This window comes from Cyprinus carpio, chromosome A22 (assembly GCF_018340385.1).
Source record: "Cyprinus carpio isolate SPL01 chromosome A22, ASM1834038v1, whole genome shotgun sequence".
Classification (NCBI taxonomy): domain Eukaryota; kingdom Metazoa; phylum Chordata; class Actinopteri; order Cypriniformes; family Cyprinidae; genus Cyprinus; species Cyprinus carpio.
In genome coordinates, this window is record NC_056593.1 from 5794028 (window position 1) to 5915923 (window position 121896).

Consider the following 121896-nt stretch of genomic DNA (forward strand, 5'->3'; position numbering starts at 1 on the left):
CAGACCAGACTCAAATGAGCACCAAGGCATATCTTACATTTACGTTGACCGAAAATTTCTGGAGAGAACAGGTGGGAATGGGATCCAAACTCATCATGCATTAAACTTGAATCTGCAACACCCAAAGGAGCCAAATCCCAATGGATTTTAAACACATAGGCTGCATTTACAAATTGTCCAAGGTAATAGCTGTTATATATTACCTGTATTGGTGTTTGAACTTTAGTTTGAAGTGTTTTCCCTGTCCCTATTGTGTCTGTTAGTTCCCCTTTTGTGTTAGCCCTGCTTGTCCCTTGTTAATTTCCATGGTTACCCTCGTGCGTTCCCTAGACAACTAACCATGCCCTCTTGTTACCTTGTTAAGCATGTTAGCCCCTGTGTATACATAGTCCTAGTGTTTCACTTGTGCGGTGTCAGTTGATGTTTGTGCTCAAAGTAACTTGTTCTCTGTGTTTTTGTGGATGTTTATCTGTTTCTCTATTAAACCACTTGCATTTAGATCCTCACTTTTTCCTGCTTTCTCTGCACGTTACACTAGTGTTGCATTCAAGGTATACATTTGATCATTTTCCCAGGGAATTGAACCCATAACCTTGTGTTGTTATCGCCATGTTTTACTGTTTGAGCTATAAGAATGTGCTTAAAAAAGTGAGTTTGAATGAATTCCTCTTTTAAAGTCAGACGTTGACGGGGTTAAAGGGATGGCACTAGCGTTTGGGGAAAAAAAACAGTTGACTGGAAACGATTTTTGCAATTTGTGATGCTTCTACTGGTGCAGAAATTACGCACTTCACCTTTAACCTCAGTGCGTGTGAGATGCGTCATTTCCAAAAATAACAGTCATTTTCTAATTCATTTCACCCTGGACAGGTCCGTCTGAGCTACTCTGAAGTTGAGTGAACACATCCAAATGATGACCTGAGTCTGATCTCTCTCTCTTCCATTAAATAGACGAGCGGCACAGATGCACAGGAGTCCGTCACGTTGGAGGGGAGGTGATGTTTCTCCATGAGTGTCTGGTCAGACACACTGGCGGCTGCTCAACCACTAAATGGCCCAATCACAAAACCCTATGACTCGTGGAAAACAACAGATCAATAGCGCTTCCTCTGGTTCTCGCCTGTGTGCTTGTATATATGCGTGTATGAGAGAGAGAGCGCAGATGAAGGCAGAGCATTTTGCATCCATAAGCCCACTCAAATGGCATTTGAAAACAGGGATATCTTGGGGTTTTTTGTTGTTGTTGTTGTTCCTTGCACCAGTTTTAAACACAAACAGTCCTGATTACAGCCTCCCTCTGGAGACGGCAGAAATAAAGAATGATCGCTGAGCAGGGAGAGACGAATTTACGCTCTGCGAGCCGCATTCATTACAAACAGACTGCCGTGTGTGTGCTGTGTGGCCGAAATCGACCTCAAGAGTTAGCAGAGTGAAAGCCCAACCCTCCACCGCTGCCAAACAGATCAGATTAGAAATGCAGTCAAGCGCTCTGCAACAAGACAGAAGGCAGACAGATATGCAAAAGAAAGAAAGAAAGCAGCAATAATATCGGAAGAACTGTTGTTGTTTTTTGGTAGGTGCAAATGCACTCTGTGACAGGTGTTTACAAGGCGACGGATGTATGGCTGAGAATTCTGTTAAAATGCAAACAGAGCTCTTTTCCACCTGAACGTAGACTACTCAAGTCCAAACGATGAAGATAAGCTCATTCTGCTGATCTAGTACTCAGCTTCGAGATGCATTAATGCAGAAAAGTCTAGAGCATGAAAAGTGTTGATCCAGAAGTGGATATCGTACATTGAAGCAGAAAGGACAAGAAATCTAGAACTTGAAGAATGGCAGAAAAAGTTTCAGAAATTGATGCATTTAAAACTCTAGAACATAAGATAGAATAAAATCTAGAACTGATGTGCAGAAAGCAGAAAAGACAATTTATTTTAGAACATATCGTTAGAACACAAGAGTAGAAAACTCTAGAGCTTTAGATGATGTTGTTACAGGAGAGCAGAAAAAAATCTTTCAGTTGAGATTTACTGAAGCACAAAAGCCAAACAATCTAATACTGAAGATCTGTTGATGCAAAAAGATCAGAAAAATCTTTAGATGTGCTGGATGAAAAAAAAACCTACTAAAAAGATTCAGACTCTGAGATATGTTGCAAGACAGCAGAAAAAGCTTTCAGAAGCTGATGTTTGTTGAAGGACAAAAGATCCAGGACTGAAGATGTGTTGATGCACAGAAACGAGGAAAGAACAGAACTTGAGATGCACTGCTGCAGAAAAACAAAAAATCTAAAATATGAGATTGTATTGAAGCATAAAAGATCTATAACTTGAGATTAAGTTGATTCAGGAGAGCAGAAATAATCGATCTGAGATTTACTGCAACAGAAATGCCAAATGATCCAGGACTGGAGATGTGCTGATGTACTAAGACTGAAAAATCTAGAACTTGATATGTGTCGAAGCAGAAAGATCAAGAACTTCAGATACAGTATGTTGATTCAGGAGAGCAGAGAGAAAAGCAGAAATGCCAAACAATCCTGTTACTGTAGAAAGACTAAAACTTCAGAAAAGCCAAAGAACCAGAACTCAAAATGTGTTGAAGCCGAAAGATCTAGAAATGGACATATATTAATGTAGAAAAGCCGAAAAATCTGGTTTCAACCTCAGAAGCACCTGCGGTGTATACTGGATGTCAAGCCTCTAGAAAATCATGCAGCCTGATCACGTCACATGGGTAACCAGGCAATGCAGTTTTTTCCTGTGGTATTAAAGCCTGTGGTGGCCAGGGGTAATATTTTAACACCACAGCTCTTTCCCTCGACATATACACGCACACTCGCAATCATAGCACAGAAAAAACAGCCTGTGTATGTATGTGTGTGCGAGAGAAAAACAGCCCTGCCGCTGAACAATCAGCAGTCCTCCGCGTGTCTCTCTCTCTGGGCGGCGTCATGGCAACGGAACAGCTTCAATTAGAGGAGAAGAAAGCGTTTCCCCTCGGCATGGCATTGGAGAGAGAGCCGAGTGTCAACGAGCGTGGAAAAGGGAGGGAACGTGTTTGTGTGAAAAAGATTGTGAGCAGGAGAGAGGCAGAGAAAACGAGCGCCGGGGAGATGTGTGTGAGGCTGAGATTGCCAGAGAGGGAAAGGGAGCATGTCTGAGTGTGTGTGTGTGTGTGTGTGTGTGTGCACGCTCACTACAGATTGCAAGGAAGCAAGCCAGAGAGACAAAGCAAGTGAGATTGAGAGGGAGGGGAAAGTGTGTGTGTCAGAGCAGCCAGAGACAGACAGTGTTTTGCCTGCGTTAGCGCAGCTAATGAAAAATGAATGAACCCACGGGAGAGAGAGAGAGAGAGATGCGGAAAGATGGAGCGGTAGTTTAGCGCTTGCAATGTTTCAGCAGGGGCTGGAGGGAGATGTTGGCCTTGCTCGGGGTCAAGAGGTTAAGGCCACATACTCTACACAAGTATGCAAGTTTGTTGCTTTGGCGGTAACAAACCTCAAATAAAATAAACGAAATTAATTAAATCTCAAATAAAACTCATAAAAATAAGTGTTTCTGAACAAATCAATTGAGTGAATAATTCATAAAGACAGTCTCTTGTTTGGTCCCAGATGAATCAGTGTGTTTGAATGAATCTGTTCTCAGCGAATGAATCGTTGAATCACTCATAAAGAAAGTCTTTTGTTGCCAACTACTGGCTTAATGATGCAACTTGCAGAAAGAGTCACTTGAAATCCCCCTGGACTAAATATCAGTCAGGTAAATTCAAAATCTGTTGTATAATATGTGACCCTGGAGCACAAAACAAAGACTGGAGTCTCAAGTCGCTGGGGTATATCTGTAGCAATAGCCAAAAATTCATTGTAGGGGTCAAAATTATCGATTTTTCTTTTTATGCGAAAAGTCATTAGGATATTAAGTAAAGATCATGTTCCATGAAGATATTTTGTAAATTTCCTACCATAAATATATTAATATGCATTGACAAGAACTTAATTTGGACAAATTTAAAGGCGATTTTCTCGATATTTTGATTGTTTTGCACCCTCAGATTCCAGATTTTCAAATAGTTGTATCTCGGCCAAATATTGTCCGATCCCAACAAACCATACATCAATGGCATCAATGGTGGAAGATTATTTTTTTTTGATTTTATATGTGTAAATTTTTGAAATATATTTTTTGAAATTTTGACTTTTGACTAGTTTTGTGGTCCAGGGTCACATATTGGCTAAAACATACCCATTTTATAATACACATGACTGTGTTTGAGTCATAGGTGAAGAATATTTGTTTCAGTCAGCATGCCACTACTACTGAACTGATGTTCATGCAGCAACTAATATTGCGTACCACTTTTGAAGTAGTGCCTTCTTTTTGGTGTATAGAATTGGCTTAGGCTACAGGCTCTTTATAATGACAATGTTCATTACCTCCTACGGTTAAAAATGAGATCACTTGAGTCACAGGTGAAACATAGGCATATTTACAACCATGTTGAAATCAAACCTACACTACTATACACTTGTGCTTTTATATCTGTCACGAATTTCCTCCTTTAAGTTCACTGATCTCTTGAACACACATACGCTTGCATGCATTCTTTGCCATTTGATCTCTCTTGCATGCACACGTTCGCACTCTTCCATTTGCTTTTGTCACCTTTCTCCGACCTTTGCCACCAACCGGGCAGAAATCCACCCGCTGGCTCGCAAACTACCACCTGCTACAGGCAGACCTCTGTCGGAGATACGAGAGATGGAGAGAGATGACTGACAGGGACTTCAAGAGTTAGAGGGCCCCTGTCTCAACGCAGCTGTGGAGAGATTGAGACTGATAAAGATAGATAGGAGCAATTCTCTCTCTCCGTCTCAAAGACATTCCTCTGGAGCACTGGCAGTGGTTCTTATATTCCCCACTGCCGCTCTGGTATTCGAGGGTCTGCGTGCAGAGATTGATAGCTGAGCGTTGCTATATTTGACGTGCTGGTGTCGACACGTTGACGCCACCCCACCAACAACAGCAGCATCGCAGCTGGGTACAATTTTCACTTGCACACTGACAATGTGTCCTACACTGCAAGCAAGCGATACGACAAACAAAAGGCTCTAATTAAGGTGTGTTCACACTGACAGCAATTAAATCACTGGAGGTCGATGTCCTGTTGGTCGTTAGTAGGTGTTCTTACTTCGCTGGTATCTGACAGGATTGTCTTTTATCCCATTGGTAGTCACTGGATTGCATTGCTGCTCTTTTGTTTAGTTAAATTCAATTTGGTACATTAATAATGGTTGCATATTCCACCTCAAATCATTAATTATCATTAAAAATGCGTCACCGCAAAAGTTGTCTATACTACTAGCATATGACTTCATGTAACACACTAAAGACTTATAATCAAGAAAGCTCTCTACATTGCAAGCATGCAACTCGTAAGGTGTCTACAATGTGTGCACGCAGTATAGACAGTGTCACTAATAACTGGAACATGCTAGTTTCAGCACATAATGCCACTTGCTTGCAGCATAGATAGTATATAATAAACCTCCTGCTGGAGATAATGGGAATGTAGCCTTGTCAATTTATATGCGTACATAAACATGCATCCTTTTTTCCTGATGGCTGGATAGTATGTCTTCTGGTCTTGATCACAACAGTCTACAGAAAAGCCGAATCTCTGTCTCTCTCGCTTTCTCTCTTCTGTAGTAAATGCCAGGGGCTCCAATCACAGACCCCCTGTTGAGCTCTTTGGCTTTGACTGACACAACATTCAGAAACACACTGGGATTTGAGTGTTCATGTGTGTGTGTGTGTTTGCGTGTGTTTCCCTAAGTAGCATTGCACCCTCCTCCCACATTTGATCTCCCCCGCTTCTCTCTCTATCCAGTTCTAATCTGCGTCTCGTTTCTCTCACCCACGATCTCTCGCTCCCTAAAGAGCGCATCCATTCAGCATGAGAGAATTTCTCTCTCTCACAGTTTATACCGTAAGCTACAGCTGTATTTAATGTTCTTTTGTTCGCTAACTAGACCAGACAGGTGTGTAACTGTGGCATGTATGTGGTTTTAAGGTGTAGCGTGATGGGAAATGACTAACTAGATCTATCTGTCTGTCAGGAATGAATTGAAATGAAGGTATTCTCAATTCAATCGAGAATTATGCACAAACTTGCTAAATGATTAATTTTTGTTTTGTCATGCCTTACTGCAATAAAATTTGTCATGTTACTGAAAAAAGTAGGGATGGTAGTAACGTCACTACTTTTTGTTAGTTAGCTACTACTAACACTTCCATTGAACTACCTTCCCCAGTATTACACCTCAAAAGCGCGCACACACACACGCAAACACTGCTCAGCAGAGTGACTGATTTTTCACAGAGGCAGTGAGTTGTGAAAACAGAGATAGAGAGAGACGGTGACGAACAGAAAAGAGGAAAAGCGAGCAGGACACAGAGCTCCGCTCAGCCAGCGAGGCTCCGCTGCTCTGCGTGAGTGTGTTACTGTCTCATGTGGGCCCTTCAGTCCTCGAGGCGTTTTGTTCCCCCTCCCTGCGCCGGCCCCCAGCCCTGCTAATCCTTTTGAGACACACACAAGCACACACATTTCCCAAGGCTCCGAGACGCTCTATGCTGCTGCCTATCTCCGCACCCCACCGAGCTACTCTGCGCTACACACACACACACACACACACACACTCACGGCAGATCTCAGCTCTGGCTCTTACACCTAACACGTTTACACTGCAACTGCATGACGTGACAAGACTAGAACACTCCCGTTATGAAAAATTGAGGATATCTATACAGAGGATATCTAATTTGAGTTTTTTTATGTACTATAACATGCATATTCTAGTTTTAGTGCATTTGCAGTGTAGACCATATCATTGATTTTAACAATCTTCTGGTGTCACATTGCTTGGCTCGTTTGCAGTGTAGACAGCTTTGTTGATTATAACGGGGAACTTCTCGTTGTGTCACGTTGCTTGCAGTTTTGTTGACTAAAAAAATTATCCTTTTTTTTTTGCATCACACATTTAAAGTGTACTGATTATCACAACAGCTTTCTAGTTTATTTGCGCCCTTTTAGTTGTTTAATGTGTAGATGGATTTGTTGATAATGTTAAGCGTTCTAGTTTTGCTGCAACATGCATTTGCTGTGTAGATGTAATGCAAGCATAGTTTCGTTGCATTGCATGCTTGTGGTGTAGACAGCTATATCTTGACAGAAGAACCATTGTAATTTTGTCATGTGGCTTTACTTGCTTACATTTTAGTTTTGTTCCATATTTTTTCAAGGCAACTTCATTAATTTTAAGAGAAATGTTCTAGTTTTGTCACCTTGCTTCAGTTGCAGTGTCGAAATATACTTAACATAAGTTGTGTTGCATTTCACACATGCAATGTAGGTTTCACTGATTACAATGCATGCATTCTAGATTTGTTGCGTCACTTATTTCCACCGTACACAGCTTTGCTCATTATAATGCATGACCTCTAGTTTTGTCGCATTGCATGAATGCAGATTAGACTGCTTTGTTATTTATGTAAAAAATTTGCTGATTATAACGGAAACATTCTAGTTTTGTCACCTTGCTTCACTTGCTTGCAGTGTCGACATTGCATTTTGTTGCATTTCGCACTGAAAGTAAGTGGATTAGTGCAGGGTATATGCAGGTATATGGCATATACCCACTTCTTTATCAGCTGGCATTGGTATACCCACTTCTAAATCCCCTTTACTGTGCATCATTCAGTAGTGTCCTGCATTAGCCAAATCATGAGAGTCCAACACGTGAGTAACTAATCCAATCGCATGTGAATAAATGGAAAATTCCCTAAAAACACCCAGTGAAGATAGTTATGTGGTCAGGACTGAGGCATAAACACTCATGCATTGTGTGTTTCATTTCATTCATACTCAAAACCGGAGGGTGCTCTTTCGCAGAATGTCCAAAACTGACTCATAGAAGTAATAACTTACAAGGTGCCAGGAAATCCTCAATTTTTTTTTTTTAATTGCAAAATCTGCACCTCTTCTGTGGCTAATGTTAATGATCCTTACTCCATGGACTCAATCAGCAGAAGTTAAGTGACAGTGTGCAAGTACTACTGGCCCATTTTGGGGTGAACTAAATATGCAAGACTAGTTTTACACATCACGGTTTATAACAGAGGGTGTTCATCCTTTGTTGAGCCATTTTTTTTTTTTAATTATGGCATAAATTAAAAGTATACTCACTTCTCCGGGCACCACTACACTACTGCTGACAGTGTAGGTTTTATTGATTATAATGCAAGGATTCTGGATTTGTTGCACTTGTAACAAACTCCATAGATCAGGAAGGAGGAGGCTGGAACCGGTGAACATTTAAACAAACCTTTAATAATAAAACAAACACAAAACTGAAAATAGCCCCTCACAGGCCACGCACAAACAGAAACAAAACAACATTAAAAATCCAGGCCAGGTCCTCTCTCATCCAACACTGTTGTCACTCCTTCTTTTATCCTTTATCCAATGTAGACAGATTTGCTGATTATAATGGAAATATTCTAGTTTTGTCACATGGCTTCACAAACTTGCAGTGTAGACAGCTTCATTGATTATATTGGCAGTGTTCTGGTGTCGTCGCATCACGGTTGACTCTCTGCTCTGTTCCACCCTGTAATTTACCACAGCTTTTACAATTTGCACAGGATCGTTTCATTCCTCTATAATCAATATTTTATAATTCCGTAACATAAGATGCCTTTAAGAGCCTCACATTTCTTCAGGAGTGTTCATAGAAGGGTCAGCCAGGATACAGATGTCTTGCAAATGTCTGACTGTCATTTATGGTTTTTGGAGACAGAACGCCATCCTTTGAACACATATGTGAAATATGGAAGAAGTTGATTTTTTTGTAATCCCTTAACTGAGGTAAAATGATTAATAAATACATTTAATAATAATAATCATAATCATACAGCCAGCACTAAATGCTTTAACATATTCCCGTGTTTCAAATGCTCTTTCTTCTCATGCAGACAATCCCTGATGCTGTTTGGAAGAATTTGACAGATAATATTGATTTTGTTCATACACATGTCTTCCAGTCAGTCTGTTTTTTATCCAACTTTTCTATTTTTTAACTTCAGTCAGACTCTTGGCAGACTGTTAGCTGTCCCGTAATCCTCTTTGATGCAAGAAGTAGAGGTCAGGGCAGGGTCATGGTTGCACATACACCAGGAATTTCATTCTATGCTGACTTCCTCTGATCGCCGCAGATTTTCCCAACAGTGCAGTCTCTCTCTCTCTCTCTCTCTCTCTGGACATCTGTGTGTGATCTGTGTCGTGCATAAATTATTCTCCGGCAGCAGCGCCATGTCTGCATCTCTCTCCTCGTGTGTTTTCTCTTGCATCCTCTGACTCTTTCAGATTGCAAACAATGCAGGGTTTCTGTTAGATTGCAATGTCTAAGCAGTGGTAGATGCACGTTTGTGCTCTCTCACGTAGACACGTATACACACATGTGATGGTGCTGCATTTCAAGGAGAGCGGCCTGTGACGTCATAGAGTTTCACATCATTTTAACACTGCAGCACACAAAAGGACATCCTGTTTCCTGGAATACACACACTTTAGCCTATTGTGAGCTTTAAGCACTTTCACTCTCGTTAACCCTTTACAGCATCTCTCTGTATACAGACCTATAGAGCAATTTTACTTTTTGTGTCTGCCGTGTCCTGTCTGTCTTTTTCTGTTGCTCTTTCTGTCCTGTTTGTCTTGATTTAGATAAAAAAATGTATACAATATATATAATTACAATACATACAAAGACTAAGGGGAAAAAGAGATGATACAGATGAGACCGAGAGGAGAGCAGAGATCAAAGATAAGACAGGAATGACAAAAAGACAAGGCAATGAAGATAAATAGACTGGGAAAAGCAGCAGAAGGACATGAAACAAAGTTGATCAAGATGTGACAGAAAGAGGAGAAATAGAAAATACAGAGACTGATGAGAAAGATATGAGGTAACAATGAGAGAGATGTAAGAAAGATTTGAGACGGTGATGGAAAACAGAGGAGAAGAGAGTGTTAAAGGGATCATATGTTGCTGCTAAAAAGAACATTATTTGGTGTAATGCAATGTGTTTATGCAGTTTAAGGATCAAATTACACATTATTTTCCATATAATGTACATTATAGTTTCTCCTCTATGCCCCGCCTTTCTGAAACACTATTTTTTTACAAAGCTCATCAGTCTGAAAAGCAAGGTGTGCTCTGATTGGCCAGCTATCCAGTGCGTTGTGATTGGCTGAATGCCTCAAGCATGTGACGGAAATGTTATGCCTCTTAACATATACTATGACGTCTCCCAGGCCAGCAGCACGAGACTCAGTCCAGCTGCTCTGCTCGTGCACATCCCATCATCGGTTCTCTTTTAGCAGTTCAGTCAATGTACTGTTAGGAGTAACTGAATAACTCGGGATATTGGTTTTTTTTTCACGTCAGAGGGAGTGTAAGGCACATTTAAAAACCTAATTACTGATATTTAAAAAATATAAAGATCTGGTTAAATAGAAAGATTTGTTTGCGATCCGGACATCACTAGACGAGTCAAAACAAATAAAACCAATTACAAACGAGGCATTTGTTGCATCCAATGGGGACATAATTACTAATTATAATGACTTATACTGTATTTTTACGCGTTGCATATCGCTCTGTGTAAACTTAAAACCATGTCTGTATTTATGTTTTGAGAAACAACAAGCCTACTCTACTGCTCAAAACTTGCATTTGAATCATCATTGGCAAATTATTTAAATATTAAAAAACGTACCTACAGGCTGTGAGTCAGAAGCCCCAGACTGTCTTTCCAAGTTTGAACTGCCCAACTTTATAGAAACAGCCACAGACGCATTGCAGACTACTGGGTCAGGAAACAGTCCTCATCCTCCATAAAATGCGCAGCACACATTTGAATATTTGGGTTGAACTGTTGAAATACAACTTAACCACTGATTTCTAGTCCTGTCCTCTTTGGAAGGCCAAACAAAAAAGTTTCACTTCAACGAAACACACAGCAACTTAACGAAATGGTAGCTGAGGATGGAGGGTGAGTAAAAGGTGTGAATTTATTTTATTGCTTTTTTATTTGTGTGGCATTATGCAAATCTTCCCACACAGTGACGTAGAGATGTGGGGGCATGTTAGACCGAGCCATTTTAGGGGGGTGTGGTTGACCCTTAAGTTTTATAAAGAATATCTCTTTGGATTTGAGACTTTAGTCTTTGCAACTTTAGAGATCTTCTTCATGCAACAAGAGCCTGTAACACTCCAAAAGGAAAAATTGAAATCGCATCATATGACCTCTTTAAGGCAAATGAAACATTTTTACTTGGAAGAGAAAAAGGAGAAAGAGAGGAGGCAGAAATCAGGAGGAGGAGACGGGAATGAGAGAGAGACAATGCAAAAAAGTGAAAGAGACAAATGGGAAAGACACCAGAAAGAAATTAGGTAATGATTGAAGAGGTGTGAGATGAAGGGGAGAAAGTGATGAGACAGAAGACAATTTTAAAAGAGATGGAGTTAAGGCAAATGAGAAAGTTAAGACTGAGAAAAAGATGAGAAAGTGATGAGGCAGAAATCAAAAGGAGACAAGAATAAGAGACAGATGGGAAAGACGATGTGACAAAGGATCAGGTAAGAAATAGATAATACAGAGATTAATGAGAAATATATGAGGTGATGAATGAGATTGATGTGAGACAGAGAGGCGAAAGCGATGAGACCAAAGACAAAGTTAAGAAATATGTGAGACACAGTAATCAAAGATGAGACGGGAATGAGAAAGAGACAGTTGGGAAAAAAAATGAAAGGAAGAAGATCAAGATGTGACAACAAGAGTTATGGATGAAAGTTTGAGCAAAGAAAAGAAATATATGAGGTAATGATGAGCGAGATGTGAGACAAAACTGAGAAAGAGATGAAACAGGAAAAAAGATGCAACAGAGAGAGGAGAAATGCAGAAAATCTGAGGAAGAATGAGACTGTAATGACAGAGACAGGAGAAAGATGGGGTACAAAAAATGAAAAAGAGATGAGACGAATGGGAAAAAACATGAAACCAAAGAAGATCGAGATGTGTCAGAGGAAGAGATGAGAAATATGAGGTAAAGATGAGAGAGATGTGAATCAAGTCAAGTCAAGTCAAGTCACCTTTATTTATACAGCGCTTTTAACAATACAGATTGTGTCAAAGCAAATGTACAGCATTAATTAGGAAAATAGTGTCAATAATGCAAAATGACAATAGTAAACACTCATTTTTTAGTTAAAGGCAGTTCTTCATTTAATTCAGTGATGTCGTCATCCAGCTCAGTTCAGTTTAAATAGTATCTGTGCAATCAAGTCAACGATATCACTGGAAATGAAGTGTCCCCCAACTTAAGCACGCCAGAGGCGACAGCGGCAAGGAGAGATGGTACTAGAAAGATGAAATTTAAAAAAAAAGATGAGACAGAGAAAAGAAAGGCAGCAATGTGAAAGAAAGAACAAGACAGTAACGAGAGCGACAGGACAAAGATGAGGAAAATGAAGTGAGACATTGAGGAGAAAGAGCCAGAAACTGGCATAAAGACGAGTGAATGAAAGACAGCAGCCGTCAGGTGTAGAAAAAGCGACGGGCGAGTAGACACCTCTGCAGTATTTAGCAGAGACTGTGTGTGTGCGCATGTGACAGCTTTTTGCATGACTAATGTGCCAGCGAGAGCCTGAGTCTGCGTTTATTGCCGCCCAGAGCTGCCCAAGACCAACAGCGCCGCCCGACCAATGAATATTTAAAGCCTGTGTGTGTGTGTGTGTGTGTGTGGGGCTAGGATCATTTATTAATGCCGGCGGAGGGAGAGAGATGAATAGATTGGCTGTGTACACAGAGCCAGGGCCAGGACGAGGTGAATGGCAGAGCAGTGTGTGTGTGTGTGTGTGTGTGTGTGTGTGTGTGTGTGTGTGTGTGTGTGTGTCACCCTGTGCTGTCTTCTGTTTGGTCTGAGGGACTGCATCTATTTATAGATCCATTATACATCCATTATTAATCTCTCCATCCAGCCCTGATGAAAAGAGAACCATCACCCGAGCAACCGGACCACAAACGCACATGCAAACACACACACAAAGCAAATGCTAATCGCAGTGTGTGTGAGTTGCATACGTCAAATGGGTGTCAATGTTACTTTGAGACGCAAATTTCATTGAGTCAACAAAAATGCAGTCATTTTGATCGCTACCGAATTTTGCGAGGCAAGCATGAGGGAGGAGTTCAGTTTTTGTATTTCTTTTCACTGGTTTGGTTTAAAGTTCTTTATTTATAATAGTTACATGTTTGCATTAAAATTCTGCTGGATGATTTACGTTACGTTTGCAACCTCTTTTACTTCCGTAATGTGATGTAATTTAAATAAAAAAAAAATTAGTATGTTAAAATTACACTGAGTACTAGTATGAATGAGGGGGGAGAGTATGATTTGACTTTAAGTAGTGTGTGGTCAGAAGTATTTTTTTATATTAATAAATCTGCTGCATAACTGCATAGACAGCAACGCAACTGAAATGATCCCAAGTCCAGAAACGTAGCAAGGAGCAAGGAGATCTGTAAAATAATCCATGTGACATCAGTGGTTCATCCGCAATTATACGAAGCTACGAGAATACTTTTTATGCGCAAAGAAAAAAGAAAAAAAAAACGACTTTATTCATCAATTTGTCTCCTTCACATCACCCGGACCTATTGCTGTTCTGTGTCAGCTGCGTCATGCGTATCTGTTTCCTGTTGTTGTGATTTGATCTGACACAGAACAGCAATAGGTCCGGCAGATATTCTCCAAAATGGCACCAGAGTGATGCGGAGGAGACATTGTTGAACAAAGTCGTTTTGTTTTTTTTTTCACACAAAAAGTAGTCTCTTAGCTTTGTATAATTGCGGATGAACCATGATGTCACTTCTTGCTACGTTTCTGGACTTGGGATCATTTCAGTTGATTGCTGTCTATGGGTCAGACAGCTCCAGATTCCATCAAAAATATCTTAATTTGTGTTCTGAAGATGAACGAAGGTCTTACAGGTTTGAAACGACATTAGTTCATCCAAAAATGAACATTCTGTCATAAATTAGCTACTCACCCTCAGGGGCAGTTTTCTTCATTAGGGCGATTGGACGATGCACCACCAAAGTGTGAATGGGAGGGATTTTTTTCTATCACAGCTGTCACTATTCTAGACTGCTTGTTCTGCCTCTGGATATACAGTCCAATCAGCATCAAGACACGTTCTGTGAAGTACTGCCCCTTTTTGGGCGATTTCACTCGATTTCTGACAGTTCTCATAAGCTGTATTCGACTTCACGCAGAGCTGCGCAGAACGATCGGCACAGTAGCCGCTTGCAGTCAGGGGCAGAACTGAAAGCAGAGACGTCAAGTCGGACACTTTCTGCTCCCGGTAGTGATGATGGTGTGTATATACACTACTGTGCAAAAGTCTTAGGCACGTTAGTATTTTCACCCCAAAGAATGGTGTTCGGCCTGTTATTTCTATCTTTTGCTGTAGTGTGTCAGTAGAAAATATCAGTTTACATTTCCAAACATTCATTTAATAATAATCTAGTGAGATTTTTGAATGCACAAGCAGTCTGACGACAGCCGGTGCTCCACACAGAGATCTGATCTCACCATCATCGAATCTGTCTGTGATTACATGAAGAAACAGATGAAACTGAAGGTCTTACAGGTTTGGAATGACATGAGGGTGAGTAATTAATGACAGAAGTTTAATTTTTGGGTGAACTATCCCTTTAACATCCTACATATTTAATTTCATTGAAATTCCTACCATATTAGAGAGAACTCTGCTAATATAAATATATATATTTTTTTTTTGCATAAAAAGTTATACAAGTTATAAAAAGTTATATCTAAGTTATAAAAGTTCAAATTGTTGTTGCAAATTAAATACAACACAGATAACATTAAATAAATAAAATAAATAAATATAAATATATAAATATATATATATATATATATAAAACTAGGTTAAATATTTATTATTATAACTCAAATCCCTTTATCTAAACCTCTCTACTTAACCGTCAGTCGCGCACATCTGCCATATTTGTACTTTTTTAAAAATATTTTTAATTTGTGTTTGTGGTTCTGATCTGAATCCTTCGCCAAAGCGCAGTGGATTGTGGGCAGTATTAACTATTAGAGTGTGCACAGATCCACACTTCAAAAATCTACCTGAAATAGTAAACCATCCGGGGACTTCTGGCATACTCTTTTCAACATTTCCAATTACTATGCTTTGGGACACAGTTATTTTAATCTCACATAGGCCTACTGTTTAGGAGGATAGTATGAACATTGGGACAGAGATTTTGAAAGCTGATTGGAATGCCCTAGACACTGTTTAGGTGCTGCTGACAGGGGCGGATCAACGGGGGGGCACGGGTAGCAACTGCCACCCTCAGAAAAAGCACCCTAGATTTATCCCAGGATAAAATTTAAATGTAAGCAGTGTTTTTACCGAATTTCAGAAGCTTTGCTTTAATGTGATGACATTAAAAAGATGAACCACGAAAAAATGGCAAGAAAACACAGCTGCTGCACAGCTGCTCGCGCTGTGGTTAACGTCATTGTAAATCTTTACAAACGTGTACCCTCGCCGCATGAATATTTGTGGCACACGGATTCTCAGAGTTCCTGCTCCACTTCATCATGGACATATTTGACAACATTTGAAAAAATAATATGATCCCGATCACGGAAAATAAAAGCAGAGTTTGGTACGAAATCTAATCTTAACTAGACTGGCATTTTTAAAACAAAAACTGTATGTCGTCTAATTGACAATTTCTTTTTTTGACATGTAAAATAGCTTGTAGGTTAGGTGGTTAATAGCTATATGGTGGCTTGTGTGTTCTGGCCTTCTGTTACAGACATTCCTACTTCTGATGAGAACTTGATGCACTAAACCTGTGATTTATATATCATTCAAGTAGCCTACATAAATAAACTCTTTAGACCTACTTTTTATGTTAGACCTACTCTTACGAGTTTAGAGACATTACAATGTATGAGTGTTTAATAGACAGTGTCTTGGTGCCCTGGATATTGATATTTGGTCATAAGGGTCCAAGCACCAAAGGTAAATTTACTCTGTAAAGATTACTGTTGTCCACTGGAGGAAGCCAGAATCTTACGAGAAGGACACAGGATAAGCAATCTTTTAATCCTAATCTTTTTCTATTTGTCGCCCTCTCTTTGAATGCAAATAAATGCATAGATTTAGTAAGTATGGTGTACTGACAGTACAGATTTATATAATTTGAATACAGTGAAATCTGTGAAATATAGATCATTAAATTTTTATTTAATTTTTATAGACCCTTAATAGGCTACAACATTTTCAAGTTGAAAATGAAATAAAATCTGAAGCACTTATGAATCATGAAATGTTTTTACTTTTATTAGTCTTTTTGAAGTTTTTACGATTTTTATAAGACACTTATTTACTTTTGTGTTATGAATAATAAAACAAACACTTTTATAGCCTACATAATTATAGAAATAAAAAAAATTAAAATGAAAAGAGATAAATGCTTCAGATTAAGTATTTTCACATTCCTATGAAACTGACATCTTATAACATGTTTAGATGGCTATTTCTGACTTCTCCTTTAAACAGTAAGGGAGTGATTTATTTTGAAAGTCAGTTGCCCTTTTGACAGCTGTGTTGATGTAACGTTTCATCAAACCCTAACTTTCAGTCAAGATTCAAGTTGGACTTTCCTGTAAAAACCACATAATGAAATTCATTTCAGTTAGATCGCCATCATGCACATGCTGCATGCTTGTGGCCAGGCTGTATTTTGTTTTTAATTGATGCTGAATAGATAGGCCTACAATAGATGATTGAATGCTTGTTTTCCACCCCTCACACACAGTCTGAGATTGAAAGAGGAGTATGTGTGTGTAACGGTTTAGTCGTTCGACCACAAGCCTTTACAACAGGGTTTTCCCCTCAAAACAGGTGTTTGCGCGTACATACAGGGACGGATTGACTCATATCGAGATTGAGAGGAGCTGGTGAGCAAGAACGAGAAAACGTGAATGAGAGTGAAAACACTTGCACACACACAGAAAAAGAGGAGACTGATTTCTCTCCGTTAATGTGTGTGCGAAGGAGGAGAGATGTTTGTCGTTTACTTTGCCTAATGAATAATCACTATCGCTCCGAGTCGTCCCTCATTTTTCAAAACCATGCGCTTTTCTGAGCGCAGCACGACGGGTTTGTGTGTGTGTGTGTGCGCGCGCGCGTCTTGCCAGTCGTGTGTGTGTGTAGCCTACTTCCTGAGAGCCGAGCAGCATTAACTCTGCCTCCGGTTTCAAGCGGCGAGAGGAAGGGAAAATTAATTCTGCGCAGAGGAGAAAGCGTGCGCCCGGGAGAGAGGACGCTAAAAATCCCAACAGAAGGGGTCTGGAGAGGGTCAAGAGTGTACAGCACACTGTCGTAAAGCAACTAATCAATAGTGCGCGCACACACACACACACACACACACACACACACGCCCGCAACATATTGGATTATGACGGTGAGAGACGGAGCCGAGGATTTCTCATTTTGAACCCCTGACGTCTCTGTAATACATTTCTGATAAATGATTGTGTTTCAAAGTAATGAATTAGCCTCATTAAGCGGATGACTGGATCTCAAGAAAGGCGAGCGGAAAACTCCGAGGGGGGAGGAGCGGGGGAGGGGGGGGGGAGATTTCATCAGCGAGCGAGCGGAGATAAGAGAGCGAGTGTGTGCGCACGAAAGCGGGAGCTGGAGGGCGGGAGAGAGAGAGGACGGGCGTGTGTCTGCGCCGTGGGAGAGCAGAGGAGTGACAAGCTTTGTGCGGAGAGATGGAGCGGGTGAGCGAGCGCGGAAGGGAAGCCGTGGAGGAGGGAGGGAGAGAAGGGGAGGAGGGAACCAGCCTGGTGGGAGATTAAGAAGGGCTGTTTTAGCACAGTGCAGGGCGCAGCGTTCCCGCTGGCTTCTTATCTGGATGGCTCTGTACTGCGCTGCACAGAGATTTTCGGCGCGCCTGTGCTGCCTGACACAGGTTTTTTTTCCCCTCTGTGTCTAACTTTCTCCCTCTTCTTCTGACTCTTTTTTTTCTCTCCTGTGCTGGCAGAGTCTCTGTCCTGATGCTTTGTTCAGTTGTGCGTAGTGCACCTGTGCTGTCTGTTTCTCTGTGCTTGTCCCTGTGCTGCATAAAGAATAAACTGCATCTCAGATGTCTAAGGGCCATCCTTAGGGTGGTGCAACTGCTGCGGTTAAAACTGGTGCCCTCCCTCCCAACGGACCGATGGGGGCCCCGCTCCTCACCTTGCACTGGGCCCCATGTGAGCTTGGGATGGCCCTGGTTTCAGTTCTCTGTACTATGTCTGTATTCTAGGTTTTTTCATGTCTTTGTTTCAGTTCTCTGTGTTGTGTCTGTTTATGGCGTGTTTATTCAATTATTTTGTATCTCTATACCTGTTCTCTCTTTCGTTTATCTGTGTCAGTTCTGTCTGTTGTTTCTGTATTTTAGCTTTTTGTTGGTTTATGTGTTTCAGTTCTGTCTGTTGTGTATACTTTTTTGTTTTATCTGTTTAAGTTCTGCCTGTTTTGTCTGTATTCTAAATTTTGTTATGTCTGTGTTTCAGTTTTGTATGTTGTCTGTATTCTAGCTTTTTGTTGTCTCCGTGTTCTAATTTTTGTTGTGTCCATGTTTAAGTTCTGTGTGTTGTGTCTGTATGTCTGTCATGTGTGTATTGTTGTAGTTTTTTTTATTGTGTCTTTGTTTTGGTTCCATCATAGTTTTATTTTTAGGTTATTATTATTATTATTATTATTTTATATATTATCTGTTTCAGTTCTGCTTGTCAAATCTGCGTTTTGTGTGTGTGTGTATTATAGTTCCCTCTAGTTCTATCTCAAGTCAAGTTAAGTCTGCTTTATTGTCAATTCTTCCACATGTACAGTACATACATACAGAGAATTGAAATTGCGTTACTCTCAGACCCATGTTGCATACAGATAACACTAACAGTAGAGCCTAAAACTCCAGATAGATACAGATTAAATATAAAATACAACTATACAAATAAGGGCATGTAAAAAAATAAAAATAAAGTTAAATAAAGCAGTGCAATGCACATGGCAGATAGAGTGCAAACCAGTGAAGTGAACAAACAGTGCAGATAAAAATTGTAGTGCAAAAAACCTTATTCAGTCTGATTAAAGTTACAAAGGGCTCAGAGAGCGGTTCTTTTATTTAAACTGACTGAAGAGGTAGTAGAATGACATCAGTTCTATGCTGAATGAGGTAGTAAGCAGACCAATGCTGCACAAAGTGACTGGTGCATGTCATCGTACTGTATGTTAGTGGGAGGGGGGCAGTGGAAGGACCTGGGGATGTGGGATCTCGGAGTGGGGGGGGGGTTCACAGTTCAGTGGTGCCTGGGGCAGAAGAGGGAAGGGGGGTCAAGTTCGGGAGCGAGTTCAGCTTCCTGACAGCCTGATGAATGAAGCTGTCCTTCAGTCTGCTGGTCCTGGCCTGGAGACTCCGCAGTCTCCTCCCTGATGGCAGCAGACTGAAGAAGCTGTGTGACAGGTGAGTGGGATCACCTGCAATGCAGAGGGCTTTGTGAGTGAGACGGGTTCCGTAAATGTCCTGGAGGGAGGGGAGAGAGACACCACTGATCTTCTCAGCTGCTCTCACTATGCATTGAAGGGTATTCAGGCAGGACGCGTTGCAGGCGCCATACCACACAGTGATGCAGCTAGTCAGGATGCTCTCGATGGTGCCTCTGTAGAAGATGCACATGATGGGGGCCAGGGCTCTAGCTCTTCTCAGTTTGCGGAGGAAGTAGAGTCGCTGCTGTGCTTTCTTGGCCAGTGCTGCTGTGTTTTCAGTCCAGGAGAGGTCCTCTGTGATGTGCACACCCAGGAACTTGGTGCTGCTCACTCTCTCCACAGTTGCACCGTTGATGGTCAGAGGAGCATGCTGAGTGTGCACTCTCCTGAAGTCAACAACAATCTCCTTCTTCTTTTTTATGTTCGTTGAGAGATTGTTTTTTGTGAATGCAACACGTGTAGGTGTGTCTCATCTCTCCTGTATCTGTGTTTAAGCTCTGTCTGTTGTGTCTGTGTTCTGGTTTTTTTTTTTTTTTTGCTGTCTGTTTTTCTGTTCTGTCTGTATTGTAGTTTTAATGTTGTCTTTGTTTTGTTTCTGACTGTATTATATTGTTTTTCCATGTCTGTTTCAGTTTCCCTGTTGTTTATGTGATTCAGTTCTGTCATGTATTAAAGTTTTTTTTAATTGTGTCAGTGTTTCAGTTCTGTCTGTCTTGTCCGTCTTGTAGTTTCAGCTTTTTTCTTGTAGTTTTTTGTCTGTAGTATCTGTATTGTAGTTTTTGTGCCTTTTTCAGTTCTGTCTGTAATGTCTGTATTCTATTGGTTGTGTTTGTGCTTCAGTTCTTGCTGCTGTGTCTGTATTTCAGTTCTGTCATGTCTTTGCTGTTTTGTGTTACATCAGTTGTTACATAGACATGACAGACAACTAGAATTCAGACACAACAGATAACTGAAAAACAGGAAAACATAGAAAACTAGAATATATATGTCAGAAGACTGAAACAATGAAAAAGACATGATCGTTTTCAGTTCTCTGTATTCTAGTTGCATGTTGTGTGCTTTTTGTTTTTTTTGTCATATCTCTCTTTCTGTTGTATGTGTCATGTATATTCCCGTTCTCTATCACATTTATATTGCAGTTCTCCACGTTGTGTCTGTCTTTCCCATGTGGCGGTAAAAAGCTGTAAGCGTTCACCTCAACACAGCACATATGGAAACAATAGAGCCAACAGCTGTCACGGGGTGTGTTTGAACGGCCTGGGAGATGGAGGGGCTTAGGGGATGGGTGTGTGTGCGCGCACAAACAAGTGGTCAAAATGAAACCCCACGATCTGTTGAGCATTAACATTGTGTGAGTGCAAGTGAGTCTTTGGGGAGAGAGCTCCCTGTTTAGTGAGAACAATGAGTTGAATTGGTGGATAAGACAAAGCGGGCCAGGAGGCAAAATGTAGGCAATAAATTTCAATTGCATGCTTTTCTTCTGCTCCCGGCAGTTACAGAGAGAGAGAGGTAGGGAGACGGATGAGAGAATAGGGAAACCATCTGCTCCCGGCAGTTACAGAGAGAGAGAGGTAGGGAGACGGATGAGAGAAAGAAAAACAACATTTTTCAATGAGCGCAAAGCAGAGATAAGGAATGCTAAGTCATGGTTGCCAATTGCATTTTTTTTAAAAATCTTTGTTTTCAAAGACTTGCTTCTCATTGACACTTGATGTCCGAAGTAAAACCTCCTTCCTGAAGCAATTCGCTAACCATCCCGCAAATCTCTGCTCTGCTTGAGAGGCACAATACGTCTTCTATATGAGTTCACTCACACACACACGCAGCCTTCCAGTGCTGATTAGAAAATGCATTATTCATTATAAATCTGCACACGAGTCACACGGACATGAAAGAATAGAAAGAGATTGGAAGAGAGGGAGAGATAGGTAGAGGGTAGATGTAGCATTTTCTCAATGTTTCCCTCTCAAGAGGACGGGAAAAGTGTGTAAATGTGTCAGTGTGCGTGTGTACGTTTGGGTGTGGCTGCCCTTTGGGACGCATTGACCCTCTAATTGACCCTGTCCTCATAGTCACCGGCCGACACGCACGGATTCCGCTGGGGTAAACGCTCTCAACACTCCTGCCTGCCAGTCAAATCCACGGGGGGCTGACACTCTCCAGAGCGCGCACACACACACGCACGCATATTAATATTCAGCATGTGTGAGTGCGTGTGTACAGACCCCATCCCTGGTGGCCGCCTGCTACGCCGTTCTACAGTGTAGCGGTCCGTCGAGATTTAGAGACCCGAGACTGCTATTACTCACCAGCTGACAGGACACACTCACACAAACACACACATACACAGACGGCAGAGCAGCTTGGAACGCCCTCAACAGCCGCGGCATGACACGAATACTGGCGGAGATACCAACACAGAGAATAACAATCCAAACTCTCACGGAAACCTCGGAGTCTTTGATTTCAACCAACGCCTGAGTGGTTAAACATGTTTGACCTTGTGCAAACAGAGTTTGTTTTGATTTGCAAAGAGGACAAACAACTGCTCATTATTCTTGAAATACTTGAGTTAGCCTCAAAAATGAACAAAAATCTCAAGTGTTTCCTAACGAAGAACACAAAAGCACTGGTAACTGGAACACACCAGCAAGCCGACAAGATAAATACTGATGTAGATTCAAACATAAAGAATAATAATTAAAAATGTGCTAAATACACTCAATATTAAAAGTTTTAGTTTGTATGAAAATCACATTTTCTGCATTTCTCACATTTTTTGTACAAATGACATTAACAAAGAAACTGTGGAAACTTAAAAAAAAGTGAAAGTGACGTGACATACAGCCAAGTATGGTGACCCATACCATACCCATACTCGTGCTCTGCATTTAACCCATCCAAAGTGCACACACACAGCAGTAAACACACACACACCGTGAACACACACCCGGAGCAGTGGGCAGCCACCTCAGTCGTGGTATTGCTGGCCCGAGACTCGAACCCACAACCTTAGGGTTAGGAGTCAAACTGTCTAACCATTAGGCCATGACTTCCACGACTTAAACACACCAGTAAGCCAACACGATAAATACTAATAGAGATTCAAACATGATGAATAATAATCCAAAATTTGCAATAACCCAAATGTGATTTTTTTTTCTATGCAAATGACAGTAACTTGAACACACCAGGAAGCTGACACAAGAAAAAATGGCATAAATTCAAACATGAAGAATAATAATGCAAAATAAACTCAATATAAAAAAGTTGTAGTTCTTGGAAAAATGTAGACAATTTTGATTTGCAAAGACAATTTTGATTTAAAATTCATGTGTTTGTCTTAAAAATGTAAGAAAATCACATTTTTGGCATTTCTCACATTTCCTATGTGAATGACAAAGAAACAGTGGTAACTTGAACACAACAGTAAACCGACACAATATTGGCGGAGGTTCAGACATGAAGAACAAAAGGCCTAATCTGAAATTTGCAGTAACGTCAATGTTAAAAATGTTCATTTCTATGCAAATGTAGTTTATTTTGATTTGCAAAGAAGATAAACAGCAGCTTTTTACTCATAAAATTATAGCGATTTTTTATGCAAACAGCATAAAGACTGTCATTACTTGAACACACCAGTAAGCCGATAAATAGTAGCAGAGACAAACATAATGAGAAATAATCCATAATTCGTCAAAATATTTTGATTTGTTAATAGGATAAACAACATATTATTATTATTTGTAAAATTCTTGTTTACCTCAAAAAGGTGTTTCACACATTTTCCATTTTAATTACAAACACATATATATGTGCATCAAGAAAGTGAAATTGAAAACAGTAGTACCTCGAGGAGGTAAATACTTAAAATTAAAAAGTGACAGAAACTTTTATGAGTGGTTCTTAATCTGTTCTTTGAATGGAAACATACTGCTGCGATTTTTTTTTTTTTTTCACAAATAAAATTCTGTTTATTCTCTTTGTGAACCAACCTGTATTGCTTATCTTTTTTTTTTTTTTTTTTGCAAATTACAAAAAGACATTTGTGGCAAGTGTGGCAAGACAATGAATACTGGGCTCCAACCATTACATATATTCACCTCAAAAATGTAAGGGAATCGTTGTTTGTTTGGCCACAAACAACAGAATAAGAAAATTATACACACATTCACACACGTCGAGACCGTGGTAAGCTCAGACGTTCTGTGAAAGTCCCCAGACAGGAATTTTCCGATAAACATCCACATGCTCACAAGCATACGGCCGCACTATGGGGGAAATAATGACATCATGGTCACGGCAGGTCTGCTGGCAGAGCGTAGGCGGCTGTGGGCCGGGGAGAGGAAACACCACTGTGTGTGCGTGTGTGTGTCTTTATGTGTGTGTGTGTGCATGTGTGTTTCCTGAAAAGGCTGGAAAACGCTAGCGTCGGCTGGGGGAAAAACCTTTGAGGCTGTTCATCAAGCTGTTCATGGAATCCGCGTGTTTCACCAGCGGAGAGAAAGGAAAGGAAGGATTGATTAGGTCCTAAAGATGATAGTAGGTGAGAGGAATGAAAAAAATGACAGAGCAATAGCAAACAGATTTAAATTGCAAGGGGGGAAAAAATGTGTGAAAAGTGTGACTTTTCCAGATGAATTTTCTGCATGGTTTCAGTGGGATTTCAGGAATATTTGAGCTAAAAATTGGTGTCCTGTGGTGTAAGTAAAGACTGAGATGATGTGTTTTACATGACTTAGAGGAGTTTAGAAACACGACGTGGCACACGTGACCTTGACTCTCGTCTCTTTCAGGTGTCTCTGAACTAGCATGCTAGTGCTAATGCTTGCAACAGAGCTGGTGCTTGGTGGGGAAACCGAACTACATTTCCACTGACTTGAAAGCCGAACAATGACGTAACAGACTGTAACCTGCACTCAAATGGTGCGTTTTGACTTTGTCTTGGTTTCCCCTTGCAGTCCCCCCTTTTAATATAAAGATGAAAAAATCTCCTTTCCAATGCCCCCCCTCCCCCCAGAATCCACCTGAAAGAGGACAGCACTTAATAGTTCATTCTGTATTAAAAGCCATCTGCTTAATAGCCAATTTTACTCTGCAGTGATAGAAATCAAGGGTGAGATGTAACCATTTGAGTCATCTTTGACCGGAAGACAATGACATTTTAGACAATCGATTAATACTAAAGAATTTAAGGAGTGTTTGATCAGGTCTTACAGGTCTCTGAACCAGAAACAACCTTCCAGTTGTCGCACAGCTGAATGGAAAGATCCGTCCTGCGGAGATGATAGACTTGAATACAGTCTATATTTATAAAACGGATAGTTACGGCTCTAAAAGTTGATTGGCTAAGGCTTGAATGAGTATTCATCTGAACACTGCCACTATTTATTATTACATTATTTACTAATAAGATTAATACTTATTATTATAAATTATTATTACATTATTTACTAATAAGATTAATACTTATTATTATCAAATGCAGTTGCTAATTGCTATTATTTATATATCATTATAAATAATAAAACACTTAAAGCTGTGAATTTGATTTGTAATAACCTTAAAACATGGTAAAGTCACTTAAGTGGCTTATTTAATGGAAAATAATGATTGCTTTATACACAAAAGTAAACATTTTGATCATTGTCGTTGAAGCAGACACATGGTTTCAACTCAAAGTTTTCTTTCAGGATATAGCAGGTCTGGGCTTTCACTCTTTGGTTTTCCCAAACGATTCCAAAGTTTGACAGAGGAACAGTCAAAACAAAGTATGTTGTCTGTTGTAGCCCATTTAGCTACAGCATAGCATAAAGACTCACCCGAGACCATTTCAAATAAATGTGTGTTTCAGCTTATGCAGAGCAGTCGAGACTTTGAAATCTGTTTCTCAAGTACCTTTGTTTACTCCAGGTTTTCTCTGGCAGAACATGCATTCAGAGGCACAAAAACCTATTTATATCTATGTGTTTTCCTACTCATGTTTACCAGCCACATCAAAACTACCTATAAAACCAGACATTCTCCACAAATGTGGCTTGTATGGGAGGGTTGCAAGAAAAAAGCCACTCCTCAAGAAAGGCCACATGCAGTCACGACTGAGCTTTGCCAAAACACACCTTGACCATTCTGAGGCAGATGAGAATAAAATTGAATTATTTGGCCTCAACACCAAACAATATGTCTAGCGGAAATTCAATACAGCTCATCACTTCTCTGCAGCAGGGACTGGAGCACTTGTCAGGATAGAAGGAAAAATATATGGGCAAAATTTTTAAGAAAATCTGAAAGTTGTCAGTGGTAAAAAGGTTTACCTTCTAACATGACAATGAACCAAAACACAGCAAAACTGACCACACAGTGGTTGAATGAGAAAAAGATGAATGTCCTTGCATGGCCTAGTCAGAGCCCTAAACCCAGTTGAAAATCTGTGGAATGACTTGAAGACTGCACAAACAGTCACCATCAAATTTTCTGAAATTGAGCAGTTCTGCAAAGAAGAGTGGACAAATATTGCAAAGTTGGTACAGACAAATCTCAACCGGCTAAAGGCTGTAATTAAATCAAAATGTGGTTCAACAAAATACTGTCACAAGGGGATGGTCCTTTTTCCATCTCAGTGATTCAGGCTTTTTATTTATTCATTTATTTATTTATTTGTGTGACATATTGCTTTTATATCTTTCACTTGGGTGTTATAAGTTGCACTGAGTAAAAACTGATGGATAACACAAAAACTGTGTCCGTCTTCATTTCAGGCTGCAAAGCAAAGGCAGGCTGTCAATCACTATATTAATATAAACAATTATTATCAAACAATTATATTCATTTAGTAACATATAACTATATCTTAGTGTAGGCTGTATATTTAGATTTTCATAATCCATTATCTTGTCGATCCACTGGTTCACATTTAGGCTACAACTGCATGTTTTCTAAGGGCTTATTTAAAAATGCAAATTCATTCTCTGTCAGCAGGTGGCGCTTTCGGAACAGCAGAAATATAGCCGTTTCCCCAGTAACAAAGCAGCTTGACCTGATTATTCATATAATGAGGTTTGGGCCATACAAATTAAGGAAGTTTTACAGGGGCAAATTGTATAGCAAACATATCAAATATGCATCGAAAGATTATAAATACAGGAGAATCCCGAGAAAAACGGGAGGGTTGACAAGTGTGCATTAGCCTATACTGAATATATTAAATATAACTATTTAAAATATGATATATTATTCATATAAATAAAAAAACATTGTTCATTATTATAATTGTATTATTTATATTAAAAAATATCTTATTCTGTAATATATTATTATTTACCTCGTATATATTTCTTCAGTTGTTTTCTGTCGCCCAAGATAAACGTTATACATGAATCTACATTGTGTGTTTATTAAAAAGCGCCTCTGGTTATGGAAATACTAAGTTTTTATGTACGTTACAGTGCGTATGTGTGTGCATCTGTGTGTTAGGGGAAGCGCGAGCGTTGATCAGCTGGGAACAATGGTTTGTGTGTATTTGCGTGTCGGGCTCCCCGTGGTGCTGTCACCAGCGCGTGATTGACAGCTCTGATAAGAGGGAAGGCAGGCTGCAAATTCTGCCAGCGCAAGTCACACTCAACGTGCGTGTGTGTATGTGAGGCTGCCTGCGAACGCTGCCAATGTACGTCACACTTACCCTGTCGGCCTTGTCTCAGTCTGAGAGGGAGAGAGAGAGGCAGTTAGCGGAATGAAAGACTGCCGCAAGCCGGAGAGGGAAGTAGAGCGCGGAAGAGGGGCGAGAGGAAGGGAGACAGACTGTCAGGCGAGAGCAAAGTCACTGGGCAACATCGGCCCGCTTAGTGTGTTTGTGCGCGCGCGTGTGTCTTAACAGCACAAATACACAAAAATAGACACTCACAGGTCAGAATATTTCAGGTTATTTTGCATGCATTTCAAGTAAAAACATTTAAGGCACGTCCACACCAGCGCACGACGTCGTTCCATTCATTAAAAGCGCGCATGCGCAGTTTCGTTGTCTGGCGCTTTAAAGTGCCCCATTGTGCCATTTTTAGGGTTCCTAATATTGTTTTGTGAGTTTCCTACAATAGGTTTACATGCATGCAAGGTAAAAAAACTCTTTCGTTTTCTCAATAATATGCCTTTGGAATATCACACCTCATGGAATTTCTCAAATGCCTAATTTGTTAGAAGCAGCTGTCAAAGATTTAGATCTCTACCTCAAGACGCGTTTGAACACCTCAAGATTAGAGAAGAGGTCTTCAGTAAAGTGTTTGATGCTACATTCAGTAGACAATACGTGATGTTCTGTTTGGAGCTGTTCACACCCTTAGACCTGGAATTATTGCATTATCAATGCCTAAACATAGCGCCTAATGAATCTGAGGTGGTCAGATGGTACAAGTTGTAGCTCTCCGAAAACTCGTAGTTCACAATTTATAAGTACAAGCTGAACAGGATGTGAACAATTTTTACAAGTTAGAATCTCATATTCACGGTAATTACGATATGGTGTGAACACACCTAGGCGGGAATTATGCAAATGTGTTACCCAGTGACGTGTAGCGATCAAGGAAGTGGGATTCTAAATACTGATGACTGCATTACACACTGCATGAAAGGCAATATTGGAAATGGCATTTTAGATTAATTTTAAATGCTTGAGCTCATTAAAGCATTCTGGTCAGCTGTTTTTATCGTTCATCAAATGGAAATAATCGTTCTGAAAGTGATTCCAACAATAACTTTCCTCTTTTTCATTATCCTTATAGCTGTAGTGTGAACTTCCTTATTCTCATAGAATTAGAACAATTATTAAAACTTTAAAGCTATAGTTACTGTCCTTGGTGTGATCTGACCTTTACAGTTATACACTTACAATAAGTTACATAGTCACACGTAGTCACATTCACATTGAATGTTTACATGCACAACATGTTGATAACTATCAAAAATGAATTCATTATAAGAACCTGTAAAAAAAACTGTTCTACAATGGATTTTGACATGATCTTACCAATATGTGATCCTAAATAATTGTTGTTTAAGTCACGGCTATATTGTGTGGTGTACTACTGGATGTGATGTTTTGTGTTGTATATATATATATATATATATATATAATATATATATATATATACAATATATACAATTATTATATATATATATATATATGAAAATTGTCTAGTATTTAAAAGGAAATTATTTAATAATTTTAGTTATTGAACATTGGCTATTGAATGATGACGTCAGTATAATTAGTGATTTGAAAAGTGGGTGGAGGGATTGAATTTCTTTGCACACTGAGGAAGACTTTGAGCCAAAACATTTGTGTCTTCTCCCATCAGTGATGAATGTAAAATGATTCTCGTGAGTGCTGATCATAATTTCCTATACTAAGACATTATCTTTCACGACCTTAAATTACAACACATTGTTGAGTTGTGCAAGATTGTAAATGTATGTAAACATGCTGCTTACACATTATTGTCTGTAAGATGTGTAAGATATGATGGTGTTTTCTTGTGACACCATCCCTAATGACATAAATGCATTTGCAGCATCCTCTGACACAGTTTCTGAACATTTTGGATTTAAAACCATGATAGGGTGAAATTTTTATTTTATTTATTTATTTATTTTTTTGATGTTATCTGAAATTTTATCTCAAAACTTGAGATATTACCTCCTGACCTACAGAAGCAGTACTATTTTGGACTAATCAGCTGACATTATTATTAGTCACTCTGGATAAAAGTGTATGCTAAATAAATAATTGTAAATGTAAATGACATGTATTATCACCACAGGCAGTCTAGATAGGGTTTGTGCCGTAGGCTGGTCAATATAGGACCTAGCAGTTATCGGTTACAAGGCGGCCTTGGTAATGTGAGTCTCTTCTGGACACCATCAAGATTTCGCTCAATATCGACAAAACAGACAGAAAGTCGACCTCCAAGTAACTCAGCGAGATCATTCACTGCCTGAATTCGGCCATAGTCCCAGGTAATGACGTCATCTTGCTGGACCTGATTAAACACTGTCAAGAGTTTGTAATTTTACCTACTACATGATGTCATCACTCCGTGCCGCTTGTCGGAAAGCTTTAACTCATGCGGTTCCTGAGTAAGGATGAGTAATGTCTCCTGATCTCAATGATCTTGGGATCATCATCTCAATTCCTCGAGTCTGAGAGGCAAAACATGGAAAGGATTTTGAAGGATGTATGCTGGTTTTCATTTTGATGGATTTGTGTGGCATCTCTATGGCTGGTATGTAGATGTTATTGTTGTTGTTTTTTATGGAATTCGTATGCCATGCTAAATCTGAAGATTTGGATCATTGTGTACTATACACCTTCAGTTGAATAATTATTGTGGATAATATGCTACTGGTTGTGATTTCATACACGTTACTAATACCACAAAAGAGCAAAAATCCCTTTAGATTAAAATGACTGTACAAGTTTCATTTAAAATCAGAGCAGAGGTGGTGTATTAATAACAAGAGTACAGGATTCTCCACTGCATTTAATGCAGGCCTTCCCGACAGTTTCTAATGCTTCATGCAAGATGTGTAGAATACCTGGTAACCGAATCTCAATAATTAAGATTTACTGGTGGAAATGTGGGCTCTCTGTAGATAAGGAGCGAATTTTGTACAACTCTGTTGAACCACCAGTGTGTAAACCGCATATGTGTGTAACTGTATCATTTCCTACTCACTTAATACATAAGGCCTACTGCTGTGCAATGTTTTACAGGAATCTACAATTAAATACTATAAACATTTTAAAGTACATTTTATTGTAAATTAAAAAAACAACAACAGCGCAATCACAAATCCTAAACATAGAAAAATGTGGAGTAAAAAAAGGTAAATTAAGGTAAACTATATTATACTATACTCCTAATCATTTGTAGGTTGATTCCCTGAAAAGTGGCTTTGTGCGACTATTAAAACTTATTTGCGTATCCCGGCTAGCAACATCGGCTCAACCAATGGTGTGCATTTGGGGCATGGCTATCCTTTCTTTTAACCAATGACAGTGAATTATATTTCTGAAAGCACAATTGGATCTGCCTGTTTGAAAAAAGTAACTTTCTTTATGTTTGGCCCTGGTAGTGTCATTTTCGCAAACGTTGCTTTATCCTGTTATGTCCATAAAACGCACCATTTTATATTTATAAATATTATGCTATTTCTACTTGATTTGTCCCTTATAACTACTAGTTTTGGTTTAAACCAGCAATCAAGGTGATTCAGTCATATTCAACAATACTTTTAAGTTTTTTTTACAGTGACAAAACATTTTACAGTTATAATATATAGGCTATCATTGTCCATCATTTTTTTTTTTTTTTTAAATTACAATTACAGAGAAATTCTTATGGTCATATTTATTTTGATTTTACATAACTTTGTCATTTTAAACTATGGTTTCCCTTGTAAACTTTTCTAAGAGTAATATTACCTGAGTATTCATCATATTTGATTTGATTTCTGGGAGCAGATTACACATACAACTCTACATGCAACACAATTATCATGGAATAATGTCAAGCCTTACAATACACCACTGCGCAGGTGACAAAAGTTTTTATTTTTTTATGAAGTTAAGATATGAATTATTTTCAGTACAGGTTGCGTCATATTTCTTTCTCTGTGCGTGCTCTGCTGTGTTTACTTGTACGCCAACTAACGACCCAACAACTGCAAAAAACAAACAGCAGTACGATGGCCGACTCCCGCGCGCGGCAGGAATACCTGACATTCGTTTGTTCCGTCGCCGTCGCTCCGAGCAACAGAGGCCAATTACTGCAGCAGCCGCATGACCTTTAGCATGCAGATGAGCCGCGCAGCGCACGCGCTTATGTGTGTGTGGCCGGTAAATATTAACGGGAACGGAAGAGTGGAGCCATAATGACGCACAGATCGTTAGAGACTCGTTAGGGAGCACGAGACGGAGGATATTAAAGAGCAGTTAAGAGCAAAACGCACATACACACCTTTCTACAGGACTGGCACACACACACTTCACCAGTCTAACGTACTCCTATAATGCCTGCATATAGGCTACCTTTGTCTAACTCACACATAAACACGTGAGAGTAATGCAAAGATCTATCTAACAGACACACATATCTGACATGCAACAACATAATTCATGTGTCTAACACACACACACACCTGCCTTCTATGGATAAAAACACTAAAACTGTCTGACACACAAACACATTCATCCTACTAGCACATATAGACACTTTACCTGTCTAACACGCACCTCACAATTTACTTATCTGACATAAACAAACTTCCCTGTCTATCACACACGCTTTATCTGTCTAAGGCGCACATATACCCACAATTCACCTGTCCAACATGCATGCAAACACACACACACTGAGCGTCGCAAGTTCTGAGCGCTGCGCTGCCGGGGTCTTTCAGCACGCTGGCATTAGTATTCACAGACAGCGCTTCCCTTCAGTGCCTGAATTAATTTTCCACCATGCGTATGTGTGTGCGTGTATCACATCACAGAAAGTGCGAGACCGCGGCAGAGAGAGAGCGATAGACAGTGTGTGGTGATCTCCCCGAATCTCAAGCCTCTTTTCCTGTTATTTTATTGCGATTTAAATACTTCACTTGTCTAATGCATGTAATCTGACTAATCAGTGCAGGAAATTGCCCACAGTCTGTTTCTAAAGAGGAAACCGTTCTGTTTCGAACCTGCCACAGAGAGAGACAGGCTTCCGACGGAAAGCAGCGTGCACGAAGAACGAAGATTGAGCGTGTGTGCGCGTGAGTGTGGTATTTGTATTCCTTCCACGTTCTCCGCAGCACACCGGATAATTCAGCTTTTTCCTCTTATTTTGATATATGCAGCTCCTGAGTCAGCGTGCGCCTGCGAGGACATGCTTTTATTGCGCGCTCGCTCTCTCTCGCTTGTCTGTCAGATGAATAATATGCCGTCCAGGGGGCCCTTGTGCCATACGGACAGGAACGAGAGAGAGATTGCCGGTTCGCCGGTTTCCCTGCGCGTTTTTTTGCACACATGTGTGCCTGCCTTTGATTGAAGACCTCTGGCGTATCCGCACACCGCCGGCTAATTAATTGATCGATTCGGCACGTGCAGAGGGCCTGCCGTCTTGTTTGTCGCCAGAGACACTCTTGCTAATTGAGATTCCGTGTTCATGCACACTAAACATTTGGAAAGGTCTCTCTCTCTTGTTTATCCCGTAAACAAATGTGAAACGTTCTTTCTTGTTGCGCTACAAACTAATGAAGTCATGCAAATGCTCTTTTAAAAATGTTCTTTCAGGGAAGAAGTGCTTTTTTCTTCTACTTTCCCTATGCCTTTCTCTCTTCCAGGCGGTTTCCCGCTGGGATGTTTTTGAGACAAGCAGAGCCGGTAATTTCAGCACGGCAGACAATGCGATCCGCCGGCATTTCTTTCACCGACACGCAGATCCTGTTCTATCTTCCTCTTCTTTCTCCCTGCCTTTCCCGTCCATCCTCCTTCCTGTGTATCCCCCACCCCTGCTGTCTCTCGTCTCTCTCTGGCTAGGATGAAAGCTTGGAATCACAAAAGTGTTTATGCCGCGCACAGAACACCTGGCCTCAGATCTGCGTTTAAAGTCACAAAGTGCCATTCCCACAACACACAGCTTCAGTCAAGCATGCGCATACATTTGGCATGCACGAGTGAGTGGCCTGTCAAAGACAAGCCACACGTCGCAAGAAACACAAACCATTTGTATGACCCCTTCATCTCTGAATACCGCCTCAGAGAACCCTACGCACACACATATGCGCACATGCCCCTGGGGAGTGGGGTGCGTTAGTTAAGTTGTTTGGGCAGTCTGGGTACGCCAACGGTAATGCGGCGTAGATGGAGGGAGGAAGGGGGGTTGGGGCGATAGTTGGGGCAATTAGAAGGAAAATTGAATATTGAGTCGTAGCACTGCCACACAGGGGCTTAAACGCTTCACCCGTCGAAGAGGAAATTATCTGTCTGAGAAGGCGTGACTGTTGTGTTCATTTATGTACGATAAACATAAAAACTGTGTATATTATATTTACCTTACTTTTATTCTAGATTTTTACATTGTTATGCATTTCTTTGTTCTTTTATATTTGTTACACTTATCCAACTCAACTTACTGTAAATGGTAAATGTTCACATATTTACCTCGCTTACAACAGTTTACTGTTTGTTTATGTTACAGCTATTTACAGTTTGTACAACATTTACTTTTGACACTTTTATCCAACACAACTTATTTTTTTCTGTTATATCAACAGTACTATGATCGACAATAAGCTAGTGGTTGTACAAATATTATAGCTCACATCATGTGTATGAAAGTGTACTTGAGTGATTGTGTGTTGCAGTTTTGTTTAAAGGGATAGTTCACCCCAAAGTTAAAATTCTGTCATTGATTACTCACCCTTATGTCTTCCAAATCCGTAAGACCTTTGCTCATCTTCAGAACACAAATTACGATATTTTTGATGAAATCCAAGAGCTTTCTGACCCTGCATAGACAGGAATGCAATTTAAACGTTTTATGGCCTAGAAAGGTAGTAAAGACACTGTTAAAATAGTCCATGTGACATCAGTGCTTCAACTGTGATTTTATGAAGCTAATACTTTTTGTGCACAAAAAGTCATTTTTGTTTTCTTTGTGCACAAAAAGTATTCTCGTAGATTCATAACATTTTAAGGTTTAACAACTGATATCAACGATATCGTGCCTATATTTATCGTGTATCCCTAAAATTGTATGTGAATGGTTGTGTGTGCGGTCCTGTTTAACTTGAAAAAAAATTGCAATCTTGATTTGTCGAATTTACGATAACTTAAATTCAACTACATATTGAATAATGCTAATAATTGTATGTATATTACGACTGCATGTTTATTTTTAGGTAGTGTATCCAGTGTATCAAAATGTAAATTTTTACATTAGTGTTTTTTCGACAAATTATACTGTGAACAACTATATTCAACAAAGCAAGCATATGTAAATTGTTAGTGTAAGTTTATTTGTAGCTAGCGCAATTGTACATGAGCGATTGTTTGCTGCCTTGTTTGAACTGTTTGTGTATGACAAACTTTAAAATCCACATATATTGAATTTTATTGTATTTTTTTTTTACACTTGATTTTTACAGTTTGCGGTAACATATTCAATTACATATTCAAGACGGCTAACAATTGTATGTATATTATGACATTTATTGATTAAACAAAAGGTGTTGCATGTTATAAGTTTACATATATTTTAATTATTACTTTTAGATTTATCCAATACTTTCAGCTTTTATCCAATACAGTAATTTTTACTGTATATCTTTTACAGGTTTAGTACTATAAACAGCTATATTCAGCAAAGCTAGCAGCTGTACGTATAGACCAAATGCACATTTATTTGATTTTATGTGAATCCTGTGTATTAGAATGCAAGTGAGAGATCGTATATGTGTGTGTGCTAGTTCTGTCCATTCTTGCCCAGCAAGTTCATGGTGCGTAACACACCCCGGCAACCTCTGCAGCGGCCACCGCACCTCTTTCATCTCTTATAATGCCCCTCTCTGATCCTCTGCCCGCTAGCGCTCACAGGGAGGGGCTGTCAGCCACGGCTGATTAGAGTGTGTATGTGTGTGTGTGTGTGTGTCGGGGAGGGAGGGACTCTATTTTAGTCTCCAGAGATCGGCCAATTAATTTCTTCATTCATGTCTGATTGCTTTGCTCCGGCGTAACGTACAATTATTGTATTTGCCACTCAGGAGTAGCACTCCACAGCTTGGACACATACACACCTTCATTCAAAGAGGTGCATACATCCACACACATACACATATTAAGTAATTTGAGCACACGTTTTGGCTTTCAACCTGCCGCAGCAAAGCAGAGGTGAATACAAACAATACTTCTCTCTATCGTTGAAGTTGAATGGCATTCATGAACATTTTTAAGTTTTCAAGTGAAATATGTACATTAAGAAATTTATCGTTGTTGATTAGTGGCATTAATTATCTTTTTTGTTTTTTTTAGTGAAATATGTACATTAAGAAATAAAATGTTCACCAAGGCTGCATTTATTTCATCAGAAACACAGAAAAACAGTAATACTTTCAAATATAATTTCATTTAAAATAAATGTTGCTGATGCAAAGCTGAATTTCAGCAGCCATTACGCCAGTCTTCATTGTCACATGGTCCTTCAATAATTATTCTATATTGTTATCAATTATTATTGTGTGTTTATGTTTATTGTGGAATTAGTTTTTTTTTAATAATACTAGTTGCTTATATTGATTTATTTTTTTTTTTATTTTTTATGGTGTACATTTTTTATTATAATTTGTTTTTTATTGGTTTTTGTAGATTTATTGTTGGATATTAGATGTTGGTTTCTAACTACCTACTTTTTTCACCAGCAAGACAGTAATTAAGGTGAAAATAGCAACGTTTTTGTTGACAAGCTACTTTTTCAATGATTAGCAGTGAAGTGGCCCACGGTTTCTTATATGTAGCATCCTAATCATTTGATTGAATTAGTTTGTTTGGACAGTTCAGTACCAAATGATTCAATGGTTCACTTGAGTCCCACGAGGGAGTACCTGTGTCTTTGATTTTGAAGTGAAGTATTTTGTTGCAAAATGGTGTTTTCTGGTTGGGTTAGTCATATTTAGTGTAAATCATTTGTTCAGTTCAAGTCCTCATCAGCCTAATACAGATCTTCATTTGCCATTTCCTGTGTTTTCCTTTTTGAAGTGAAGTTCATTGTAGCAAATTTTTGTTTCCTGGTTTTATTAGACATATTTAGTTTTCATCAACATAATATCAATTTTCATAGTAAATGGCCCAAAAACAGTGTCTCGCTTTTTAAAGTGAAGTGTGTTGTAGCCAAAAGCTGTTTTCTGGTTATATTACTCATATTTTGCATAAATTTGTTTGCTCAATTTGAGTTTTCATCAACCTTATTGAGATTTTTTTTATAGTTTTTATGCCAGATTAATTAAGATCATCTAAAGAATTCAATTAGATAATCAGATAGCTGGTTTAAGCTACTTTTTTGTTAGTTCTTGTAGTGTTGCCAAGTGCTTTTTCAGATCTTAACTAAAATGATTCAGTAGTTTCAGAAGCTAGTTTGAAAGTAGCTTCGCCAACACTGCTACACACACATTCAGCCAAAAATGAAGAAAAGTGAAAGACAGAAACATTAAGAGAGATGGGAAATTCTGAAATGGGCCGCCCGGCTTTGAAATTTGTGGGGCAAGGCAGAAAAGAAAAGATACAGAGACCACAAGAGAGAGAAGGCATAAAGAAGAGGGGGGGGTGGGGATGAGACAGGGGAAAAACGTGTGCGATTATGTGAGAACAGGAGAGCCAGATCACAGACTACGAGCCCACTCTACATTCAGCCTGAGCAATTAGAGACCCGCGACCACAGACGAGAAAGAGAGAAAATTACACTTCCTCATTATTCAAATCACTTCTTAGAAAATGAGGCATGTCTCTCTCTCTCTCTCTCTCTTTCCCTATCTCTTTTCTTCCCTCTCTTCCGTGCATGGCGGTAGCAATGTTTGCGTTCCCTCTCTTTCTGCGAAGATAAGTCCCCGGAAAATGCTGTCATTACTGTCCCTCCTTCACTCCCCCCCCGCAGGGTTAAATGATTCTCCTCGGTCTGTCACTCCACTCGTTTCTTTATCTATCACTTTACCAAACCCGAGTGGGATCGATACCCTTATCGACTGCAGGATGCTCTCTACACACCCGACTTCCTGCAGCAGGGAGGAAGAGAAGTAGGGAGGGAGAGCGAGGAGGTGAAGGGCCTTTCGGTTGGCGTCACTCAATCGCTCCGTTCTTAGAAATTGGACTTGGAAATGAGGCAGCCAGGAATAATAGCTCTCTCTCTCTCTCTCTCTCTCTCTCTCTCTCTCCCCGTATTAGCTGAGTTATACACTGGAGAACGCTCTGACATTTGGGTGAGGTGTGTTTTTGGAATATGGTGGATTGGATTGAACTGCACCTTTTTGCAATTCCCGTTGGTGTGTTTTCATTCGAAATGAGCAATTTTTAAAATTGCAAGATTTTGTCATGTTTGTAAACCCTTTTTTTTTTTTTTTACATCCATGCAACAGGCCATTCATCCCTTTTGTAATCAAAGATTTGCTGGATTCTCTCACAACATAAACTGTATTGTTTAAGCACCCTAATTTTTTTTTTTGATTTGTTAGTTTTTTTTTTTTTGGGGGGGGGGTTCTGGCCAAGAAAGTGTTGTTATTGTTAACTAAAACTAAAACTATTGAAAATGATTTTTGATTATTGAAGTAAAGCTTAAAGATAATCAAATATAAATATTCTCTTAAAATCTTAAATGTAAAAATTTTAAGTGAAAATTAGAAATCTTGCCTTGGCAACTAACAGAAAAGTTCTAAGCACTAAGATTACTAAAACTAGAAATAAATTAAAGCTAAAAGAATATATATAAGACAAAACATAACAAAATGACTTAAATTTAACTGAAAACCAAAAAATAAAAGCTAATTCAAAATATTAATAAATTATTAAATAAATAGTGATATTTTGGAATCGAGATATTATAGTTTTATAGTTATAGTTATTATTTTGAATTAGTTTTTATTTTACATTTTTTCAGTTTTCTAACTAAAATTGAACCTAAAATGAAAACTGAAAATCTAAATATAAAGGCAAATTTAAAATATTAATTATCAGTGTTATTTTAGTATCATTAAGATACTGTTATAGTTTTTTAGGTGACAAATACATTATAATTTCTTCATGAAAAATAGTAAATGTTAGTGTATATATATAATATTTCATTTTATGACTAAAATTTTACCTGTGAAAGTAAAAATTAATTTAAAATAATAATAAATATTGTGACAGTTAATGTTATTTTAGTATAAATTAGATACTACTATAGCTTTTATTAATATTTTGAATTAGGTTATTTTTATATTTTCCATTTTCATTTAAGTAATTTTGTTATGCATTTTTGTCATTTCTATTAGTTCTTGTTTTTGAATAAACTGAAAATGAATGAAAATGAAACTAGCTGAAATAACATATATAATAAATATACACAACACGCACACATATATTATGTTAACAAAACAAAAACTTTTATTTTGGATGCAATTAATCGTTGCCCAGTACTATTTTTTTTTTTGTTACTGTTTATTTCAATTTTTTTTTTCCTTTTTTTATTTTTTTATTTTTTTTTTTTTTTTTTTAAGAAGTTAGGTTTAGTTTTTTTGTTTTTTGTTTTTTGTCTTTTTTTTTTATATATATATATTCTGAGGTCTTGCAATCTGGCCACCTGGTTTAACGAAGAACATCTCATGAATTATGGCACCGGACTACACTTGGAATCTCCCGGCTTGCTCGCCAAATCCTCGCTCGCATCTCACATCTCTTTTACAATTTTATCTCCTCCACTTTTCTTCACCTCTAATCCCTATTAGCCTTATGTTCTGCATTAGACTTGATACCTCTTCCATCAGTGTTTCCGCTAAGTTTCCCGTTTAACGCTCTGGGTGTGCCGTCTGAGATATTTCATCGCCCGCACACACACAAAAACCAAACAAATGGCTCACAACCATCTATAAAAGCGTTAACCCCCAGCAGACAATGAGAAATGGAGTGTGTAGCAGAGAAAAGAGAAATCATAAGTGTCTGGGAGATTTACTCGGTGTGTGTGTGTTTGGTCAGCTCTCAGGCAGGCCTGTTTGATGTGAATCTCCGATCGGGTTTCAAATGCAGCTGGCGCACACACTTGTGCATCACTGCGGCTTTGAAGACAGCAGATGCGGAGTTCTGATGGAGGGCAGGTGTGTAGCCTGTCTCTCTCTCTCTTTCTCTCTGTGTCTGCCAGTCCTGGGGCAGGTCACTGTAAAAAAGGTCAGTGTGCCAGTGATGGAAAGGGACAACAGAGTCTGTTACCGTGGGGACAGACCAGACATGTTATCAGGTTAATGCCACACGTTGGAAAGCACAACCTTGCCAGTGTCAAACACACACATGCAGCTTGTAGAAAAGCAAAGCGAGCCCTTGCATCCTCAAGGACGTATTGGACTTGTGACTGTCTTCCATATTTTATCTCAAAGCATTCATAGTCTGTCTTTGCAGTGGTATGTATAAAATATAAAACAAAAGAATTTGAATAAGTCTTGATAGGGCCAATTTTTTTGAGTGTCTTTTTACAGACTTTTTACCATTAAAGCACCTGCATGTTTGAAGCTTCAGACTGCTTGGTCATTTTTAGGGGTTTCTTGAACTTTAGGCCTTGTGGATGCCTAATAAACATACACCCTTCGCTAGCCCTTTTAATTTGTCTGCTAACAATGTCTATCAGACAATATACATGCATCATAGGAGAATTTTCTCTTTTTTTTCTACCTGAAAGTCATAAAAAATGCCACCACATTTGTAATTTCCATCACATCCCAAATGATTAATAATATTCTGTGATGGAAATTACATTTTGAATGTTTTTGGAATAAAAAAAAATCTGATTCTGTAGTATTTTTAAGGCTTGATTCATAGCTACAGTAGCATTTTGTGTATCCTAAACAAATATAATTATTATATTTAGATTATTTTCATAATGTGACATTATATTACAGTTAAATTACAGTTTGATTGGAAATGATGCAGTAAATTAAAAAAAAAAAACTAATATTTATTTCTATATCAAAGGCACTTCAGTCATATGTATTTATTTATTTTTGTAATTTATTTATTTATGCTTGATTGGAAATGATGCAGAAAAATAAAAAAAAGTAATTAAACTATTTATTTATATATCTCAGGTTTTCCCACTCATACATTCATTCCTTTTTCATTATTACCCAACAAGGGTAAAATAGTAAAGATCTATACAAAACAGGCATTGTTTTGATAAAGGCATTGCAAAAAGTTTTCAAGATGGTTTTAAAATAACCATCAAATAACAACATAAAAGTTAATAAATTTCCATTTTCTTTTTAGGTGACCGAAGTTGAATATCTTTGATATAATGAGCACTGCTATGCAAGAACTAGTCACTGGAGGCACCAAAGTTTGCGAGGTTTGTGCATAGAATCTTTGAGATGTTTTAGATTTTGTTTAAGACACTTGGTGGCAAGTAAACAAGAAATTCTTGAAAACACACCATGAAATAAGAATAGAAAGTTTGCATTCATGTCTATGAGCTGTGAGGCTAATCTATATTCTCATTCTAGACAGCATTTGATTGGACAAAAATCGGAGTAGTGCAGGATGATGTCATCGAGATATTTGCTCTTTTTTCTCTGTTTGGGAAAATTGTTTGAAAACTCATTATTATTTGTGGCATGGAAAATTACAGGTTTTCACTTTGTCTCTCCCTCTACATTGCTCTCATTTCATTCTTGCGGAAGCTCTCAGAAGCTTTTGCATTCTGCCATTTTTCTCTTTCTCATTCTCGTGCGAACCCCGTCTTCCTCTCCTAATCGGTACGCTCTTTATTTTCTAACTCTCACTCTCATTTCACTCTCTCTCTCTAACTCAAATTACACCCATTACAGCCCACTCTAGCTCTCCAGCACTGCTCTCCCTCCCTCTCCACACCTCACTGCAGCAAACACACACACACTCACGCACACACATTCCGTGCAGCTTTTCAAGAAAGGCATCTATTTGTCAGCGTCTCTGCAAAGCTGAGACTGCAGGAGGCCTCCGTTTATAAAACGCACAGCTATCTGTTATACGGCATATGTGTGTGTGTGACATAAAAGAAAAACAACAGAGAAACACCAAGAGTGTAAATATCACCAAACGTGTGGAGACCATGTCCGACTCTGACCGCAAATTTAAAAATAAGAAATTAGAAATTTGTTGAAAGATAATGAAGCCTGTTTTAGGACCATTAAGATTGATGGTATCTATTACCATTTTTGCTACATTTATGATGGTATTACCATGTTTGTTAGACATTTACCATGGTATTACCATATTTACAATGACCTTTATCATGCTATTACTGTCTTTGGGGGACATTTACAGTGGCATTACCATTTTCATTATCTTATGTGAAAATGATTTATATTTTCATTACTGAATGCATCTGGAGTTTTTTTATTTAATTTTAATTTATTTTCTCACATTTTTGTAAGTTAGTATTTTTAATTGTATTAAAGTAGAAATGGTTCTAATATGTCTTGCTTAAACTAGCCTAAGCTGGTTTTCCAGCCTTGACTTCAACTTTATTTCTCATGAATGCAACTTTATATCTCACAATTGTGACTTTATTTCTTGCAATTGCAACTTTATATTTCTAAATGTGACTTTATATGTATTAAAATAAAAATGGCTTTTGCTTAAACCAGCCTAAGCTGACTTTCTGGCCCTGACTGGTCTAGTTTGATGGTTTTTGTTTAATCCTGAACAAGATTGAACCAGCTAAAACCATGAAACTATCTTAGCCTGTTTTTATTGTTGTTTTTTTGTTTCAGCAGGAAAATTGACAAACATTAAATTCAGTACAAAAAAATAGTACCATTATGTCTAAAAACACAATTTAAATAATATATCACTGTTTTTTTTCTTTCTTTTTTTTTTCTCATTACGTTAATATGAATGACTATTTTTGCATTTCAGTAATGAGGATTTTTATTAGCATTTAGGAGTACACTAGCATATAGATTAGCCTAAAAATGAACAAACGTACTAAAAGCCATAAAACTCGAATTGTGAACGTTATGAAAATAGTGGGGAAAAGGCTAATGCTTCTGAAAAATATGCTTAATTTCTTGTTTCCATTGATTTTGGGGTCATACAGAAACCGGAAATGTTTGTCATAGATATTGTGATAGGATTCGTGAGATTCACCCAAGCTGACTTTGTGTGTAACAAAGAACAGAGAGAAAACTTGAATGTGTGTTTGAGGGGAAAGAGAGAGGGAGATTAATTGGGTGAGCGGTGAAAAGCTTTCAGCAGAGTCTGCCTCCATTAAGCTGCACCACCGTCCACCTATTAGATGGCAAAAAGAACGTAAAAAAAGGGACGAGAATAATGACGGAGTGAGAGAGCAGAATGGATCAGCGGTTTCTTTGTCCTGAGTTTAACCGAATTAAAGAACAACAATTATATGAGACCGACTGAGAGGCAGACGTCCCGCTGTGGTCGCTGTAACTGTACTAACAATCACGCACAAATACACAATGAATCACAATGTGCCACAGCGCTGACTCCTGAAGACTGTAGTACTAACAATCACGCACAAATACACGATTAATTTAAATTTGTGAGGGTGTTTATTGATGATATGTGTGTGCGAATTATTGACTTCTGAATTTCTCTTGCAATTGCGACTTTATATTTCATAATTGCAACTATATTTTACGAAGTGACTATATCTCACAATTGCAACCTTATTTCTTGTAATTGCGACTTTATTTACAATGTGACTTTATATCTTGCTACTGCAAATTTGTCTCACAATTGTGATGTTATTTCTTATAATTGCAATCATAATTCACAGGGTGTTCTTTTTCTTGTAATCGTGACTTTTATTTCTGCCAATTATAGCTTTATATTTGTCACAATACACTCGGAGAGCAAGGAACGAGGAAACAAGGAGTTCTTCAATATCACAGTCTTTAATAATCCAATCACAAGGGGAAAGTAGGAGACACAGGAACACATGGAAGGACGTTCAGAACTGACAAACACTGACTGAAAGGACTAGGGCTTTTAAACTCAGGATAATTTGGGAAGAACTAGACACACCTGAAATCAGATTAACAAACCACGGGAGACATAAACTAGGTCACAGGGAGCAAAACACAGGTCCATAACCCTGACATATCACCCCCTCCCGGAAGGTGCGTCCTTGCACCGTAGCAACAACAGAGGGAGGCGTGGGTGGGAACTTGGGAGGTTCTGGAGGAGGACGGATATCCAAGAGTAGGCCGGCAGACAGAGACCGGGGGGGGGGGGCGACGAAGGAGGGAGGAGACAGGAGGGACCCAGAGCAGGAGGAGCACAACAAGACCCAGGCCACAGCCATAACAGTGGCCCACGGTGGAGCCGACGGTGGGAGGAGCCATGGAGGAGGGGGCCGACCAATGGCGGTGGAGCAGGTGGAAGAGGAGCCTGAGATGGAGAGCCAACGAGCCAGGGGGAGTTGGATGGCTCGGGGGGGGGGGGGAGGCAGGGTGGAGCCGAGGGCTCTGGTGACCTGGTGACAAAGGCAGAGATCCATGGCGTAGCCGGAGCGACAGAGAACCAAGGTGGAGCTTGTGGGAGGAAGGAGCCCAATAGAGCCGGTGGGACAGAGCGATGAGGCGCAACCAGAGGAGAGGAGTCCAGAGGCAATGGCAGGGCGACACCCGACCAAGGCGGAGCTGGGGGGATGAGGGAGCTCTGTGGAGCTGATGGATCGACGGGTGATGGTGGAGGTGAGGGAGCTAGGAGCCGAGGTGGAGCCGCTAGGTCTACGGGCCAAGGTGGAGTACGGGCCTCGGAGGCGTAGGTGAGGAAGACTCCGACCAGGGTGACGCTGGAGGATGGCAGTCCCGCGGGGCTCGCACCATAATGAGGGTGGGCTGAGGGCGAGCAGAGGGCAGCCAGACGACAGCAGTGGAAGAGACTGGAGCAGGTGGGAGGGCAGGTATTTTCGAGGAGTGGGCACTGGAGGGCCCTCTGAATTGGATTCAGGGGCTGGAGCCCTCCCCTCTTCGTTTTGGCACCGGGAACTCTAGGCCTCACCTTATTTGTGGCTCACCCTCAGCTCCTCTCTGCGCTCACACCAACGCCACTCTGTAGCCGGCAGAACCTGGTCTGAAGGGTTGGAGGGCGATCCTCTGCTCAGTTGCTTGGCAGCCGCAGGTGTGGTGGAATCAGTCATCGGTGGATCTCCTCCGGCTCGATTGGGCTGAGCTCTGGGTCAAACTGGTGCCAGGGGCAACATCCACTCCGCCAGTGGCTACTAACTCAGAGGACATTTCCTCGGACGGACGGCGCTGCTGGCTCGTAGAACGCACCGTGCATCGCGGATTAGTTGGGTATTCTCCGGCACATGGTGGGACGTTCTGAACATTGACTAGGGCTGGACACAGGATAATTGAACCTATTTTCAATGGGAGACACTGGGTCACAGGGGTATGATATAAAAAGCAGAGGTGTATATAACTGTGAATTTTTTAGTATAAATTTTTTTTTTTTTAATATTTTTATGGGATTAGATGGGAGACACTGCTGCGGATTTAATAATCTGTTTCATTGTGGGGCTATCAGTTTATGTAGCATGTTTTAATATTGTTTAAAACAGTGTTTGGACATAATATATTCTATTCAGAGTTGTAAATGACTTTATTTATTATAAAAAATATACAAATATTACAAATAAATTTTGTTACTGTAGGTTTGTCAGCTTGCTTGGGAAACCAGTTGAGAGTGGCTGTCCATAGTGCATTCATTGCTGCGTGCACATTTGCCTATACTGTAGGTTGTAAATTGAAGATTAGTTGAGGTGAATACACAAATTTACATGCACAGACACACCATCAGGACTTACAGATAGCAGACATGACAGAGCACAGGACGCAAACACACGTAGGGACACACTTTAGCTATTTATCAAAAACCTCTGGTTTCCATGGTTTCCTGTCTCTGCCCCCCCACTATTGAATTCAAAGCTCTTAAAGAGAGAGATTTTCTTAGTTCGAATTTTGGAGCACAAATTTATACATACAAAGACTCTTTAACCAAAGAGTAACATGGTAACACATTTACCATACTATTCAATTTTGAGACTTTTTTTTTTTTTTTTACATTTATTATAGTATTAACATGTTTTATAGACATTTGCCATGCTATTACTTTAGTTTGTGTGTGTGTGTGTGTTTGTTTGTTTGTTTGTTTGTTTTTTGGACAAAAACATGGGACATTTACCATGTTATACTCTAATACAACTCTATTCACATTTATCATGTTTTCTTTCAGACATTTACCATAATATTAGCATGTTTACCATGACATTTATAACATGTGATTGGCACATTTACATTAGTATTGCCATGGTATTGGTATTTTTTGGAATTTTTTTCAGACATTACATATTACGTTTTTTTTTTTTTAACAAAAAACATGGACATTTCAGACATTTACAGTGCTGTTTCTGTTGTTTTGTAAATTTACCATGGTGCTATGACATATGTTCATATGTCATAGTATTATTAACATTTTTCAAACATTTATCATGATATTACCATGTTTTTTACACTTTTAACTTGTTTTTTTTTTTTTACATTTACCATGGTATTAACACATTTTTTTGACATTTAGCGTGGTATAACTCTTTTCTTAGACATATATCATGGTACTACTTTTAAAGTACCATGGTATATAACAGTACCATAATATTGGTGTTCCTCCACTGTAAATGTACAGTTTGTTTTTGTAATGGCTGCTCATGCTCATTAACCGTATTTTATTCTTTCCTTTTTTTCTCAGTACGTTTGTCTTGGTTGATAAGGACAACAGATCATTATGAGTGTCATAATGACTCAGGAGACACACACACACACACTGCACACCAAAAGGATCCCAATTTCCACCAGCACCCCAGTGGTTTCTGAATCTCTTAATTACATTCCTGGTACTGGCTTACACAAGCGCTCGCACACGCGGCCCCTCAAACTGTGCTCTGTCAGCAAAGGTAACCTCAGTGCTGATCAATACTAAGTCGCTAATTAAACTTCTCGCTCTCCAGCTTCTAGCATTAGCATGAGGAAGCGCTTCATTGAACCGAACAAAGACCGTGCTGTCTCCAACATTACTGAGTCAACAGGGGTCACGAAAATAAATCCTCTAAGGTAAAGGTGCTGCTCTGAGATCAGCTTATACCCCATCACCAAAAGAACAGGTGGTTTTGGGTCTGATCTTAATATGCTGTCTATCTATCTATCTATCTATCTATCTATCTATCTATCTATCTATCTATCTATCTATCTATTTTTTTATTTGATATACCAGTTTTACTCCATTTTACTTGAACTAAAATGATATCTAATTTTAGGTGATGAAATGAACATTTTGGTCAACAAGAAAGTGCAAAATTAAACCATATATTAAAACATTTTATTTATTTTATTAATTTATGTTTATTAATTTATATTGTTTTGTTTTACATCAAGAAAATGTGAAATGTAACTAAATATTCCCACATTTTATATGTTAATTAGTTTATATTAATTTACTAATTATTTGAATGCTTATAATAATTTATATCCATGTTTATTTTAACTTGATTTGTTTAGATTAATGTAATTATTTATACTAATATATTTATTTGTTTAATATTAATTAAGAAAGTGCAAAACTAAACCAAATATAAAAACATTTTATATAGTAATTTGTATTAAATTACTAATTGTTGTTTGTAATAATTTATTCTAATTTATATTAATTAATGTTTATATAAATTTTTATTGATTTGTTTAGGTTAATATCATAATTGTTTATATTAATATATAATTTTTTGTTGTTTTTATATTAATTAGGAAAGTGTAAAATTTAACCAGATATACAAACATTTTATATATTGTTTATATTAATTTATAATAATTTGATCTCAATTGTTTGTATTACCATACTTTTCTTCTTCAGATGTTGTAAGAACATTGTAAATTATTTAGCATGTCATAAAATGCAATGAATGTGGATATAATGAATTTTTGTGACATGCTATGTGTATTTTGTTCACGAAAGCCTTTATCAAAAAAAATATTTTGGTGTAGTTCAGACGTGTTGATTGAGCTGTGTTGGTTTAGTTTAGCTGTGCTGAGTTTTGGCTCAGCTGTGCTAGACTGTGTTAAACTGCTGAAGCTTTGTTGGGTTCATGTGGTTCAGTTGAGGTGGTTCAGCTGTTCGGTTTTGGCTCAGTTAAGGCTAAATATGTTAAAGTGCTATAATAATTAATAGCTTCATTACTGTCCGTGTGCTTGAATCAGGGTGTCGCTCTAGCATGGTGTAAATGAGCTGGGCGCTGATGAACCGGCCTTAATTAGACACTCACACACATACACAAATACTGCACAAGTCACAGCTACAAAATGCTTTAATTAGCATGATAATGATCTGTCATTTAGAAACCCAACCCTCTTAACGCACACACAGCGCTGGTATGCTCTTAATGTGTGTGTGTTGAAGTACTTCTTGCCCTCACATGCTCCAGCGCTGCACTGCTCACGCTGTTCGCTGGCTTTCCCTTTCCAAACCCTCGTTTTCTTGTGCTTTCTCCATCTGTGAGTCATTCTTGAGAGCGTTCTGTCATCTTTGCTACTGCCCAAAGCAGTGTCTGCAGAAGAGAGAGATGAGAAGAGAAGGAATGAGAGAAAAGAATAGACAACAGATAGAAAATTATAAGAGGTCAAGATTAAACATGCTTCTTATTGGCTGATTGGTAAGTCTGTGTCTTACTGACTCTTTCTCAAGTTTGCATTGTTATGCCAGTAGCTGACAAGTGAGTCTTTATGACCGAGTCATTGAATCATTCATTCAAACATCAGTTTAGGAAATGAACATGTTTCTGTTTTTATGAGTTGGGTCATTGATTAATGACTAAACTGATTTGTTGACAGTGACTGTCAAAATGAATCATTAATTATTGTACTCAACTGATTTTTTTCAAAACACTGATTAGTTTGGGAACTAAAAAACTTTTTTATCAGTGACTTATTGAATCATTTACCAAACTGATTCATTCAAAATGCTGATAAATTCAAAAATTGAACAATGAGTCTTTATGAGTGAGTCACTGAATCATCAACCAATTTGTTCAAACACACTGATTAATTCAGGAAATGAACATTCGTTTGATTGATTTGTTTGAATGCACTGATCCATTTTCACAAGTGAGTCTCTGATGATTCACTAAATGGATTCATTCAAAACACAGATTAATTCAAGAACAAATCAAGTGACTTTATACGTTTTTATAGGTGATTTATTGTTTTATTCACTCAACGGATTAATTAAACAGATGAATTTATGAACTAAACAAGTGACTGCTTTTATGAGAGTGTCATTGAATCATTAACTAAACCAGTTTGTTCAAAACTCAGATTTATTCAGGAAAGCTCAGTTTTTCATGTATAACTTGCAGTTTATATAAAACTGATTTTGAAAAATCCATCGTTATCATATATTTTTAACTTGTTCTGTGTGCAAACTTCACTAAGATGCAGTAGCCCCCAAAACCATGATTTCAAGAAGATATGACTAAGTATTAATAACTGATTGGAATAAAAAGAGCATTTTTAGATAACACAAAATTCCTCTAAATAATTTACATGTCAAGACTGTCAGAAAAAAAAAAAAAGTTTTGTTGAAGCGTTTTGACGTCATGGATGACCTTGTTATATGTCCTCCATTTATTTGCTTCGAGTTGTTATTCCCATGTGCAGAGAAGACATTGATGCGTTGTTTGTTAAAGGGCTCAACTCTTGTAAGCGCTCAGCTGTATGTGCGAGTAGATATTCCCGCAAGGGCCTGGTAGTTGTTCTCCAGAGATTTTCAAAACTTGAAAAGGACTATTTTGGTTTTTAATCTAAATATTCACACATTTTGGGGGTTAACGTTTATATGAAGGTTCAGATCAGGATTACCTTCAGTATAGGAGCTCTGCTTGATGAAATGAGCGAGAGGCAGGACACGTCTGTACCTGTCTACCGTTAACAGCCTGTTCCGTCTCTGCTGGTGTTCTCCACTATCTGCTCCTGTTTTCGCATTCAGCAGACTCGTGTTCTGCGGCTCGTAGTGGGAAGCGTGCCAGCCAGGGAAAAATTTCAGTACGACCGCTAACGGAGGATGACAACAACGTTCCTCTTTTTTTCCCCTCTGCATTTCATGCCTCATTCCCGGCCCGCTCTCATCTTTTCCTCTGCGTTACGTCAGCCTTGTTCTGCTATGTCTGATCCTGGCATTTAGGGTTTGTGTGTGTGTGTGTGTGTGTAGAGAGAGAGAGGTGCAGCGGGCACTGGGAGGGCATCAAAGACTGTCAGAGCGAATCAAAGACCCTGCCAACCTTGGCAAGCCGGGCACACACACACACATTCTCTTTCACTTTCTGCCAGTTCTTTTTTAGCCCGAATTTTGGCCACATCCATCCTCTCGTTTGTGTCTGTGTATGTGTTTTCCATGGCTGATCATTACAAATGTCAGAGGTCACTCAGCTGGCAGATGTCCCCACTGCTGGGGCCGCCCTTTCAATCTCTATCAATCTCATTGGGGTCCATTGTTTTTCTCCTAGTTATCTGTTAATCCTTCTTTTCCTTGGCTGTAATTAAACGCTTTAAAATTCACAGAGAACTTGTGTGGTGAGAAAGGACTTGATGGCTCTGTCCTAAATAGCGCACTTGCAGATTTATGATGGCCATCGCATGCAAGATTTTCATAATTTTATTTTAGAAGTTTTCATATATAATATTGGATTTTCCAGTATTTGCCAAGCAGTCGTTTGGGTGACTCACCAATGTGTGTGCAGATTTATGATGGCCATCGCATACTCGCAAATGTGTACATGTTGTTGTGTGTGTGTACATATACTAGTGTTTTATAGTGTCATTTTTATGTTTTTGACAGTGATTTATACCATTTAAAAGATTTACAATGTATTTCATATCAAGGACTTTAAATTTGTGGCCATTTTTTTTTAGTTTTAGAGTTGTGAAAATGTAATGTATAGTTTTTTTCAATTATTTTTAATGTAATTTCTAATTACATTACACCATGTAACATTTTTCAGAATTTTTAGATTTTCTATTTTTTTTTTTAAGTAGCCACAATAAAAATGTTTTAGAAACATTGTGAAAGTAATGACTTAAATGATAACACGTATAACGTATATCAGGTGTTAGCTTAGCAACATGCTAATGACTATTAAAATATATTAGATTACAGTTTTCTGTGCACTCACCAATGTGTGTGTGTGTATATATATATACTGTACTGTATTTGTATAATCCATAGAATTGTGACTTAAATGGAGTGTTCAGAATCATTTACTTATGATACTTAGATTGCTGCCATAAGGAAGTGAAAATGACTTCAGAAAATGATACACAGGTAACCGCAAAGTGCCACATCTCGCAGGAATGCTGAGAAATGTGTAATTTCCTGATAATAATCTAGGTCTTGTTGTTTGATGCACTTTCTCTTTTCCATTTCTCATATTTTATGCATGAGAAACTGACTTCACTTAAGTGTTTTAGGATAAGAAACATGAGTATTGAGACATACAAACACAGTAAGCTTTTATACTCTGATACGCCACAAACAACTGACTAGTGAACTAAGCGTTTTCTACTGCATTAGATCAGTGTGCTTGAGTGAATCCAGTTTATCAGTGCCAGCCTGCCAATGCAACAGTGCTCACGTCAGCCATCAGTGCCCTGCAGACCGGCCAATGCAAATGTCAGGGTTTTTAGTATAGGACAGAGAGAGAATTTACTTCTGGTCATATTTTGTCTTACAAAGTTTAATTGCTGGTTTTCAAGGATGACAGCATGTCACCCAACCTACCCATCTGGTTAATTCTGCCAAGCAAAAGATGAAACCGCACCAAAAATACTGCAGAGATTGATTCAGTGCACGACTTTTGACATGAACAACAAGATAAGGTAAGTGTTTTTTTTCCCTGTTTTAACTATACAAGATTATATGGTTACTTGCAAATTGTTATTTGGGTGACATTTCATTGTTTCTGAAGTTTTATGAAGGCAGACTTTTTAAAGACCAAGACCTTTTTAAGACCAATTAAAGAAAATGTAAGAAATAAATTAAAGGGAACATGAGTCTTATGCGAACATGGGTTGTATTTGAAAATCTCTTTATTATTTTTTAACTAATTTTGCACACACAAAAAAATAGTTTGACTAGAATATGGAAATAACTTTTACTGTATCTTTTGATCACACTGAACATTGGCATTTTTGTCGCTTTCAATGCAAATGTCTAAAAACTCTTAAATCTTGATCTTAAAAAATTCTTAAAAGATAATTTTCTGAGAAATTTATCAAAATGAAGTGAATTTATGATGTAAAAAAAGGTGAGAATATATGTGATTTGGGTTAGGAGGTTTTACTTAATTTAAAGGGAAAACTAATTTTCATATCCCAGATATATTCTTGTTTTAACCATAAATTCACTTAATTTTGTTGAATTTCTCAAAAAACAAGAATTCATATGTTCATTTTCCAACTCAAGTAAGTGTATCTTGACTTGAGGATGTTTAGATATCTGTGTTGGAAAATGGCCTACTAACAAAGATTTTTCAGTTCATGCAACATTTAATGCCATTACTTTATCAATTTAAAGACTTTCTGCTCTGATTTAAGGCCTTTTAAGGCTTTAATTTGTGGAAGGGCAAAGACTTTTTAAGACCCACAGAAACCTTGGTTTTTGTAAAAAAAAATTAATTGAACAAAGTTTTGTTGTGAATTTAACATTGGACCAGTGAATTTAAATGACCTGCTCCAACAGGAGTTTAGTTTAGTTTCGAGAACACAAATTTCATAAGCTGAAATAGGAAGAAATCGCGTGGTAAACCGCAAACGATTCTGCAGCGGCGTTTTCCCCGCGTTAATTGAAATACTCTGCAGAGTCCTAGCCGTTCGGTGACAAATATCAGCTCACATTTGATAAAACGAGCACGCAATTTGGCGGCTTTTTTCATGCTACCACCTCGCCCCCCCATCTCTCTGTCTCTCTCTTTCACATCAAAGCGGCGCCGAGTGCGATATTGAGGAATTCCATTTGCAGAGCGTCTTTAATAGGTGCAACGGCAGACACGGGCGCGGGAAGGAATCTGATAAAGAGAGAGAGGAAGGCAAGCTTGAGAGAGAATTAAAGGAAGCGTCAGATCTGGCAGAGACGAGCGAGCGAACAGAGAGAGAGAGAGAGAGAGAATCAATGGGTCTTGCCGGCGGAAGGACGCTGTGACTCACAAAAGCATCGCGGTCTTACCTGCCAGTTACCTCAGACAGCACATTTATTAGCTAAACTGTAATGTCTGTCTACTGATGATCCTAACCCAGCTTTCTCTCGACGAGAAAATTAAGTCAGTGGTGTACGGGGCCCATAATGCAGTTGGAGGCCCCACTTCCTTTGGGAGGCCCCTCACGACATTATGCACTGCAGAAAACCCTGTTTTTAATAGTATTTTTTGTCTAATAGATATAAGTATATAAGTAGACATAAGTAAACAGAGAGACAGACAGACAGACAGAGAGAGAGACAGGGAAATGTATATAGACAGAAACAGATAAATATGCAAACAGAGAGAGACTAGAAACAGATCGATGGCTGAGAAAGAAAGACATTGTTGATTCAGATCAATGATGATGTCATGACAGCACTGATCCATTTCACACTTGTGAGAATCACTTAAAACAGCTTTATTTTTTAATAAAATGCATCTTTTTGTCATGCTTTTTATCTGCAGAGTGGTGTATCTATGGCCTCTAGCAGGGGATAAGTGGGCCATGCTAACCAGCTAATCCCTGACCCCTACAGGTCAGCACAGTGATGTCATGAACTGATTCCAGATCAGATGCAACTGGCTGTGGGAAGGACTGACTGCAGGTCAGCGTGGAAAAATAGGAAGGTTCGGGGGAATAAACTTAAACTGGTGCAATCCCACAGACGTCCTGGGTGAGTTTATTCCCTTAAGCGCAGTGTGGAAAATTTGCGTGTCAAGCTGTGTTTTCCAGCACATGAATCCACACACACACACAGTTTAATCCTGCGCAGTGGGGATTGCCGTCTGGAGATTGTACCGCGTCCAAGACTGAGTCGCCGCTTGCTGACCTTCTCACACACACTTCTATACATCCGTTCTAAGGCGGTGTGTGTGCAGCGTACAGCTTTGATCCCCAGCTGAAGGGTACTTACAGGCCAAATTTCCAAATGCGTAAGAGTCAGCCCTCCCACTGGAGAGAGAGCGAGAGAGACAGAATGAATTCTTACACGGCTCTGGGAATTGGGTCTCGGCGGCAGGAGCTATTAATATATCGCTGCGGCCCCCGAGAGAGAGACGGCGAGGTAGACAGAAAGACAATCAGATAAAGCCAGCGATAGAAAGAGAGAGAAACAGAGAGGAAGAGAAACTGAGAGACAGACAGGTAGTTCAGACAGAGAAAAAGAGTGGTAGAAAGATAGACAGGCAAAGAGATACCAAACAGATAGAGTGAAAGAATGATTACAGAAGGATAGACAGAGACATAGACACAGAGAGAGAAAGACCTATACTGTCCACCACAGTGATCCTTAGTATGTCTGTGTGTTTCTATGTAAGTTAAAGATGTTATAATGTGTTACAGTTTAATACTTCTAAGATGTTACAATATTCCATTCTATTACTGTGATGTTCATTTAAATATTATTATTGTTATATTATTATTTTTATCTTTTTGTACATGTATACTTAGATGCAAAGAAAGCAATAGAAACAGAGACAGGCTGAGAGAGACAAATACTGATAGATAGATAGATAGATAGATAGATAGATAGATAGATAGATAGATAGATAGATAGATAGAAATATATAGACAGAGAAAAAGGCAGAGAAGAGAGAGCCTGAAAGAGAGACTGTTGAGTGAGAGGCAGTGCAGGGAAACACTCTGTGCATGTGTGTGTTTCCGGCAGGCATGTGTAGCCTATCGGTTATCAATGCACAGTTAAAAATATCGATCAGACAGTTATTGACGAATGCGTGTGTTACAGAAAGTGTGACCCGACACACAGTCCTGTCTCTCTCCCCCCGTGACTCCAGGTCAGTGTTGATCTGACCTCACTAGTAACGATTTCACACACAACCGCAGAACACGTCTGGTCTCGGATGAGATAATCAACCCGCAGGAAGCGCATCATCAATACAATAATCAAATCGCAGTTTATGACATTACAGATGAGTCGAACGCAATTGAATTAATTCACGTCGGCTCGTTACAGGTGACGACAGACAGGCCGAGCCATCAAGCCTAGTACGAGCAGGCGAGAGAGAGAGAGAGAGAGAGAGAGAGGGGGATTTGGTTCTTTATCTCTCCGCTGCTCAACGGCCAGTAAGCAGGATTAATGGTCCTGTCTCAGCGTGAGCCAGGTACACACACACACACACACAGAGAGAAAGAGAGAGAGCGCGGGGCCAGTAATCGCATGCAAACATCACACGCTTTTCAGGCAGCGCTACGTGCGCACACACATACTCGCATTTCAAAAGCACAGGAAGCACCTGTTTCTCTCCCACAGAGCCTCGCGCACACACGCGCCGTTGCGTTCATTCCCTCACGCTCTGTCTCTTTTCTCGTCTCGCTCCTGCAGTCAGGGTTTCCTTGGCGCTCTTCAGACGCCAGTGGACCGTGACAACAAGATGTTCCCCGGAGGAATCCCACAGCCGTAAACTGTAGCCGTCCCAGCGATCGTTTCGGTAAATATAGAAAGCAGATCGTAACGCACGAGCGATTCAGAGATTCAAAAATGTCCCCTAAACAAACTTGAGAAGGACCAACTTTAAAGGCAGTATTGTTAAGGAATTGGTTCGGTAGTGGGCTGCACAGTTTGCAAAGCATTTCACTCATTAGCACAGGCTAAACAGATTTTAGTTGACACAGCATAGCAATCCAAAACTCTGAGAACAATATTTCTGACAGTTAAAACTGATATCAGGGAACGTAGTAAAGCTAAGAAAGCTAGCACAGGTAATTTGATTGTTGACACAAGTAGGCTAGGCCTACCTTCAGTTAAAACTGAACAAGTTGACTCAGAAATTAGCACAGTTAGCAAAGTTAACACAGAAAAAGCAAAGTTAGCATGCAAAAGCCGTTAAAATTAGCTCAGAAAAGCAAAGTTAGTGAAGGTAAAGCACAGATGACAGTTAGCATGTTAGCATGTGTATGTCAGAAAACAGTATGTGGCAAAGTTATCCAAGCTATATCAGAGAATACAATGTGGCCCAAAGGTCCACTGTCTATTATTCAATGCAAAAATCTGCAAATCTTTCGCACTTGCGCTAAATTCCCAATCGCGTGGATTTATATCGAAATGACTGGATTTTCGCTAAAATTTGCTTTAACGGGTAAATCTGAGGGCATAGTAGACTCAACGAACACAGGTAAAGATGGCCCAGTTCGCACAATTAACAGTTATTCCAGAAAAAAGTAGCACAGCCAACACGGTTAGCTCAAAGTACAGCAAGTTAGCACAGATAATTTAACAAGCAGGACATATCTAAAACAGGGAGGACAGCTAAACTTACAGTTAGCATTGCTGAAATTAATCAAACTTATGAACTCTACAGTTATCATACAGCAATGTCTTTACTAGTATAAAAAGATTAAGTAAGTGTACTAGCTACTGAAGTAATGCGCCAGCGAAATTAGCTAAAGATAGACCATGAGTTGCAAAACATTAAAAAACAACAACACGGATCTGGAAAGCAGTGCAATGAAGACAATCTAGCAAACTCTTTTCGTCTCACTTTTACGTCCAGCCGTGACGTAAAATGAAATTCTTTTACCCCAAGTGCAAGGAGCGCAGAGCACGAGGCCTGGCAGCGAATGCCCTCTGCGCGCGCAATATCTGCCGATCTGCGTCGACAGTGATCCGTGCGCGCGTGAGAGAACGCTATTAAAATGATAACTTGGGAGAACTTTAACCACCGCTAAACGGGCCGCCGTCGCCACGGACCGGATACTTTCACGGAGCCGTTTGCGATGCACTCTTCCTGCCTCCGTCTCTCTCTCTCTCTCTCTCTCTCTCGTCATTAATCTCGTGGCAGCGCTGCAGGAAACAGCCTTTCACAGGCAGCTGGAATTTCATCTCCTCCCTCGGTCTTTATTACTCTTCCACTCAACCTATCCCTCGTTCACCCCCTCCTCTCTCTCTCTCTCTCTCTCTCTCTCTCTCCTCCCTCCCTCTCTCTCTCCTCCTCTCCCTCTCTCTCTCTCTCTCTCTCTCTCTCTCTCCGTTTATTACGGCGCTCTAATCACTTGCGCGCAGGTAACAGAGCACTGCGCTGCACACAATAGAGCCGGCCTTCATAGCGCCTCTACGCACACACAAACAGAAGCCGGGCTCATAAACTGTCACGCGCACACATACACGCACACACACCCTCTAAATCGCACACGCCGTGGATTCTTCTCTCAGAAGGGCATGGTAAGTGACGGGGGTAGGAGGGGTGGTTCAGAATGATAAAGAGAGGGGGAGAGACGCAGAGCGTGATTAGAGAGCGAGAGGGACACGAGCGGCAGCAGCGTCTCGCGCAGCACAGCGGCGATACGGAGTACGGTGGTACAGCAGTCCCCCCTAGCGGCACATAGTGCAACTAACTGCAGTCCTGTCGGCACGAGCCGGTCTCCTCTTTTAGGAATCCACAGACTTGTTTTTGTTTTTTTCTGGAAAACTTTTTTTCTTCATTAAAGGGAGCACTGAAGTTGAACTTGAGGGGCATTTTTATTTATATGCTATTATATTTTGCTTGTTAATAAATGTAGTACTATTCTAATAGTAGACCTAATAAAATATTAAAATATTATTGAACAAATATTTTGAGTATTCAGTTTCATTTAACTCCAAGCCCATTAAATAAAATAAAACAGAAGTATTAAAAAAGAAGTATTAAAAATATTAGAATATTGTGAAAATGTAATGTAACAAATATTTTGACCATGCTGATCATTTTTTTAATTAAAAATTCAATTTCATTAAAATTACATTAAAATTAAAATTGCAATATTACTTAACATAATTATTTAACATAAATATTAGAACATTACAAAAATGTAATTTTTATAAATATTTTGTGCCTTCAGGTCACTCAATTATGGGTGACAAGCCCATAAAATAAAACAGAAATATTATATATATATATATATATATATATATATATATATATATATATATATATATATATATATAATATGTATATATAATGTGTGTGTATATGTGTGTGTGTGTGTGTGTGTGTAAATAAAGTAAAACAAAATATTAAAAAAATCTGTTAATTTCACCCCCAAAAATAAAGCAGAAATAAAATATTATTCAGATTTATATATTTATAACAAATGTTAGAATATTATTAAAATGTTATCAAATATTTGGAGCATTCGGGTTACTTAATTTGGCCACTAACCATAAAGCAGAAATGAAATAAAACAAACATGTGAAATAAAGCAGAAGTAAAATAAAAATAAATTGTGTGTGGGCTACTTTGATTTACACCTTTAAGAACCCACCTAGCAACTGCTCATATTACCCTAGCAACCAGATAGCACAATCTTGGCAGCTCCCTATCTCTGAGGCACTTTTGCACAGGCAGAACTCTAGTGTTAATAATCTCTCTTGCGTTCTGTCAGTCTCATTTCTCTCTTCTCGTGTATTCTCATGGTGTCATTCACACCAGCTCTCATGCACACACAGATGACATCTGTACACACACATTTTCACAGTGTAAAACCGAAGATCTGTGTGTATTTATGTTAGATCACAATGTTTAATCAGCAATTAATCTTGCAACATGACACAATAAACTGTGGTGTTTAATGTCATTTACAAAATAGACAATATTTCCAATTGTTAATATATATATATATATATATATATATATATATACAAGATATATAATTGTTAATATATATATATATATATATATATATATATACAATATACAAAACATAATGACAAAACTTGCTTCAGATGAATACAACACTCTAAAAAATAAAGGCGCTTCATAATGCCATAGAAGAACCTTTTTGTCTAAATAGTTCCATAAAGAACCTTTAACATCTGAAGAACCTTTCTGTTTCACAAAAGTGAAAGTGAAAAAAAAAAGTGAAAGTGACGTGACATACAGCCAAGTATTGTGACCCATACTCAGAATTTGTGCTCTGCATTTAACCCATCCAAAGTGCACACACACAGCAGTGAACACACACCCGGAGCAGTGGGCAGCCATTCATGCTGCGGCGCCCGGGGAGCAGTTGAGGGTTCGGTGCCTTGCTCAAGAGCACCTCAGTCGTGGTATTGCCGGCCCGAGACTCGAACCCACAACCTTAGGGTTAGGAGTCAAACTCTCTAACCACTAGCCCACGACTTCCCACAAAAGGTTCTTTGTGGTGAAAGAAGGTTCTTCAGATTATAAAAAGGTAAGACAGAGATGGTTCTTTAAAGAACCTTTGACTGAATGGTTCTTTGTGGAACCAAATATGGTTCTTCTATGGCATCACAGTGAAGAACCTTTTAAGCACCTTTATTTTTAAGAGTGTACAACCAGAAATAAAATAATGTTAAGTGAGAGACAGAGAGATGTTCTGTGGGCCGAAGTTTCCTCCAGACTCCTGGATCATGCTCTGTTCCAAAGGATCAGAGCGTGTCGTGCTGCGGCTCCTGCGAACCGGCAGACAAATAAACAGTTGGCAAGATCTGGTGTGTGTGTGTGTGTGTGAGCACCTGGCAGGACACGCTGCTCGTCCATGCCATTAAAGCCTCTCATTTCCTTCCATCCATGAAGCTCAACATGAAAAAACCGACCTACTCTCTCCATATACACCAGATCTGTGTCACTGAATCTATCTCTACTTATCTATTGGTATTCTTTCTTTCTTTCTTTCTTTCTTTCTTTCTTTCTTTCTTTCTTTCTTTCTTTCTTTCTTTCTTTCATTATCAAGGGCCCTTGAGTTGACAGAGGCAGCAAGACGGTGTTCGGCTGCTTCCTTTCCCCTGCCTCTAGCGCACGAAATCAAAGACATCAGACTTACAAGCAGCGAAAAACTTCCCCAAGGGAAATACCAGCCTTGCGTGTGTCAACTACTGCCGACGCACACGTACACACATGCTAACACACACACATGCTGCGGTAAACCACACTGGCAAGTGCTATACCAAATTTCATGCAGTACTGGTCTAGAGTTCAACTGATTCACACACACACACAAAGAGAGAGAGAGAGAGAGAGTTTAACTGGGCCTGTCAGGCACTTTTGTTCTTCTTTAATGTTCTATCTCCTGCTAAACTTACAGGGCTAATCTCAAACACACAATGGTGCATTCTTCAGGCAGGAGAGATATAACTCATTGTGACCGTTTCACTACTTGGAATAGCATGCTAGCATATTACTTGTACTATTTTTGCAGTGTGTATAATGTGCACAGTCTATGGATTTATTGAAAATTGACCTTGCATATAACACTGAATTTAGAATAGCATACTACATTAGTATTTCTTCCATATAAAGTGGTATGCTATTATGCCATTCCAAATTTTTTTTTTTTTATTAAATTTTTACTACTAAGTGTGCAATGTACACTATTTAAATATAATAGTATTAATTAATATGTGAAAGATGCATTATTCTATGCATTATTCTTTGATTTCAAATTGTAGTATGCTGTATACTACATTACACATTTATTTCTGCATGTAGTGTCCAGTAATCTTTTGGGAATAATATTTTACATTTTTAATCCAAATTTGCGTAGAAAAGACTGGCTTACCAAGTAAAATAGCGTGTGAATGATCACAAAGAGATGTTAATGATCACTGTTGTTTTTACTTTCAGTTCAATTATAACATCGGAAGTCGAGTACATTGCATTGTGGGATACTGTACTACAACCAGTGTGCTTTGTTGTGCAATGCACGTTTTAGCATTTCAATTCTATGCATACAGGAAATTTGCATACTGTGCATAGCAGTATGTTAGTATGCTTTTTTCAAATAAGTTACTTAATGCTTAAACTTTCAAATACTATTTAAAAAAAAGAAGTATGCACACTCTTAAATATAAAGGTTTCAAAAAGGGTTTTGCAGTGATCCATAATGTGGAGAACATCTAAAAGAGATTTTTCACAATAAAGAACATTTCATGGAATGGAACCATTAATTCTAAAAAAAAAAAACCTTTATTTTAAAAAGTATAGTATACAGTACAGTATATACTGAACAGAAAGTAGTGGCCATGCAGCCAGTATTTGTGTGTGGCATAAGGAGATCAGTTCCATTTGCTGGCCAAATTTGACTGACAGGCCAACTCTCCAATAGTGTTTTAGAGTCTAAGTGCCTGCTGTTAGCCTTTAAATGTCAACTAGAGAGCAGCACCAGACAGAACGAGAGGGGCACTTATGTGCATTCCAGCAGAGAGTCCCATCTGAATCTATGTAAACACACACATACACACAGTGTGCAGGAATTAAAAAGAGTATGAATGCAGTGATTATTGCATCCAAACACACACTCCACAGACAGAAAGTCAGAGAGACAGTGCTGTTCGGTGGTTGATTTGGGAAAAAAAGTCACAATGTGTCTTTTTTTTTCAGTGCTTTTTGTCTATTTTATGTTTCAGACTTCATGTCTCGGAAGTTTCCCGTGGAAGGAGCCACATGTGCTGCTGATTACAGCGCTGAATGTTAGCGGCTGGTGCGTGTTTACAATCACTTTTTGTGTCTTTATATCTATTGGATTTCTTTTGATGTGTCACCTCTGCTTATAAAAATATAAAAAATATGGACAAATTTGCAACGAAGCATTTTCACACAGAATCATCTATATAAGTGTTCACATTTACGGAGAGTAGACGCGATGTAGCAACTCTAAAGGCCTGTTCACACCAAAGATGATAACTATAACAATGAAGTTTTAAAAATCATTTTAATTCTAAGAGAATAGTGAAGTTCACGCTACAACAATAACGTTGATGACAAAGAGGAAGCTTTGACAACCAACCAGAATCCACCAGATTTTTTTTTTGTTTTTTTTTGTTTTAGAGTTTTAGCTTTTAAAGTGGCAGACGACAAAACTGCAGTTCACACTTAAAATTATATCATCTATTGGTGTGGGTGCTAATATAGTTATTGTTATAGATATGTTTATATTTATTGATCTTGCTGTGAATGGGCCTTAATTGTCAAGTATTGAAAATTGTAAAATGTTTTTGGTTTTATTTAATTTAAACTAAATATTTTTTATAGTATGTAGTATGCTAGTAGTTAGCTAAATACTTCTACGTATTAGCTGCATTTGGAATAGCATACTAGCATACTATACAGAATATTATGGAAGTTTGTTTCTCCCACAGAATTAAAAGAAAAGTATTTGTCACTTTTTATTTCACAATTCAGATTTTTTTCTCTCAATTTTGAGTTTATATATATTTTTCAACTTTTTCTCACAATTTTAAAGAATAAAAAGGTCATAATTGTGAGATATAAATGCAGAATTGTCAGATATAAACTCACAATTTGTGAGAAAAAAGTCAGAGTTGTGAAATAAAGTCAAAATGACCTTTTTTTAAAAAAAAATTGTTCCATGGCAAAAACAATAAAACAGAACTGCAAGATGTAAACTCAGAAACTGGAGCGGGAAAAAAAAAATCTGATTTGCGAAATCGGAAAAATGTGTATATCTTGCAATTCTGACTTTTTTTCTAAGAACTGCAAGTTTATATCTCTCAGTTATGTGTTTATATCTCGCAGTATTGCAAGAAATATATTGTTCAAATTCTAAATTGTGATGTAAAAAGTCATAATTAACTTTTTTATTTTGTGCCTGAAACGGTATTCCATAGTAAGTACTACTAACATCTGTTGAAAGAAAGTGATGTCCACATGATATCCGACTCCATTTAGATACTCCAGTCAGGTAGGATACTCTACACCGTACGTGACAAACAATGCAGTGCTAACTAGGCTAGAGACCAACAAAACAGCATTTTGAAATTAAGCATAAAACACATAAATCATGTTCAATTGGCTATGTCACTTTTTGTCAGTTTTACTTGACACTTGAAACTTGTCGTCCCATGTCTGGTTAGGAAACGTTGTGTAGAGACAATGAACCCGCTGCCCTGGTGCGCAGCTCGCTCACAGGGCTTCTTCTGTTTTCTTGAGCACTGCATGGTCCTCTTAGTGGAGCTGCGTGAGGGGGCACTGTCAGCCAGCGCTCTGGCCGGAGTCCCAGACCACACACACATGCACACACACACCACTCTGTGACAGCAGGCAGAGTGCTTGGCAATGGTCCTCTGCCCGTCAGCGGAATGTCAGCGGGCGGCAATGGCTGCCACGGCAACAGATCCATCACTGTCTGCAGAGGGAGATTCCATTATCATGACGACGGGTTACATCATCCATCTCCGCTGAGCTCTCGCAGGTTCTGTTCATAAGATGGGAAAAATATATGAACACTCCATAATGTTTTACAGCGTGATGTTTTTAATTCCATATGATAAAATGTTATGAAATATATGGAAGGTGGATGATGTGCAGATGAAGAAATGGAAAAACTGCTCTGAACACCTTAGCAACTGCATGGCTTCATGCTTAAAATCACTTAATGTAGGATACCTTAGCAACCACATAGCAACATGCTTAAAATCACTCAGAATACCTGAGCAACCACATTGCAATGTGCTCAAAACCATTTAGAGCACCTTAGCAACCACATACCAACATGCTTAAAACCACTCATCTGCATGGCAACGTGCTAAAGACCATTCATAACATCTTAGCGACCACATGTGCTTAGATCAAATCAGAAGACTTTAGTAACTGTATAGCAACTTGTTAAAAACTGTTCAGAACACCTTAGCAACCACATAGCAACGCGCTTAAAGCTACCCAGATTACCTTGGCAACCCGCCAATCTGCCAGTGATATTTGGCGGGTTTTCGAGTGGGCTGTGAGTTAGCATGTGTGTTTGTATCTTACTGTAATCACTGAACTCATCCACTCAGAACACACACACACACACAAATAATAACAATAATAAATCCTAAGAGTTTTACTCCTGCTGACAGACCTGATGAAAGACCCTCAAAAAAGTGTGAAACAACCGCAGCAGAAAATTACACACTGTCTCTCGCCATCTCTGATTGGCTCTCAGTTCCTGCTTCGCTTTATTATTAGCGATGCACTGACCGCTGAAAGAGACAGAATTAACATCCTCTGTAATAAACCACAAAAACATCGAGCACACAGTCCAGCAAGAGCAATCAGAATATGAACGTCAGTCGCAATCAATGCTGCAGAAGAGCCGGGAAAAACACCTCTATTATGAATCAAGGCAAGCTACTATGATTGGGGACGTTCATAGAATCCACTTTCTCTTTTATGAACTCTAAACTTTGGCAAAATTTGTGTGCATAGATTCTTTATAAAACAGTAGCTGTTGTATTAAAATATACTGTATTTAAATATATAAAATAAAGTTTTATATTTTAACATTAGGCTATATAAAATATTTGATATTATTAATATTATTATTAATTATTGGTCATTTTATTAACATTTTATTCTAGGTGGTTCTGGGTATTTTTAGCACGTTGCTAGGTAGTTGGTACAATGCTTTGTGTGGATTTTATTCCCAAACATGGTATTTTTAGCACGTTGCTAGGTAGTTGGTAAAATGGTTTGTGTGGATTTTGTTTGATTAAATGGAACTAAATGATTATTGTGTGAAAGCACCTTTAGGCCCTGTCCACACGAATGCGGGTATTTTCAAAACCGCAGCTTTTTCTATGCGGTTTGGCCATTCGTCCACAGGGAGATGGAGCACCAGGTCACTGAAACCAAACATTTTTGAAAACTCCTGCCAGGATGAAGATTTTCAAAAACTATGGTTGCAGGGTTATCGTATAGACAGCATAGACTGTATAAAAACATGGACGTAGTGTCCGTAACGTCACCTGTAGGTTTCTGAAGAGCATTTTTGAAGCTCAAAGTGGGCAGAGCCGGCTGACGCAAGCTTGGCAGCGCGTAACTGTGCGACACTCCCGGATAATCGAAAATGGACAAAGAGGCGGGAGCTGGTTGCTGAAACCACGCCCACCTACTGCGACGGTGGTGACAGCAGCGGCAATCCACCTGTCACTCAAGTGGCCACACCCTTAATTATGCAGAAATTTAAGGCTTAATATAATTTAAATGGATGAGTTTTAAAAAAATTCACCCCCCCTCACAGTTGTCATGAAGGGCAAAATTAGCTATATAGACCAAAACCCCTTTTTCAATCAGGCTGTAAACATGTTTTTTTTGTTGTTTTTTTCTGCTGTAAAGTTGGGCATTTTAACATGGGGAATCTATAGGACTGAATCCCTTTTGCAGCCAGCCTCTAGTGGCCAGTCAATCAATTGCAGTTTTAGTCACTTCCGTGTTGGTTTCACGAACCAAAAGACACTCAAACAAGTCGATAAACAAACACACAAATGCAGATTAAAACACCAGAAGAGGTTTAGTCTGCATCACATAAAACACATAAGTCATTAGAGGCATAAATTATGAATATTGGCGAATAAGAGCAGCGCCGTGTTCATTGGCGGTTTTCCGGGAGCGTTATTTATCTCGGGAAGCAGGCCGGGCAGGAGCGAGTGTTCAGGAAGAGAGCGAGAGCATGATTGATGTGTGATTATGGGGAAATGAGTGATGCAGGGAAACACACCACAATGTATTATAGACAGCACTGACAGCTGTATAATTTGGTTATTATACACTCTTGTAAGAGCGAGCGCGAGCTCTACGTCAGCATGACCCTTTGATCCGATTCAACTACACGCACAGTCTGTCAGAGCAAAGAAAAAAAAATTGAGCAGACGCACACTAATAGTGCTCTAGCCGCAGACAGGGGTTTCTCTATCATTGAAATAAATAAAACATAATTATTATAAAAATAAAATTATAATATAAAGAAATATATTATATCTTACCTTATATATTATATCTTACCTTATATATTAAATATTACATCATTATTATAGCTAAATATAACATTGTACATTTTAATTTATATTATAATTAAAATATAAATGTATATATTTAATTTATAAATGTATATATGAATGTATACACTGCTGTTCAAAAGTTTGGGATCAGTAAGATTTTTAATGTATTTTAAGAAGTCATCAGGCTGCATTTATTTGACAGAAAAAAACTGTAATATTGTAAAATATTATTACCATTTAAAATAATGGCTTTCAATTTTAATATACTTTAAAATAAAAAAAAATTCTGTGATGCAAAGCTGATTTTTCATAATCATAACTCCCTTCTTCAGTGTCACATGATCCTTCAGAAATCATTCTAATATGCTGATTTATTATTATTGTTGGAAAAAGTTGTGCTGCTTAATATTTTTTTGGAACCTGTGATATTTTTTCAGGATTATTTGAATGAATAAAGTTAAAAAGAACAGCATTTATTTAATATAGAAATCTATATCTTCTATATTTAGAATAGAAAAAACATGTACTATATATACTACATACATATTACTACATACTACATATAATATCTTTTTTATAGGGAGTGAACAAGGACCATTGCAGAAGCAGGGATTTGACGCATGTTCTTTCAGCTGTGATGTCACATCTTGTCAGTCACAACGTTTGTGCCCCAACACACACACACACACATGTCCTCTGTCTCTCCTTTTTACCGACAACTCACTCAGGCACCTCAAAGAAACCTCAAGCTCATCTCCCACACACACACACACACACACTCACTCTGCATCTGTCTCACTTCCACCTTTCTCATCTGTGCACATTCAAAATCTCACGTTACACTCATCTCATCTCCCACTCATCTCACACACACACACACACACACAGTCTCATGTCTGATGTTACCCAGATGCAGCTTTGATCGTTCTCCAGGGACCTCGGCACACGCTGACTGAATCTAAACCGAAGTGTCTTGTTTTCTGCCTTGTGTTTGTTTCATGGTGTGGACTTTCCCCTGACTTTAATTCCTTTTATTTTTAGCTAATTATATTTGCTAACCCTCCAAACTGAACTCTTTGAGAATCCATTTTGTATAATGCAACAATCCTGAATTTGAAATATTTTTCACATTCAGTATTTCCGTAGGGATTAAAAAAAAATTGTAATAAAATAAATGAAAAACATTATTGAAAATAAAAAAAAAATCACTATATTAGAAACTTTGATTCAAAGCAAAAAAAAAAAAAATACAATTAAAAATAATAAAAATAAATAAATGAAAATATGTAATGTAATATGTAAATTATTTTAGGAGTGAATTAAGTACTCACCTCTTCACAAATAATAATATAAATATATAACAAATAAAAATGGTAATTAGTACTAGGTATAAATAAAAGCAATATATGTCGATAAAAATATTTAAATATGTTTATGTTTTTTTTATTTTAAAATATTGTTTTATATTTTTATTGGTTTATATTTGTATATTTTATTATTACAAAATAATATCTCTAAGAATTCAGTGAATTTTTTGTTTTTGTTTTTTCCTAAACTGTTGCACTCTGTAGTCCCTTTATCAGGTTTTATTATAATATTTTACTATTATATTTGGGACATTTGTTGCAAACAGTAAAACCTGAACATAACACCCACACCAAGCTTCATGACTGTTTTAATTTGTTAAACATTTACTGTATCGTTCCTCAGAGCTGCATCAGTATTCATTATGGTTTATGCTGACGTCAGATCAGTTCAATCACTGCCTGAGGCCAAAGGTTAAAGGTTACAGATAGGCCTGCGAACAATAACCCTGATTCAAGGCCTAAGAAGTGTACAGATTTTGCTTTTAACACACTCACATGCAGGGCTGAAAAATTACCTACAGTTACTGTAACTCAGTCACATGACCTAAGTGTTTACCACCACACCATCTTAAATTCAGAACCAGTTTTATAAATGGTGAATCTTATCATCAAACAGAGGTTTCATGAAAATCTTTAAACTTTGGTGTCATTATTTTCCTACACTACAGGTATTAATCTATAATAGATAACATACGCTTACAATGTTATTGAGGTTTCAAGTGCAATTTCACTATAATTTTATGACCCTCAATGCCAAACAGGCTGTTTGTGATACTGAACCTTTAAGACTTGAATGTAAATGTATGCCGTACTGCTATTGTGCTCGATACTATATATCTGTTATGCAAACAGGGTCCAACATTAATTATTCTTGGTTTTACAGGTTAGTTTCAGTGTTCAGGTTGGACCGAAGAGGAAGTTTTGCGTTAAACATTGTCTACACTGAATGTTTCAGTTTAACAAGCCTTTTTCCATTGTATGGTCTCATCATAACCTTTGTGGGCACTTGTGGTTATTAAAGGGTTAACACCTGTCTGTGACCTTTTCACTCCCTCCATTACTTGTTTTCAGGGACACCACCTGATGAAAAGACTTTAATAGGTTTTAATGTGAGTTCAGTTGTGACAACTTACCCCATATCTTGTGACAACATACCATGCAAGAAAAAAGTACACGTTCATTTGACTATTGACTGGGCAATAACGGCGGAAAGGTTAATAGTTTAACAAATAAACCCACCTTGAGTAAAATTGTAAAATTGGCCACTTGGCCCACACTCTCATATAGGCCTATAGTCTCTCAATCTTCCATCTCTTCTTTTATTTGTCTTTATTTACCAACAGCCACATATTATACCACTTGCATTTTTACAAGGAGAATAAAAAGTTTTCCCTATACTGTTGATGTGAAACACTGCTCTTGAAATGCTCTGGAAATCCACAAATTCATCACCCTGTCAACAATTTCAAGCACCAGAAATGACTCGAGGAAGCCTATATTCTGAATGAAAAGGGATTATCCTCAGTTTAACCTCTGAGTAAAACTTTAAAAGTGTTTAACAGATAACAATCTCCAGACACATCAAGACAAATCGTATGCTTCTTCCTCACTAAATGGTCCAACATAACATAACTACAACAATAAGTCAAGAGTTATGATTTTACCAGATTTATACGGCTGCAGTAAACATCTCTTCCACCAGGTAATACAGGAGACTGTTTATACTTATCATGTAAACTATAGCATTTTTTCAACAAATAATTTACAAGTAGCTAATCCAGTCAGATTTTATAAATAGAATCGAAATTGTATACTCAAAACACATTTTTATGGTATTTCAACAATATATCACATGCACAGTAGCCTAATCGTAACTTTGGCTAAATGAAAATTAGTGAACATACATTAGGTATAAGCTTACAAAAATTAACCATGGTGTGTAGTAGCTAACCATGGTTTTTTGGTGTATTGATTACCATTTGTATAACCACTGTTTTACTACATATACCATGGTTAAACTATGACTAGTGTAGCAAAACCACGGTTAATTTGTGGTTTAACTATAGTAAAAATGTTTGTTTTTTGTTTCATTTGTAGTAAAACCATGGTTAAAATTCATAAGGGTTAAGATGAGGAGCCTACACTAGATGTCGTTAAAACTAAAAATAAGTAAATATGGAAAAAACACACACAAACCATTGTTTATTAGTTACAAGTTGCCATATACATTTAAAAATAAATCAAAAACAATTGAGCAATGGTTCTTTGAAAAGGTACATTAGGTGCAGCACTAACACAGATGCTAACCGCATACTCAGGGTGTAACCTTAGTGGTGTTTCTGTACATCTGATAAGGCTGATGTGAATGTCCCCTCCAGATGATCACTCGATGTGCATGTGTACTCATGCTCTGTCATCGCACTTCTATATTTAGAATCATAAACTAAGCGGGGACACAGGGGGGGCAGTGCTAAAATAGGGCAACGTGCAAGCTATTAAACACGCTTAGCCTGAAACCACACTGAACTGGACAGCACTAGCCTACCCTTTACAGTCTTGGCAGCCTTCTCTTGATTTTTTAAATTTTTTTATAACCACCTGTTTCATTACTTGGCATCTGTGGGACGTTACTCATTCCGGTTTTTGTCCTAAAAGAGCCAGTATTATATTAGAAGTGCGCACAAGCTAATCGCTGCACAACACGTTCACAAATGTCTTGCTCTAACACATATTAAATATCACACATGAGCATGTTGTTGTCCTCACTGAGCTAATAAACAACAATATTAATAACAGAGTTTCTTAAGTACAAAGAACAACCTTCCAAGAACTACATTTTTGAAACTGATATCAATAAACAACTTACCATTACAGTCGAATTCAAAGATGCTTATGCTCTTCTTTCACTCAACAGTCAGACATAAACACACAAACAAAACCTATTTTAGCAAACAGCAACAACACGTCATCTGGAAAATGTCAATTAAATGAACTTAATTAAAAGCTAGGTTATACTTAAGTCTCAAAACTAAACTAATACACAAACATCTCAAGTATACAAATATAACATGAACATGTAGTTCTCATCATTGTACAGAATAAATAAAAACAACAACCTTGAATGAACAAACAGCAAAATTGTAAGAACAAATATCTCTGATAGCACACATACATCACAGAGACATCTATCTGATGTCTGCATTTACATCTGCAAGACGTATTTTTATGGTGTTTGCTCATCTGCAATACGTCTATAGGACGTTTTTAAACAAAAGATGTTAGATTTAGAAAAAGTGACATCTTAGAGACGTCTAACAGATGTTTGTACACAGTTGATGCTTTCCAAATGAAGTGATCTTTAACAGACATCTTATAGACGTACATGTGACCAAGGGATGTGACTGGATAAACATTTTAGGATTCTACGCCTTCCAGAGATGATATAAATACATAAAAATACATTTAGACCACTTAACTTAGTGATTGCTATTGGGATGTGAGGAGACTTTCAACCAGCATAACAAAAAAAAAAAAAAAAAAAAAACGTTTTTGAACCGAATCACCTACCCTGCCTTTAAAACAACTTTTCAAAAACTACAGAATTTAAAGATCAAAGAACAAACTACAGTATTTAAAGAAAAAAAGACATTTATATAACAATATTTAAATAAATAAAAATACATTAAAGAACAACATTTAAAAAACAAACCACAACATTTGAAGAAAAATCAGCTGAATATAAAACTACAATAAAGAACAAATAACAACGTAAAGGAAAATTGCATTTAAAGGACACATAACATTAAAAAAAGGAGTTAAAGAAAAATCTACAACATTTAAAAACAGACTGAATGCCAAGAAAAAACTATAACATTCAAAGAACAAATAAATGTTAGAGAACAAACTGCATCGTACAAGTCAAATTCAAAGACACTTATTGTGTTTCCCTCAGTAAGGGGGAATCACATCACAACCTTGAATGAATTGTAAGTAAATCTTACAAATAAAACCATTTTCCAATTTCACTGGTTATTGGCAGTCGTTCGCTTGTACACGTCTGAATGACAGTTAACCAATAATTGTTGTAATTTGCACTAGGCCTTTTGTTTCTTGAACTGAAGCTGTTAAGACCTCTGACACACAAACACACTAAACCCAAATTAAAAAAGTTGTCATATAACAAATAAACACCCACACACTCATGAATCTCATCCATAAAGATCTGCTTGATTGAACTTAAAGCAATGAACATTGCTGATGAAGTAGACACACACACACAAACTATGTTAATATTGTATAAATATATATATATATTATATATATATATATATATATATATAGATATATATATATATATATATATAGGCTACCTGTATATTTGGTTTTATTTATTCATACTTTTTCAACATTCCCAGATGTCCCTATAATGAAGTCAGATTTAGTTCACTTCTGGGAATTATTTATCCCCAAGGTGTACAGCAGTTACGTAAACCTACACACATCATAATACTTCAACACCGCATCCTAACTGATAAATCACAGGCCAGCCCAGTCAGCAGCTAACAATAGCCGAGTCCTGTGAGAATGACAACACGCAAAAAGAGGACATCCACGCAGATGCACGCGGTCTACACGACCTGTTCATGCTCTCTAATGCTGCTGGGAAGTTCTCATATAGATGTTTTCAAACTTGCCTAGAACTTGATGTTGGTCCTTGGCCCAGTGTTTGGGTGCAGACACGCAAGCAGGCCCCTGTATAAGGTGCTATAACACTATTTACAGTGAGGTGCCTCTTTTAGGGAAGTGGGAGCACAGAAGTCAAAGATAAGCTAAATGTGGCCATAACTTTAACTTTAAGTATGAATAATAATAAATGAAATAATATTAAATTACACATTTTGATGCATAATTTTTTTTTTTTTTATATATTTTTTAATAATTATTTGTAAAGTTCTATAATCATTTCTTAACTCTTTTTTAGTGAGTACAAATAAATATTATATTCGTAAAAATAAATGATAATATTCTTTTTAAATTAAATGTTTGACATTTTAAATATATGTATTTTTAATAAATTATTAAGAATAATTAATAAATTATTTATTAATAAATTGATTATTTCTTAATTATGTATGTATTTTTATTTAATTATTTATTGTATATTATATTATACTATATATTAAAACTGTTTAAATACATACATATTGTTTTATTATCATTTTCTTTATAATATCTTATAATAGATTTTATTCATACAAAATAAAAAGTATTTTATAAAAGTATTTATAAAAAGTTTTTATATTTTAAATATATTTTGTTTAATTATATATTGAATTTTAATAATTAATTATTTAATAATCATTTTATTATTTTATATGATTTATTACTGTAATTATTTGTATTACTATTGTGTTAACTTGTATTATTTTCTATATTTATACTTTTTCTGTATTATTTCATACTTGTTTTACTACATATAAAATATTAACTTTTTAAATGATTAACTTTTTGTATAGTATATTTATGCATTTATTTTTTAATTATTTTTTAATATTCTTGTTTAGTTGTGCATATTTTAATGTAATGTAATGACATTGTGTAATACAAAAAAAAATAAAAAATCTTCTTGCTCCTGTAGAGCTCACCTGACTTGATATGCAAGTTAATTATAAAAGACAAATAGTACATATGCTTCATGTTTCCAAACAAATCGGGTGTGGAACCTCATCGCACACCCAAGATCAGGAAACAGCCTTCAAACCAAACAAAGCCACTAAGTTACATTTAATAACTCACGAATTGTGCTGTAAAAACAAACAGTAGCTTAAACAGGCTACAGTTTACGACTGACAAACCGAAGTCAAGCTTCTTTTTTTCAGGTTGTTCCTGTAAACACGAGCTGTGTTCCCTATGGCATGTGCGGGACCGCTGTCAGATCTATTTATACACCAAGGATACTCGGAGTGAGTCAGAGAAAATTCCCCCGTCTCTGTCTCACGCTCCTCGCACAAATCTTTCCATCAGCACGGCTGTGGAAAAGCCGCTGAGCTTCTCAACAGAGTGTGACATCAGCTCGTCCAGTCAGGGACGATTGGGGAGGGATGAGTGATGGATCAAGGGAAGAAAGGAAGTCTGGAGAGAATGAGCCAGACCGCAAACCCAGAGGGAGAAAAGCCCCAGGGCTCAGGGCTCACTCTAATTGAGTTATAAAACATGAGTTTTACCCACCGCAGCCGGTTATATAAGAGCGAGAGAGACGAATATGTATAGCTCACACCCTTATAAAACCACGATGTTACCTTGGTACTTTAGCCACCTTATTTTAAATGCATGTAAGAATGGGCGCAGCCATTTGTAACTTGAATGTGCGAGACTTCCGGGTTGTTTTAGCTGTACAACAGCAGACCGTTATGCTGCTTATTGCAAACTGTTATTTGTTAGGCCTATATTATTTTAATTCATTATCACAATCATAAGCACACAGGTTTGCAGTGTGAACAGTTTTACCGTTCACTGCACTTTTTTACCGTGTAGGGGCTAACGAACCGGAAGTGTTGCACATTCATAGAAGATACTGTAGCTTATTTCAATAGACACAGACAGGTAGATAGATTAAACGTTGCTTTTTAGCACTGCTGGTCGATTTCTGAAGTCGTATCACGGACTTTGATCCGAACCACCCCACGAACAGCTGAAGAGCAAACGGCTCAGTCACGCTGACCTTTCTGTGCTCGATAAGAAACAGGCAGCGGCCGCACGTGTCTGATAAATGTGTGTGCGTATGAAATTAACCTTTGCACGCTATTCAAGTCACACATTCACTGATGCACGGTCATAAAATAAGAACGAGAGATAGCAATTGCTACTGTTTTTGCAGAGATAATAAGCGGGGGTGAAATAAACTTACGTTCCCAGTAATTAGGCCGTTGACCTGGTGGCAGTAAAACCTGATTTATACTTAAATACCCTGTTCTCTGCGATCAGTGCAGCAAGGCCCTCATGTAATTCATTCAGCTGCAAGTAACTAAATAATTCAATCCTTAGGTATTTTTGCAATTAACAGAAATCAGCAGGCCCATGAAATAAAACAGACAGATAGACAGATAGATATAGATAGTTTTTTTTAGATTTATAAACATTTATTAAAACATTTATAAAGTAGGCATAATGCATAAGCCACAAAACTGCGGGAAAGTTTTCAGTCCAATGATCCAGGAAGCGAATGCTTTGGTTTCGATGATTGTGGAAGAGATTTAATTTAAGCTGTTTGCTGTTTGTATGGTGTAATAATATATATTTGATGTTTTACTGGACACATACTATACAATTCAGATTTTCCCTTTTTGTTTGTTTGTTTTCCTTTTGTAGTTTCTAAGTGTCCTTTTTTGGAAAGAAATCTAAATTTATCTTGAAAAAAGCTTGCAGAAAATACAGATTTTTGGTTTACTTTGCAGAAAATGGTGTGATAAATTTGGTTAAAAGTTTTAATCTTTTGACAGCCCTGATAATAATACATTTTAATAATATTTACATTATTAACAGATAATATTATTATATAATTAAATTAATATTAATTGATATTTAGTTTAAGTTAAGTTTAAAATTAAGTTAAAATAAATAAATTAGGCACAATGTATAGTCAGCCATCACTGTAGCAATAATAATAATACATTTTAATAATATGTACAATATTAGATAATATTAGAACATTATTAAAATAATATTAATTAATATTATTCATTATTATTTATTATCAATTATAATTTAAAAATATTTAATTTAACAGTTTGTTATAAATAATATATTAGATAATATTATTGTATTATGGCAGAAAACGTTTATAAATTAGGCATAATGTACAGTCAGCTGTCAGTGTAATAAAATAATAATTTGTAATAATATATACATTACTAGATATATACATTATTAGATAATATTAAAAAATTATTAAAATAATATGAATATTATTTATTATCAATTATTATCAAATTATTTCATTTTTAAATTACTTAATTGAACAGTTTACTATTAATAATATATGCATTGCCATTAGATAATATTATTGTATTACCATTTAATATTATTAATCATTTATTAATAAATATATAAATATGCATATTTTTGTAAGACAACATACAGGCGGTCATGATCACAATTAATATTTTTATGTAATATTACTAGATATAATTATTAATTGCATTAGTTTTAAAGAGTTCTAAACTGCTCAGTACTTCAGTACTGCATTAGCACTGCTGTTGTTTTCTAGAAGTCTCAGCTGCACAAACAGGCATACGTAAACACTCTGGGACACTTGCAATCTCTTAAAAACACACACATGCACCGTAATGATGTAAACAAGGGATCTTCTGGAGCTGAGCATGGACCTGCAATAACAGCATGCGATGGCATCAGCATCAGACTCTTTTAATTGGCAAAATAAACACATGTCTAGTGCATTATCACACATCTTAAAATGCTTAACTTTGAATTCACTGTTTTTTGATTAAACACATTGGAGCTATACATGAAGTTTTGCTATTACAAATGTGTTGCGTAATAAGTGATGCAGGTCAATACGTGTCAAATTAATGTGCTATCAGGAAAGTTGGTGTGAAGTTGACAGTAATAACAGTGCCAGGTCCTGACACAAAGATGTGGGTGTGTTTGGCACCATGGCGACACACGCCCACCAATTATCTCCAGAGAAACCAAGAGCGCGAGAAAAAGTGCGAGAAACAGTAGAGCGTTCTATATAAATATATATAAAAAAAAAATTCAAATAAAAATATTTACTTACACACATATATATATATATATATATTCACTGTTTTATCAGAATATTTATTTACTATTACAATATTTTATTGACTTCTTTTTCTATAAAAAGTAGTGTGAAAGGAGTGTATACTATCAGTCAGTGGTGATATTATATATAATACTGCTGTTTTGACTTTTGTTACTCAGGAGCCCAACGGTGTTCGTCATCACCTAGTTTGTGTATTTTGTCCCGTTGCTCTGTTTGTCCCCTCGCTATTGTTGAGCCGTGCATTTGCGTGTGCTGTCATGGTGAAGGCTATGCACATATGTTCGTGCTGCTCAAGAAAACAAATGAGAGAGAAAAAAAAACAAAAAGCGCAGCACTCACACACCTATGCAAAAAAAAGACTTACGCAGGAAAATAAGTTCACGCTACGTGCACACGTGCATACTTTGTCTTTCACACAGACAAGCGCACATTGACTACGCAAACATTACGTAGGAAAATATGCTCACCATCGCTCACCGTCCCTCACACACACAGAGAGCTCTGATAACAGCGTGTGTGTGCACTCATATGGGCTATTAACTATTGTGCAGTAACCACGGCGACCGGAGAGATCGACGTAACACGATCTATTAACTACTGCCAGGAGCCTCAGAGGGGAAAAAAGCGTGTCTGTCGCACTCTCTGTATTTCTGTGTTTACAGAACTCTGTCGCAACTTCCAAAATGCCTGTCTCTCGCTCTGCCTGTCTGTCTCTTACTTTGTGGACCCTGGCCTGTCTCTCTGCCTCTGTCTGTCACTTTCTTTTTCTCTTTCTATCTGTCTCTTTCTACATGTCTGTTTTGTTTCTTGCAGTCTCTCGCTCTCAGCTTGTCCATCTGTCAGTCCATGCCTGTCTCTCTGTTTTTTTGTTTTTTTTTTTTTTATGTATCTCTGTCTGTCTGTCTGTCTCTCTGTGTTTTTTTTTGTTGTCTGTCTCTCTCATTGTCTGTCTGTCTGTCTCCATCAGTCTCTCTCTCTGTTTCTCTCTCTAAGCTTGTCAAATTCAACTTCAAGAGCTTGTCTTTCTGCCTGCCCTTCTTTCTGTTCTTCAGCCTGTGTCCCTCTCAGCTTGTCCATCTGTCAATGTCTGTCTCTCTCTTCCTTCCATTTCTCTGTCTGTCTTTCTCTCAGCTTTTCTTTTCTTCTGTCTCTCTCCCTCTCTGCCTATCTTCCTCTCAGCTTGTGGTTCTTGGCTTGTCTCTCTCACTGTCTGTCTTTTTTTTTTGTTTCTTGTCCTGTCTGTCTCTCTGTGTTTGTCCATCTGTTAGTCTATGTCTGTCTCTCTCTCTCTTCCTTTCATTTCTCTGTCTGTCCATCTCTCTCAGCTTTTCTTTTCTTGTGTCTCTCTCCTTTTTCTGCCTGTCTTTCTCTCATTTTGTAGTTCTTCGCCTGTCCCTCTCACCATCTCTCCATTTGCTTCCGCTGGTCTCTTTTTGTTTCTCTTTCTATCAAACTTTCTCTAAGCTTTCTTTATCCTGCACCTGTCTTTCTTTTTGTTTCTCAGTCTGTCTGTCTCTTAGCTTGTACATCTGCCTATCTCTCTCTCTTCCTTTCTATTTTCTGTCCATCTCTCTCAGCTTTCTTTCTCTCTGCCTATTTCTGTCTTGCTGTCTGTCTCACTCTCTCAGACTGTCTCTCTCTAGCTCTCTGATTGGTGTTTTTCCAGGGATAATGTAGAAGGAATCTGACCTAGAGCCACACACACAGGCCAGATTAATGGTCATGACGTTATATGCGCTATACCCTCAGATAAGCACGTTACCAGTCTCCTACAGCCAACTCAACCATTATACACACATATACACACACACGGTTTCTGTTTATTTTTACTGTTACCGATTCACCACAAGGCGAGTTATTATTAAGTCTATTTGGAAAAGGAAGGAATTAGCTTTTAGCGTCTACCATAGTTTATGTGCATTTACATATCTTATTGGTAATAGCTTTAACATACAAGCGACTAAGTTTGTTTAGAGACCACATTTCTTACTAGAGACTTACAGTAAAATGATTAACACATCTTTAATTGGAGTTTTAGACAAAATGGCTTTTGCTTTCTTCATAGCATTTGTTTTTACAGTTAGGCTGAGGAATAAATATACCACAGCACCAATAGATCAACATTTGAGCATGAACACCAACATTTAGGCTATACACAGATGTCTGTGGGAAACCCTGAACACAGGTTGCATTAGAACAGGGTAAAGCGTTAAGAACCTTAGGACAGACACCCATTGTCTCCTCTTGTCTCATACCCCCGACACCCACCCATTTTCTTCTCTGAATCGATTAGCATTCATCCTGACACGCAGCTCTTCCGTGGAGAGCTGATAGCGTGCTGATAAATGGTCGGGGAGAGAAAGGGCGTCGCTCTGAACCTGACATCCTGCACTAACCAATCAATAATCACACACCAGGGACAGGGGGGTCCTGCTCACCCAATCATTTGCATTGGCCCATCTGCTATAAAAGAGACAGAGAGGAGAAAGAAAGCAGTTTAAGAGTTTGTGCAGCGGGCGGGAGCAGAATGCTGTCGTAGGCGTTAAAGAGGGAAAGAAAGGAAAAGGGAGAGAGAGACAGTTATTTTTTTCACAGCAGTTCATTTTCACAGCGGTTCAGCACAGCCAGAAGCACCAAAACCCAATCAACACAAACACACACATTTATCTAGCTGTATACATAAAGACTGTCCATTGACTTCTATTGTTTTTAGATTAAGCCAATTATAATTACCACTGCACTGAAACACATATTTTAGCATTGTTAGAAACTAATACTAATATTTTTCAGTCTTATTATTTGGTTTTCATTTTCAGGATGCTCCTAAAGGTGCCCTTTAGATTTGACAATATTTTTGGCACTAATATGATTCCACAATATATTAATATGGTAATCATAAAATACCATAGTATATTTTAAAATACCATAGTACTACCCTCTGATACTTTACTGTACACCAACAATACTTTTTGTAAGGGTCCCTGCAGGGGAAATCACTTGCCATTGTGCCACATTCATGTACTATATAGTATTTACTTATATTACAAAAGAAGTACTGTGGTGGATTCAGGAGTTAATACTGTGGTACTTTTAAATATACCATGGTCATTAAATTAATATCCCATAGTAGGCCTATTTACTTGGTACTTCTATAAATATCATGGTAGTAGCATGGTATATGTCCAAAATACCATGCTAGTACTTTTTGGTATACTATGGTAGTATCATGTTTACTCAGTATAGTATTTCAACCAATACTGTATTAATATCATGTCTGAATGGTACTTTTTGTAGATGGTAATACTGAATAAAATGGTAATATCCAAAATACCATGTTTGTATAATTTTGGTATGGCATTTCTCAGAAATCTATGTTATTACCATAGTATTTACCCGATAAAGTAATTCAATAGCACAGTAATACCATGGTAAATGTCTGAAAAACATAGTCATACCATGGTAGGCTACTCTTTGTATGTGGTAAGAAGATGGTGATATTGAATACCATGCTACATGTCCAAAATACCATGGTCTTACAAAGTTATTACAGGATCGCCACAGGATACCATAGTAGCTATTTCACAGGTATTGCCATAGTATTAACTTGGTAAAGTATTTCAAATAATAAATGTCTAAAATAAGTGGTAATACATGGTAGTACTTTTTGTATTGTGTGAGAAGACTGTGATATTGATTAAAACACCCACAAACAAACTAATAGAGACTCATGAGAATATTCACACACAATAGGCTAATGCAAGAAGTTTCTGGACTACTCAATATCTGTTTATATAGCAGTCTAAGAACTATCTGCGTGTGCGCCCTTGCAACAAGGACGTCTAGAAAGGTCAGTTATGCAGCATTAGAGCGCGGTGGGGTGTGTGTTTTGTGTGTGTCCGCAAGCAAGGACGATTCCATTCATCTCTGCTCCGAGCCGCTAGTGCTGCTGATGAGAGAAACCTAACCTCATAAACAGGGTAAAGAAAAACTCAGGGGAGCTAAAGCTCGGGATCCGACAGTCGCACACACACACCTCGTGCGCACGAGGACGTGTGGCGGCAATCAGAATGTGCTGTGGCGTATTACCCAGCTCGCCGAGCTAAAGGGGTAATCAAAATTTAATTACGCAGAAAATGAAGGGCAAAATCCCACGATCCAGGACCACACAAACGACCGCTGATTGGTGGATGACAGATACATGTTTGAGAGAGAGAGAGAAGGACAGATGCTGCATCCCAATTCGCCTACTTATACTCTAAAAGTAGGCCTATGTACTCTTTTTGTTAAGAAAAAGTTCATACTTTTGAGTATGTAGCAGAATGGGCAAGTTTTAGTGTAACCCCTCTTCCCCAGGTCCCTCGAACCCGAGTCTCCGGCGTGGGAGGCGGACCCACTAACAAGGAGGCTAAATGACTGCAGCCACTAGCCTCAGTCGCTAGTGTGTCTCTTGAGATCAGGGGAGTGAGGTTTACCTGCACAGCACCTACTCGCTAGCCTCTGTTACACTCACCCCCCAAAACCTCACTCCCATCCGGGTCATGGCACCAATGTAACCCCTCTCCCCCAGGTCCTCACCGCCATGCCTCATCCTTGCTCCGAGTGGATCTCTAACCCGGGTCTCCGGCATGGGAGGCAGACGCACTAACAAGGAGGCTAAATGACTGCAGCCACTAACGTCAGTCGCTAGTGTGACTCTTGAGATTTACCTGCACAGCACCTACTCGCTGGCCTCTGTTACACTCACCCCCCAAACCTCACTCCCATCCGGGTCATGGCACCAATGTAACCCCTCTCCCCCGGGTCCTCACCGCCATGCCTCATCCTTGCTCCGAGTGGATCTCTAACCCGGGTCTCCGGCATGGGAGGGAGACGCACTAACAAGGAGGCTAAATGACTGCAGCCACTAACGTCAGTCGCTAGTGTGACTCTTGAGATTTACCTGCACAGCACCTACTTGTTGGCCTCTGTTACACTAGGACATAGGCTACTACTTCGTCATAACTGCATCTTTACCGCTTTGTTGCTTACGTGCTTCTTGTCACTGTTTAAACTGTCAATCATCTTGTAATGTTAACATTATCCATTTTTCGTTTAATTTTATTTCCTCCCGTATTGGTTATATTAACTGTATAAATTTTCTGTTATATTGTATTGTTATGCGTTTAAAAACGAATGACCAAATGTATGATTATAAAATTTACAGTGTTGCTGCAGATGATATATAACGCGGATAATATTAAATAAATATTTTTTCAACAGGTTATATAATTATTATTAATCACTCAAACCCCTTTTTCTATCTGTTCGTTGGTCTCGCATATCCACCATGTTTGTAGTTTTTTAACACTTTTCATGCTTGGGTGTAGTTCTAATCGAATCCTCATCCACTGTGCAATGTGTTGCAATATTAGCATTTAGAGTGTGCACATATCTGTTTAGAATTTCTACCAGAAGCATTAAACCATCCGGGTACCTTTGGAATACTCATTTCAACATACTACGATTTGGGACACACTAATTCTAATTTCAAACACTATTTAGGACGGATAGTATGCGAATTGGGACACAGCAAGAGAGAGAGAGAGCGCGGGAAATTAAATTCAAAGAAGATAGAAGATATATCACCATACTTCCTTCTTGTCCCAAGATGACGTACCACAGGATCTTTGACAGACGACTATCTCTGTGTCAACAGTGTTACTCAAAACGAAATTCATTAAAAACAAATTCATTAAAAAGTATTGGCTTGAAGTAAGTATCACTATCATGTCTTGCAGTTGTTTAAGAGTGTACTTCTAAAATAAGGAACAGCATCTTTTGTCTAAATTTAGTGTAGAGAATAAAGTAAGATAATGTGCATGGAACCAGTCAAAGTTTACTCTCAGATACTTAAAAAATTCACTTATATGCAGTAAATGAAAAATAATTGGATGACCCTTGATCACTACGTACTTTAAAGTTCCATGGAAGAAAGAAGTCTTTTGAAAGGGTTTGTAGGTTGTTCACTTCTGAGTGAACTATACCTTGCCCACAAAACTTAAGCATTTTTTTATTGAAATCAAACTAAAACATAGCATTTAACATTGCGTCTACACTGCCTTGTCGTCTTGTCACAGCATCCTGTGGGCTCAGGTTGTCTGCAGAGCTTAGGAGCGTGACATGGCTTCCCCTGACCTTCAACCCTCGTTTATCGACTGCTGCCTGCCTGGCCGTCTAACTCACTTAGCGCTTGGCTCTCTGCTCTTATCAACGGCTTCACTGACAGACGATGAAGACACCGGAGAATAACTGCCTCACGTTGTCTCCGACAGAACAGAGAGAGAGAGAGAGAAACAAGAAGAGGGAATTGTCGAACGCGGCAGCCTCAACACCCTACAGACTTTGATGGCCCTGAGCCCTGAGATGAAATTTCAAAGCGTTGTCTTTCTCGCACTCTCTCTCCTCATCTTGAAGTCTCGCTGCAGAAGGCAATTACGAGTCCCTGGTCTCCATGGCCACCCACCTCCCTGCCGTCTCGTCTTTGCATTCCTTTTTTTCTTCTTTCCTTCCCTCATTACCCACTTTCCCACTCTCTGCTTTTTCTCTCTCTCTTCGCTGTAAGTCAGGCAAATCAGCAACGCGTTTGCATGGAAAATATATTGGAATCATTAATTTTGGGGCAAATTTCAAAAAGGTGGAGCGGATGCTTGGGAAAGATGGCAGGAAGGCAGAGAGGGGCCATTTTAATGGAAAGGAAGTAATCATAGCGGGCCATTCGAGATGAAACGCCGCAGAATCCTTTGACGACTAAATGACGACGTGCTGTGTAGAGGATGCCCTTGAGCACCGATCCGAGGTCTGCTTTCCTGTATTTAACTATTGCATGCAGATCTAGCAAAACCCGATCTCAGATCAGCACCAGAGGGCACCTGGCAGCTGCTTATTTCAATAACCAAATCCACAATGACTGGAAACCTGATCTCTGGCAGTGCGCAGGCCTGACCAGATCGTGTTCTGCTTTCCCTGGTAATGTGAGATGGTATCTGAGGCGAGGTTTTAAAAATAAAGCTTTCAGATAGAAGCAAAATGGATTTTAGAGGCACAAAGAACTTTCTAGAGCTTTAGAAAACAGTTACTGGTGCTTTGAAGAGCAAAGAAGCAAACCAATCTGAAGAACTTCTAACATCTCAGTTTTCACATATGAGATAGTATATCCTCTTCAATGTTTTGAGGAAATGTTTTTGTAGCAACTCTGATCCTGCATCATTGTTGTAGAAAAATAACTAGAAAGCCACCAACGAAACAACAAAATCTTTTTGAAAAGTTTCAGTACAAGTTAAGTTCTGTCGACAGTATCTGTGACAATGTTGATCACCACAGACAATAATATTGACTTGTCTCTCAGTTCATAAAAACAAGCAAAAATCTTGTATTGTAATACACGTACAATGGAAGTCTATGAAAGCCGTTTCCGCCACTGAATAAAAAATAAAAAAGTTTCCGCCACTGAATAAAAAATAAAAAAGTTTCCACCACTGAATAAAAAATTTAAATTCTGACTTTTTTCCTCGCAATTGCAAGTTTGCATATAAACAACTGCAAGAAAAATGGTCACAAGTTTACACCTCGCCATTTTGACTTCATAACACACAAATGCGACTTTACATCACGCAGTTCTGACTTTATAAATCATAATTGTGAGTTTATTATAACTGCACAATTTTTAGAAATTTTTTTAATTTAGAATTGCGAGAAACTGCAGTCACAAGGAAAAAAGTCAGAATTATGAGATAAAAAGTTGGAATTACTATTTTTATTTTTTATATCAGTGGCAGAGACAGGCTTCTATAGAAGTCTATGGGGCAAGACATAATACCTGAATGAACATGAAAATATATACTATTTCTCAAGCTATTTTTATTTTTTATATCAGTGGCAGAGACAGGCTTCTATAAACTCTTCAGAATGTCTTGCCCTATAGTCTTGTACATTAGTGTAAACACAAATTTTGTTTGTTAATTGTTTGGTACTTGAAGAGACAGGCTTCTATAGAAGTCTATGGGGCAAGACATAATACCTGAATGAACATGAAAATATATGATATTTATCTGAAACCAATAATGCGTACAGACTGGTTATGACATAAATTTACACCTCCTAACATATTACACAATCCCTTGTGTGAGTTAAGGCCTATAAGTGAATGTAGCTGTCCAAGACGCACTGATAGCCTTAAATCTGCTGTTGCAAAAATAATTACCATGGCAAGATGATTTGCAATATAAATGAGCCATTTATACGATTTAATTAGAGTTGAACCACTTTTGCGTTTGTCACGCTTAATTTAAAGTAATCTACTGTAACTGTAATACTTCAGCACACAGGTGGTGGCGTAAATCATTAGCTCAGATGTTTTAAAACGAATTTTCAACACAGAAAAATCATTTAAACGTACTGGAGAGTTTTCAAACTTTTCAACAAAAGCCTCTTGAGTGTGTTTAAATGTTTGGCTCCTTCCTTTGAGTTCACGTTATTAAATTCAGCTCCCTGTAAATCAATTCCCTAACTGAATTACGCACCGTCTTATTTTATTACGCAGGAATCTTGTCATCTCGTCTCCATAGTAACAACTTCGCGACTGATTTTTGACCACCATTATTGTACTGCACTTGTGCACAGCTTGTCTTGTTATTGTCACTAGAGGAATAGGATGTCTTTCCCAACATTTCTAAAGGGTTGCATTCTGGGAAGTTCCAGACTGTAACAGATGACCAAAAGCGAGACCGCTGAGGAACTTGACAAGCTGGCACTGAAATAGTTCACAAACAGAGAGACGCCAAATACTCTAAAGAGCGAGAGACTATAACAAGACAGATATTTTCCTGCGCTCGGAGACAAGACACAATCCTCTTGACAAAATGGCCTTTTGCCTTTCCTGCTATTTTGTAACTCACTTTTCTACTAATCTACACCTAGCCAGCCTTGTTTTAAGATAACTTAAAATGAACGGTTAGACGAATTCTGAGTAATATCAATTCTCCCAATTTCCCCTCATTTTCCGTCCTTGGAGTTTTTGCACCACAAGCTTTTTGGCTTTGATTCTCTTCAAAGAAATGCATTAGTGTGTGCTTTTGAGTTGCACCTGATCCCAGAACTCCTTTGTGCACCCAGAGGACAAGTTGCTTCATACCTCATATCCTACACCAGTGGTCTTACGATCCTCCAAAACTCCATCTTACTGCCTGGAAGTTTCAGTATGTCACACCACGGGCTGGTCTTACATCAGCTAGATGGCAGACAATCAGTCGGAGCAGGAGAAATGCTAGATCAGCAAATCCAACTGATGGCCTTCTTTCCTGTATAGTTCTCCCAGCATCCCTAATTAAGGTGCGAAAAGGAAGACGAGAGAAAAATGTCAGCCGGAAGTGTTAAGACTATGAATAATGCAAGAAATAAAAAGGAAAGTTGACAAACAGGTGATACTCACCTCAAATCAGCTTTATCTACTGTGTCATGTTTTATCATGGTGGAACTATTATGGATCCATCAGTACTAAAGGTCAGTTTGTCTAATAGTCTGACCAGCACCATGATACATGACGTTCAAAGAGCAATTGTAGATTGTTTGGCTCTTAGATAACAGACAAAGGTGAAGTGTATAAAAATGATGTTTTTAGTGAAGTTCTAAGAGTATTAGTATTTTGTTTGGTTCTTACAGTTTGGAAAAGTGTGAAGTCTTTTAAAAGTTTGTATTACTTTTGGTCTTTTGTTGTTTGTGTAAGGCAAAGTGTATTTTATTTTAAAAGTTTTGATGTATGATGTTTTGATGTTTAAAGAATTGATGTAAGTACCAGACAAAACATTTTATCTGTGTAGAAGATCTTTAACAGTTTAAGCAATGTTTTGGTGTCAAAACTAGACAAAAACGTAAATGTAATTTCATCATGTGCTTTTGTTTACACCAAGAAAACACTTGAATATTTTATCAGTTAGAGCATAAAATTTTAATTGTAATTTAGTCTTGTGTGCATATGTTTTACAATTTGTTTACACTTTATATTGACATTTTATCAGTATAAAGTTCATTAAAAGGTATAGTAAAATCTGATGATTTCGATGTCAAAAATAAAATTTAAATGTAAATTTGTCTTGTGTGCATGTGTTTTTACATTTTTGTTTACACTTTACACTTAAAGATCATTATCAGTTTAAGTAAAACCTGATTAGTTTAAGCTGATGTCGAAACATGAATTTGTCTTCTGTGCATCGTTTAATTTTTAAATGTTTTTTTTTTTTTTTTTTTTACATTAAAGGAATACTCCACCCCAAAATGAAAATTGTATTAATCAATTTACCCCCATGTCTTGCTAACCCGTAAAAGCTTTGTTCGTCTTCGGAACACAATTTTAAGATATTTTGGATGAAAACCAGGAGGCCTGTGACTGTCCCATAGACTGCCAAAAATAAATAACAGTGTCACGGTCCAGAAAAGTATGAAATTCGTCATCAGAATACTCCATCTGCCATCAGACGTGCAATCTAGGATCCGCTGTTGTTCTTTCAAATCAAAACTAAATATACGTTTGTAAGACGCATCCTTGTGGCGTGGATAATACAGAAGAGCATACGCAGCATACGGTGATATGAGAGACACAGAGGAGACTGTGGACAAAGGAATTTTTGAATAAAGTTTTTTTTTTTTGCTTTCTTCCACCCCGAATACAATTTTGTCATTAATCCTGTTGCTTCATATAACCCAGAGCTTTGTTCACATCGAAATGGCAGATGGAGTATTCTGACGACGACTTTCATACCTTTTATGGACCTTGACACTGTTATTTACTTGGCAGTCTATGGGACAGTCACAAGCCTCCCGGTGCCGGTGATCAAAAAAGTTAATTTAGAACCCTGTTTGTGTGATAAGATTTTGGGTGTTTGGAACGACATGGGGGTAAGTGATTAATGACAAAATGTTCATTTTGGGGTGGAGTATCCCTTTAATCATTGTGACGATTAACAATTAAAGCAAAATCTATTTTTTTGACTTCAAAACCAGATCAAATCTTAAGTGTAAATTTGTTTTGAGTGCAGTTGCGCATGTCTGTTTACATTTTAGTGCACGTCATCATCAGACAAAAACTTCAAACTATAGACTCTATTAGAATACAAGACTTTAGCATGAAATACTATGAATTCAGTTTGGTTGACTCAAACTTTTAAGACAAATAAAGCTAGATTCTTTTTTTAACGAGTAAAAGATCTTTTAGTGGTTAATCTTTACTAGCTTGAAAATTCAGTCTCTACAGAGCATTACAATTCCATCTCAATAATTTTTTTCTAATGGTATAGCACCTTTAGTAATCTTTACTAGCTTGAAAATTCAGTCTCTACAGAGCATTACAAGATGGCCGTTAATTAGTGTGCAGCTCAGATTAGAGACGTCCGTCTAAGTGCAGCGGTCAGCGCGCGAATTGGAAAAATGCACTGCAGGTGCCTGGCTCTTTCAGATGTTGCCAGGTCTTAACATAATATGCCTGATCCCTCTGCGGACCTCAGCAGCAGCTGTGCACACCAACACAGGCCAATGTTTGCCGAGCACGATAAGGCAAGTACACTAGGCGTATACTGTAAAGTGATATCTTGCAAGGACCTCCCAGAAAAAAAACAATTCATTGTTAATCAAGAGTTGAACACTAGCAGTGAGTAAAGAGTCACGTCAGTGGGGTTGCATTTACAAAATGTTTATTTTCCGAACCATCTTTGCGATAGAAAAAATACATGACAACTTTTCTTTGAGACAATGACCAACAGTAATGTGACGTAATTTTCAGGAATCTGTCAACATCCATAAGAACCTTCATGCGATCCCCTCATCGATTGTGACGTCATAAAGTACCAGCGGCGTTTTAGTGTAGAAATGTGCGTTTTATACATAATTAGTGTTTTTAATTCTCAGCCCAGCCTGTTATAATCTAGATGAACACACCGCCAAAACTACCATTTCAGCCAATGAAATGCCTTTCGCATATCTTTTTTTATTTTTATGTTGGCTTGTTTGCTTAAATAAATTGCGTTAAATTTCAAAAGCCTGTTTCCAAGCCAGAATCCAGGTTGTGCAAACAATATCAAGGGATATTAGCAGGGGAATTAAGGGTGCTTGTAAACCGGCCGTCAAGTAGAAGTCATTTTTTTCCAATCCGGGGAATTAAAGATGCTCAGAAGCCACCAGGGGCCCATTTGGCTTCAACCCCTGCTGCACCCTCTTGTGAACGTTTTTTTGCGGTCCACCAGCAATAGATGTAGCAAACTTGTTCTTTTCAATTCCCACAGCCACCGATACCAATTTCTTGCTTGTACCTGTTTGTTAAAGTGTTCGCTTTCCGGGTGAGCTTCGAGAGCACCGTGTGCAGTCCGTTTAGATGAAAATGAAACAGCTTCTCCAAATCCTCATCGTTCGGCTCGATGCGAGACATCTCCAGCGCCGTCGTCACACCATGCTTTTCCTTGCGCCTCTCATCGGCTTGAAGCACACCCCATTCGATATCGGTCCTAATTGATTTGAGGAGCACATAAGAGCCATACATGTCTCCATCCTGGAAGGAGTTCACCTCTTTCTCCCCCTCCTGTCTCAATGGGACATCCCTCAGCAAACTTGGCACCATGATCGTCTGGTCCATGTTGTTCACGGCACCAATAAACCGGTTCATGGAATTGAAGAGAGAGTTTTTTTGGTTGTAGGAATCACAGATTTGCATCATCTTCACCGTCCTATGGACCTGGAGGGTTTTGTTCAGATGTAGAACGAGGAGAAGCTACAGACGTAGTTATTCTTGGGCTGGATGGTCCGGATAGATATAACGGAGGGTTTATCAACTATTATTCGTGTCCAGATTCCTTGTGCGTTTCTGAAAGCGCAGGTGGATTTAAAGCAAGGGCGTGGCTTTCACACGTCAATCAAACATGTGACCAGGTTGTAAACTGATAATGTGACCTGAAATAACACATATCCATGAAAGATTAATGGTTATGCACATAATATTATATAATCAAAATAAATATCAGTGTGGAATTTATAAAATGAGGTACAGAAGGCAATAAGTATAAAGGATAAGCTTAGTATTTTTTAAAAAAAAATATGTACAAGCATGCTTTAGAATTAAATATACAAATTATTAAGTATTTATAGTAAAACTAAATCAGATTTAATTTAAATTATATTAAAAACTGTATTGTAAACGCGCATTGTATGCTTCCTACCACTCCTTGATTTCATAAAGGAAAAGCCGGCCGGCAAACTAAGCGTCAATCTATCGAGTCTGACACATATCACAGGCTTCTAAATACCCACCTTTGATGATATTCGTCTTCCCTTAAATCCGAAAACGTAAAGTGCAAGGAAACCGGTGATAAAGTCGCTGAAAGATAACAGACTCGTCTAGCAACCGACCGAGGGTGAGGCCGCGTGTAGCTCTAAGGCGCTTATGAATATTCATGAAATGAAGCATCAGCCCACAACCGCTCAGCCGCTCTAGTCCAATCAGAAGCCAGTCGCCAGGAGGACGGCGCCTCTCGACAGCCAATCAGAGGGCAAGAAAGGGAATCCGGCAACGTGCCAAGGCTGCAGCTCACGGTCAAAGACATGACAGTGAACTAGAAGAACAGAGCACGAGGGAACTACTGGACTGATGATAGTACCTTACAGTACCAGAACGGTTTCTGCATTCGATTTTATTTTCACTTTCCATTCTTAGATGTCGTATACCAAACTTAATATTTAAAAAACACTCTGTTTTTGTATCAGTAAATGGTGCTTTCTGATCTAAACACTTTTCGAGGTAAATGAAGAAAGTAAGTACTGAAGTACTATTCGGTGTGTCAAACACTGAAAAATTTCTCTTCGCACTATCAGAAAGGTATTTTATGAAAGCTGAAATGTTATTTTGTCAAAAAGAGACAAAAATACATAACACACCCTGCTGAAAAAACCAGCATATGCTGGTTAGGTATGTTTTGACGCTGGGATGCTGGTCCTTTGCCGGTTTTAAGCTGGTCCTTTGCCGGTTTAAGATGGTCCTTTGCCGGTTTTAAAGGTATGTTTTGACGCTGGTATGCTGGTCCTTTGCTGGTTTATGCTGGTCCTTTGCTGGTTTATGCTGGTCCTTTGCTGGTTTATGCTGGTCCTTTGCCATAAACCAGCAAAAACCAGCAAAGGACCAGCATAAAACAGTATCCCAGCGTCAAAACATACCTAACTAGCATATGCTTTTTTAACAGGGTAGTCTATAATTTACATATAGTTATACTTTCATTTAAAAAAAACGTTCAAAGGTTATTTCTAAAGAGACTGTATGCCAAGCCTGCACAGATCCGTGGAATTATGCAAATTATACAAACTTGCAAATATGCAAGATATATAGCCTATGACACCAGGCGAAAGAGTGAATGTCAGAAATCAAATACAGATAGCCTACAACCTCACCAAAATTTGTTTTTGTTCACCCATGTCACTTTTTTTAGTCATTGCTTTGAATAACAGCCTATCAAGGAAATGAATTTTATCGTAAAGAAAGACAGCACAAGAACACTTTATGCAAAGCATGTCACAAAATAAGGTTTGTTTGGGTTTTAAATGATAAAATGAGGACAAAATTTTTCGGACACTTCACTATCTAAAGTTAGTGGAACATGTTCATGTAGACCCCACTTGTTTTGATGTTTCAGATCATTTTTAAGACATTAGATAGGTCATTAGGCATACATTTTGGGGGGGCATTATATAGATGTGCTTTATGATCTTCTCATTTTCAGATGGCACGATATCTGCATTAAAATCCATGTCTGCATGATTATTTGCATGGGCTTTCCCCATGAACGGAGACCTCCTTTCGATGCAGCCGTGTCCCCGTTACGTTTTTTAACAACATCGTGGTGCCATCTAGCGGTCAGAAAGGGAACACCGTCCTGCCTTCAAGACATGATTTAACAAGTGAGGCAATTTTCACACATTAAGTTGACCATGTGTCCTCTTTTCCCCCATACATGTCCTGGTCGGGATTTCTAAAATGCCCCAAATGCCTGGGTTTTGGCTTTGTTTTTCTATTGTTTTACAGAGAAAGGTCAAAGCAATGCAAATATTAATTTATAATCATCTATGAGGACATAGGACAGTAGAGAGCACTTCAATAGGAAAACAAAGCCAAAGAACGTGTCTGGGTAAAAGAGGATGTTTGCACCTAATCATGATCCCAATACATCCAGTTCAAACCCAAACACACCCCAGATAGCACATGTAGGTCTGCAAGATGTCTGTTAAAGATCGCTTCATCTGGAAAGCATCTTCTGTGTACAAACATCTGACAGACGTCTCTAAGATGTCACTTTTACATTCATTCTGAATAATAAACATCTTAAAGACATTTTCTAAACGTCTATTTGACATCTGATAGGAAACGTCCTATAGACGTATTGCAGATGAACAAACACTTAAAAATACGTCTTTCAAATAGACGTCTCCATGCTTTAGCTACTTGTGCTATGAGGGACAAACTTCAAATAAAGACAAACCAGAAGCTGATAACGACGAAGAACCATTTTATTCATAGAGACTACGGTTGTTTACAATATCAACGTACATTTTGTTGGCATGCTAGCTGGTGATGCATTTTAAAAAGTTTTCTTTCTATTATACAAAGTATATTATTACTCCGCTCGTCTATCTGGAGATGTGTAGTTCATCACGTGTGTTCAGACTATGAATTCTGGACTCTAATACTTAATGACCCATCAACACAAGGGGCAGCTGCAGAAATGATGGTTTAATATATTAATATAACAGCTATATGTGTCTTAAATGAAAATTAATGATCAATGAGAAAACCATACAAAACAACAACGCATAATTAAATTTAAAAAAGAGAAATGCACATTGACGCGTAAATACGGAATTCAGTTGACAGTGGATTCATAATAAAAAGTAAAGAAAGCCAAAGACTGCAGTGATTTCTACCACACATGCAAATAAATACACAATAAATAAACAGCAGAGGTGTCTAAAGCTTGGTTCATTTTTGCAAAAACTGTGAACCAATAAAGCGTTTTATTATGCAAAGAACTGATGATTCTAGAATTCCTCTGCCCTCCAGAAAACCTGCGATTATTCCAATTCATATAGAGTTGTAAATCTAATTCTTCCAGCATTTTAATATCCAACTGTTTTTAAGAGCTGTTCTCCTGCTAGCATAATCAAATCATATATAGAACAATTTTACAAAGTGTTTTGACAAATGGTAACCTTTCGAAAAAGTTTTTTTTTTAGGTCTAACACTAAATATATTTTTTCAAACAATAATGCATTCTTAGAAATATTTTTAATCATACCAAAATTATCTTTATCCTTCATTTATCTCATGCATATATTCATCTGCTTGAAGAGCTGTAAATCACACTGTGATCGCTCAGTGTCATTACATTCCTACAGTAAAAAGCCACAAAATAATAGAAAATACAGTGTCACAAGGTAGATATGGTGATATTAACTCATAAAATGCGTAATTACCCATTAAATCGCCCATTAAACAGTGTTCAGTTAGTACTTACAACAAAGTAAAAGCCACTATTTTTAAATGCTTTTTTTATGATTTTGTTAAGAATTCTGTATGTGTGTTATTTATGTGGATGTATGTGTGTGGAAGTTGATTGCTTGCTTTTGGCTTTCACGACAATGCAAATTGAAAGTTTTGACTCACTACATGTATTATGTCGAATCATTTTCAACCCAGAGCTGAGATGTGGAGCAAAAAATGAAATCCAAATGATATAAGAAAAAAAAAAAAAAAAAAGCCATTTCTGAGAGAAACCCCTTTGCCAAAGATTTTACAACAGCAACAACAACAACAAAAACATCTTGTCATCTGCATATTTCTTTTCTTTTTTAATAGTTTTCCTCTTGAAAAAGCAATTTTTAGGGGTTAAGTAACACCGTGTCCTAACCAGATGTGCGAACACTGAGTGAAAATACTGCGCAGAGCCATGAAATAGCCAATCAGAACGTTTGAGGTGTAATATACATCTATTTGGACCGATGAGAATTCACTGTGGGCGAAGCTATACCAACTGCAATGTGACAAATAGAAACCAAGCCGACAAAATGGTGGATAGATAAGAAAACACAGCTTTTAAATAGTTTTTCTTCTCAAAAAAGGGATAAATATCTAACAGATCACACTTAAGTTGCATTTATGTCCCAAGTATTAGGTAATTTCTCTGTCTTAAAACAGAAAAAGCCTAAAAACCAAAGCTAACTTGAACATATTTGATATGCAGCTAGAGAGAGATTGTGATATCGATTGGCTTTTGTGTGACTGGTTAGGATGCAGTGTTACAGAAACGCTGTTGACTTTAGTTTTTAGTGTGTGTAAGATGGTTTTCGCATGCAAGGTTTTTGTACAGAGTAAAGTACGCGTGCGCAGGAGTGCGTCTTAAAACCATTTCCTTTTCCTCGCTAACGCTGACGTTTTGAAAGGAGAGGCTTTGGTCATGGCACAACTGCATGATTAAGGAATGATGGAAAGGAGAAAAAAGAAGGCAGGAAAGACAGAATGAAAGATAAAAGGAGAGAGAGAATAAAAAAAAAGAGATGAGAAAGAATGGAGTGTGCTAGCAGTTTTGGGTTGCTTTCCCTTTCCACGGTGTCGTACGTCTTCTGTGCCTGTAGAAACGGGAAACAGAGGTTTAAACATGTTCAAGACTACAAGAATCTTCCTGCAGCTTCCCACAACAACAATTAATAGTGACCACAACACATCGTTGCACTGTTCACTGAGAAGTTTCCCAGAATGCATTAGTGAAAAAATTCCAAAATACAGTTGCATTGTAAGTTTATGATAATTTCAACACTGTGGGGGAAAATACATATATATATATATATATATATATATATATACACAGTACAGGTCAAAAGTTTGGAAACATTACTATTTTAATGTTTTTGAAAGAAGTTTCTTCTGCTCATCAAGCCTGCCATTTATTTGATCAAAAATACAGAAAAAAATTTAATATTGTGATATATTATTACAATTTAAAATAATTGTTTTTAAATGCAATATACTTTAAATGATCATTTATTTCTGTGATGCAAAGCTGAATTTTTAGGATCATTATCACATGATCCTTTAGAAATCATTCTAATATGATGATTCATTATCAAAGTTGGAAACAGTTCTGCTGCTTAATATTTTTTCAGAACATGTGATACTTTTTTAGGATACTTTGATGAATAAAAAGTAAAAAAAAAAAAAAACAATATACAACAATATATAAGAATATACACTACTGGTCAGTAATTTGGGGTCAGTAATTTTTTTTCTTTCTTTTTTTTAAATAAAATCAATACTTTTATTCAGCAAGGATGTGTTAAATTGATAAAAAGTGATAGTAAAAAAAAAAAATATATTATTAGAATATATATTATTAGATTTTTTTTTTTTTATTTTGAATAAATGCAGTTCTTTTTAACCTTTTATTCATCAAATATATTAGACAGCAGAACTGTTTCCAACACTCATAATAAATCAGAATATTAGAATGATTTCTAAATGATCATGTGATAGACTGGATGTTACATGTGACACTGAAGGCTGGAGTAATGATGCTGAAAATTCAGCCTTTGCATCACAGGAATAAATTATTTTTTTTAAAGTATATTCAAATAGAAAACTATTATTTTAAGTTGTAATAATATTTCACAATATTACTTTTTTTTTTTCTGTGTTTTTGATCAAATAAATGCAGGCTTGATGAGCAGAAGAAACTTCAATCAAAAACATTTAAAAATAGTAATGTTTCCAAACTTTTTGACCTGTACTGTATGTATGTATATGTGTGTGTGTGTGTATATGTGTGTGTGTGTATATGTGTGTGTGTGTGGTGTGTGTGTGTGTGTGTGTGTGTGTGTGTGTGTGTGTGTGTGTGTGTGTGTGTGTGTGTGTGTTTTCCGAACCTATTGCAGTCAAGTTTGTGATAACTTCACAAACACCTTATGAAATTTGACCAAAAATACAGAAAAAAACTGTAATCTTGCAAAATGTTATTACAATATAAAATAATGGTTTCTATTTTAATATCCTTTAAAAAAAAAAAAAAATATTTCTGTGATGCAAAGCTGAATTTCCAATGTTGGTAACAGTTGGAAACTGCAATACTTTTTTCAGGATTCTTTAATGAATAAAAAGTTGCAGCCTTAATGAGCATAAGAACCTCCTGTAGAAAACATTAAAAATCATTCGGATCCCAAACTTTTGGAACCCCCCCAAAAAATATATATTTATTTAATCTATATATATTTGCCTGTTCATAATGGGAACAGCAAATAAATTCTACTGAGAGTCGATTCTGCTGTGAGCTATTTGTGTATCACGAGTTGCACTCCATTTCAAATGAGACAGTATGCTACGGCTAAAGCCAGTCATTAGCTAAGGTTTATAATGGACTGTGAGTGTGTGTCTCACCTGTGCACACGCCGCTACACCATCTCGTACTGATTGGCAGTGATGAATCGTGACAGACAGCAGGCCAACAGCATCCCGATCAGCTGAAAAACACACACGCAATTGGCCGTTACCATGGTAAACCTGTTTTCCGGGGCTTTTTTGCTCCCTCTTCCAATGTAATTGCTAATTAAATTAAATTGCTATAGTCGTTACTGCCGGCAGCTCTCCCGGGTTTACAGTTCGCTCTCTCTGCGCGAACCAAATTCTAGTTATAATCATAATGAATGTTTACTGATTCCCATTTAACCGAGCCAAAAGAATTCCACATGTGCGGCGGAAGATTAGATGTATTAGCAGGGCCGCGTCTCTAAGAGATGTCATTGATTCAGTCCGCCCGTGTGCTTACAGATAACATTTACAGTTCAATTAGCATCGCGTGTGCACGGCGGAGGGGTCGAGGTGTTCCTGCGCGGCCCTTTGGACCCATTAGTACGGATGGAGAGTTATCTGCATAATGGTCCTGAGCCGGAAGCGTGAGTGACAGAGGTCCTGATTGCTTTTGAAGCAGCACGTTCAATAGCAAACCCCAGCTGCGCCACATGCTCAGCTCCCGCTCGTGTGTCTATGTGTGTTTACTAGATGAGGGCTGGGAAAACACAGACAGCCCGGGGTCGGCGTTCACCGCGGGGTTGTCATGGCAGCGCGGCTCTCGCTCGAGCTTTTAGACGCGAGCGCATGCAGCATTACCCAGTGACTCATTTCGACGGCGGGCACTGCTCCACCTGTGTGAGACAACAACAGCCAGCTGTTCAGCTCGCTTCAGCGGTAAACGGAAAACTGATTGGAGTAAATATTAGCTCGCAAATGATCACCTCAGACGTGATTATGATGTCTCAAGGAGAGGAAAAACATTCCTGCTTAAGATTAGATGAAATTAACTGTGTGTGATGTCTTCGGCTAATAAAATCAACCAATTGCATGCGATTGGGGCGGGATTTTCTGTTTGTTTGACCAATCAAGAGGTCATTTCCTTATACATAACAGTAATCATTTACATATATCTTAAAATATTGATATTAACAAAAGATAAAAACTAAATGTTTTAAAAATGTAAAAAAAAAAAAAAAAAAAAAAAGAAATGTTTGAAATACAAGTCTAGAATTTATTTTTTTAATTGTTTAAAATAAAAGTGTACAATAACATAAGTGCATAATATAAAATGTACAATGTTAATTTTTTTAAATGAATATTTACTAGAATTTAAATATTAATGTTTACATTCGTTTATTACTATTAAATATTTGTTTTAATAAAAAGATAAATTAATTTAAAATAAAACTTACAAATATATATTAAAATGTTCCAAATAATATTGGAACATTTAATAATAATAAAAAATAATAATAAAATAATAATATTTTTATTTTATTTTAATGTAAACAAAATATATATTAAAATGTTCCAAATAATATTGGAACATTTAATAATAATAACATAATGAATATTAACAAAAAAATGGATTTCAAAATGTGTAAAAAAAAAGTTGTTTTTTTTTTTAAATTGAGTAAAAAAAGTCTGCATCACTACCTGCGAGAAGGCAATTCCAAAATAAATGTGTAGAATATATTCAAAATGTTAAAAAAGGATATTTAAAATAAAATAACAGAATATTTAACAAATTGAGTAAAATATGGAATAAGTCTGCATCCTACCTGCGAGAAGGCAATTCCAAACGTTACTCCAGCAATAATGCCCATGTTAGTCTCAATAAAAGTCGTCACTAGCTCATAGCAGCCCTGAACACAAGAGATCGATTATAAATACATGAAAAACACAATCAGTGTGTGTTTGTGCGAGGGTGCATGTATGTGTGTTACCTGCTGATGGATTTTGGTGGGAGCTATGGTGGCGTTTCGCAGGTCTGAGGAGTTGCAGTCGGAGATGTTAGCGCAGCAGCTCGGAGGAATTCCATTCACAGGGTAATAAACACTGGAGAACCAGCTGGTGTAGTTCAGAACACCACAACAACGCAACTGAACACAGCGAGAGAGAGAATCATATAGATGATCTATCTATCTATCTGCTCACCAAACCCCTAAAAACTACCTGGAATACCTTAGCAACGCCCTAGTAACCACTGAGAACTGCCTAACAACTACCCAGTATATCTTAGCTACTCCCTAGCAACTACCCAGAACACATTATCAACACACTTGCAACTGCCCAACAATCACCCAGAATATCTTAGCAACACCCTGGCAACCACACAGAATGCTCTTGCAACTACCTAACAACCAGAAAATATCTTAGCAAAACCTAACCCTAACCACGCAGAATACCTTAGCAACCCCCTAGCAACCACACAGATTTCCCCTGCAACTACCTAACAACCAAAAAATCTCTTAACACCCTAACCACCCAGAATACCTTAGCAACCCCCTAGCAACCACACAAATTTCCCCTGCAACTACCTAACAACCAGAAAATATCTTAGCAAAACCTAACCCTAACCACGCAGAATACCTTAGCAACCCCCTAGCAACCACATAGATTTCCCCTGCAACTACCTAACAACCAAAAAAACCTCTTAACACCCTAACCACCCAGAATACATTAGCAACCCCCTAGCAACCACACAGATTTCCCCTGCAACTACCTAACAACCAGAAAATATCTTAGCAAAACCCTAACCAACCAGAATACCTTAGCAACCCCCTAGCAACCACACAGATTTCCCCTGCAACTACCTAACAACCAGAAAATATCTTAGCCAAACTTAACGCACCCAGAATACCTTAGCAACCCCCTAGCAACCACACAGATTTCCCCTGCAACTACCTAACAACCAAAAAAATATCTTAGCAAAACCCTAACCACCCAGAATACCTTAGCAACCCCCTAGCAACCACACAGATTTCCCATGCAAACTACCTAACAACCAAAAAATCTCTTAACACCCTAACCACCCAGAATACATTAGCAACCCCCTAGCAACCACACAGATTTCCCCTGCAACTACCTAACAAACCAAAAAACCTCTTAGCAAAACCCTAACTACCCAGAATACCTTAGCAACACCCCAGCAACCACAACAGAATGCTCTTGCAACTACCTAACAACCAGAAAAATCTCTTAGCAAAACCTAACCCTAACCACCCAGAATACCTTAGCAACCCCCTAGCAACCACACAGATTTCCCCTGCAACTACCTAACAACCAAAAAAATCTCTTAACACCCTAACCACCCAGAATACATTAGCAACCCCCTAGCAACCACACAAATTTCCCCTGCAACTACCTAACAACCAAAAAATATTTCCAAAACCTAACCCTAACCCACCAGAATACCTTAGCAACCCCCTACAACCACACAGAGCAATACCTAACAACCAGAAAAACCTCAACCCCTAACAACCCAGAATACATTAGCAACCCCCTAGCACCACACAGATTTCCCCTGCAACTACCTAACAACCAGAAAAACCTCTTAAAACCCTAACCACCCAGAATACATTAGCAACCCCCTAGCAACCACACAGATTTCCCCTGCAGCTACCTAACAACCAGAAAATATCTTAGCCAAAACCCTAACCACCCAGAATACATTAGCAACCCCCCTAGCAACCACACAGATTTCCCCTGCAACTACCTAACAACCAAAAAATTAATCTTAGCAAAACCCTAACCACCCAGAATACATTAGCAACCCCCTAGCAACCACACAGATTTCCCCTGCAACTACCTAACAACCAAAAAAATCTCTTAACACCCTAACCACCCAGAATACATTATTAACCCCCTAGCAACAACCACACAGATTTCCCCTGCAACTACCTAACAACCAAAAAAACCTCTTAACACCCTAACCACCCAGAATACATAAGCAACCCCCTAGCAACCACACAGATTTCCCCTGCAACTACCTAACAAACCAGAAAACCTCTTACAAAACCCTAACAACCCAGAATACATTAGCAACCCCCTAGCAACCACACAGATTTTTCCCCTGCAACTACCTAACAACCAAAAAAAACCTCTTAAACACCTAACCACCCAGAATACATTAGCAACCCCCTAGCAACCACACAGATTTCCCCTGCAGCTACCTAACAACCAAAAAAAATCTCTTAACACCCTAACCACCCAGAATACCTTAGCAACCCCCCTAGCAACCACACAGAATTTCCCCTGCAGCTACCTAACAACCAAAAAAAATCTCTTAACACCCTAACCACCCAGAATACATTAGCAACCCCCTAGCAACCACACAGATTTCCCCTGCAACTACCTAACAACCAGAAAAACCTCTTAACACCCTAACCACCCAGAATACATTAGCAACCCCCTAGCAACCCACACAGATTTCCCCTGCAACTACCTAACAACCAGAAAATATCTTAGCAAAACCTAACCCTAACCACCCAGAATACCTTAGCAACCCCCTAGCAACCACATAGATTTCCCCTGCAACTACCTAACAACCAAAAAAGAATACCTCTTAACACCCTAACCACCCAGAATACATTAGCACCCCCCTAGCAACCACACAGATTTCCCCTGCAACTACTAACAACCAGAAAATATCTTAGCAAAACCCTAACCACCCAGAATACCTTAGCAACCACCCCAAAACACATAAGCATGCCCTAACAGCCACCCCAAAAAAACACTCTTTCAACTGCCTAGCAACCCACCCATAATACCCCCTAGCAAATACTTGAAACACCCACAGCAACTTAGCTAACAACCAGGAAAAACGCTCTTAATGTGACATACAAGCTATAAACTTAAAGCCTTTAAAACTAAACTTTGAGTCAAGGTAGCCAAGTTTGTCTTCATAAAGATTTTCTAATATTTAATGCAAATCATTACTGATGTTAACAACCGTTTGAACATACACTTTTTTGGACGTTGTCCACGGCAATGCTCCTCTCATCCTGGGCATTGTAGTTCTCAACGGCCTCGTTGTACGTCCTCAGAAAGGTGCCTTTGATCTGACTGGGCATTGTAGTTCTCAACGGCCTCGTTGTACGTCCTCATTGATCTGAGAAAAAATTTATATGTTAGATGTCACCAGAACAAGCAATACTATTGTGGTGCATGTGGGAGATGTATGATATGTGTTATGGGTTATCATGGGTGGAGGTCCGGAGGTGTGTGTTGTGTGTCTCGTCTCATGTCGTAGAAGGAAGACAGAGGCCCGAGATGCCAGCGACCAGCTCTGCCAGGAACACCAGAGACAGGAACATGGCATACTAGAGACAGAAAGAGCGAGAGAGACATGATAGCTGTCTGTTTTGGGGTGTCATATGATGTAAAATGCTCTTATTGAAGCTAAACTCAATAGAGAGAGAAAGAACATGTGATACTTGAGAGGTGTCTTTTTTGGGGTGTCATATGATGGGCCAAACACAATGATTGTGGTCCCTGTCCCGATGAGCACGTAGGGAGCATTGGTGGAGTTTTCAGCGATCAGAGAGATGTACGGACCCAAAATGAACTTCCCCCATAATCCCACGGCCAGCAGGATCGTCCCCGTGATCTACAGAGAAAGACAAAAAACACAACTTTTAATGGTTAACCCCTCTAGTACGTACTTGTACACCTTTGCTACCATCTAGTGGACAATACTAATTTGAATAATTTACTAATTTCTTATTAGCAGTGTTGTTATAGTTAACTAAAATTAAAAATTGATTTCTTATTGTGGGTGTTGTTATTTTTAACTAAAAAGTCTGTATATGAAAATAAAATATAAATTTTAGATGAAAACCCTTAAACTTAAATGAAAATTACTAAAATAATAAAAATATAAATAGTTTAAAAACTACTAGAATTGACAAAAGCATAAAATTACTAAAACTTAAATTAAAACCTAAACTGCCAATATAGAAACAAAAGCTAATTCAAAACATTAATAAACTACTATAATAATATATACAATAGTTTGAAAATTTATAGACAAAAGCTAATTCAAAACATTAATAAACTACTATAATAATATATACAAATGAAAATAAAATCTTTTTAAATAGTGGCGATTTCAAACCAAAATATTGGATAATAATAATTACTATGTCCCTAAAAGCGATAATGAGACGTACAAGGTTTTGTTGGACGGTTTTGTATCCGAGAGATGTTACGGGACCCAATATGATGTCCTTACATATTTATGTGCCAGCAGGATTTTAGAGAAAGTCAAAACCATTCTGATTATTTATAACCCAAACTAGTAATTTCTATGATATTTGCTACCAATAAAACATACTTATTGGAAAGAATTTATCTAAACGCACAAATTAGCAGGTTTATAGTTAATTGGGATTAAAAATGTAATTAAAAAAAAAAAAAAAAAACAGAAATAAGTTAAAAAAAAAAAAAAAAATTTTCAGTTTAACCCTTAACTGAAAATTACAAAGTAATACAAATCAAATAGTTTAAAAACTATAGAATTGACAAAAGCATGCACTTACTACAAACTAAAATTTTTATAAACTGCCAATAAAACATTGTATAACAGATATGAGGGGGGTCCATAAAACGGGTGGTACATTAAATGTCTGATTTTAAAAGGGGTTTAAAATAAATGAATTTGCCTATGAGCTGTTTACATTTTCAGTCTCTTGTTTCATTTCTAGGATTATTTATCAAGTGTGATAGTCAAAAAGGCAACGAAGAAGACTTTTTTTTTGACAAGGTAATCAAGGTTAACTCCTGTTGTGATGTAGATTTTTGAGGGTGTACTTTATGTCATTACATATTGTTAATCTAATAGATTTTAGTAATTCCTACATACTTTTTAACAACTGAAAACATTGATATAAAAATACTATTTAGGAATCTTAGACCTTTTCCAACGATACATATTTTGTCATGATTAGATAAGGATTTAGTGAAGTAAACGTAGGTGTCCCGTATACGGGATGGGGTGACAGTTAACAGGTTAAATAAACAAGCTTTTTTTTTTTATAACAGAATGAGAAGCAAATCTTGAATATAAACACATATAAATTCCAAATTACAGATAATACTAATACTAACACTACTACTACTAATAATGATAATAGTATCTATTCCAGATTTTATTTACTTACTCAAAGCAAAGACCTCAGTAAATGTATTTAATGTTTTTTCCTTTATTTTATAACAGGCAGTTTTTAGTTTATTCACACAAATATGCACCACAAACAAATGTTCAAATGTGGGTTTAGTGTGTTGACCAGAAGAGGGTGCCGGTGTATTTATTCATCACTAGAAGGTTCTATGAAACGCTGGACTCACTGAGGAGTGGTGGGGTGTCACGTAATAGAGGATCTAATGTTACATGACCACCCTAACAGAGACACAGAACGTTTATCTCTTCTTATGAAATAAAAAAGTAGTATGAATCTAAACACGTTTCATCTCGCACAAAAATAACACAACATAAAAAATGCATAACATAATGACCTGAGCCCAGATAAACACGTCCAGGACACTTCTGCATGTAATCATCAGCAAAATCATGTCTGAATGACTAACATCCACGCTTTCGAGATGAGCAATAGCAAGCGCACATGATGCTTCCCACAGAAACGGCCATGAACAAGTGAACCCACATCCCACTCAGTAGTGTGATCCCATCATTTTGCCACCTTTGAAGGAGTCATCGCTCTTACGGATGTGCTAATGATGGTGTGAAGAGCTGTAGCAGCACAAGCTAACTCAAACCTAGTGAGCTGCCTTGGTGCACTGTCACCTACATAGGCAGCATTCTAACTAAACATATGTTGTCATAAGTACCAAAAAGCAGCATGGAAATGCAACAAAAATACACCACAGACTTTAGTATTGACTGAAATCATTTGTAATTGCATTGAGCTTTTTTAAACTGTACCATAGTAATACCATTTTACAATACTTTTTTCAAAACATACACTATGCTAAAACCACAAAGTACAATAGAATTGAAATCTGGCAGCGCAATTATACCACCGTAGCACTTTTTGTCGTTAGCATTTTTCTAAGCTAACAAGGCAATACTTTGCTTTATCCATCCTAAGCTCAATGGTAGCACCATGTTGTCATTCATACCATGTCCACCACCGCACGGAGGACACAACATCCCGACTCCATCTCACACTGAGAGAAGGAGAAAGTGCACAGATGGTGTGACTCATCAGAGAGGAAGAAACCACTCTTAACTTTCAGGAACTAAAGTGTAAAGTGCGAAGAACTTTAAAATCCCTTAAGAAAGATGATACAAGGAGATAGAAAGGGCCATTAACGTTTCTCTTTGACAGACATTTTCCATTTTTATTTTTACAGACAATTTATTTTAACGCTGTAGATGAGGGATTCTTGCAAAAAGACCTCCAGGTCAAATTTTTCTTTAAATATTATGCAGTGATATACTGCATAATAATTTCTGCCTTAATAAATTAATTGTAATTTTCATAATGCAAGTAAATAAATATCATATTATCATAATGCAAAAATGTTATGTACCATAATAAATTAATGAATAATACCACCATTACCACAATGCAAAAATAAAATATTTTTTTATGATCATGATGTGAATAAATAAATAATTAAATATCATAATTACCATAATGCAAAAATAATAAACAAATCTTTCTAAATAAATAAGTGATTAATTAAATGTCATCATCACAATAGAAACAAATCATTCTAATTATCATAATGCAAATAATTAAACAAATAACTATAATGCAAAACATCATCTTAAATACCATAACGCAAATAAACCATCATTACCATAATGCAACAAAAAATATCATGCTAATTACATAAGGCAAATAAATAAATTAATAAATATCATTAACATAATGCAAAAATAAAATATAATTGTTATAACACAAACAAACAAATAAATACCATCATTACCATAATGTAAAATAAAAATATCATTGTAATTACCTACCTAATTACCTAAATTTATCCAAAAAAATTTTTTTTACATTTTCTTTAAACAAAATATAATTAATTACATAACTTTTCATAGCTTTCTTCTGAGTTTTTAGGATGGAAAATTTGCCATTTGGTGAGATTCACCTGGATGTTCTGGAGACAATGCAACGCAACAATGCAAAAGAACAGAAACAAAGCGAGAGAAATGACCAGCCATCCACTTTATACACATCATGACGCAAAACTACACAGAGGACCGGAACTTGTGTTTTCCTTGTGAGGGCTGGCAGAAGAAAATGTTTTATCGAGCAGAAGAATATAAATTATTCATCAGTACGTCTGTTATCCTCTCTCTCTCTCTCTCTCTCTCTCTCTCTCTCTGTCTGTCTGTCTGTCTTAGCCAGCAGTCTGTTAAATAAAGATGCATAAAACCCTGTTACCCAAGAAAACCTTTGAGACCACTTCACCAAACTTTCAAAACTACTAATGCACTTTCTTTCAGAGGTTTTATCAGTTCATGTATTCCCTGCGAATCAAACCAATGACCATGGTGTTGCTAGGATATATATATATCTATATATAATATATAATATATATATATATATATATATATATATATATATATATATATATATATATAATTTTTTTGTATTTATTTGGTTTTTTTTTTTATTTTAAAAGAGAAGATATTATATTGGATATGATCTGAGTGTTTTTTATTGTGTAAGTTTAGGAGACGCTTTCTGTCCCCTGACACACACATTTGTCTTCTAACGCAATGTGAAGCGTTCATTTCTTCAAATGAATCTCAAATTGATGCGGCCTGGCAGCGTTCGTCTTTGATATGTCAGCGACGCCTCTTGAGTTATAGACAATTTAGAGCTTAAATAAAAAAGAGAAAGAATCTATTACAGCTCTCGTCAGAGGAAAATGCTCCATGACAGCAGAAGAAGTGGGTGCCATGGCAACGTTTCAATGACACGTAAATTCTATGCTTTCCTGTGGAGTTATCAAATATGCATTTTTTCTGTAAATATTAAGAATCAGAGAGCAACGGCTGGTATAAATCAGCAAATGGAGTGAGAATTCACTTTACGCAGTGGTTAAAACTTCCACTTTTAAAATATTGTTGTTTTTTTACATGAACAATGACTATTTACAACAACATTTACAGTAACTAGTACTGTAACAGTAACCAATTCAGTAAGCAGTTTTAGCTCATTTTATGATTTCCCTTCGCTTTCTAATACTTTATACAACAGAAATTATGAAATTATACATGAAAAAAGACAATAAAAACACTCATGAGAAGTAAATAAGGAAACAAATAAACAACTAGGAAATTGTATTATAATATATGCTCAATAAATCCAACTACATTTTATTACAATTTTTAAATATGTAAATTAATTGTAATTTGTTTTTAATAAAATTTTCTATATATCTTTCTGCATAATATATTTTTGTATTCACAAAAAAAATACAACATTTTATATGAAAAAAAAAAAAAGCAAAGAGTTATGTTTTATATTTTTTTTTTTTTTTTTTGTATTTTTATATGAAAAAGAAAGAATTATATTTTATTTTTTTTTTTTTATTTTAAATCTTTTTTATATTTTTTTTTATGTTTATTATGAATATTATATATATTTTTTTATAATATTTTTTGATTTATTTTATACATTTCTTATGAACAACAAAAATAACATAAAAAAAAAGTATTATCTTCAGAATTTCCTTAATTTAAATTCACACATCTTTAAATGGAAACAGAGTGGAGGGTTGGGGGTATATAATTGTTCTGTTTTTCTGAAATAAACTACATAAAACAAAAAACATTTTTTTATTCAATCAATATCATCTAATATTTAAAAAGATGAAATAGTTTTATACATAGGGATGCACCGATATGAAAATTTTGTCAATAATGATAACCGATAATTTTTATTATTTGAATGCAGATAACTGATATGTTGGCCGATAAATCTAGATCCAAATTTTTATATACTTTTTTGAGAGCCTGATTACAAAAAATCAGTTTAAAACCCACATCCCAAAGCAGCCTAGTTTGAACAGTGTACATTTTAAAAAAAATTTTACTCTCCCATTACCAAATTTCATCATAAAAAAGTCTTAAAAAAAAATTAAATAATGCATAAATAATGAAAACAAGTCATCTCAAGTCAAGTGTTTCTGAAGGAAATGATGCATTATTTATTGCATTTAAGATATCGGCCAAATTTTCTTATAGGGCCGATACCGATGACAGAAAAATTTAGTATTTATCAGTTGATACCGATATGGTGGCCAATATATCGTGCATCCCTACTTATACATTTTCATAATAAGAATATCTTGAAACGTAGATCTTTTTTTTTCCACCAAGTAAGTCAACAGTTTAAACCACATTTAAATCATGAAGTCTGAAATGCTAGTTCAAATATAAATATTCATATTAATTAGCAGGTTAAAATGCCCAAATATCTGCTTACTAATCAAACTGGTAAGTAAACGTTAATTTTTACTTCGGACTGAATTCAAATTACAGGGGAAACAAACCTCAGGAGAGAAGGAAACACATCAACGCCTCAGATTAACTGATGCATATTCACAACATTTTACCCATCAAGCTAATCAAATCAGAGAGAGAGGGATGCTGCTGCAAACAGGAAGTAGCTGTTCTCCATTTCTCTGTGTCTAGAGTGAGTGCGACTCAAACCGCAGACAGAGAAGCGTGAGAGAGAGAGAGAGAGAGAGAGAGAGAGACATTTTGATGAAAAGAGGACGCGAGAGGAAACAAGAGAGTGCAGGAGAAAAACCATACTGCTCTTTGCATTTCAAATGCCTGATCAAAGCCACTGTTGTTCTGTGGCCTTGAATCTGCTCAAAGGGAACAAGTGTGTGTGTGTGTGTGTGTGTGTGTGTGTGTGTGTGTGTGTGAGAGAGAGAGAGTTAGCACCAGAACAGTTACAGGCTCTGCATCCTTCTCATCTGTGGTTTGAAATAAAATGAAATTAGTGAGGGGGTTTTAAATTGGGGTATGGGGGATCATAAATAAATAAGTAAATCACAAAGGCAAAATAAATAAATTTTATTTATAAAAATAAAATAAAATAAATTAAAGCCACAGCTCAACCACTGACCCCCAACAGCTGAAGTCTAATAATGTGAGTGCAACTGATACGCTTCAAAGAGTTAAATGTGAAGAAGTTTAAAATTGGGGTCCAAAAAAAAAACAAAAAAGTAATGATATAAAAATAAATATCAGGGTTTTTAATAAAACAATATTAAGTTGTTGTTTTTTTTAACTGGGAATATGGGTTCAAAACGTAGTGTAAAAAAGGTTGAAAAATAAAATAACAACAGAATAGAATAGAATAAAATAGAATAGAATAGAATTTCAGACTATTAAAATCACTGACCCCAAACTGTTGTAATCACACAGCCCAAATAACTAAAAAATATTTAGTGTGGTATTAAAATAACAACATGGTTCTAAAATAAAATAATATAATATAAAAAAAAAAGATTTTGAAAAAGGGAAAACTAATTATAATTAGTAAATATAATTTAATATTTGTGATTAGTTTTTACTTTTATTTTTTCTTTCTATTAAGATGACAGCTTTTTTCTACACACTATTAATGTTAAAATCACCGACCCTCAAATTGTTTTAACTATTGAGCCCAAAACATCAGAACATTAATTCACTGCAATCAAAATATCAGATTCGTCCTTCACTGCAGGACGTTCCCACAAACAGCCACAATCAACTAGAGCCAGCAGGAACTGTACACTGCTGTACATTTCACTATGTTTCTACACAGAGATGGTTGAGCACAACAAATCTTCTCCGCTGTAGTCCAGCTGAAGGAGAAATCTGTATCCATGGCAACAGGAATCCCAAAACCCGCTGTAATCTCAATCCACCCATCAATGCCAAAACAAACAGACGTCCACGTCCAGCTCCTGTGAGGCCTGTCCTCATTTAAACAATACCTCATATCTCACATCCCATAGATGTGTGCTTTTTGTAAATAATCACTTTCATGCTTTTGTATTTAATGTCTTCACTTTTAAAAAGTGGCTGTGAAAAACAGAGGAAGAGCAGACGTCACAAAATGGTGAAGACTAAGCTTAAGAATATTAATTATGTGACGCACAAATAATTTAATATAGTCTTTTACAGTTTTGACAAATAAGTAGTTTATTTCAGGGTTTTTCAAACTGGGTTTTACGAAAAAAAAAAGGTACATAAAGGTACAAATACATTAAAATTACAAGAGGATCATACATAAATAAATAAAATCAAGAGGATCTTAAATGCATATTAAAACTAAAATCAATGGGATCATAAATCAATCAAATGGATCATAAATAAAGTAATTATTAAGGAGATCATAACTCATTAAATAAATTAGTTAAAATCTAATAATATATAAATAAAAAAATAATGAAATAATAAACGACTAACTAAAAAATAAAACAAAGGGGATCATAAATAAATATAAGTTAAAAAATGGGGGGGAGTCATAAACAAATATATGACGGGGATCATAGCCAACTAAATAAATATATAAAATTAAGACGATTATAAATAAACAAACAAAAAATAAAATCAGTGGGATCATAAATAACTAATTAAAATCAATCAATCAAACAAATAAATACAGTATATGAATAAATAAAACTAAAATAAAGAGATTTTCACAAGAATTAAGAATCATAAAAAAATCAATAAAATGAAATCAGTCGGTTTATAAATAGCAAAATAACTAAATAGAAATAAAACCAAGGGGACATAAATCAATACATTTAATTAAATTTAAATGTAATTAATGAATTAAAAAAAGCAGGACCATAACTTTCTAAATAAACTAACTAAATAAATAAATAAAATGTAAACAACAACATTAATATCAGGACTACCAAAAATAAACAATTTCAAAAGCACATTAGGTGATATTTTCGATATGCCGTTCTCATTACGCAGTGTAAGTTACAGTACATAGTGTGTGAAGCACTGCTGACATCTTCCTCTCTGACTCCTAGATGTCTGGCTGATACAAGATTCTTCCCCCCCCCCACTATCAACAGGCTGTGAGAATCTGACACGTGAACGGCATGCACACCAAACAACAGGTGACACCACACTCATGCTAGTCCTTTACGTGACTCTCTCACACACACACACACACACACACACACACACACACACACACACACACACACACACACACACACACACACACACACACACACACACACACACACACACACACACACACACACTCTTTGTGTTCTCACAGGACACAGCTGAGCATCACATCACAGTTTGCTGCTGTGGCACTTTCTCTCATACGGTCAAGCTGGGAAAAGCATCTGGTCACACAGGGGCCCCAGGACAACAAACACAGAGAAACCCCAGAACAACAAATCACACAGTCTGACACTTCCTGCATGACGTCCATCTATGAGAAAAGATCCGCAGATTGCCATCTTTACCATATTGAAGCATTTCATCAGATGTGTCTTAACTGTTATTTAGTTTTTCTTAGAAAAATATATATATCTATATGTTTTTTTTTTTTTTTTTTTAACTGTTAAAAACTAAGCTCATTTGTAAGTTACTCCAGACTTGCGGGCACCCTTTTATTAAAATAATATATATATATATATATATATATATATATATATATATATATATATATATATATATATATATATATATATATATATATATATATACTTAACCCTTTTTATGCACACAAAAAAAGTTCATATATGTTAGAAAAACCCTTTCATTAAAAACAATATAAAAAAAGTGGTTCCCTTTTGAACCCCTATTTGAAAACACTTTTTATTAAATAACAATGAAAAAAAATGTTGTTGCCACCTATTGTTTGAAAACCCCTTTCATTAATGAATACATTAATAAATAAAAAATACATTTTGTAAATCTGCTTGTTTGAAAAATCGTTTATTAAATAACAAGATTAAAGTAAAAAAAAAAAAAAAATTCTGAACAGCAAACCTGTTTGAAAACATTTTTTATTAAATAACAATAAAAAAGAAACATTTTGTGAACCACTTCTGCCGCCCTGTTTGAAATCCTCTTTCATGCACAGTAGTTGTCATCAAAGTCACTCATTTTCGCTCACCTTCCCTATATAGTGCAGTCTCACATCTTTCCAGTGCACGAGAAACAGTGCAGTGCTCAATTTTAAACCCCAAAAGATTAACAATGCATAAAGGAAAATAAAATCCCGGCTCTTTATTCAGCTTGTTTTTCTTCCCTTCTTCCTAAGGCTGTTGTCATACCCGGTCTTAAATTGTGTCAGCTCAGATTGAGCCGGTAATTTTCCCTTGTCTTCCACTCCATTGCTCTTTCTCTCTCTCTCTCTCTTGGCCATTAGAGTGCCGTACATCATCGTGATCCACTGCGGCACGTCGATAAGTGCTGTTTGTTCTGAGAGGGTGGGTTAGACGGGCCGCCGCACGTTTAATGGCCATCTACAGATGTCAGTGGCACTGGCCTTTCAGCCTCATTCTCTCCAACTCCGTTTCCGAGAAATGTTCAATCAAAGTCGGCGGAAAACGGCCAGCGAGAGTCAGCATCTCTATGACACCGTCTCGCGGGCAGAAAGGTCCATCTCATTATTCAGAGTCAACTGACGGGGAAATGGAGGCCGCCGGGGCCTTAAATCAGAGCGATCTGTCCAGGACTAAATTGACTGTGTATTTGGTGGTTAGCGGGAAACGACAGATGGATTTATGGATACATAAAACAGAGAAATGGTGGAAAATTAAAGCAAAAACAGACAGAGACAAATAGCTCTTTTCTAAATAAAAGACAGTGAATTTTGGCCCTCAACTGGTATTCCCAGAGTGCATCTGTGTAGTGATGGGCGTATCGATCCAAAGTATCGATACTGATGAGAGTATCAAAAGTATTGATACGCAAACAAAAAATATCGATACTAAGGTGTGTTTTATTTACCAGAGATTTTGTTTATTTAACAAAAAAATAATGCATTGAATTGGACGAATAACTCATGTTAGTAAATAATTGTGTAGGATAGAACTATTTTCCTGCTCATTTGAACACACGCAAATGTCGCAAGACAGAACCAATCCATCACAGAGAGTGTTCACTCACTTCTGTGCATTCAAACAGGGCTGCGTTTCCCAAAAGTATTAAAAAAAAGAAGTACACTTAACTGCAATGAATGTGCAAATCTTAAAACTATTTTTATTTTTTAAAAACTGTACTTGTAGATAGTATTACTGAAACAAAAGGCCACTTGAGTGTACTAAAAAGAGTTAGGCTATATTATAATGACTTGTTTATTAAGTACACTCATAAGTACACAGTCACTACATTTGGTAGTACACTTTTAAACATTTTAAAGACAATAGAATTAATTATCAAATTACTTACTGTGTCAAAAGTACTTTAAAGTCCAAATGATTGCATTTAATATAAATTTAAACTATTACATGTTTTCAAATAATTGCAAATAACACAATTCAGTGTCTGAAAACATTACATTCAGTTTGCACCTAAGTATATATTTTTATGTTTTTTTTTTTCTTGGATTGGTATTTTGTGTCTGTTTTTATTTAATTCAAATTATTCATTAGCAAATTGCCTCAAATTTTTGTTTGATTTATACTTGAAACAAGAACAACAATGGGAGCAGTTAGTCTCTTTTTGGCTTTGGGCGGTAAACAACCACGTAGCAACCACCCAACACCTTAGCAGCCATTCAGAAACACCCTAGCAACAAGGAAAAAATGTATTGATTGTGCATTTGTAGTGTACTTCAAAGCTTAAAAGTAGCCTACATTAAACAAAAAAAACTCGCAGATCATATTATTGAAACAAAAAGCCACTTAAGTGTACTTAAAAAAAATAGTATACTATAATGACTATTTATTTACACACTTCAGTACACTTCAACCATATTTCAAAGCAACAGAAGTAATTATGAAATTATGAATAAAGATGTACTTAAGTCCTATTTAAGTATGTCAAAAATTATAAAAATTTTAAAGTATATTATTTTTGTAATAAGCATTTATTTTTTAAGTATGTAAAAGGGAACTTCAATAATCACAAGAGAAAGTGTCATTAGCAAATTGGTTCACAAACTTTTGTTCAATTTATGCTTGAAACAAGAACAGCTGGATTAGTTGGTCTCTTTTAGGCTTTGACCAGTAAGCAACCACTTAGCAACCGTCAAAAACACTAGCACCTGCTTAGCAATGTACTAAAAACCTTAGCAATAGCATAATGCTCTGTTAGGCACCCTTAACACACTAGCATTGTGTTTTTACAGGCTAGCGCTGCTCACAATTCATCAGAAATTATAAGAATCTAGATTAAATCCAGGATGAGGAAATAGACTCAAAAGCCTCGACATGTCAGAACACGCATGCTAACAGCTAGTCTACAACTCAGGAGTTCCTAGCATGCTTAAAGTTACACAACATAACTAATATAAAAATCAATAATTTTAAAGTTAAAAATGATTTCTGCACAAAAAAGGAAACCTGTGCTACGTGCTGATAACTTATGACCGAGCATACCTAAGATCACCATGTCAAAACAAAGCAAACACAAGCATCTAGCACCACGACTCAAGCTAATAATAGCATCTCTTTCATTAGCAGGCCTGTGAAAAACTGTTCACGGTGTCATTCCAGGACCTTAAGACAGCAATTTCAGTCATCTTTAAATTCCACAGCAGGGAACTAATTGGGAATATTCCAAGAATGCAGACGAGAGAGACTTTCCAAATAGCTGTTTTCTATTGCATATCATTTAAAATGTAATTTATTCCAAAGCTGAATTTTCAGCATCATTACTTCAGTCTACAGTGTCACGTGATCCTTCAGAAAATATTCAAATATGCCGATTTGCTGCTCAAGAAACATTTCTGATTATTAGCAATGTTGAAAACAGTTGTGCTGCTTAATATGATTCCTTAATAAATAGAAAGTTCAAAAGGGCTTTTGTAACATTCAACCATATTTCTTTTACTATCACTTTTGGACAATTTAATGCGTCCTTGCTGAAGGACACATTTGATTTCTTGGTAGGTTGACAGGAGCAACATTTAACAGTTATGATTTCCCATCCACTCACACATAATCAGACTGTATAGTTCAGACATCCAGACAAGGATTAACCTAAAAAAAGATCTCATCCACCACTAAATGCCCTCAACACAATGCCAAACCCATGACACCCACACTAACGGGACGTTACAGCAGGACACTCACACTTTTCAGAATCAATGTGTGCATTGCTCACATTAACTCCAAATCAGCAATGGGATATTTGGCCTTTGCAATCCTCAATCAAATTTCCTTCCCAACAAAGTCACTCAGAACCAATCAGATCTCAGTTCAATTTCCCAGTTCCTTCCAATTGGATGGTGAAGTTCTATCTGAATAAATCTCTGTTTGATCACTCCACCTCTGCCCTCCAAAGGGAACAATAACACGGAAAAGAAAACACAAGATAAAATATTAACAAGCTTAAGGAGAAACAAACAGAGAATCGTCGCTAAGCATCAACGCCTCCACACACACAAGACAGAATATATCAGCGGCGCTGTGGTGCTTGACACTCATTTCCATAATAACACCAAAGGCTACTGGGTTAACCAGACCAGATGAGCCCATAATTGTCTGCTTGTAATGAACAAGACTGCCAGTGCTAATAACACAGAGCAAAATTACTCAAGAGAAGGGCGACCCAGGAATCTCCAAGTGGCACCAATTATTACTTGTTGGCCAAATAGGTCCAGTAGCACCCTTTAATTACTTGCATATCATATCAACAGTATAATTTCCTTTCTGACAATATAAACACATCTAACTTAAAGGTGACACGGTAGTTGATACCAATTTTACTCAATTACAGCACATCTTTGATTTGACTAGCACTGTCCTTTAATTTACGACACAAAACAACATGAACTAGCACAAACCTGAGGCATCTAAAGTTTCTTTGGATATTTCATGAAATACACAAAGAAACTTTACACTCTGCAAATGCTTGGTAAACTGGTTTTATTCATTTCCATTTTCCAGTTCAACAGAGAAAAACAATGGCGACGCTAACATTTTGCAGGTATACGGTAACTTACTCGGATTTAAACACTGCAAATGTTTGCTAAACACATTTTATTTTATAAGTTCATATATAACTACAATGCTATCATATTTTACACACTAACTTTTGCAAACCAAAAAAAAGTTTAGTTTTTTTCAAATCTATACAGTAACAAAGCATCTGTTAGCTTAAATTATGCTAGAATTTGAATAGTTATATATATATATAGCATGTAAATCAGACAGTTTATCACAATACAACATGATATCAATTCACATGCCCAGCAATATGATATTTGCTGATACCTCAAAAAATTCTATGATACGATTCAATTCAGGAGTATATAAATCTATATATCGATATCATGATATTATGTACCTTATTTACCCAAACAGCTACATTTTTATTTACTCACAATTACAACTGAAACATATAACATGAACACTTCATTTCCACATCATGTACCCCAAAAAAATAGGCCTAGCCTTTTTTTAAATAATAATAAAGAAAAATAAATAATTAGACAAAAATCAAGTCACACATAAGACCAGTAATCTTATGACACAACAACAGTCGATATCTTAAGCGTAACATCAATACATTGTATCATTAGACATTTGATTGATCCATGTATTGATCCATTTTATATGCTTCCTTTAATTGCCAGAGAGAGTTTAGTAAGAATAAGAACAGGACTCCCATTGCTTGTTATGTGTCCTATAGGCTAGCTATTTTAAGATGCTGGGAACTCTGGGATCACACATAGACACATGCCATTGGTATGTATCAGTTACACAGACACTGCAAAGTCATACAGTCACATCCCGAGCTGATGAAACCTACGGGAACACATTACACGCTCAATCAATCAAGCTGACTTGTCAATAAAAAGCTACCCAAGATTCAGCTCTGCGTGATTCAATAAAGAGCATTTATTGCAGCAAACTTGCCAATGATCTATCTTTAGCAATTATTAGTATACTTTGGGAATTTGCCAAGTTTTCAGGGAAAAACAAGGCATTCTTATTATCACGGGGTCTTTCTCTATCAAACGTACATAGAGGAAAGGTGGCATGAGGTGTTACCTTACATCCTAAGCTTTAATAATGTCTACTGCATTGAAATCTGAACTGAATGAATGTACTGCAATCCTGATGCTAATTTAAGATCTAGAGATACAGGTTTCTCTTAAGGGGAACACATATCTTAAGCAACAACAATCAATATCTTAAGCGTTACATCAATACATTGCATCATTAGACATTTGATTGTGGGAAGTCGTGGCCTAATGGTTAGAGAGTTTGTCTACTAACCCTAAGGTTGTGGGTTCGAGTCTCGGGCCGGCAATACCACGACTGAGGTGCCCTTGAGCAAGGCACCGAACCCCCAACTGCTCCCCGGGCGCCGCAGAATAAATGGCGCCCACTGCTCCGGGTGTGTGTTCACAGTGTGTGTGTGTGTTCACTGCTGTGTGTGCGCACTTTGGATGGGTTAAATGCAGAGCACCAATTCTGAGTATGGGTCACCATACTTGGCTGTATGTCACATCACTTCACTTTACTTGAGTTTTTTTCTGTATCTCTAGATAATATCAGTGTTTAAACCAGGGATTAGAAAATGTTTTAATTAATTTTCGTGCAGACTCCAGTAGAAAAGCAAAATCTGAAATGTAAAAGGCTGATTTATACTTCTGCGTCGGACCCTAGGCTATGCATCAGTTTTCATTTATACTTCTGCGTTGCTGTCCGCGTCGATGTGCAGTACACGTGGAAACCACTAGTCTGCAGTGTCCACAGGCATGTTGCTGGTGTTACCCCGCAGTACCACGACAAAAGCAGAAGAAGTGGCTCGTCAGTGAAGCATTATAGCCGCGACGGCTGCAAATAAATATACAACGCTGCTTTATCATGCATTGCAGGCAAAAAGATTAAATGAAAATGAGACCCAATTGGACCAATCACTGCAGATTAGCATCATTCATAGGAGGGGCTTGAAAAAATTTTTAAAGCTGAATCATTGAGCGAATCGTTTGGGAGTCATTGAGCAAGTAAGATCACAAACACTGCTTTATAAGAGAAAGTAAGATAAAAAATAAATGCATATTATAAGACAATGAACGTGTTTTTTGACCTTGCATGCATGTCAACCTGTTGTTGGGGACTCCCAAAACCAAAATATGCACATTTTCATAACCCAGAATAGGGGCACTTTAAATGTTCTTCGCTGAACCATAAATGCCAATGAAGAACCTTAACCTTTTATTGTTTTTAACAGAGTACACCACTAAATACAGTTTATAGCAACAAGTGACACCAATTTGTGGTTTTGTTGTTAATTGCAAGTTCCGCACACATAAAAATCAGTTTGGTCCGAATTCCAACTTCACATAATAAATACACCAAGAAAACACACCACATGATGTTGCCTATAATGAAACAACATATAAAACAGGAATACGTAGAGTTAGCCAATAACTACTTAACTTGTGAACCTAAAGCCCGAAAGCCTTTCAACTTGTAATCATGATTTTGACTAGTTTGAAACTAGCAATTACGTTAATTCCAACATGACGTGAACGTAACATTACCATCAAACATGTTATGATTTGCTGTGCCACTTTAAAGCAGTTTTGCTTTCAGTGATGACATAAAAATGACTTGACGCTGGAAACGTGTTGCGTCATGTCTGGTTAACTCAAGGTGTTAGATCTTCTCCAAAAATAGCAGCATGTTAACATGTGAAATACAATCTAAACTGGCCGGGTGTGAAATGCACTAGTTATTTCGTTCAAAGCAACAGGCCTATCAGCCTGTCTTTTCTCAGGCTAGTTGATCTGTTCCCATCTGCCTCTGGGAGAACAGAGTGTGAATGTGTTTGTGAGGGTCAACAACAGCAGCAGGACACACAGTCCTCCGTCTGTCTGTGTTCAGACGAACAGAATGAACCCAACAGGTCCAGAACAGCTGATGGGTGAACGGAGAAATGACACCAACTCCATTTTCATTCGTCACTCACATGCTCTCTATCTAATTTCCTCTATGTTCACATCTCGCTTCAATTATGCCCTCGCTCGCTCCCTCTTTCAACACAACATGAATTTCAAAGCTCATTTGTAACATTTGTGTTCAGCTGTTCTGCTGAATGCAGAACGCAGAAACTGCTCACCTGAAATGTTTTCAAATGTTCTTTTAAATTGCATAATTACTCCATTTTAACATTATTTGAAAGAATGAACATAATGAAATGTACCCATTCAATTATAGCCACAAGTTGCTTTGGATAAAAGTACAACAAATACAAAAAACTACAACAAACACAAGTGAATCAAACAACCAGCCAAAACATCTAACCAAACGATACTGATTCGTCTGTTTTGAGTATTAAAACAGACAAATCAGTATCGTTTGGTTAGATACTCAAAGTGTGCTTAAATGCACAAGGTATCTGGTTTCATATATATTCCAGATAACTCATTTGATGAATTACAGCTGCCATAATTATCAGGAAATGTACAGTAAAAAGTCTAAAAAGATTTCTTTAGCCAAATAGAGCAATTACATAGCATTTGTTTTGGTTGCACCAGATTCGTCTCTTTAAAAAGCCAAAGTGCATTGAAATATTTGCATAAAAATAATATCCAAATATATATTTGAGATATCACCCTTCTCCATCATTTGATGAATTACTGCTTCCATAATTACTAGGAAATGTATAAAGCCTAAATGTCTATTTTTAACAAAAAAATTAATGCCTCAGCCAAATCGTGCAATTATACAACATGAAAATAAGGACGCATTTTCGTGCTAAAAAAAAGTACAATTTCTTAGTAAAAGTATGTTATTTTACTGCATTTAATGCAGAGGTAAACTGATTTGTGAGTTTTTTTAAAAAAGAGACAAGGGTTTGCGCAGAAATACTACTTGCGAAAGTGCTGAATTTTGTAGCGAATTCGCTCCTGTGAGTTTGATTCTCCATTAAACAGTTCAAATTTTAGTCATAATGGATTTTAGATCATACTTTAGACATTTGATGCTATAATGAGGAAATGTACATATATGTCTCTTTTAAACCCCCAAAATTGACTGCAAATTGCACAATTATATAAAAAACAAGCAGGCGTATTTGTGCTGAAAAATGATGATTACACAATATAAATATGCTATTTCAGTGCATCAGAAATCTCACAATTCAGTTTATGTCTGTTTATAATGGTTCAAGCCATGTACTACATGCGAAAGTGCTAAATTGTTTTCCTATGAATTCGATTCTAGATTAAAAGGTTCAGACTGCACAAACTTTAACCATAATAGACAATTTGGATTTCATTTTAATGGAAACGAGGCTATGAGAGGCAGAACTTAACAACTTAACGTAAATGACACAATGCACTCAACATAAAATGACACTTACTTCATTAAAACCACGCTATTTCAGGACATTTACCGCAGAGAGAGTTTTGAGTCATTCGTAAATAATAAAATGGGTTTGCGCTGAAATACTACTTGCGTAACTGCAAAATTTTTCGCAAATTCACTCCTATGAGTTTGATTCTTGATTAAACAGTTTTATACATTTTAAATCATATTTAACTTGAATGAAAATAAGGCTATGAGAGGCAGAACTCAACGTATTGTTTTTATCAAATAAATATGGCATCTACTCTGAGGTCTACAGTAGAAATACACTGTGTTTCGGTCCAGACGGCCTAGATTTGGGCCAGGCTCTGAATCACTGTACCGAGTGGGATTACACATGGACAGAGAGCTACACAGCCGCTGGTTGGTGGCGAATGTGCCACACCGCATTACTGATGCTCCAGTGAGCACAGAAGGAAATGTGATGGAGACAGTTACCTAACACAAACCCCGAGTGTTTAGAGATGAGATCTACATGAGATCTGAAGCCCAGAATCCTGTGAGGAAACACGGCTTCAGCTCAAAACAGGTTCAAACAGATACACACAGAGTGCAATACGCCAATTTTGAGCCACGTTCTGGAATTTGACTATATGTGAGTCACCATTCGAAGAGTCATTTGAAGCCCAAAAGAATTATGCAATCTATGCACACTTCTATGAACCTGAAAATCTCACAAAGGACTCATTCAAGAAAAATCAAAGCAATATAATCAGTCAATGCAGAATTCCCTCAGACAATCATCAAATATTTAGATTGCTATGGGTTTTTCGATTCATAAACTTGGTTTTATCCTCAGTTAAAATCACATGAGATTTAAACTGACATCTGAGGTCAGATTGGTATGCAGAAGATTTTAATGAATCGTGTTGATTGTACAGTAATTCATCACTTGCTAATCACATCAAATAGAACATGTGCTCAATTATTCGGCCAGTTTGTTCCATTTTCCCATTTCTTTTGAATAATTAATGATAAAATGGAATATTTATCTAATTCTTAACAAACCATTTCTTCAGGCTACTGCCTTTCTTCGCCCACAAAACTATTACGAAAACACTTTACAATACATTGCATTAGTCATTAAAAACATTACATAATGTTGAGAAGATTCAACTTACATACAAATATGTACCCTAGATATGCAAATTCAGCCTTAGTCTGGTCATTGGATTTGCCAAAGTTTGCCAGGTTAGTAGCATCAAATCTGGTAAAGCTGATCTTTAATTGTTGCATCACATATTTAACTAAGAAGAAAAACGAAACACACTGTGATTGGATGCTTCACATGTCAGTCAGACCATCTCTTTCTGTCTAAATGGGTGGTTTTGGATTCAGATAATGCTGAAACGAGAGCCTTACTTCATGTCTATGCAAGAAATGTGAATGAAGAGTTACCTAATTTTCTTATACGCATTTCTGAAAGTTATATTATAACGTGTTACTATTAATACTAAAAAAAAAATGTGTTATTTTTGTTTTTGTCATTACACACCGAGCGGTAGGGGGGGTGTGATATCTCAGTTGTTTGCTTTTTATATAAATTTTTTTTTAAAGAGAGAGAAAATAATGTTCATTACTACAAAATGAGGACGCAGAGCTTTACTTCATATGACATGATGAAGGTCACTGCAACCCTAATAAACCTTTTAAATGTCTAGAAGCTGTCCATTTTTGGACATGCATACTTTATTTACAATTTAAATGTATGTGGGTTCAGATTTGGTCAATTATATTCAGTAAATATCAATGTTTGGACATTAACCTTCAATTCATGATCCATCAAATTCAGCTTATGTCCATATTTGGGCATTCATATTTAAATTATAATTAATAACATCCAGGATACGCTCATATTTGAACATTAATATACAATTAAAAATTTTGAATTTAGTGCATATGTCCATTTTTGGACATTAACATTCAATTCATCAGGAATAATGTTCTGCAAATGACCTTATTTGAACATTAATATTAATTCATTATGAATAATGTCCAACATCATCATGACCATCAGCATCACCAAAAACCAGCGTTTTTAATATTTTGCATGATTTACCTTGAAATGCACATTGTCTATCAGAATCAGTGACATACAGAATCATATTCGTGCTTCCAATGGCCTCAGAGGGGTCCAGCCCTGCCATGATGGAGATGCACTTGTTTTCCAGTGGCGCAATATTGCAACAAACGCCTTATTATGATAATAAATCACTTTAAATGCTTCACAGCATGCCGCAGAAACATTAAACGCTCAAAAACGCTAATGAATGAGGGTCACTCACCCAGAACACGAAGGAATAGACGATGAGGAGTGTTTTGAGGCAGGTAATGACTGGTTTGGTCTCCATTCTCCTTGGTGCCATGAGCGCAGTGGGTTTGTGCTGCTGTGATTCTCCGCTGCGCCTCCGCCGCTGCGCTCCAGTCACTCTAGATCCGCCTGTCCAATCAGAGGGCGAGATACCCCGCGAAGGACCCGCCCCCGCCCCGTCGGGTTCCTTGCTGGCCAATCAGAGAACGCGAGGAGGACGTTCAATCCCCGCCCTCGAGACGTGACGCCCTCTGCTGGACGTCACATGACAGTGACGACAGTTGCGCTAAAGGTGAGGTAGGTGGCTGTGCGTCAATGAAAATGTGATGAAAAAATGAAAACATTTATTTTAATGTCATTGAATCTGCCCTTTATTGTTTTTACGGAAAATTAACCTATTTTGTTTCGTCAACATTTTTATATGATGTAAAATAATTTTAAAACAACAATTTTGGCAATGACATTTAACCTTTGATGTAAATAATATTTTTGTTTTACTGTATATAATTAGCATTTAATTCAATTTAATATTTAATTAATATTTATGTTTTTATTCTGTTTATTTAATTAATTTTTTTGTTTTTTTTTTTTTTATAACCTACATTAATGTATATAATTAGCATTTAATTCAATTTAATATTTGCTAAATGACTAAATGTAAATGTAAATGTAAAACTCATAATGTAAAACCCTTGGTGTCAACAAAATAAGATAAAATAAAAGTGTCTACTGAGAGTATAATTCATATTTATTTTTTAAAAATTACTTATTTTTATTTCCGTCCTTGTTTGACTTTGCTAAAACTCATAATGTAAAACCGTTGTATTAGGTTTAGGTTTATAATATATGTATATAATATATATATATATATACACTACATATATATACACCCACACACACACACACACACACATACATATACATACATATACATACATATACATACATATACACATATACACATATACACACACATATATACATATATACATACACATACACACATA

General features: G+C 37.3%; 2 protein-coding genes and 3 long non-coding RNA genes across 9 annotated transcripts; 1 reads left to right on the plus strand and 4 right to left on the minus strand.

The window, feature by feature from the left end:
• Positions 1-32213: 32213 nt before the first annotated feature.
• On the plus strand, positions 32214-61922 carry LOC122134998. 4 transcript variants are annotated; one of them, XR_006153262.1, is made up of 5 exons: positions 32218-32301; positions 32393-32518; positions 51275-51397; positions 53221-53429; positions 61116-61922. It is a non-coding gene; the product is annotated as an uncharacterized LOC122134998 (long non-coding RNA). The 4 variants fall into 4 exon arrangements; XR_006153259.1 differs by having other exon boundaries at positions 32214-32518; XR_006153261.1 differs by lacking the exons at positions 32218-32301; positions 32393-32518 and adding an exon at positions 48050-48180.
• On the minus strand, positions 47818-85277 carry LOC109070454. 2 transcript variants are annotated; one of them, XR_006153257.1, is made up of 3 exons: positions 85126-85275; positions 84829-85016; positions 47818-48075 (listed from the first exon to the last, which is right to left on the minus strand). It is a non-coding gene; the product is annotated as an uncharacterized LOC109070454 (long non-coding RNA). The 2 variants fall into 2 exon arrangements; XR_006153258.1 differs by lacking the exon at positions 47818-48075 and adding an exon at positions 62804-62923 and having other exon boundaries at positions 85126-85277.
• Positions 85278-87362: 2085 nt separating this feature from the next.
• Positions 87363-89146, minus strand: LOC109070452 (mid1-interacting protein 1-B-like). Its single transcript, XM_019087028.2, has 2 exons — positions 88986-89146; positions 87363-88628 (listed from the first exon to the last, which is right to left on the minus strand). The coding sequence occupies exon 2, from the start codon at positions 88393-88395 to the stop codon at positions 87955-87957; it is 441 nt and encodes a 146-aa protein (XP_018942573.1). The 5' UTR covers positions 88396-88628; positions 88986-89146; the 3' UTR covers positions 87363-87954.
• Positions 89147-92395: 3249 nt separating this feature from the next.
• LOC109070448 (tetraspanin-7-like) lies at positions 92396-121017 on the minus strand. Its single transcript, XM_042712296.1, has 7 exons — positions 120864-121017; positions 100531-100666; positions 100023-100159; positions 97002-97157; positions 96837-96920; positions 95143-95225; positions 92396-93344 (listed from the first exon to the last, which is right to left on the minus strand). The coding sequence occupies exons 1-6, from the start codon at positions 120942-120944 to the stop codon at positions 95157-95159; spliced, it is 663 nt and encodes a 220-aa protein (XP_042568230.1). The 5' UTR covers positions 120945-121017; the 3' UTR covers positions 92396-93344; positions 95143-95156.
• On the minus strand, positions 98234-99778 carry LOC122135000. Its single transcript, XR_006153264.1, has 3 exons — positions 99323-99778; positions 98959-99047; positions 98234-98422 (listed from the first exon to the last, which is right to left on the minus strand). It is a non-coding gene; the product is annotated as an uncharacterized LOC122135000 (long non-coding RNA).
• Positions 121018-121896: the final 879 nt, after the last annotated feature.

Excerpts from the sequence above, each read along its gene's own strand:
- LOC109070452 (XM_019087028.2), bottom strand. The coding sequence starts at position 88,395 with ATGATGCAAATCTGTGATTCCTACAACCAAAAAAACTCTCTCTTCAAT.
- LOC109070448 (XM_042712296.1), bottom strand. The coding sequence starts at position 120,944 with ATGGCACCAAGGAGAATGGAGACCAAACCAGTCATTACCTGCCTCAAA. Across the intron at positions 97,158-100,022 it reads TGGACAACGTCCAAAAAAGT|TTGCGTTGTTGTGGTGTTCT; the intron begins GTATGTTCAAAC and ends CGCTGTGTTCAG. Across the intron at positions 96,921-97,001 it reads CCACCAAAATCCATCAGCAG|GGCTGCTATGAGCTAGTGAC; the intron begins GTAACACACATA and ends TCTTGTGTTCAG.